This window comes from Typopeltis vanoorti, chromosome 21 (genome assembly GCF_054136105.1).
Source record: "Typopeltis vanoorti isolate ZY-2024b chromosome 21, IOZ_Tvanoo_1.0, whole genome shotgun sequence".
Taxonomy (NCBI): domain Eukaryota; kingdom Metazoa; phylum Arthropoda; class Arachnida; order Uropygi; family Thelyphonidae; genus Typopeltis; species Typopeltis vanoorti.
This window is the reverse complement of record NC_143569.1, coordinates 106,108,346-106,230,241: the sequence shown is the minus strand read 5'-3', so window position 1 is coordinate 106,230,241 and position 121,896 is coordinate 106,108,346. Positions and strand designations below refer to the sequence as shown.

The 121,896-nt window shown below is 35.6% G+C and overlaps 2 protein-coding genes across 4 annotated transcripts; one reads left to right on the top strand and one right to left on the bottom strand.

Moving 5' to 3' along the window:
• Positions 1-284: 284 nt before the first annotated feature.
• LOC150095173 (BTB/POZ domain-containing protein 6-like) lies at positions 285-65,350 on the top strand. Of its 3 annotated transcripts, XR_016550118.1 has the most exons (4): positions 4,371-5,042; positions 41,221-41,470; positions 47,972-49,910; positions 64,971-65,350. XR_016550118.1 is itself a non-coding variant. In XM_090410987.1 (3 exons), exons 2-3 carry the CDS (start codon positions 41,229-41,231, stop codon positions 49,047-49,049), a joined length of 1,320 nt encoding a protein of 439 aa, XP_090267113.1. In that variant the 5' UTR covers positions 285-369; positions 41,221-41,228; the 3' UTR covers positions 49,050-51,614. The 3 variants fall into 3 exon arrangements, 2 of the variants coding, with proteins under 2 accessions (XP_090267113.1, XP_090267111.1); XM_090410987.1 differs by lacking the exons at positions 4,371-5,042; positions 64,971-65,350 and adding an exon at positions 285-369 and having other exon boundaries at positions 47,972-51,614; XM_090410985.1 differs by lacking the exon at positions 64,971-65,350 and having other exon boundaries at positions 47,972-51,614.
• A 21,335-nt stretch (positions 65,351-86,685) lies between these two features.
• LOC150095172 (BTB/POZ domain-containing protein 6-B-like) lies at positions 86,686-104,235 on the bottom strand. The gene is made up of 3 exons (XM_090411412.1): positions 104,201-104,235; positions 92,590-92,842; positions 86,686-88,168 (listed from the first exon to the last, which is right to left on the bottom strand). The coding sequence occupies exons 2-3, from the start codon at positions 92,832-92,834 to the stop codon at positions 87,088-87,090; spliced, it is 1,326 nt and encodes a 441-aa protein (XP_090267538.1). The 5' UTR covers positions 92,835-92,842; positions 104,201-104,235; the 3' UTR covers positions 86,686-87,087.
• Between the last annotated feature and the right edge of the window lie 17,661 nt (positions 104,236-121,896).

The window sequence follows — 121,896 nt, the reverse complement described above, 5'->3', positions numbered from 1 at the left end:
AGACAAACGGATGCACGCAGAAGAAAAGAAAGAATAACTAACATTCTTAGAAAAGACGTTTTGAAAAAAAAAAAAAACATCAGAACATAAAATTTTTATATTCTACAGATTTAGTTTTATCAGGTTTAGATAAATTTTATCGTGTGATAAAATTTATCTAAAATATGATAAGTATTCCTCTGTAATTTATTTAGATAAATTTTATCACATGATAAAATTTATCTTCAGATTGTGCGCATTTTGGTTGGAAAGATCCAAGTTCGAATACTGTCGAAGATGAACTGTATCAGTTGTATTAACTGCATCAGTTGAACTTGTTTACATACACATCGTTTATTTCAATCTCTTCTGTTAATTTGTTACCTAACTGTAAGTGTATTTTTGTATTTTTATATAAACTTTATATAGCTTGTACCGAATGTAATGGATATCCTTCTGTTTTCATTATATTCGATAGTTTTTCTCTGTGTATTTTATCAAAAGCTTTCTCGTAATCTATAAATGCCACAGGAGTCTCTTCACCAGAAATCACACGTACTAACCACGGTGATGACCACCTTATCAGTACGTGTGTTTTTTAGTGATGAATTCACCACAGGTTTCATTGTATAAAAATTAGGAGTCTGTAAATTCACTGCTCGTCTTTTTTCAATACTTTGTTTTAACACATAAATATTATCTAAACATAATCTTCCAGTCTGAAACCGTTTTGTTCTTCTGAGAGTGGATTGTTTGCCATATTTCTGTCTTTTATTCAGAATTTTACTGTAAATTTCGTAATCTGTATTTAGTAAACGTATTCCTCTGTAATTTCCACGACCATCTCTGTCTCCTTTCTTAAATAGCGATATAACCTTAGCATTTAAATCCATTATGATGGAACCTCACATTTCCTCCAACAATTATTTAATAAATTTAAGAATTTGTGATGTAAGCATTCTCCTCCATATTTCCAAAGCTCTCTATTTATGCCATCTAATCCGGTTGATTTTCTACTTTTTGATATTTTTATTGCTTCTTTTAGTTCTTCCAATTTTATCGCTTATGTATCAGTATTGCTTTCTTCTTTATTATTTCTGTTATTAAATTTAGGTCAATTTAAGGCATATATTCTTAAAATGTTCTATCCAATGTTTCTCTCCTATTACGTTGATTCGTGCTCTCTTTCTTTCTTTATTGTTTAATATCCTCAATTTTTTGTACGCTGTATCTTGTCTTCCATGTATGTCTCTTTCTACTTTATTAATAAATCTATCTCAAGCGTCTTAATGAGCTTTCTCATTAACACGCTTGAGATAGATTTATTTGCATGTTTTTGAAGGAGTGATTTGTATGCCATTTGTTTTGCGTTTATTGCATTTTCTATACCTGCGTTCCATATTTTTAATGTATTTCTTTTCAATATTTTCTTTTTCTTTCCAAGGGACTCAAAGGCTGTTTTATGAATTATCTTTATTAAAGTATTTCATACTTCTTCTTTACCTTCACTAATTTGGACTTCTTTAAGGTAATCTGCTGATCGCGATTGACATAGCATTCTAATGCTTTCTTCTTGTAAGAGATATACTTTGTATACTTTGTATACTTGTTCTATTTCTTTTTTTTTTTTTTTTTCATATTTATTTCCTTTCTCCATTTTGCTAGTTTTTCTGTTTTAGAGACTATTAAATAATGATCTGAAAAATTTTCACTTCTTCTGTAAACATGTACATCTCTCACGCGAGCAGCTAGTTTCTGATTAGTAGTGATATAATCAATTATAGATCTCGTTCCTGTGCCATTCCAAGTATATTTATTTATATTCTTTTTCTTTTTTTAAGTATTGGTTATTTTAAAATTATTGAAAGTCCAGCAGTCTAATAGTTCTTGACCATTGTTATTCATGCAAATTTCTCCACATTTTCCTAAGACATTTGGGTTTGGATTATTTCCCACTCTGGCATTAAGATCTCCTGCTATTAATATGTAGCCATTTTATTACATTCATTTAATTGTTTTTGTAGTTCTCCATAAAATTGCTTGGAATCCCCTTTCTTGCCTTCCTCAGGGGCATATACTCCTATGATATTTAAGCAGTTCCATTTGCTTTTAATTTAACTGTTATAATTCGATTATTTGCAAAATTGTACTTTCGTATTCTGTTTCCATTTATCATCAATTAAAATGGCGAATCCACTAGAAGCTCTGATATGTTCGTCAACTCCGCTATATAGCATACTAACACCATCAATATCTTTTGTTCACTTTATTTATTTATTTATTTTGTTTTGTTTGTTTCTATTGTCACGGCTATATTAAAATTTTTAGTTTTTAGTCGTTATGCTAATTCTAATTCCTTAGTTGTTATGCTTCGTACATTCCACGTGGCTACTTTTAAAATGGTCAAGATTCCTAATCGGTTACCTCTCTGCTCGTTTTCCGTTGTTTCGATCCGGTGAATTTTCCAGTTCAAGAGTTGCAGGTTTTTTTTACTCGGTAAGGTTACCAGCGTTACGCAAAATCCCCACCCTGGAAGACCAGGGGATCTCTAGCTCTTAGCGTGGCTCGTATAGTCTACCTGCAGTTGCAAGAACCCTAGTTGGCACAGTGCCAAGAAGAATCCGTTTATGTTGAAAGGGAGAAAGAAATAAGGCAATGTATGAACATGCGAAATCATGTGCTTTATATGCAAAATTTTCTGACTGTTATACAAGCAAAATAGCTACCACCTTAAAAACTAGAATTTTCATAAAAAAAAAAGAAGAAAATTTTCCGACCTGTAATAATGAACATCCATCCCAACGAAATGCATTGATTACCCTATTGTCGGAATGGATTCGCCTTCTGATGCCATGAGCAGAAATGTCGAGGGGTCTCGCATCTGTGGTTGGACAAAACCGCTCGACTTTTCCAGCTAGGAAGGCCCTAACAGTAGCTTAGCTATCGTGGGCCATTGATGCGCACAAGCCTCCTTACCACGTCAAGGTGGACTAAGGAGAACTCAGTGTACGTTTTGGTTCTAAACACAATTTCTACAGATTTCTGTAGAAATCTCCAACTTGAGAAACGTTGAAATAACACAACTCTCCTTACTCCACTTTCTTCGCATCGAAAAGAATACGAGCAGCTTATGGTCAAGAAAATTTTATTTTATTTATTCGCGGAATGGATTCGCCTTCTGATGCCATGCGCAGAAATGTCGAGGGGTCTCGCATCTGAGGCGAATCCAAAACAAAATTACAGGCCTTTAGCACAGTAGCACCATGGAAGGGCTAAGAAAATTTTAAAGTTTTATTTATATACATAAAACGTAATAAATATAGTTTTCTGATCATTATTAATTTTTACGAAGTCCGAATACCCTTCTCTAGAGACCAAAGAGTGAATTTTTTTTTTTTTTTTTCAAACTAGTGCAGGCCTCAAATAAGCGGAGCATCGGTCTCACACGCGACGACGAAGTTCATCTCCCACTTAAAGGCAACCGCAAACCCCCATGTTCACAGCGGGATTCGATACGCTGAACACTCGGTCAGGCATGTCGGCATTTTACATTTCAGCTGCCCATTGAACTTCGTTTTTCATTGAACGAACTTCGTTTCCTCCAGTTTCATTCCTTCCGCTGCTTTTCTTTGAAAGAGCTTCTTTCGCTTTGTTTTCCCCAAAGAAGAAGCTTTAAAATTTTCAAGATTCTTCCTTCCATTTCAACTCTTGCTCAAACGTGGTGTGTTTGCATCTCTCGACTCCAAAACATATATTCAAGAATAATAACTCGAATTTTGAAGGTTTTTCATCCTACCCGCGAAACGATGTGAATTCTAGGTTTGTTATGAACGTAAGTGATCAGAGTTCGGTAATCTGCGCATTTTGCTATGCAAGAATTTCCAAAAATAAAGAGAGCCTTTGAAGAAAGGCATTCTTAGGCTTCCAGATAGAAAAGGCGGTGATGACCTCACTCTGGAAGACTTCCTAAGAATGAATTCTTGGATACTATATATATATATATATACAGAATTATATAGAGGCGTTTTCCTATTTTTTTTATTATTTATTTATTATTATTTTTTTTTTTACTTATTTTCATACTTTTATTTTATTTTATTTTTACATAATCCGGAAGCCCAGCTCTAGGGATGAAAGTGAACTGTTTTTAACTCATTCAGGCCTCCAAAACCGGGAGATTAAATTCTTCATTAACATCAAGACAATCACAAACATCATTGCTTATAGCGAGCTTCGAATCACAGTTTCTTGGGCGCAGCGCGGCTATGCTAATTCTCTGCCAATGCACGAAAAAAAGTTTTCCGTTGGACAGCTTTTTTTCAGGCATTGAAGAATTAGAGATAACACGCACACACACACACACACACACACAGAGAGAGAGAGACATGAATCATTTATAATTGTATTTTGGGTCACATGTAATAGTCAATTTACATACGAAAGCCATTGCAGCATGCATCCATTATGAAAATAATCCCGAATTTATCTCACAGACATATTTGGATCGCATTACTTCGACTACCTCCACAGCAGATTTGACATAGTTGAGAAAATAAGAATCCGAACTCATCCAATAGTAGTTATCGCCATTGAATCCCAAATGCAACAGTCAGCATTAAAATAGATAAATTTCTCGTCGATATTCAAGCAAGAATTTTATGAACATATTTTAACATTGCATTCGACATATTTCGTGCGTGAAATGCAGTGCACCAATGCGCTGTTGCTCACTTGTTTGTTATTTTCTAATTACCGAGAGAACATGCAGAAACGATAGCCCAAGAATACATTCTTTTCCTCAACTAACGCGAACAATCCCCCCACACACAAAGTTTGACGAAACCAACCAGAAACGGACGCATGTTTCGCCCTCTAGCGTTCGAATTAGTTCAGCTGCTCTTCGTAGCGGAGAAGTAAGCAGAATGCGAGTTTTAACGCCTTCCGAATTGTATCCGAGCAGCTTTTAAACTTTTGCTTCCGTTTATCAAGTGCCGACGGTGTGCGTAGAAATAATCCACAGAAGTTAGTGGTATGCATTTTTAAGGAGAGCGAAGATTTTCGAGGTAAGTGGAGATCGTGTTGACGTGGCCATTTTTCTTCCGAGTCTGTTACTGGGCGTCCTTCAAACAACGGGTTAACGAAGTGGATGCATTAAAAACTAAAATTCATAAGCTAGCTTAATTTATCAATCAATTGGACTTTTATTCAAGAGAAAAAACGAAAAGTTCAACAGTTCGTGTAGAGTTCATGATTTTCCTTGGGATTTCGTCTCATTTGTGATTATACTTTTGAAGGAAGGATCAAGCACATATCAGTTGAATGAAAAATTACCGTTTCCCAGAGTACTTTGTTGATTATTAACTACCATTACTAATTTAATGTAACATAAAGAACGTTTAATTTCTCACCAGTGACGTATTTCGCAGTATTTAAAATTCTTCCAATTCCAAGAACAGGTTTCAAGAACCCATCTGAAAGACTGCGATCGCACTTTGTCCACTTCAGATTAAGGATGATAACTAATGCCTTTTTTTTTTTAACAGTAATGTTAATTTAACCATTGGCTATTCAATTGGCTATTGCCCGCATGCGCCTGTAGCACAGGCGCATGCGCGAAAATGATGAGAGGGAGACAAATGCCACCTAATGTATCCTGACTTCGTTATCATTTAACTAAATTTATAGTTAACATTTAACTAAATATTAACTAGATTTAACTAAATCTATTTATCCACCTCTGCTAGATTTAAGGGTTTTCGTGAAATTGCAAGTATTTACGCATACTTTTCTTATATACTTTTCACTGCCAAGTTTGGAATGGAAAAGTATCGAGATTGTTGCTGTTTGGTGAATATCGTCACGTGATATCACACTAGTAGGAGAAAGTGTTCAGGAGCATCGAGAGCAGCGGTGGGGTTCGCGTGTGTGTGTGTGTGGGGGGGTTAGTTTGTTAAAGAATATAATCACAAAGTTAAATCATTTATTTCGAAACGTCAGTCTTCGAATTACTATGAAGGCATCTTCGCCTTTTCTAAACCTTTAAAAAACATTACAAAATAATAGCGAAAAAGACTTTTTTTAAAAAATAGTAATAAGAGAATATTTTCCGAACAGAGTTATTCGTTTACGTTGTGATTTCAAAATAATTCAACATTATAGGTTATGTGTAATTAATTATTAGTAATTAATTAATTTCTCCCTAAATTCCGTCAGATCAACCATCTTTAAATCACATTACACATAATGTATACAATTGGTTTATATGCCCCAGAAGAAGGAAGAGAACAGGAGAATATTGATTTTTATAATCAGCTACAAAACATATATAATAAAATAAATAAAAATGATTACATAATTTTAGCAGGAGACTTAAATGCAAGAATTGGAAACACAAAAATTAATAATAATATAGGAATACATGGAGAACACACTCTGAACAGAAATGGTAAAAAATTGATTGACTTTGTAGTTTATAATAACCTAAAAATAATGAATTCCTTCTATAAACATAAAGACATACATAAATATACGTGGGCAGCAAGAGGATGGAAATCAATATTAGATTACTTCATATTAAATGAAAAGACATCAAAATATTCACTAGATGTAAGAGTTCACAGAGGAAATGAAATAACCAGTGACCACTTCCTTGTTAAAATAAAATTAAGATTACCACCAGTAAACAGGCTACAAGTAAAAAGAACAGAAAGAAAATTTAAAATATTTGTTTATAAAACTAGACTGTTGAATGACACAAATGTACATTGGCTATATGAACAAAGAATTAACCAATATCTAGATAAAATATAACAAAATGAAGAAATAGAAATAGAATGGCTTAATATAAAAACGATACTAAATGCAGAAGCAAAGGAAAGCTTAGGAAAGACCAAAAAATTCAATAAAAGAAAAAAACTGAAGATCTGGGATGATACAATCAAAGAAATAATCAAAAAGAAAAAAGAAGCCTATCACAAATGGTTAAGTAAAAGATTAGAAGATGAAATAGAATATAAAAGAATAAGAGCCATAGCTAAAAGAGAAGTTAGAAAGAGACATGGAGAATCATGGGATAAATTTGTTATTAACTTAACATGATTTATATAAAATAAGACCCAATGTATATAAGATTTTGAAACACTTAAATGCAGATACTAAAGAAAACATAAAATTAAACACCGAATTGAAATTAGAAGAATTTCTAAATTACTACACAGAACTGTGGACAGACAAATATTTTTAAAAAAAGACAACTGGCAAACAATTAACGAAAATGAAAAGGAAATAACCGAAGAAGAATTAGAAATCAGCCTGAAAGAAACAAGAAACGGAAAATCACCTGGAGAATATAAGCTAGGTTCAGAACTATATAAATACGCAGGAACAATATTCAAAAAAAGACTCTTAATATTTTTGAATAAAATTTACTCAACTGGTATCCCCCCAATAGAATGGATAAAAGCAATTGCGATTCCTATCTTTAAGAAATGTAATAGAGATGACCCTAAAAACTATAGAGGTATCAGCATACTAAATTCCTGTTACAAAATATATAGCAGAATCTTAAATAACAAACTAATGAAATGTTCCGAAAACTTTATTCTAGAAGTACAGAATGGATTTAGGAAAGGACGATCATGTATAGACCCAGCCTTTTGCCTAAAATTAATAATAGAGAAAAGAAGAGAATATAATTTAAAAACACATATTGCATTTATTGACTTTGAAAAAGCATTTGACAAAGTTAAACGAAACATATTATTTAACATATTAATAGAAAGAAAAATACCAAATAATATCCTAAAAGCTATCACAAGTATATATGAAAATAATCAAATACAAATAAGATTAAATCAGGAGCCATCATATACGAGAGAGATAAACCAAGGGTCCGACAGGGATGTCCCCCCTCTCAGCAACTCTTTTTAATATCTACTTAAATGAAATAATAATAAAATGGAATAAATATTTACATCAAGGAATTAAACTTTCTCCTACAGTTAACTTAAACACTCTCCTCTTTGCAGACGACCAAATAATAATTACAAATTCTGAAGATAACTTACAGCAAGCTATTTTAGATCTAAATGAGATATCCAAAGATTATGGTATGATAATACGGAAAAATGAAAAACTATGGCCTTTAAAGGACAAGATCCAGCAAGAACTAAAATAGTAATAGATAACAAGATCTTAGAAGAGATGAATTCATTTAACTACCTAGGATGTATGATCACATATGAAAATGAAAAAGATATAAACATAAAAATTGCAAAATATTTAAAAATAACAGGAGTAATTAAATCTATATTTAAACCAAACCTAGTTCAAAAACGAACCAGGCTAAAAGTATACAATACATTAGCCCTACCGGTCTTAATGTATGGAAGCGAAATCTGGACAATAAAACAAAAAGACAAAGATTAACAGCAGCAGAAATGAAGTTTATGAGAAAAACTGCAAAGTATACCCTATTTGATCACAAAAGAAACGAAGATATTATGAAAGAATTAAACCAAGAACCAGTAATAGAAAAAATTAAAAGATATAAACATAAATGTATGGAACGTTCAAAGAATGAAAACAGAAAGATTACCAAAGCAAGCCTTAAAGTACAAGCCATTAGGTAAAAGAAAACCAGGACGTCCTCTTAAACGATGACTTCTAAGGCCGGAACAGGCCATGCTGGGCCTAAATCCTTGATACGCCTGATGATGATGATGATGATGATGATGACATAATGTATACCGAGATCTGTGGAAATGCGTTTGCTTCCATAGCACCAGACTACCATTCGAAAGAAATCATGGATTCGACTCTAGTTCATCGACTAGAGAATCTTCTAATCTTTTCCTCAACCTTTAGTAAGTAGATCTTCGGTGCAGGCAAGCAGGGTTTTCCACACCCACATCTTAATAATAATAATAAATCGAGAACAATTGACGCAATTATCGACAATACTACGAGTGTTAAGGTTTAGCGCAAGGAGATGGTGGCAGTTGCGTCATACTCTTTCCTGGGTATCCGGAGAGTTCACTGAAAAATTAACCGAAAGACAATTAATTGAAAAAGCAATTCACCGAATAAACAATTCATCGGACAACAGTTAATCGAAAAAGCAATTCACTGATCAGGAGTTAATCGAAAACACAATTCATCGAAACGCAATTGATAGAAAAACAACAATTCATCGAAAAATAACACTTCATCGAAAATTCGGTTCACCGAAAAATGAATTACAAGTCATGTGGGGTGAAGATGTGTGTGCAATTCTTTTTTTTTTTTTTTGAATTGCTTTGAGAGGGATATATCTTTCAGGTCACTTTTATACAGTCAACTACTATTCATCCGGCTTCGTTCGAAAAGCGATTTTTTTTTGTTTTTTTTTTTTAGCGGGGCAGCATACTGGTTGCAGTGAATGATATGCACTGAGGCGGATATATTTGAGATGTTAAATGAACTCAACTCAATTCCAATTTCCTTTAGCACTGTGTTTTCTAACTTGGTCCGCCGACCACTGGCATCCTTCAGAAGTCGAGTAAGACTTCCAACCGCTGCTCATCTAAATATAACACTAGATGAGTATGCTTCAAAAAGGTTTGTAGGGTTTTTTTTACGACTCTTTATTCATCATTCCTATTTTATTATTTTCCTGGAGAATATTTTAATCCCTTTTTTTTTTTTTTTAACAAATTGCACCGATCACCTTCTCAAAACTCAGAAATATACCCACGCATATACCCATCAGTATTCTTAGCCTAATCCTCCCCTTATTAACTGCAATTATTTGCTTTCGAGGTTATTCGGGAGATAAGTGAATGTGGCACTCCTGTCGTTGAGGAATAACAGAATCAGGTGTAAATAAGTGAAACATGATTGAAAAATCTTCAGGAATCTTTTTTTTTTTCAAGTTTTCCAATATTTTTACTCTGAATTCCTGTATATTTGACTATTATACTGTGAGAAATATTTACATCAAAGAATCAATTTATTATTATTATTAGTAGTAGTAGTTGTAGTAATATTAATAATTATTACTATTTTCCCTCATCCTCCTCAATATAATGACTGTTGGTATAGCAATGCTGCTTTACTAAGGAATAAGTACAGAACGCTACGGATTCTTATTGTCTTTCTTGTTCGATAAGTAAGTGTTTCCTGTCTGTCTATATGTGTGTCCATGGGACTGATTTGCCTATTTCCAGGAGGAAAAGCCTACTCATCTCGGTATTAGGCCTACTAACTTACCTTCAGTTGAAGAGGACCGATAAAAATTATGCCCCTCGTACATTTATCAATGGACAAATTTTACTCGGATTCGGTATTTGAAAGTTTTCAGTACAAGAAGCTGTCTGCACGGTTCGGTTCCAAATGGATCACTTTTATCATAACATTTCCATAAGAAGTTCCGAAATGATATTAGCAATTCCGCTCTGGCTGGATTAAATTAACGAAATTTTTAATTTCAGTCGGACTAGACTCATTGTGACAAAATGTGGTAGAACGAAATGTCTTCTCTACAGATAAATCGCTATCTGCACCATGAAGCAGTATGTACATTTAAATTAAATGTTCTAAAATACAAGAAAATAATTACTATGTTTCAATGACCACTTCCATATGTTGTCTGTGTCTTGAGTAACGTTCCGCATTGTCACTGAAGATTTTTAAACAATAGTTTGCAAGAAAAATGACTTTTCGATGAATTTTGAAAGAATTCATCGAAATATTTTTGGGGAATTATTTTTGGATGAATTGTTTATTCGGCGAATTGCTTTTTCGATGAATTGTCTTTCGATTAGCTCTCTTTCGATGAATTTTCCAGTAACTACATTCCTGAAAACTTTTGTCCACTGATAGATGGTAGATTTCGTCCACTTATCAGCAATATTTATGGATGTGTGAGTTTGTTTTTTTAACACTAAACCATTGAACAGGGTTAAGTAGTATGGGAGTCACTTCTGACAAGATCAAGATAAGATAACGAATCGTGACGTGATTGGTTGATAATATTATGACATCATTCTATGCACGATGCAATGAGTTTGGAATTTCCCTGAGGACATATGTGTCAATGGCTTCAGTTCTTGTGTTTTGTTCGCATATGGAATTATGGCTGATGATTAGAGATTCCTGTAGTTATTGGTGGGACATTTCTGACAAGATCAACATCAAGATAAGGAATCGTGTTGTGGGTGTGTGTTATTATAAGATGTAGATAAGTAACAACATTTGTTAGTTGTAAATAAGTGACATCATTTGTTATTTGTAAACATTATTTGTAAACACATCCATAAGATAAGGAATCATTACGTGGATGTGTGTTGTTTACAGATGAAGATAGAGTTTGGAATGTTTGGAAATTACTGGGGAACATATCTCTCTGTGATATCACATGGTGTTTTGGTTTGCCTATGGAATTGTGAGCAATGTTTTTGAGACAAGATATCTTGGAATTTTTCCAGGGTGACACACATTCGTCATTGTCCTCATGTTTTTTCTTTGGTTGTCTATAGATGGCTGTACTAATTTTCCATTACATTTTGGGGTATTTCTTTCCTGTTAAAGGGTGGGAATTCTTAGAGTAGAGTCATGATTGCGGCAGTGATTAGACTTTTCTGAATAATTTAATTATACAGTATGCTGGTGTCCCCCAAACACACACCACACACACACACACACACACACACACACACATTAGACATGAAAAGTCGCTAATGAATGTCGCTAATGAATCCATGTTGATACTCTAATATGTACCCTATGATTATTCTTATGAAAAAAAAAACTATTCAGTATTAGAATTATGTTTACCAAAACATACGAGCAGTGATGATTGAAATTACAATTATCAACTGTTATGTTTAAGTTAAACAAAAAAAAAACTAACTTACATTTCTTTCCAGAATGGGAACATCATGGTTCTATCTAGGTTTTATGAATATTCAAAATTGTTGATTTTTAACATATATTCACAGCACAGAACACAAACACAAGTCTGAAAATGCAGTTGACATTTTCATTATAGGTTACTGTGGCTAACATATATTCACAGCACAAAAACACACAAAACATAGGAGTTGAAAGATATTTCTGTAAATAACCAGAAAAGCTAGTTGACTACTTAATTTAGATTACTATCCGAATGGTTCTGTGTATTAATTCTTTTCCACAGTCCTTCATGCTATGTTTTCCCAAGCTTGGTGGGAAAGTCTATCCGCCATTTTGTTTAGGGTAAGTGTTATTTCTGGTTTCGAATTCAGATTGCTGTCAGAGTAAGGAATTCTGAAAAGTGAAATGATTTTTTTTTCAAATTGATTGGTTATTTTTTCTATTTTAGATTTTAAATTCAGTTCAACTACATATTCTGACAGAATAACTCAGCAAAATTAATAAATAAATAAAATGTATGTGAATTTATTTTGCAACACTGTAGATTTCTCACTAAGTCTTATCTTAAAGATATCTCTCTTATCCAGTCATCAATTTTGTTGTACGAGGGTGAGAAATCGTGTGTTTAGGTTGGAACTCTTCGTACCTGTGGGAAATTACTGCTGTAGTAAATTAATGCTTTTATTTATTTATTTTTTAAACCAATATGACTATTAATTTTACCTTCGATTCCTTGTGCTCTTAACCTATTTCTGTAACTGAATTTTTTAAAAATTATTTTTTCTTTAGCATTAGTAATTTTAAGTAACGGATATGAGAAAAACAAGGTTTTGAACTTGTTGTGGTGTTTTCTTTCAGAAACATCTTTTGCCAGCACAACAAATAAATAGTTATTTCATATTATTTTGAAATAAGTATTAGCTCTGTAATATATACTTTGTTAATTTCTATGTTACCTTTTATTTGACTGTAATATTATTAACAAATTGTATTTACTGAATCTAACATACAGAAATTAAATAAAGTTAAAAAAGACAGTAATTTATTCTTTCTTATTCTTCTGCTTCAACATTTGTGCTGATGTTCATAGAGTATGATTTGCTACTGGTGCTTAAGAAAGAAAAATAAAGAAAAATTGTAAAGAATAAAAAAAAGTTTACCCTCAAATAAATATTTATGATCACAGCAAACAAGAAATTCATCAGTTTTCAACTGAAGTTTTGAAATTCATGCACATATTGTTTTCATCATTTGGTATCATTTAAATGAAGAGTCGGTCGGGCTATTAGGTTCGTTAATGTTTTTTGATTTTTCTCTTCCAATGGAGAGTATTTTTTGATATTTGCATGTTGATTCACTTGTTATCTGCATGCTACGATACCTTTTCATTTTTATGTCACTTTTCATCTGAAATATTCTCCCCTAAAAATCTGCCTATTAATTTAATACCCATTTCCTTTTGCTTCCGAAAGTTGATACAGTTTCATTGAGTGAATTTTCAAAAAAAAAAAAAAAAGCCTGGTTTGGCAAGAAATTTTACAAGGGGAAAAAATGTTATGGTCCTACTTAAATTTGTATAACACATCAATGACACCCAATTTGTTCATTTAAATTTATACATTTCATTTGAGTGAAATATTATTTCCAAATTGTATTTACTGAATCTAACATACAGAAAATAAAGTGAAAAATACAATATATTTTTTGTTCCTTAATCTTATTGCTAAATTTGCATTGTTCAAAGGTTCTTCCCATGCTTGTAGAATTGCCATCATGTGGTTTTTGACAATGTGACTCTCATCTTAAAGTGAATTTTCATCTGATGATCGTTGGGAATTTATTACTCTAGTAGAATTAAGGGTTGTATATTTATTTTGTTGAAACCAATACATATATTTCTGAGAATTATCAAAAGCACAGAATCTTTCATTATGTTTCCAAAAGCATTTAAGAGTACATTGTATGTTTTCATGTTTTGAGCATTCAATTTCATTTAAATCAAGATAAGACCTCCCTATTAACCTCGTTAATGTTTTTGATTTTTCTCTTCCTTTGGTGTATAATATTTGATATTTGCATGTTGATTCTATCATCACATTAAAAAAATTCAGTTAACTACATATTATAACGAGAATAACTGAGTACAATAAATAAATAAATTGTGTGTGGGAATTATTTCCCACACTGTTAATTTTCATAGACTTGTTTGTAGATAACTGAAATAACTCATATCCAGTCAGTCATCATTCAGAGATTGGGAACATCAGGTAGACATTGTAATTTAAATAATCATTTCTTTTCATAGACGTATTGTGGTTTCTTCAAAGGTAAAAGTTTTCCCAGGGTTGTGAATTACTCATGCTTACTGATGTGAATAAATTTACACTAGTGTTGAGTAGCAAAGGTTTGCAATTTACCTCATGTGATCGATGAGAACTAAATTATTCGAATCATTTTCTTTCATAGACATATCGCGGTTTCTTCATAGGTAAAAGTTTTCCCAGGGTTGTGTATTAGTCATGCTTTCTGATGTGACTAAATGTTTACACTTGTGTTGGGTAACAAAGATTTGCAATTGACCTCATGTGATGATAAGAACTAAGTTATTCGAATCACTTCCTTTCATAGACGTATCGCAGTTTCTTCAAAGGTACATTTTCCCAGGGTTATGTATTACTCACCTACCCGTATTGTTTTCATTACTCGGCATCCGTTAAATGAAGAACGGGTCTGGCTATTAAGTTTGTTAATGATTTTTTATTTGTCTCTTCGAATGGAGAGTATTTTTTGATATTTGCATGTTGATTCACTTGTTATCTGCATGCTACGAGACCTTTTTATTTTTTTTGTCACTTTTCAGGTGAAATATTCTCCACTAAAATTCTGCCTATTAATTTAATACCCATTTCCTTTTGATTCCAAGAGTTGACAGTTTCATGAAATATTTGAGGGCTTGCATGAACAAATAAGACTTTTAATTCACTGAGTCAAAAAAAGTCTCTGGTTAGTTTGTGGCATGAAATTTCACAAGGAAAAAAAATATTATGGTCTTACTTAAATTTGTATAACATATCAACAACACCCAATTTGTTCATTTAAATTTACACATTTTATTTGAATGAAATGTTATTTACAAACTGTATTTACTGAATCGAACATACAAAAAATAAATAAAGTGAAAAATACAATCAATTTTTTTGTTCCTTAAACTTCTTATTGTTAAATTTGCACTGTTGTTCAAAGGTTCTTCCCATGGTTGTAAAATTGCCATCATGTTGTTATTGACAACGTGACTCACATCTTAAAGTTAATTTTCATCTGATGATTGTTGGGAATTTATTACTGTAGTAAAAGTAAGGGCAGCATATTTATTTTGTTGAAACCAATACATATATTTCTGAGAATTATTAAAAGCCCAGAATCTTTCGTTATGTTTCCAAAAGCATTTAAGAGTAAACGTATGTTTTCACGTTTTGGGCATCCAATTTCATTTAAATCAAGAACAGGCCTCCTATTAACCTCGTTAATGGTTTTGATTTTTCTCTTCCTTTGGCAAGTAATATTTGATATTTGCATTTTGATTCTATCATCCAATTTCTTAGTTTGTCCAAAGCTAGTGAACCAATTTCCTACTTCAGCTGATGGTTATATTTTATTAACCAAGAATTCTGTTTTTTAACTCTTTCAGGTAATTCTTTCCAACTACAAGGTGATTTTGTCAATGCATATCTTACAATAATTCCATCAGAAATACAAATTTCTTTAGGAAATAAATTTGAAATCTTATATAAAAGAAATTGTACATGAATTATAGCAATGATAACTGACAATTCGTAATTTTCACACATTGTAGATATTTCATATTTGTTTTCCTTTTCTTCTGCTTAGATTACTTCATATGGCACCACAAATAAATAGTTATTAATTATAATTATTATTATTATTTCACTGGTTATTAGCTCTGATCTTATATTTTATGTTAACTATCTGTTACAGAATGGTGAACAATTAGAACTTTTCACAAAGAAACAAAGAATTTTGTGGCTCACTCCTTATTTTTCATTACCGAACACAAAACACCACAACACAATACAGCAGCTGCGGTGGATGAATGATTTCTTTAAGTCCGAAGTCGCTTGACTCTATGTTTTTTTCTTATAGTACTGTTTACCCTTACTATACACTACCCTGGCCGTTCCTTAAAAATGAACATTTTGTGCTGATGACTCAACGACATGTTTTTGCATGCTGTTGGATATACTGTTTTTATCTTACTTTGTGTGGGGAAAGGTAAAATTTGTGTTGTTGTGTCCCATTTCCTTTAAATCATACATTTTACGTGTATCCTTGAAGCCTTGTCTATGTGAGGCACATGGTATCTCTGGGTCAGAAAGGAATATCCCTAGGGTCAAGCCAAAACCTATGTAATGAACCCTTCATTACGAACTGCTCGTTTAGTCCTAAGAAAATTTATTTATTGAAGCTGTGCCACTTAGGACTATTAGATTAATTAGAATGTTAATCAAGAAGTTTGTAAGAAGTGAACAAAGATAACATGAGATATGCAATCGTGACCGTATATTATTTTCTATAAATCTCCCGCCCAGATTCGTAACTAATTTCACAAGTTGTGCATCGAATTCCATAAAGAGACAAAGTAGGTTAAAGAATAGCAAGATTTATTTAACTAAATGTTTATTTAACTACTTGTTTCTATAGCATGGCTTAGGCTTCCGATCATCGATATGCTAACGTGATCTTCTATCTGACCTCTTTTGTCACAGCTTTCCAGACACGTACTTTCCTAGACATTCCATGTGGCATAGCCTGCTGCAGTATCTTGGGATTAGACTTCCTGCTGAAAACCGTTCAATCGCATGCCAGTGATGGACCTCGCACCACGGAGCTCTGATCATCACAAGGTGAAAACTAAGAAACAAGAGTGGGAGGGGGGTGGTTTCTAACCCTTTTATACTTCCTCCCTAACAGCTATTGCCATAACTTTGGCCGTTCACCTGACACGTAGAATTCGCCATTAGGTGCGTCTGACTTCATACTGTCCAATTTTCTCCCTATCTTTCTAGTTATATTCTGCAAGCACGAGACCACTTGGGAAACTGTCTGCTTTTCCCTCCGAACTTCGAGCTTACGTTTACACGGATTATGTTGGTCTGGCCTTGCATATTATTTCACAATAAAGGTTATTTTACACTTTAGGTAACGTTAATCTTAACTCAGTATTAAATTATACAATTAATATTGTCACTCTTTTCCTACATATTCTGTTTTAAAGTAAGTAATATCTCATTATTTTACAGTTCTTTCTTTTCTTTTCTTATTAATGCATTCAAACTACTCATACCTAGATAACAAGCACAACCTTATGTTTCTTATTGGGTGTTTGCTGTGTTAGACCCCGATAAGATAAATTTTAATATTCTAACTTATCAGGGTATAATAGTGTTATCTGGAGAGTGCAAATATTTTTTCTATACCAAACTTTAAGAGGTCACAATTCTTGGGTTAATTATCTTATCTGCTGTCTCTCTCACTCTGCAAACAACCAAATTCTAACAGTTCGGATTTTCGATTATGTGAACGAATTGTTTTCAGATAACTCAAACAATGTCAATAGGTAGCATTACATAATTTCTAAAATAATCATTTAATTAACATCAGTTTTCAACACTTTTTTCCCATTCCTGGCATTAATTTCACAGCACTGATATTTTTACAATAATTAAACAGAATGCATTAAGGTATAAAGTTATTGATTTAAATATCAAATTCTAATCAGAATAACTGAGTAGAAAATTCACTGTGGAAAAACACAACAACAGTACATATCTTTGTTCATTTCAGTTTACAAATGCATATTTTATTTTGCTGAAATGCGTATTCACTGAGAAAAATTCAAAACATGTAATTACTACTATTACTACTATTATTACGGGCAACTCCAGGGAGTCATTGGACTCATCGAGGGAGGCCCCAAATCATATTCATCACAACTATTTGACATTCATACAGTATCTATCATACCTCGCCTTAAACTCATTCACTGTCACAGCATCCACCACAGACTCAGGGAGCGCATTCCACTCATTCACTACTCTAAAAGTAAAGAACCCAGCTCTAACACCTTTACTAACCACACTTTTGCCCAGTTTCCATGGATGTCCCCTAGTCCTCCCACAACCAGCCCTGTTCTCAAAAATATCTTCTGAATTAATTTTATAGAAACCCTTCAGTAATTTGAATGTCTCAATCATATCTCCCCTCCTCCGCCTATCAACCAATTTTTGCAACCCACAAATCCTCAACCTGTTCTCATACGGTTCATTCCACAGACCTGCTATCATCTTGGTCACTCGCCTCTGGATCCTCTCCACCTCCTCCCCATCAAGAAGAAACCTAGGTGACCAAATCTGAGCACAGTAGTCTAGATGGGGCCTTATCAAGGCTCGATACAGAGGAACAATAACCTGCTTGTCTCTGCTTGTCATCGCATTCTTCAGCAACCAAGTGATTTGATGAGCTGTTTTGGTCACTTTTGCAATGTGTCCCCTAAATTTCAATTCCTTATCTACCAACACTCCTAAATCTCGTGCCTCATCAATTTCCTGGAGCACGGTTCCACCAATGCAGTAAACTGCCGCCAATCTTTTCACCCCAAAATGCATAACCTTACATTTTGCCACATTAAACTGACATCCATTCTCCTTAGCCCAGACCTCCAATCTATCCAAATCATCCTGCAAAATTTTGACGTCATCTGCATTCACTATTGCCCTACCCAACTTCGCATCATCCGCAAACAAATGAACTGTTCCTCTCAGATCATTTCCTATATCATTTATGAACAAATTAAACAGCAGTGGTCCAAGAACAGATCCTTGTGGCACACCACTAGTCACAGGCCGTCTTGTGGACTCTACTCCCGAGTAAACCACTCTCTGATATCTCTCCGTCAACCACCCTCCTATCCATCTCACCAACCCTATGTCCATTCCCATATGCTGCAATTTACTGATTAGAATTCCATGTGGAATCCTGTCAAAGGCCTTGGCAAGGTCCAGTAGAATCACCGTAAACCCATTACCCTTATCCAGTTCAGCCGTCACTGTGTTATAATACGTGAGCAAGTTACTGAGGCATGACCTACCCTTCACAAAACCATGCTGTCCCCGATACAGTATCCCATTTTTTTCTATCCAATCTTGTATTTTCCTCTTGACTATTTTCTCTAAGAACTTGACAATGATTCCTGATATGCTAATCGGTCGGTAATTTACTACAGCAGTCTTGGAACCACCTTTATGCAGTGGAACTATTTTCCCCTCTTTCCACCCGCTCGGGACTAACCCAGACCCGAGACTCAAATTAAACAAAATGGTCAAGGGTACTGACAATTCTTTAGCTGCTTCTCGTACAACACGAGCTGGTATACCATCCAATCCCACAGATGTATTGACATTGAGGTTATGCAATAGACTACTCACCTCCACTTCATTAACCACAATTCCCGTATAATCTACTGGTTTATTCGTTTCTGCAATGTCACCACCTGGATGATATACTTTTGCAAAGTGCTCACTCAGTAACTCAACTATCTCAACTGATTCAGTTACCTCCCTACCATCGGCATTCTTTAAAATCAATCTGCCATGTACATTTTTCCTTTTACTTGCTACATATCTAAAAAACTGTTTAGGATTCTCTTTAGCCTGCATGGCCAATGTTCTTTCGTAATCCTTTTTTGCTTTTCTTACCACACTCGTGACCCTTCTGGCCTGTGCTTTATACCGTTCATGTGCCTGCCGGTCACCCTTCTCCTTAAATTCCCTCCATAGTTGTTTCTTTTTTTGCAACTCAAGCTTAATGGTGTTATTCATCCATTTAACCCCTACTTGATTTATTATTCGGACTCTAGGTATACAGTCAGCCATTGCTTCATGCAAGCACTTCTTAACTACCTCCCATGCACTCTCAACTTCTAGTCCTTGCAGTTGTACATGCCATGGCACTGAACCAATCAAACTCCTAAGCTTGTCATACTTTCCAGCCCGATAATTCCACATGTGCCCTGTCTTAATTGAAAATTCTACACCTTTAGCCACCTCCCAAGTTAAGACCCTATGATCACTCTCACCGATTGGTTGCAATGTGGTCATATTTGTTACAGCCAAATCCTCAGATGTAATTACTAGGTCAAGCACTCTCTGACCCCTAGTATTTTCCATTACATGCTGTCGCAGATAGTTAACCCTTAATAACCGCATAAAATCCAGTTCCTTCCTTCCGTGTGTCCTCTCCTCACTCCAATCAATGCGACCATAGTTGAAATCTCCCATAATAATCACCCTCCTTCCACCCATTTCTTCTATTTGCTTGTGCATACTGTCACCACCATCTTTTCCATCACCTGGTCTATAGCAGCACCCAATTGTATATTTAGTTCTGCTAGCCACAATCTCACACCAAATGGCCTCAAATGTGCTCTTTTCTCTATCCTGCAATTCAACTTCTATTCTCCTTGGCTGGAGTTCATCAGCTATCATCAACAATACTCCTCCCCCCATTTTATTCTCTCTGTCATTCCTGAACACACTATACCCATCACATTCAATCCCACTAGTTATATCATCTACAGTCAGCCATGTTTCACTAATACCTATAACCTGTGGTCTGGAAGTGCCAACCATGGCCAAAAACTCTTCCTTCTTGTTCCTAATACTCCTAGTATTAGTGTACATGAATTTAAGACCCCCATTAGCCCCAATCCTACCTTGATGCCTTATATTAACTATCCCACTCAGATTTTTTGTCCTTATTTGCTCTGGCATATTATATTCATTCTTACATTCAACTGCCTCCATAAGGACTGTATCTCTACTCCCCCCCCCCTAACAAATCTAGTTTCCCTGAGTTTGCACATCCACTACATTCAGCAACACTTTCTCAAGTCTTCTTACACCGTAACCATTCAAATGCAAGCCATCCATCTTATATAGATCCTTTCGCCCATCAAACTCACTCCACACATCCACAAATTCCACACCACTCGTCATACATAACCCACGCATAAAGTCATTTGCAATTATAGCCCTCCTTTTAAACATTTCACTGTCATACCGTTGCAAAAGACTAATCATTCTATCTCTCTCACTCTTTTCTTTTGCTACCTCAAACAATTCATTCAGGTCTTCTATCATTTCCATTTTATCTCCTTTCAAATCATTCGTACCTGCCACAACAATCATTTCTTTCACCCTTTTCTTTTGCTCTCTAATAGACGCAGTTACGTCCTTTATGGTCGCACCAGGTTGGTGCGATTTTGTCAAATCCTCTACTAACACACCTCGTACTAACGAGTCTCCATACAGCACTCTATCCTTCATTTTGTTCATGTTCACATTCATACGTCTATTTTTCCTGTCATACCTTTTATTATTGGTTGGTTCATTCAGTCTACTTTTGTTCATGCACTCTAGCTGCTGTTTTGCTCTTTCTATCGCACTATTCAACAACGCGATCTCACTCAATGCATCTATCTCATCTTTTTTGTTCTCTGAGAAACCATTTATACTATCATTCACACTTTCTACATTCACACTCTCACAATTTTCATGTACAACCTTGCCGTTTCCTGTCATATCCCTGTTTCCTTCATTCTGAAGGTTGACAAAAATATCACACTCACGATCCGAAATACACTTCAATTCCGCATTCTCCCTACATTTTCTACACACATTCAATCCTTTATTATCATCTAACCACACACCGACCGCACTCCGCAAAGCGTACATTTCACAGCTAGTACACTGACTCATTTCTTTTATGCTACCGTTCTTTGATAACGATAGCGAACCTTCATTACTGGCCGCCATTTTCCTTCGCACAGCTGCCATACTTATCTGTGACGTGTTTTGTCAAATTATACCCTAATCTTTAATAATTATTCAATTAATAATAAGAGGAAAAAAAGTACAAACATCAGAACATTTAAGTACTAAATATAATTAAATAAAATGAAATATAACTAAATACAAAGTAACTTAGCTTCGTTTTGTCTTCCACCATTACGCGTTCGATTCTGACGGTACCAACATATATTATATCGCGACAGCAACTAACTTCCTAAAAACAACCACTGAAGTACACTCGTATTCAGAGAAACAATTCAGCACTCAAAAACGTATAAAAACGGGAAAAAAACGGACTATTCACCGATTAAAAATCACTTTCTTCTGCACAGCTCAAATTCACCGCCACGTGCTACGGCGACCTAAAATTTCTCTCAAATATTTCTCTCAAATTACCTAAAAATATTTCACAATATTTAGTTTAGACTCTTAACATTTTCCAAAGAGTTCAATGAATAACATTTTTGTTACTCACTGTTTCTTGGTTACATCACTTCAAAATAGCTGGTTATGCAAAAGGTTTTTTTTAAATCAGATACCATGGTAACCACACTTCCATACATTTGATATTGTGTCAGTCTGGATATAACACCATATGCCTCCCTAAACTTTCTGTGTATTCTTTTTTCAGCAAATATACGCAAACAGTTTTCGTAAAATGTTCGTAAATGTCCCAAAATAAAGAATCTTTATCGAATTGGATAAAATCTTGAAAGTCTAATTTTAACACTGATGAATTTGAATGATTAGCGATAATTTTCCCCATGATATGAATAGTGGTAATTCAGTTTCCAAAAATAATAAATGATTATCAATGTTGTACATTTCTGTCAAAAATCTCTCAGCTTCTTCGCAAGTAATAGCGAAAACTTTACTTCCATCAGCTCCTGTATCATCGGGTATTAGTTCCCCATCTTGGCATTTCAGAATATAACATTCACTTAGGTCCATTTCATAGTCAACTCTTCTTTTCAAGTATCCAAGGATATCAGACCACTTCCTGCATCACTTTTCAAAAGGGGTCCTGGATAAATACATCACAATATAAGTGTTTTCTAAAATAATAATAGGTTTCCATCCTTTTAGAGCTAAGTCAAGAGCTTTGTCTCGTGCCATTTTTCTTGAAGAAAGAAAATTTCAATGACTTTTGTGGCTCACCCATTATTTTATTTACTGGATACAAAAAACCACAACACATTACGATATCTGCACTGGATGAACGAATTTGCCATAACTGCAAACACATTTGACTCATTTGTTTTTCATTATATAGTATGCCCACCTTTTGTAGGTCTCTCCTTGGCATTTTGCCAAGAATAGTCGATTCATGCTGCAGGAGAGAAAAAAATGAAGGATGTACAAATTGGTTGCCAACATCCGAAATCATGTGGTTTCTTGTCTGTCACTGTACTAGTAGTATCTTGATTTTTGTTGTCGCTTTTTTGCATTATTTTTTTATTATTAATGTGTATGATGGACCCAGTACAGTCAACAAGTTCTGCTGTTAAACGTTTCAGTAACTCTTGCAAAAGAACATTGAATAATATACTGACATTCTGCAAAAAAGAATTGTCAGAAGGCCATCTCCTTGTTCCCCTTTCTCAAGTCACAAAATGTGAAAGTGCAATTGCGGGCATATCGGGGTCAACTGTTAAAAGAATTCGTAGGGAATCAAAAGGTGTGGTAAGCCAAATTTTAAATCTCCTAAAAAAATCCCAGAGAAAGAAACCATCGAAAGAGTAGGTTTGGATGATTTTGATGTAGATATTATAAGGTGAACTATTCACGAATTTTACGTGGTAGAGAAAAAAGTGCCAACTGTTCTGAAATTGATTCCTATACTTAAAGAAAAATTTAATTTTCCTTAGAAAAGAGAAAGTTTAAGGAAAATACTTCATGAAATCGGATTTTGGTTTGAAAAGTCACAGAATAAAAGGAAACTTCTCATGGAGTGAAGTGATATTGTTTTATCTAGAATGCAGTATTTGAGAGCAATACAGCATTTCAGGGAGGAGAAAAGACCGATTGTGTATCTAGATGAAACTTGGATTGATAGTAATGTAACTTATGGAAAATGTTGGCAGTCTAAAGAAGAAGAAGAATGTGAGTGCTACAAACCGGAAATGCCTTGTGGCGCATAATTTTTGTGCAGGTGGAAAACTGACTTTTTTTACCAAATCAAACTTACTATACAAAGCCAATTCAACTACTGGAGATTACCATGGGCAAATGAATTCTGCGATCTTCGAAAAGTGGGTAGAAGAAAAACTGATTCCAAACCTTCCTAAAAATGCTGCTGTTATAATCTATAATTGATAATTGGTAACCTTCATATCACTCTATTCAACTAAACAAAGCTCCAAATTGGTCTAATAAGAAGGATTGTGGATTGGCTCTCTGCAAATAATGTTTCTCATTCCCCAGATATGCGAAAAATTGAATTGCTTAATTTGGTCAAAAGAAACTCGCCTACAACTAAACTATTTAAATTCGACACGATACTCAAAGAGCATGGGTTTCTAGCTTTGAGGCTACCACCATATCATTGCAATATTAATGCTATGGAGTATGTTTGGGCAGAGGTGAAAAGTTTCATTCGCCATTGCAACGTAACTGGGGATACTGATATGTCAAAACTTTTTAAGCTTTGAGAACAGGCGATTGAAAGTATTACAATTCAAAACTGGGGAAAATAATGTTCTCATGTTACCTCGTTGGAAAATATGTATTGGGACAGAGACGGAATTATCGAAGAATTATGTGAACCTTTGGTGATCAGTTTAAGTGAAAATGATGGCGAATCGGACACCGATTCAGATGACTCTGAAGATTAAAAGGATTTGATAATGGTATTTTTTCGAACCCTTTTTTGCATGGGTTTGTTAAAAAAGTCACAACAAGTCATAAATAATTAATCGGTTTAGGATATTAAAGTGCCTCAGTTCTCTAAACTGTAAGATTAGAATATCTAAGTTCATTTGAAAACATTTCTGTTTTTCTGCATATGATAATTATTTTTATTTTATAAAAAACTTTCTTAAAAATAAACTTAGTTAAATTTTTGTTTTATGCTATACCTTTTTTAATTTTTTTAATACTCTACATACATTTTTCCAACTGTTATAACAGCAAAATGGTTACACTTTAAAAACAGCAATGTTCATAAAAGAAAGCTAAATTTTCCGACCTGTAATATTAAACAAACTCATCCCAGAAGATTTATTACCCTATTATTGGAATGGATTCTCCTTTTTCTGACATGTGCAGAAGTATCGAAGGATCTCTAATCGGTGGGCGAACTATAGTACTGTTTACCTGACCCTTAACCCTGACCGTTCCTTCCAAAATGAAACTTTTGTGCAGATGATTCACGGACATGTTTCTACATGCTGTTGGATATGATGTTGATGTGCAATTATCTTACTTTGAGACATCATAGGGCAAATCTTATCTCTGGAGCTCAAAGGGTATTCTATATTATTTGTCCTTATTATGTTAAGTATTTTATCCTCAAAAGTGTTTTTGATGTTAGACCATGTGACTAGTTCTCTCACTCATATGTCTAAAATTGTTGGGATTGAAAAAAATAGCATTAGGTGGTAGAAGTGAAAAGGTAGTCAAGAAGGTGACAGAGGCCTTCCCTGCAATGCTCCACCACTCCACCCCCTAACCGCATCATTCCCCTATTCTCCCCCTCTACTCCAGAAGATGTCTGCTCAGGCTAGTGGAGATGAGCGAGCTCATCATTTGCAGATATCTTTTAGTGATGTTACCTCGAAATAATACTGATAACTTTGGAGGGGAAAAAAACCTCCAACTGATACTGATAATTGCAGACCAAAAAAAAAGAAGATAGACACACTTCCCTGCAATGCTCCCCCACCTCATACTCTAACCCTCATCCCTCTCTCCTCCAGAAAATGTCTGCTCAGCCTAGTGGAGATGAACTCCTCAAAAAAAATGTGTTTTTTTTTCCTCCAAAGTTATCAGTATCAGTTGGAGGTGACATCACTAAAAGATATCTGCAGATGAGGAGCTCGCTCATCTCCACTAGCCTGAGCAGACATCTTCTGGAGAAGAGGGGGAGAATAGGGGAATGATGGGGTTAGGGGGGATGGGAAAGCATTGCAGGGAAGAACTCTGTCACCCTGTTGACTACCTTTTCACTTCCACCACCTAATGCTATTTTTCTCCTATCCCAACAATTTTGAACATATGAGTGAGAGAACTAGTTACATGGTCTACCATCAAAAAAACTTTTGAGGATAAAATACTTAACATAATAAGGACAAATAATATAGAATACCCTTCGACCCACAGAAATAAGATTTGCCCTATGATGTCTCAAAGTAAGATAATCTCACATCAACATCATATCAAACAGCATGTAGAAACATGTCCGTGAATCATCTGTGTGAAAGTTTCATTTTAGAAGGAACAGTCAGGGTAAGTGTCAGGTAAACAGTACTCTAATAAAAATAAAATGAATAAAGTGTCTGTCTTTGTAGTTACGGCAAAATCGTTCCTCCCATGCAGTTATCGTATTGTGTTGTGGTGTTTTGTGTCCAGTAAAGTAAAGTAAAATAATGGGTGAGCCATAAAAGTCATTAAAAGTTTCTTTCTTCAGGAAAATAGCACAAGACAAAGCTCTTGACTTAACTCTAAAAGGATGGAAACCGATTATTATTTTAGAAGACACTTATATTGTGCTATATTTATCCAGAACCCTTTTGAAAAGTTATGCAGGAAGTGGTCTGATATCCATGGCTATTTGCAAAGAAGAGTTGACCATGAAATGGACCTCGATGAGTGTTATATTCTGAAATGCCAAGATGGGGAACTAATACTTGATGATACAGGAGCTGATGGAAGTAAAAATTTTTCTATTAGATGCAAAGAAGCTGAGAGATTTTCAACAAAAATGTACGACATTGATAATCATTTACTATTTTTGTAAACTGAATTACCAGCTATTCGTATCATGGGGAAAATTATCACTAATCATTTAAATTCATCAATGGTAAAATTAGACTTTCAAGATTTTATCCAATTCGATAAAGATTCTTTATTTTGGGACATTTACGAACATTTTACATAAACTGTTTGTGTATATCTGGTGACAAAAAATACACAGAAGGGTTAGGGAGACATGGTGTCATTTCCAGACTGACACAATATCAGATGTATGGATCTGTGCTTACCATGGTACCTCATGGTACCATGAGGTTCATCTTGCACCACTCTATATCTGAATTAGTCCAAGAATTAAAGTTAAACCAACTCTCAACTATTCCCCTTTTATGTGTTGTTATTATGTACACAGGCCAAGTTTATTTGACTTATTTAATTCACCTGCTTTGGTTCGAATATTTTATGAATGGTGAAAGAGATCAGGCAAAACACAACTTTAGATCAACAAAACAAACATTTAATATAGGTTTACAAATTATACACTTTACTTTAAATCACTGAATAAGGCATTACAAATACTTTGGCTCATCTGGTAATATAGTAATAAAATTTCAGGCAATGGTTAATCTGTTGTGTGAAATACAGCTTGTACAAAATTCGATTTACTATTTGATAAATTCAAAATCATAAAGGTCTCTAGTACCCAATTACATTAATATCTCACATTTCACAGTTACTTAAGTTTCAAATACAATATAAGGGTGGAAATGCTTATTCAGAAGTATGCACTCTTAAATCCACACTCTAGCTATACTCCACTAAAGTTACTGTTAATATAGCGATATTGTAGGAAGAACACACACACATGTCTCTGCATAGGAGTAACAAAGTTGGTTAATTCTTACCGGTAAATCTCCTTATTCATCTACCTATATATGGACACCTTTTATAACTGTATTTATTTAAAATAATTAGTAGCACTCATTAAAAATAGATTCTCTTAGTAATAACTGAATAAATTAATGGTCACAATTCACACAGTTAAGGTTCTTGCTTGGAGCAAAACGCTTGCACTTGACCAATTCAGTATTGCACTAATAACTCATGGACTAAAATAACACGCAGTAATTCTTTAACTTGAAATTTTATGCACAGTTACCTATTCTTCCAGCATTTAATTAATTTTTAGGTACTATATCTCTTAGCACAGTAATAGTATAGATTTAACCTTGCTGTCTCTACTTATTCTCTTAGTTACCCCATGCTATTCTTCAAGTTTCTGTGTGTCCCTGAAAGGCCGGTCCTGAATCAAAGTTCCAACAAATTATCGCTAGTCATCCAGTTGCTACTTTGCTGTCTTCCGTGGCTTTGTTTGTTGTTCTACAACTTGCTAACTAACTCGACTAGTAGACTTTAGCCAGCTTCTTGACTGACTTGCCCACTCGCTATTATCTCACTTTGATTTCTCCGAATATCCCGTTTTCTCTCTGTTCTGAGATAATATATCGCTTCTTCCCACTGAAATTATTCTCATGCTCTACTCCTACTATTTATAAACAAGTGATTTATATTAAATAATAATTACAAGTCTAGCTTGTGTGATGAAAGATTATGTAGGATTCTGAAGCAAATATAAATTAATCAAATCTCTATATATTCAGAATCCAACAATAAAATATAAGATCAGAGCTAATAATGATTGAAATCATAATAATAATTATAATAAATAACTATTTATTTGTGGTGGAAAATGAAGTAATGTAAGAAGAAGAATGAAGGAAAACGAATATGAAAAACCTACAGTGGGTGAAAAATACGAATTTTCGGTTATCACTGCTATAATTGATGTTCGTTTTCTTTTGAATAAGACTTCAAATTTATTTCCTAAAGAAATTTGTATTTCTGATGGGATTATTGTAAGATATGCATTGACAAAATCACCTTGTAGTTGGAAAGAATTACCTGAAAGAATTAAAAAACAGAATTCTTGGTTAATAAAATATAACCATCAGCTGAAGTGGGAAATTTTTTCACTATCTCTGGACAAACTAAGAAATTGGATGATAGAATCAACATGCAAATATCAAATGTTACTCGCCAAAAGGAAGAGAAAAATCAAAATCATTAACGAGGTTAATAGGGAGGCCTGTTCTTGATTTAAATGAAATTGGATGCCCAATACGTGAAAACATAATGTGAGTTTTAAATGCTTTTGGAAACATAATGAAAGACTTTGTGCTTTTAACCACACTACCATGGTTAAAAGACGTCTATTGATGTTAAGGTTATCATGGATGCAAAGTGCATATTAAAATTGTAATACCATTGATATCACATTGAAATATATGATCGATACGATGAATATGCATATTTGATCCATAATGGCCCGTAAGATGGTTAATAATGCTCAGAAATATATGTATTGGTTTGAAAAAATAAAATAAATAATGTACCATTAATTTTACTACAGTAATAAATTCCCAATGATCACCAAATGAAAATTAACTTTCAGATGACAGTCACATTGTCAAAAACCACATGATGGAAATTCCACAAGCATCGGAAGAACTTTGGTACAACAGTGCAAATCTAACAATAAGAAGATTAAGGAACAAAAAAATAGATTGTATTTTTCACTTTATTTTCTGTATGTTAGATTCAGTAAATACAATTTGTAAATAATATTTCACTCAATTAAAATGTGTAAATTTAAATGAACAAATTGAGTGTCATTGATGTGTTATACAAATTTAAGTAAGACCATAACATTTTTTCCCTTGTGAAATTTCATGCAACAAACTAACCAGAGACATTTATTTTGAAATTCCACTCAGCAAAACTGTGTCAACTCTTATTCTTGTTGGGAGGCTTATATGCTGGTTAAACATGATAACTAATATTTAAGGAATTGTCAGCGTATACTAGAAATATAAATTAAATAAACTTTAATATATACTTTCCGATATTTTGGCAAACGTCACATTGCCATCTTCTTGGGAACTTAATACAAAGACACATGCACACAAGACTACATAACAGCAAATGAGAACTGAAGCTAGGAAGCTAACGTTTTCCAAAAGTCCTGATGGTGCCCCCTGGCTGGCTATATTGGTGGTTATTGGCCTTTGGGCTGAAGTTCTTCTGATAAATGCTTACCAAATCACCATTCCCTACATATGAAGCACCTCGGAAAAAATCAAAAAATCTTAAAAAAACATGACTTGACCACTTGTTACAGACCACATAGAAAATTGACATCCCTTATCTGCTCCACTAAAGACAAACCACTCCCCTAGACCTACTTGGTGCATACCAGGACCCTTGCAGCTGTAAATTGTCCTACTTTGGCCAAACAGGCAGGACAGCAAATCTCAGAACACAAGGATTACATCCGATTTCACCAGTAAAGCCACTCTGGCTGTATTGTGGGAAGTATCCAGGTGTGGTCTGCAAGACCACGCCTGGATACTCACCACAGAATAAGATGGAAGAAAGCCACAGTCATACACTGCAGCAAGTTCAAGTATGAAAGACTATTCATGGAATCAGCCTCAGCCCTTACGAACATGACAAACCTCAACAAATTTGGATTCATGAGACTGCCCCAAATTTGGGAAACATTTATCAGAAGAACTTCAGCTCAAAAGCCAAGAACCACCAATATAGCCCGCCAGGGGGAACCATCAGGACTTTAGGAAAACGTTAGCTTCCTAGCTTCAGTTCTCATTTGCTGTTATGTAGTCTTGTGTGCACGTGTCTTTGTATTAATTTCCCAAGAAGATGGCAACGTGACATTTGCCAAAATATCGGAAAGTATATATTAAAGTTTATTTAATTTATATTTCTAGTATACGCTGTCAATTCCTTAAATATTAGTTATCATGTACCAACTCTTGGAAGCAAAAGGAAATGGGTATTAAATTAATATGCAGAATTTTAGTGGAGAATATTTCAAGTGAAAAGCAGATAATAAGTGAATCAACATGCATATATCAAAAAATACTCGCCATTGGAAGAGAAAAAAACAAAACATTAACGAACCTAATAGCCAGACCCATTCTTCATTTAAATGATACCAAACGATGAAAACAATATGTGCATGAATTTCAAACCTTTGAAAAAGCTGATGAATTTCTTGTTTGCTGTGATCATAAATATTTATTTGAGGGTAAATTTTTTTTTCTTTACAATTTTTCTTCATTTCTTTCTTTCTTTCTGAGCTAATTTTTATTTGAAATAAGAATAAATAATTATTTATTTGTGTTGGAAAGAATATCTAATATAATAATTGTGTTATATGTAATATCTAATATATATATATATATATATATATTCTGAATGAAATGTCACATGGAGAAAAATCACATGAATTACATATAAGCACCAGTGGGAAGTCATAAACTATGAACATCAGCACAAATGTGAAATCAGAAGAATAAGAAAAAATAAATACTGTCTTTTTCACTTTATTTAATTTCTGTATGTCAGATTCAGTAAATACAATTTGTTAATAATATTACAGGCAAATAAAAGGTAACATAGAAATTAACAAAGTATATATTACAGAGCTAATATTCATTTGAAATAATAAGAAATAACTATTTACTTGTTGTGCTGGCAAAAGATGTTTCTGAATGAAAATACCACAGCAAGTTCAAAACCTGGATTGTCTCATATCCTTTACTTAAAATTACTAATGCTAAAGAAAAAATAATTAAAAAAATAAATTTCAGTTACAGAAATAGGTTAAGAGCACAAGGAATCGAAGGTAAAATTCGTAGTCAATATTGGTTTAAAAATATAGAAATAAAAGCATTAATTTACTACAGTAGTAATTTCCCATGGGTACGAAGAGTTCCAACCTAAACACACGATTCTCACCTACATACAACAAAATTGGTGACTGGATAAGAGAGATATCTTTAAGATAAGACTTAATGAGAAATCTACAGTGTTGGAAAATAAATTCACATACATTTTAATTATTTATTAATTTTGCTAAGTTATTCTTTTAGAATATGTAGTTGAACTGAATTTAAAATCGAAAATAGAAAAAATAGCCAATCAATTTGGAAAAAAAATCATTTCACTCGATCAGAATTCCATTTTCTAACAGCACTCTGAATTCGAACCCGGAAATAACTAATACCCTAAACAAAACGATGCATAGACTTTCACACCAAGCTTGGAAAAACATAGCATGGGCAACTGTAGGAAAGAATTAATACAGAGAACCAATCAGATAGTAATTAAGTAGACAACTGGCCATTCTGGTTATTTACAGAAATATCTTTCAACTCCTATGTTTTGTGTGTTTTTGTGCTCTGAATATATGTTAGGCCCATTAATCTATAATGAAAAAGTCAACTGCATTTTCAGACTTGTGTTTGTGTTCTGTGCTGTGAATATATGATAAAAATCAACAATTTGGAATATTCAGAAAACCTAGATAGTACCAAGATGTTCCCATTCTGGAAAGAAATGTAAGTTAGTTTTTTTAACTTGAACATAACAGTTAATAATTGTAATTTGAATAATCACTGCTCGTATGTTTTGGTAAGCATAATTCTAATACTGAATAGTTTTTTTTTCATAAGAATAATCATAGGGTACATATTAGAGTATCAACAACATTAGCGAATTTTCATGTCTAATGTGTGTGTGTTTGTCTGTGTGTGTGAGGGACACTAGCATACTGTATAATTAAATTATTCAGAAAAGCCTAATCACTGCCGCCATCACGACTCTATCTAAGAATTCCAACCCTTTAACAGGAAAGAAATACCACAAAATGTATTGGAAAATTCGTACTGCCATCAATAGACAACCAAAGAAAAAACATGAGGACAATGACGGATGTGTGTCATCCTGGGAAAATTCCAAGATATTTTATCTCAAAAACATCGCCCACGATTCCATGGCCAAACCAAAACACCATGTGATATCACAGAGAGACATATGTGCCCCAGAAATTTCCAAACATTTGCAACTCTATCTTCATCTGAAAAGAACACACATCCACGTCGCGATTCCTTATCTTATCTTGATCTGGTCAGAAGTGTCTCACCAATCACGACAAGAATCTTTATCTCTAATCATCAGCCATAATTCCATATGCGAACAAAACACGAGAACTGAAGCCATTGACACAAAGACTGAGGGAAATTCCAAACATTATAATCTTATGACGTTATGCACACACTGACGTCATCATCTTATCAACCAATGACGTCGCGATTTCTTATCTTATCTCGATCTTGTCAGAAGTGACCCCCATACTACTAGCATTCCTAGGATGAGAGGATTTCAGATTTCAAGAAATTTAGGTTGTTTGGTGGTAAGGGCAGGTAAAAAGTTTTATTGAGTTGAAAAAATTGCCATGTTTTCTAAAGAAAGTAAACAGCTTTTGAGTAATTTGTTTGCGTCCAGAAAAGTCTTATATGGAAGTTTCATGATTTTTCTTCGAGAAAAGGAATTTTCTTCCTTAAAACAGGCAAATCCCTCAGAAAAACAGGAATTTTACACACACACAATTCTACAGTTCCTTTTGCAATCGAGTTACTTTTATTTTGATATTGTGTGGAATTTCAATGCGAAAGATCTTCACCGAGAAATTTCTGAAGGAACATTTTTCTGTATTACAAATGAGCGAAATATTCGTTTTTGAACACTTTTAGTTTTAAAAACAGCTTTGCTTTTCGTAATTTAAAAGAATTTCTCCTTAATGAAGATTAAGATTTGATAATAATTCATAATTACCTTGAACTATGTAATCGTATGCAATAATTATTAATTTGAATTGCTGATACCAGGAAATGCCTCTGTAAAAATGTTCATTATTCAGTTTAATATTCTCTCGGGGGTTCTTAAGGGCTAGATAATTGGAGGAGGCCCCTACATAGCCTTTTAAGGAATGCGGAGAACCGACCAGCGATCTGATGTCCTCACCTTCTCGTGTGCACCCTGTTATGGTGTCTTTGTGGATACTGAACGAATGAGGAAGGGCTGGCAATTTGGGATTTCGACGACGAAATTGTATTCTTATTGGCTTAAGCCACAATATAAAAGGATGGTACAACACGACAGAATTTCATGCTGGGTGGGGAGTCGCCAAGTTAAACAAGACCCCGTTGTATTCGCCAGGGCAAAAAGAGAAAAGTCAGCTACTGGAACAAATCCCAATTCAACATCAGCAGAGATCAAGATTGGCATCTTCAACATAAGTAGCCTGAAAAGGGCAAAGAAATCGAAACAGCTAAGGAATTGGATAAGAACCAGATCGACAAAATAGAGGTGACTGAAACAAAAAAGACAAAAAAAAACTGGTGAAGTCTTTCTAAGCAGAAAATACAAGATGTTATATTCAGGCAATAACAATCAGGAAATAGAAGTAACTATAATAATAAATACCGATTAAGGGGATGATATTCTTGAATGGCAAGCAATTTCAAGTAGATTGATTTGGGAAAATATCGGAACGGGGGACTGAACAGTGAGACTTATTTATGCCTATGGTCCCACAGGAGGTTCTACTAAGGAAGAAACGAAGAAAGTTTTGAGGTATTAGAGAAAGTAGCTCACACAACGAAAAAGGAAAAGTTGGACCTTGTTGGAGATCTAAACAGAAGAGTAGGAAATGATTGTCAGACAAAACAAAAATATTTTGAGAAAATTTGAAGGCAACAGCAAAGCTAATAATAATGGCATATAGATGTTGGATTTCTGCTCAAGATATGGATTGGTTATTACTAATACAATGTTTCAACATAAAAATGTGCACAAATTCCCATAGAGAGAAGAGGCAAGGAATGAGAAAAGTCTCTTTGACTATGTTGTTGTTGATAGTGATGTTTTCACATCGGTTCAGAGCACAAGAGTATACAGAGGATTTGAAATACGAAGTGATACCATTAAGTCTTGAGCAGGATAAAATTGAATTTCATATTGCAAAGAAGTGCATGTAAGAAAGTTTTAAAACAAATCAAGGTTCAGAAGCATTCAGAGGTGAACTGTATATTCAAATGTAGAAACATCATTAAAGGCAAAAAAAGAAAGAATTTGAAAACAAGAAAGATTCAATGGCAAATGCTGAAGAAAATATTGATTCAGTGAGAGGCAGGCATGTGATGAGGTTGTAAGGATAGAAAAAATCAGAACCCCATAGTGGACTCAGGAATTAAATAGGCAGTGAAGGAAAAGAGGAAAGCATATCAAAAGTTACTGGCAAATAGGTCAGCTTGTGCTCTTAGAGAATACAGAGAAAAATGTAAGAAAGCTGAACACTGTTTAAAACTAGCTAAGCAAAACTCATGGGAAGACTTTGCTAAGAACATAGAAAATAAATATCAGGAAGATGTCAAAATATTCTGGAGGTAACTGAAAAAGCTCAGAAATGGAGGAAAGAGTACCTTAAAAGGAATTGGAGATGATAAGGCAGACACGAAAACTGAAAGAATGTTCGAGATGTATGGAGTGATTACTTTGAATGACTACTAAATGAAACAAGCAGTGACAGCATGGTGGTAGAGACCTTCAACAGGAATGCATTTGGAGCATATATCTGTACGTGAAGTAGAAAAAAGCTATCACAAACTTGAAATGTGAAAAATCAACTGGAGTAGATAATGTCCGACCTGAAATGCTAAAATATCGAGGTATAAAGGATTTAAGGTGGCTGCACTGCATAATTCACAAGGTCTGGTCAGGGGATCGAATTCTACATAATTGCAGGACAGCGCCCATAGTGTCCATCGATAAAAAAGGGAATAAAGCTACATATGAGAATTACAGACGAATTTCTCTACTGAATATTTCTGGTAAGATTTATGCGAGTAATCTTGACAAACGGCTAAGGATCTGTATTTAAGTTTTGTAGATCTGGAAAAGGCGTATGACACAGTGCCAAGAGGAATGCTGTTCAAAACGCTACACGCTACAGTTATATGATGTCAATGAGATAGTATATGAATACATAGTCTCATTTTGAGTTTAAATCAGCAGATAGAATTGAAGGAGGTGCAGGAGGATGGTTTATATTAAGTTAGGTATGTGAATCGGGTGCACATTATCTCCACTGTCATTCGTCATCTATATGGATCACATGAAGGAGAGCGGTATTAAACCTAACATCAAGACTGGAGATGTTAATTATCTCGGCGCTTGCTTTATGCGATTAATGTTGTACTCCTAAATAAATCCAGGAGGAGAACTCTGTGGGATTCCCTGACCAAATTGTATAACTGCTATTATAAATATGTTGGGAAAATCAGCATGAAAGAGAAAAAAGACAGTGAAAATAGACGGACACATTGAAAACATCGACTGCAACCTGAATGGAGATCCTATAGAAGAAGAAGTAAAACATTTCAGCTATTTGGGCACAATTTCTAGTGAAAATGACAAATTAAATTTGGAAATAGACAGAAGAATTTGCAAAACTGGTACGTGTATGATTGAAAGTCAACTGAATTAACTTATATGGAATGAGAGAGAAATTAGTCAAAACCCTAAATTAGCTGTATAAAAGACAGTGTTCAAACCAGTTTTAACTTATGGATCTGAGAGCTGGGTTAGAAATAATGTAAAAAATAAAAAGATGGCATCGATGACAATATCGTATTAAAAACGAGGATATTAGGAAAGAACTTGACATTGTCAGCGTCCTGGAATGCGTTAGCAGAGCTAATCTTAGTTGGTATGGTCACTTAAACAGAATGAGAGGGGAAAGGTTAACAGAACAAGTGTTCTCTGCCAGGTTGGCAGGAAAACGACCCAGAGGAAGACCAAGATATAGGTGAATTGATACGATAAAAAGTGCCTTAGAAGATAGAAATATAAGATCTGATAATGGTGGAGTAATCTTGACTGGTGACAGATTGATTTGGAGGAAACGTGTAGACAGGAAGTTAGTAATGATGTTACTTTTCAAGTGGTGCTATCATAAGATCCTGTACAGGGAACATCACAGCAATTTGATGAATGATGATGATGTTCTCTTGTCGAATCATTATGTGGAAAGTCGCTGGGCAGCACTGATTCTTGAAAATAATTATATTTGTTTAAAATCAATGAGCTCTTCTCAAGTTTTATATCAGAGTCCAAAATTCTGTAAAATCCTATGTGCAGGCTAAGGGCAACATTGCATTCAAGTTACAAATCTTATAAAATTATGGACAGCTTTGTAACATAATAGTATAAAATATATACAAGAACGAAGTGGTTGCTATGTACAGAAAAAGTTGCATTGTACAAAGTTATTACTGCATAGTTTTTGAGTAAAATAAACACAACTAAAGAATACTGTTTGGATTCTATACATAAGGCAGAATCTTTGAATACGTAATCAATCTACGTGAAACAATTACTTCCGTCTTTGAGTTTAAGCAGCTATTATGAACAATTTTTTTTCTCCATTCATCGCTTCTGTAGGAACTTAAATATTTATGTCGATATGGTACATTTGGTAATTCAATATGGTACATTTATTGCACATTGTAATACTCTTGTACAGTATTTGTATCTAGTAAAAAGGTTTCTGTAAGGAACCTTCACTGACGTCTATTTTCGTGCTGTGGTGTGCGTCGAATCCATGCATTAGATGATCTTTTTAACATTTACAAATTTAAGAATTCTATACAAACAATAACTATGATAATCATAAACCATGCTGTATTTATCACATGGATGTGCGGTTTTTAACTTAAATTGATGTCGATTTTTATCCTAAATAAGTTATTGCATTATGTTGTCTATTTGCATGCAGTTACAATTTGAGGTTGCTCTGCAAATTCAGTCATGCAAGATTACTTCATTGAAGAAGTTCATTTTTACTGATTGCATTTCTCAAATTTAGAACAAATTGCATATTTTGAATTCTTATGGCATTTTGAGCAAATATATCTGAGTGGTACTAATTTCTTACTTTTAAAAGATGGAGATTTACTGTGTCTTGTATATTTTCGACTGGGCCCGAACAGAAAATTATGAAGGTGTCATCCGCGAAACTGTTTATTCACCAGTTTACGTTTCGATCACACACTACTCACGCACACCACCTACTGAAGGTTTTTCTTTCTTTCTTTCTTTTTTTTTTTTAATACGAATAACAATTACAATCACGCTGAACTACAAATGTACTCTGATTTGTAAATATCACAAAATGCACCTGATGCTTCTCGATGTACATAAAACAGCTGTTAACGAAAGAATAAAACCAGTTGGTGGAATATAAATAAAAAAAGGTACATGAATATGAAATCCGAATTCTCAATTGCTCATAATTAAACGGAATGAAACGAAATGAAGGTAAGAGTCGAACATTTCGACTATTTCGACAGAGTCGAACCTCTGCAGTTTGCACGTTGAGTGAGGATTTGAAACAAAAGTTACGCAAGTAAGATTGATTTCAAGCCTGCTGTTTGGTTAAGTGTTTTTTTTTTGTTTGTTTGTTTCTTTTTCTGTGAATCTGATACGATTCTGTTTTGATTAGAATCAAAGTGAAAGAGAAAATTTTATCTTTTCATCTCTTACATAACTAGCGAACTGGCAAGTGTAAGCTAAATTGGATTTTATCATTCGACGATATTTATTTACGAGCAAACAGAAATCACTCAATCATTACATCACTCCTATTCGCATAGTAATATATACGATGTTAATATTATTATTACATTGTCATTTGCATTGCCTTAGGTTCGAAATATCTTGCAAAGTTTCTGGATCTCTCTCTCTCCCAAATAAGGCAGGGACAATTCATCCTCTTCGAAGTGATAGAATTATTTACAAATTCACTTTTACTCCGGCTTTTAAAAATAATGTGTGTGTACACGAATTAGCCTACGAAAGATAAAACACCTTTTGAAAACACCGTATGGAATGTGTGATAATTCGACATTTGACACTCCTTTCCCCAGACAGAGGGTTCTATTATCTCATATTTAATCAATCAGTTATTCGTATGAAACACTGATGCGCAATATTTTTCTTTTTACACGTAGATTTGCATCTTAAGTATTAGCTGATCTTCTAGTTTCGGCTAAACCTGAAATTTTCCTCATCGCAGAGAATTACAGGAAATTACTCTCGGAATGTTCACATGTACAGTGCATACTCATTAACCAATGGGTATGTACTGAGTATTATCCACTTAATAGGAATCACCAATTCCAGAAATTACACTGGCCAGTACAAATGACAAATGAAAGACATTTTATTTTCTTGCTTAGCGGACTCGAGGTCTCACTGAATTCTAATCGACTGGAACCACATTGAAGGCGTATAAAAAGGGGATGATAAATATTGCGGGGGTGAAGAGGCACTTCTGAATAAGTGAAAAAGCTCCTGTAAACATGGGGGACACAAATGACAGGTTGTCGAGATAAACACTGTCTTCCATCGATGATCCTAATCCCCCCCCCCGCCAACAGAAATATCGCGGAAATTATTGAATCCTCAAGTGCACCTCTTGCCATCTCGTAGGCTCCTCCCATTCGCTGCCGAAGCCAATCGGTGCGCACACCACGGAGAGAGCTCTCGAAGATGCTCATCCGAAGGGGAAAATTTCATGAGCATCGCATGACAGCAAGTGAAATACATTAATTCAGGGCATGCGCGCATGTGTTTCACGTGTGGTAAAGCTAATAACATTTCACTGGAAGTTACACGTATATCCCCTGAAACTTTGGCCACTTTCCTACTAGTGGATGAAATACTTCCACTCTCTCTCTCCCTCTTTCTCTGTTTTTTTTCTGTCTGTCTGAAGGGTTTTTCACGATCCATCAGGAGCCTTGAAAATGTGAGGCTGTCCAACCGTAAAGAGGGGGAGAGAGAGAGAGGGAGAGAGAGAGAGAGTGAGAGAGAGTGGAAGCATTTCATCCGCTAGTAGGAAAAGGGGGAAGACAAAAACAGAGGTACTTCGGAACTGGAGGAAGGAGTGCGACCAGCTGAATAACAAAAATGCATCGTACGAACACAAGAAGAGTTGCCTCAGCAGAGAATGTTATCCTCAGTGTCGTTTGATTTACTTACTCCAGCGGTTGCTATTCAATTGCTATCATTCAACGCGTCTAGGATATTAGCAGACTGTCCACCTAGGATCAATCTCTACCAAAAGTTATTACACACATCTCAAATTCCATTTTATAAATATCTTTTTCATTGATGAGGCGGCCCTTACTCACAATAGCATATTCAATTTCCGCAGTTTCCGTGTTTGGGTTTGATGAGGATCCACACGCTTGTGTTCAACTACGACGTCAGTCTCACGTATCACTGAATATATGCGCAGGTATCGTACGAAACCTGATAGTGTCTCATATTCTCCATGGCAGACTCATCAGCTACCTAACTTCATTTCCTGGTCTACCAGAACTTAAGGGAGGAAGTCCTTGTCAGCTTGTCGATGCATTCTGGTTTAGGGATGACAGTAGACCGACTCATTTTGAATAGTCCGAATACAAACATCCATGGAATGTTTGAATCACAGACCGTTAGAACTTTTTCACTTATTTAGAAGTGAAATACATATAGATATACAGGTAAGCCTGGTATAACCACATCTCTCTCTCTCTCTCTCTCTCTCTTTCAATAGCTACATCTGTTTATTGTCACTTCCGCACAGGGGACACAAACTCATAAACACCCGAAAAATGCATAAATGAAATACATCAAGATGTTACATAATCTCAACTGGAATTATACTAACAATGGTTGTATTTTAAAACAGTCTCCTCGATGATGTCCAGTTTATATTCAAACTGAAGGTAGCCTTGCTTGTTAACAGAAAACGGCCGACAATGAGAATTTATGGATTATCTGTTCGTATTAAAAACGACCAAATTTGTTTATCCTGCTGGATAATTTGTTTACGTCACTTACGCTATTTCGAAGTTATCACAAACGATTTATTTCAGTATTTTTTAGGATGGACTAAAATTTCATTAAGGGAAGAAGTTCAGGTGGTACATACAAGCATTCTTTGTTCCTGTGTCAGGGTCCTCATTTCTGTTAATTCGCTCTTCTAAGAAGGAACACGAAGGTGTCATTCCTAATTTGTTGCGTAAATAACATTTTGTAGCTCTTCTTTTGATCACTACTCATTTTGCTAATTAGATTATTTTGATTAATTAATTTTACTAATTACTTTGATCTATTTTGTCAAAGTTGCTAAGGATGTATTATCTTATATGAAATATTCTATGTTTTATTTACGATGTCTGAAGGAATAAGAAGCCCTCTAAAAACTGAGGGTATCTTCTTACTAGTAGCATCAAATTTAAGTTAATCTTGTAAATTGTTCCGTTACATAGCACCAAATTTCAGCCTCAATATGTTTCCTTCTTTAAGAGACCACTTGCATCCCGGATTAAAACCGAAAAGTTTGAAATGGTTTTGCATGTCCAGTCTTACAGGAAGATCCGCTGTTAATCACTGCGGTTGCAATATTCGTCTTTCATTAAAAATGTTTAGATTTTGAAGCAGTCGTCACGGTTTTTAACTTAGCTCTGTTTATTAGGACTCGTCATGGCAGACTGGAGGAGAAACAAGAAGACGTTATCAGAGAAAATGAAGTTCCTCGTGAGAAACCACCGATTCAGTGACGTCACATTCTGTATTGGACCAAACAGGACGCTCATCCCCGCCCACAGGTGTGTGGTCGCCCTGGGAAGTTCTCGTCTCGAATCTCTGTTGTACGAGCAAGTTCCGCGGCAGGATCTGATTGACGTTGCTGAAGCCAGTGAAAGAGGATTCATGATTATGTTGGCGTAAGTGATTTAAATAGTTTCAATGCACATAAATACACACGTTTGTAAGAAGCGAAATTTACTCCTAAACAGCGGATCGAAAGAATTATTTCTGCTTGCGTTAATACTTTTCACAAAACAAATGGAAATGCAGCAAGATGAGCATCACCCACTTTGTTGTGAAATAGCACGTGCACAGGGAAAACTAAGTTATATTAAACACCTCGACTATCTACTGTTAATCGTCGTAGTAAATTGTCAGGTAATTTTAATAATAAAAAATCGGTATCTATATTTCACTTTTATTAAAGATGAAAAAGTTTAACGAAATCTGTTTATTTAACGAAAACATTTCTATTCGTTGAATTTTCGATGAATTGCTCTTTCCAAAAGTTGTCTTTTGAAAAATTGCCATTGGACGAACTAATTACGATGAATTTTCAGAGAATATGATTAAACCGTGGTTGGATTCCAACTGGAAAAACAAATAAACGTCTAACGAATCAGAAAATAAGCAGCAAATACATCAGTGAAAAGGAATTCGTTCTGTCAAATTTAAATAGTTTGATTTAATTGAAATATATAAACTTGCTGTAGTTCATTCGGTGGTGCTTTTAGAAAATAAAAAAGTCATTTTACTTATTTATTATATTTAAAAACATATTATTATTATTATTCATATAATTGATGCACAGTCATAACAAGATATATAAAAAAATTTGAACGGTGATTGAGAACAATTCAGATTCTACCCAAGAATCCAAGAATAATCCGTCAGGTAGCGTCGTAAAATATGGACTGTTCCAAGTAATGCTGTTTTTTTTTTAGGCCATATGGGGTCACTTCATTGATTTTTAATTGCTGTAAATAGTTGGACAGCTTCTTTGAAGTTGCACCAAGTGCACTGATAACTATTGCGATGACTTTGGTGTGTTTAAGCCACACACTCGGCCAACTTCGATTGCCAGATCTCCATATTTAGTAATTTTTTCCAGTTCTTTGTTGTTGATGTTGTTAGCACTGGGTACTGCAATATCGATAATCCAAACCTCTCGATGTTCGATAATCGTGATGTCAGGTCTATTGTGTTCTAAATGCCGATCAGTTTGTATTCTAAAGTTCCAGAGAATTTGTGCTGTTTAGTTTTCCAATACAGTCTCTATTTTATGCTGCCACCAGTTATCAGAAGTAGGAAAGCCATATTTTTTGCATACATGCCAATGAACTATTTTGTCCACCATGAAGGTATTTATAGTCAGTTTGAGCTATTTTACTGCAGGAACTGATTAGATGTTCTACAGTCTCATCTTTCTGATCACATAATCTGCATTTGCTGTTATTATTGATGTTCAAAATTTTCGTTTTCATTGCATTAGTTTGTAATGCCAGTTCTTGGGCTGCTAGAATAAATCCTTCTGTTTCTTTTTTTCTTTTTTCTTCTTTTTTCCCCCTGTTTTATTTTTATTTTTTTTCATTTTTAATATAGTCATTATTATTATTATTATTATTTTACCAACTCGTTTTACCAACAGAAATCTGAGAGACTCGATTCTTACAGCAAGCGAGAAAACAAGGCCGACAACAACGATCCTAACTGACAAGAAACTCCCAGCACCAATCTATATAACGGAACACTGGACTCCATACTTCAAAAATCTTCTATACCAAGCAAGGAAGACAAAAACAGAGAAAAACTACAAGTTCCTGTGGACAAAGAATTCCAGATATATTTGAGAAAGAGTGAAAACACTCGAGTATACATAATTACAAGTGAATCCGACTTACACAGCTTACCAATATGAAACACTAACTCTTTACAGCCTTAAGAATAAGATATTAGAACTCATTTAAAAACTATATAATGGAGATTTCAAACATAGGCGAAGATATCCAGTCAGACAACATAAACTTCAAAGTCTTTGACTCTTTGAAGAAATGGTCAGACAACATTTCCACCAACACCAACTTCACAATCATACACACAAACAAAAGAAGTATAAAAAAACACTGGCTTACATTGATAACACAGCTGAATTTTACCACGCTAAACATAGGTGCGCTAATACTGACCGAAGTTGCAATAAACGACACAGAAATTTACGCATACAACATAAATAATTATCAAACCTACAACTTTTGTAGACCTAACAAAAGAGGAGGTGGAATTGTGGCATTTATCAAAGAAAAATACAATGTGACAGAAAAACAAACTCACTTCGAACATGCGGAAACACTAATTTTGGAACTCACAAATAGCCACAATAGTATCAAATACACAATAAACACAATATACAGATCCCCAGATAATAATCCACTCAGTTTTCTTCACGAGTTACAAACACGGCTAAGCGGAATCGAACCGCGTACAACACACAGGCTCATCCTAATAGGAGACATTAACATAAATACACTTGACCACGCTTCTTCAACCACTAACACATATCTTGATAAACTAAGTCAGTACAACATAAACCCTACCATTAACTCCCCAACAAGAGAAGAAATACTCAATTACTCACTAACACAATCATGCACTGATCATATCAATATACGGGCTCCCATCCATACATATACATCATCAGTAATTAACGTAAAAATTGTCGATCACTACTTTGTCTCAACTTCGTTTTTTTACGTTACGTACTTCTCCCACCCACCACCACAAAAGTCGACAAAACTGGATCATACCAAAGAGCATTGTCGATAACCAAGCAAAAAATACAGACTGGAATTATCTACTTAAAATAAACGATCCTGTAACATTATACGAGAATTTTCAACTAACGTTCACAGAAATATACAAAAAAGCAAGAAAACCTACACAAACGAGGCGACAAACAGACAACAATCCATACATAAATGACGACATACTAAATACTATTACTGAAAAAGAAAATCTATGGAAAAAACTTAAAAAGTCACCCAGTAACACACATTTACAAACCTTATACAAAAACACAAGAAATCAACTAACAACAAAAATTCGTAGGGCAAAAAGACGCTACTCCTTCCAAAAATTCATGGAATATAACGACAACATTAAGCAAACATGGTCTACATGTTTGCTTAATGTTGTCTACACTCAACGAATTAGTAACCCCAAAAAAGAAAACTTCAGCACAAGATTTTATTGCAAAAAGCTTCGTTCAGGACACAAACCAAGAGGAACTAGCAGACTCATTCAACCATGCTTTCACAAACAACATCACACAACTCAAAAAAAGACCAACTACCAACGATCAACAAAAAACTACAAACACAGAGTCAACAACAAGCGATGTATTTTCCACCCATAACAAAACAGGAACTGAAAGAAGCACCCCTAAAAGTAAAACCAAAGGTCACTCCAGGAATAGACAAAATAAGACTCACAGACCTTATAACACACTTTGAACAAATAAATCCAATACTTTTGAAACGCGTGAACATAATATTCGACACAGGCATTATTCCACAACAACTAAAAACTGCAGTAATTACGCCAATATACAAATACGGCAAAAGAAACGATACTCAGAACTACAGACCAATAGCTACACTACCAGTCATCTCAAAAATTCTAGAAAAAATAACACACACACCAGACTACAGAACTATTTAGAGAAGTACAACATCATATCACAAAACCAATACGGCTTTCAGAAAACAAAAAGCACCATTACTTTATTAGAAAACATCGCCGACTCAATAAACAAAGTTTTCGACAAAAACAAGTACGCCGTCCTTATACTGCTTGACTTAACCAAAGCATTTGATACACTTGAACATGACATACTACTCACCAAACTATACTCAATAGGTATAAGAGGAACACTGCATACATGGTTCAAGAACTATCTCTCAAACAGAACAAAAGTAACAAAAATAGGTACATGTCACAGTCGGAGTATACAAGTAAAACACGGTGTACCTCAAGGTGCCATATTATCACCCACTCTATTCAACATATACATTAACGATGTTCATAACATATCCATAAGAAGTCAAATATTTCAATACGCAGATGACACTGCACTACTAGCAATCCACACAGACATTAACACAGCTTTTTGCAAAGCACAACAAGACCTAAACGAAATCACAACAAAAATTCCACCAAAACGCAATTCTAATCAACGGCACCAAAACACAGATGTTGATAATACACAACCCAAGAATCATACGCCCCGCATCACTATCGATACATTGTCACACATACCGCTGCATTAACAGCAAAAATACCTGCCAATGTTCCGAAATCAAATCTGTAACACACGCAAAATACCTCGGTCTCTATATAGATTCCCACCTTAAATGGACAAAATATATAGAATACCTACACACCAAACTCCGGATCATCGCAGCAAAACTCTTCCAAGTTAAAGACATTATTTCACCAACATAAAAAAACTCCTATATCAGGGTATCTGCGAATCCGTACTCAGATACGGAATACTGTCTATTCAAATACATCAAACAGCCACCTAACAAAATTAAAAACACTACACAGGAAAATCGTGTCAACAGTGATCTGGACACCTTACACGCAACAACCAATATCCGACAAGCACATGGCGATACACAGAATTCTGAGCATTAAAAACCTGAAACACTACATGATATTAACATGGAATTACTTCAACATCATCTATCGAAACAACAGAGACGCATATCGTATAACACGACCTACAACAACTCTCTACATCCCCACACCCTTCAACAACTCATACGGTTCATTTGTGAGATCACATCAGATACCAACGCAACTCAACAACCTACCAAGAAAGTTAAAACATGTAGATAACTACAGAACATTAAAAAACGAACTCTGGAAAATATACCAACAAAGTTAAGAAACCATTAACACTAATATACACATTACAAATCACTAGCATCCAATTATTATTATTAAAGACCTCCAGGAAGTCAAAGACTAAAGTGGAGAGCCATTCTGAGGTCATACCTCTTAAACTCATTCACTCCACATTTGCTTATTGAAGCGGTACTGCATGTAGATACATGCAGTACCGCTTCAATAAGCAAATTCTTCCACTCGCTAAAAGTAGCTTATCTTCGATATGTCAAAAAAAAAAAACCCCTTAGATTGTAGATCTTTATAAAATCAACAATCTTTCTCATATTTACCAGAATCTGCAGTCTACAAATTCACTCTTTGTCTTCACAAAGTATATTCTATTATCTCTGTCATTTTCATAACTGTTCTCTGTTCCTTTTACAAAGCTTTTGTATCCCCCCCCCACTAAACCCAGGATATTTGAAATTTAGCTTCCTGTCCAACATACCTCCAAGATCTCTCGCCTCATCAGTTTCTCCAAACATAATCTCTCTAATTTAATGCTCGGTTGGAAATCTCACCACTTCATGTGCAGACTTTACACTTACTGACATTGAGCTGGTCGTAATTTGTCCACGGATCCACAGTCTATTCGTATCTTCCAGTAAGTGCCGTCTATCGATGGCACCTTGCTTAACTTTGTGTTATCAAAAAACAAATGAACATCTTCAGGGTCTTTACGGTATCCTTAAATTAGACATTGAACAACAATGGGCCAAGAACTGACTGTTAAGGTACATCACTCATCACCTTAAATCTCGCAGATTTATACCCCAATATACCCTTCCGTCAACCATCCACTAATGCAAGCCAATAGTTTGTATTCCACTCCAATATTCTCCAGATGTGCCTTTCATTTCGCATTGTATCAAATGCCTTAGCAAAGTCCAACAGTATCATAACGTATCGATTCCCTTCATCCATCTCTCTCATAACATTATCATGAACCACGTGCAAATTGCTAAAGCGTGACCTTCCTTTAATAAACCCAAGCTGATCCTTTGAAAGTATCTTCTTTCTCAACCATTTGCTTTCTTAACAACTTTCTAAAATCTTTACAATTACTCCAGGGATACTAATAAGTCGATAGTTAGACACATCGGTCTTGTCGCTACCTTGGTGTTACGGGGCTATCCTGCATTTTTTTTTCCATTCGAGGAATTGGTTTTCAGTTAATCTTGTTCACAAAAGTGTTGTTCGATTTATTGCTTTTTCATGAAGTGCGTTTTCAATGATTTGTCTTTCGATGAATTACCTGTTCGGTTAACTGTCTTTCAATGCACAGTTTTATATGAATTTTCGTGGAACCTCGCAATTCTTCATCATCAAACGACCAAAACACGACTCTAACTTAACGACTATTGAATAAAATGGAATTCGAAAGGATGTACGAATAACAGATTTTGTTTGGAATGTTATTATTTTGATCCTGATTTTTACTCTCTTCATATTCATGTCTTAAAACGTACGTCGAAAATGCGATTAATTCCGGACAGTGAAAGAGATGCATTTTGAATAGAAACGAAATGTGTTTATGGGAATGTATAAATGAAATGAAGTGAAAATATGTTTTATTCCTAATTTGATTGATTTGCACTTGTTCTGGAATTGAAAGGAGGCTTTGCTTCCTTATATTATTATTACGTAATATCAGTTTTAATGTTACCTTTTTTTCCCTTGCTCTATAGATATTTGTATACAGATTTGGTGGACTTTACTTCGATAGGAGAGGCTGTAGATACCCTTGCCTGTGCGCGAAGATACGATTTAACCGAGCTGGAACATCAGTGCATCGAATTCATCAAACGGGCGTGTGTAGTGTCGTCAGAGAACGTGTGCAGTGTGTTACAAGATGCAAAGAAGTTCGCCCTGAAGGACATCCTCTACAAGTGCCACGTAGAAATTGACAAGAACACGGAGATGGTCATCCGTACTCCAGATTTCTTGCAAGCGGAACCGAAAACATTGGAGTTCATCGTGAAGAGGGACACTCTCAACATTTCCTCGGAATTCAACTTGTTCCAGTGCATTCACGAGTGGGCGGTGCAGCGGTGCCTCAATAGGGACGGGGAAACGCTGCGAAATGCGCTGAATCCGCTTTTGCCGCACATTCGATTCCTAGCTATGTCCACTGAGGAGCTATTCAGTGTCGCCATGAGCGAATTGTATACGATGCAAGAAATGAGGCCCGTTCTGTACAGAGAATGCAACGTGGCTGCCGCAGGATTCTGCACGATAGAGAGACCCAGGAAATACAGGCCGTTCTACGCTTTGACTCTGCAAAGAAACCAAATGGCCGTGGCTGACTGCATGTACGACGAAGACGATGATTCCGAAAGAGTGATTGTAGTGAGCATTAACGTGACGGAGGGATATCTGTTCGTAGTCGGACTCCAGCTGGACTTTAACGAAGAGCACTTCTTGTACGAGCGAATGCTGCAGAACGGAAAGTTTTCTGTGACTTGTCAAGTGACGAGGGGGGGAAAAACAACAGAAACGGATTTGTTAGAGAAGCTGTCTCGGGAAAACATCGGTTACTACTTAGACACCCCTCTGCACTTGGTTGAAGGAGAAAGAGATGCAAGAATCCAGTTCACGTTTCGAATTGTAGATGGCAGAGTGAGGAGGAAGTGGGTTTTGCACGCCCAAACAGCCTCGGAAATCCCACAAGTAGGAGTCGATTGTCCGCGTACTCGCTTTGGATTGACCGTCTTTCATTCAGTTTATCATCGTGATGTCGGAATAGATCTGCTGTGGAAACCGTGAACCACGATATGAGGATGTGGCGCTCTTGCTAACTTTATGGTGCACAAGTTAGGTGCTACCAAAACACTGTGCTCTACTGATACTCTGTTGGTGTGTTGTATACCGCATGAATAGCAGACTTACAAGTTAGTTTGCCATGAAGTTAAATGTTTTGGTATTTCATTGGTCAACCCTTGTAATGAGAGTCTCAGTAGTCGAAAGGTTAATGCTGTAAAATGAGCTGAAGTATTATTTTTTTAATGCCATGCACTGTCAGATAAGTTAGAGGCAATTTTTCTTTATTCCGGTAGGAGATGAGAGGCAGGTCCTTTTTAACAGGAATTTTGATTTAGGCATTTCAGATGTGTTTATTGCAGTTGGTTGGAATCACGACATTAGGATACATAGCAATATCTCAAATATGAAGTCAAAAGGGTCATCCATAAAAATAATAAAATGGGTCTGATGTAATGAATGTGTGGCAGTAGAGAGATATGAAGAAAGTGGCAACGCTTTCAATTTTAAGAGTATGTTCAGCCAATCAAATATAAAGTAAGTCTCTTTTAAAGAAGCATATGCAATCTATTTTGGTAGACACATCAATGTAGGTACTTATCCTAGGAGTGGCATGTCGAAAAATGAAGTAATTGTAGTACTTTATAAAGTAGTATAAATAAGGAACGTGATACACACGTTTTGTTTGTGAAGGCAAAGCAATTCTTCTTCAGAAATCTGTGTACTTTTTGTACATGATCACTTTGTTATTAATTACTATGTCTGACATTGTATCCAAGACAAATAATGCGGTGATTTTTTTTATGTAACTTGCACTCATGAAAGGCTGATTTGTAAACCTATGGGTGGTCTCCAATCAGCAGGAAGGTAATACAGTATATTCTCTATTGATTAATCTGTAATTGTTGTAATTTAGGATATTTACTCTTTTTATAGATGGAAACAATGACTACTTGCTTAAGTAATCATTGTTCCATCACTGGTTCTTGAGTAATCATTCTGGACTGGTTTGGGTGAGTGGTTAATATATCCGGTCTCCAGGCAACCAGCTGCGGTTTCAAATTATCATTAACTGTGAATGGCTGTGTGTTAAGGTGGGAGATGCCAGACTAAGAGAACTGCCTCACTCTTATTGGGTGTCAGAAGTGGCTTGAAAAAGTTTCATGTTTGCTCTCTAGAAAATGATTTCTAAATTACATAAATAACAAAAAAATATTAAAAATAAACATAAAAATCTCTTAACTCATATATATCGTATTAATGTATTTTAGATTGAAAACCTTTCTCAGGTGGGTATCATTTAGAAAAGAGTTTTATTTATAGGTTCATTTCAGATGACAGAATTCCCAGATTTGACTTAAGAAATTTGCATGGGCCCCACAAAAGAGAGGGTTGATGACGTGAGAAATTTCTTCAGAATTGAAGTTGTAAAGCACAAATGAATTGGTTTTAGGAATCAGATCACCAGTACTCTGTTAGTATGATTTCGTAAACTTGGAAAGTATTTCTATCATAAAGCAATACTTAATCAATGCCTTTCTACATAATTATGGCTTAACACCTCCATCGAAACAGGACTCATCGTACGAGGCCGCTCTACAACACGACACGATCTGTTGCTCATTGTTGCGGGGTTTGGAAATGCCAGTTTCAAGGAGAAGGAAGTCCTACTTCCATTAGAGACAAAATCATGTTCAATCAAAAGATCCATATAAAATTTTCCCTTTGTCATGACGAGAATCCACCCCAGATCTTTTCTGGTAGAAGTAAGCATATTTCCTTGTTCATCCAAATGCACTTCACGGGCTCCATACTAAATTGTTTATTCAAGACCTGTTGTCGAAAACACTGTTGCTTTGACGTTAGACGATGTGAGCCACTCCAAGCCGAATTTATGACCAGCATTAGGGTGTGCCAAGGGGGATAGCTGATATCTGGCAGACGTGTTTAGGAAGGGGTGGGGATAGGAAGAGAGTGGAATGTGTTCGTTCTCCTCGGGCACGAGCCGGTCATGGTCGAGAAGTATCGGTGTGGTTTATGGGAGCAGGATGAGAGAAGTACGTGTTGTTGTCCACTGGGCGTCTTCCCAGTCATTTGTATGGAGCGGGGATGTTTTTGTATCTCTAAGCCTCGTGGAAATTCCCTTAAGTGCTTCTATTTTGTGGGATGGTGGTGTAGAATTCTATGCGTATAAAGTTATTGTCTGGTGGGAAGAATAGTTGGATTATCATTTTATCGAGTGCTGTGTTTTTTGGGATATAGTTTGGATTTTGAGGGGATGCGTTGTCCTCGTGTTATTTTCGAGGCGAGGATTACGTAATTTTGTTCATACGTACATTTTTGTTTATTTGTTTTAATATTCAATTAGACTGCATTGATCTTTGTTAATCCAAAACTTTGTTAATCCAAGAATGATCTTTGTTAATCCAAAACAATGTTTTGGATTAACAAAGATCATTCTTGGATTTTGCATTTTTTTGCAAATGGATTAGCTATTTCAGATTCTCATTGGTTTCTTGAGGATTTAAAGAATTTTCTACATGTAGAATTAAATATTCTTTAAGGCTGTAATTGAAGTTTTTAGTTTTATTTATTTTATTGATGTTTGGATGCACTGGAGTGTAATTTCTTCCAGATTTAATGATTTTTATATTGTAGCATCGATTACCACATTTAAACAAGGAATGACACAGTGAGAAATACCGAATCAAGTTCAAATCATTTACAGGAAGTAAGAAACAGAAAAACAACAATAATACATCTAAAATACGAGTAAATCACCCAGCACAAGTACAGACATTGTCAACCAGCTAGAGGAAAATTTCAAATCTACTTTAAAAACAAAAAACTAGAAGATACATCTTTAAAAACAAACCATGACCACCAAGCAACAAACTCCCTTTCATGCAGGGAATTGATTCTTACTCACCGTACGCAACTAAGAAAACTCTGACAGTCAAACAGAGCAAAATGAAATATCAAAATCGGCTTTCCAAATGAAAGCCCTGAAACAATACTTTAAAAAAAAAAAATTCCATCAATTGAAATCCTGTATGACCTTTTCAGAAGTTTGTAAGTCTCAATCATATCACCCCTCTTTCTCTTGTTTGCTAGTATCTATAGTCTACAAATTTTCAATCTCTCTTCATAATCCGCCCTGATATCATTTTTAGCAGTCTCCTTTGCACTCTCTCCAATATATCAGAATCACAACGGAAACCAGGAAACCAGACATGCGCACAATAGTCCTAGTGAGGTCTTATCAAGGCCTTGTAAAGAGGCAAAATGACATCCTTATCTTTACATGTAAACGATCGTTTCAGCATTGCAATTATATTTTCGAACTATATTTGTAATCTTTGCTCCATGGCCCCTGAACTTCAGCTTGCTATCTATTAACACTCCAAGATCCCTAGCCTCATCGATGTTCCATTATACAGTAGTGCCTTATACTGATTATACTATAAAAATGTGTGCGGGATCTTAAAAACAAATATATTATATTCAGTTTAATTTATACTAAATAAAAATCAATTTAAATACTAAATACTATATTAAATACATTTAAATACTAAAAAAATATAATTTTTACTAAATATAACTAAAAACAAATTTCTCCAAACTATTAATATAAATTGTTTCTTTTTTCTTAACAAGGATTATTGATTGGGATGAGTGCATGCTATTAACAGAACGCATCGGATAATACTCACCAAAAAGTAATATTTTCTTTAATGCAGTCTTTGTTTTGTTTTTTTAATGTAGCTTAAAAGCATCAGGTATTATTGTTATCTATTAAATAACTTAATTCTTTCAAGTTTCCTCTTAGGAGAAATATTGTTCCACTAAAACCGTAATTTTCAAAATACTTTAGTCATCACGTGTATCCTCACTTAGTTTACAGAAACCAAGTGAGGTTTTTGTTGCACCTTTTCATGCAGAACTGTCGTTCTGCATGAAAAAGGTGCAGCTTTCCTAAATTCATAGAAACCGTTTTCCTTCCAGATAATCTGTTACCTGTCAAGAAGCTGATATTATCAAATCTTACATTTTTCTTTTTCTAAACGCACTTTTACTCTTTCACTCCATGCAGTAACAGTAAACAGCGTCTGTGAGTTGACTGCATATTTTTCTAAAATTTCAATTTAACTGAATGTTTTTAAGTCTTCATTCATATTTGTGTGATAATATTCTACATACAATGAACTTCTTTCTTGTAACCATAATTAACGCTACGAATGTGTGTGAATGTTTAAGAAACTCCAGTCAGAAAATAAGACTGATAGGTGATTACTGATTTTCCAAAAACAAAAATATTTTCTCAAAGTAAAAACGGTATTGAGATGACGAAAATCGATTCTGAGTTTGAAAACCAAGCGAAAATCAATGGGAGGTGAGGGTGCCTGCAAGCACCCTCACCTCCCATCGATATTTCCTCACACAACAAGGTGGTACTGGTGGGAGACGAACACGTCATGCTCTCTTCGTAGCTCCACCTTCCCCCTTCCTGAATAGACATTAGATGGTCTTCCGCACACCTTCCTGTGGGTCAGTTTGGAGTGCCTCCATATCTTCTGACATTATTTAAATATTGTCGAAAGTTTTATTTGAACACTATCGCATGCTTCTAAAACATCTTTAAAAATACAACCGAGTACTTCATATTCTAAATTTAAGAAATCAAAACATTGATTGGTCGATATAGAAAAATAGCATGCAGGAGTATAAATGATTCTAAGCCAATAAAGTTCAGCACTGCTCAATGGATAGAGGTAAGCATATTTCCTTTTCTTTCTTCGAAATCCGAACCTCTGAGAACCAGAATAATTAGGCTTTTTTGTCTCGAATGAGACTCTAAATTCCTCAGCACAATAATAAATATTCCAAGAGGAATTGGTATAATCACAAGCATTTATTGAAACTTTTAATGTAACAAATTGAATAATCTGATGATGTGAAATTGTTTAGATCACCTTCCATATATGATATACGTGTTTCTTTTTAATAAAATTATCTGTTATCATTTATTTTAATAAAATATATAAATTAAGTAAATTATGAATATAATAAAATAATATATCATTTCAATGATTTTTATTATTTAATAATATAAATTATTATATTACTTTTAATAATAAACTTTAATATTAAATAAAATTAAGTGACAATTTTAGGATGATAAAATAAATAAATTCCGTGTTATGATACAGCGTTCTCCCTTTATACTAGCACCCCCAAATTTTATCCGGGCTCCGGAACCAGCATAGGCTGACGAATCAGACCTATGGCTGGGTCAGTATTCCTGACTGTAATCCGTGTGTGTGTGTCCTCGGACCGGTTTGCGGGAAGAAAAACACCAGATAAACTGGCAGAAAAAACCCTGCTGTCCACCCCCTAGACTTGGCTTTAGCTGAGGACCTAGGACACTCCTACCCAAGGAATATGGTTGCGAAGCGCAAAGCCACTAGGCTAACCTAACGGACTTTAGGATGATGAAATTAATAATAATAATAATAATAAAGAAGATCTGCTCAGATTTTTAATAATTTTGAAAAAAAAAGGTATTCATCACGACATCGTGAAAAATATTGGAAAAGAGCGGATGTATTTAATTGCTATTAAAAATAAAGTAATAAAAAGGTAACGAAGATAGTCTTAAATATTCTAACGATATAAGCATTCAAATTCCTGTTATGATATATACTAGAGCCGCCGTATCCCAGTGAGTATTGACGAAGCCCTTCGGTGAGAAAGAGCCGGGTTCGATTTCATTCAGTGACGTGAGAAACTTTCGATGAAAGGTGAGTCAGCCGTCTTATTCGGAGGTAGAGTTTTCTTTCACCCGGAAAGTGGAGTTATTCGTCCCCAAGAACAGGCGAACCTTCCTCATGAAGTCTCTCTCTCTATATATATAGAGAGAGATTATATATAGAGAGTCGATATAGTCTCTAATATATATTCTATTATCACATTTGTGAGATATAAACGTACCACTTAGACAAAGATTACCCTCTCTGAAACTCTCTTTAATATATATTTAAATAAAATAACAAAAAAAGGCATGTTATTGAAATACCCTCAAATATGAATTTAAACAAACATCTTTTGCAGGTAATCGAGAACTACCGTTCTCTACACGACGCTTCAGAAAGAATTATTCTCAACCGGAAAAACAGCCCATTTCGCGATAATATTCTGAGCAGAAAAATCCAAAATGTGGATGACACTGACTTGTAGAAGTCAGTGTCATCCACATCATTCCCAGAATTCTTTGTGTTGTCCTCACAATTTTGGCAGTGTGTCCCTATATTTCAGATCTGTACCCCCCCCCCGCATGGTCCAAGAGTCAATGTATTTGCAAATTTGTTGTCATTTCCTAATTATGTCACATCTTGTACTAAAAAGAGCCAAATATTAATCAAATATAAAAAGGTTGTATTACATTCTTCATTATTTATGACAATTATTGTATTATTATCCTTTTTCAAATAGATATTCAAAATAATTACCGAAACAAAACATGGTTACAGCAGGTGATTTGGTTTCTACGAGCATGAGTGTACAAATAGTCAAAAGGTATCATACACCTTCTTATTAAATTACTCTGAATTAGGGACAGATGTTGACAGTTTTTCACTAGGTTATACTAAAAATTGAAGATGCCAAGACATTATATTCTTGGTTAAATCCTTTATCCAAGTGTAAGCAAACAATGTTAGCAAGATACTAAGGCAATTGATGTGCAGTTATCAGCCTCTATATACAAGCCCAGTTGTGAAGATACTTCACGTGTAAACATCGCTTTGCTTACACCTGGATAAAGGATTAAATCCTTTCATTAAAAACTTTCTGTAACTGATGAGAACTCAATGAAAGTCAAAAGCAGTCTGGATAGTGGCCCTTCTTATAATGCATATTACGGGAAGGGCCTGCATGTTTTTATTCCTATCACACCCTATCAGATATATTCTTTTTTAATTTCTTCATAAATAATGATCAATAATATAATATAATCATTTTTTAAATAAAAAAATTTATTTTATTTTAATTTTTTATTTTGTAAATTTTACAATAATAATTATATTATAAAGGTATATTTAAAAGAAATCTTTTAAATTTACCCTCATAATATAAATTCAAAATTTCCATTTTCACGTTCCTTATTTCAAAACCCAGTTAACGCTTTCCATCCTCGCTGTTTTCTAATCGTCGCTCGATTAAAATTTCTTTCAAGACTCACAACCATAGGCGCTCCGGCCATATGCGCAAGGTGTGCGACGCACACAGGCGCCATAGAGGAGGAAATACTAAAAAAAAAAAAAAAACGTTTTCTTAAAGTGATTTTTTTTATTTGAGGGGGGAGGGATAGGGGCGCCAAGTAAAGTGTTGCACACAGGCGCGCCTCTGTCCTGCTCACAACCAAGCATCATAGAAGGTCACTTGAACGCCACACGTACATGAAACATGGAAGTTCTTAATTTTACGTAAAATACTTCAGTAGATTTAATTTGAACCATTTCGTCATTCTACATTAAGTAAAAGTCCGTTGCAGTCGTTTTTTATTATTTTTTCATTTTAATAAGTAGGCGTTGTTCTTAAGAAATAAATGGGACAGTCTTATGCTTTATCAAGAATAAGACTTCTTCACGCTTCACGCGCAGCTCGCATAAAGTGCGTAATATGATAACCACGGCCAATGCCTTTCCTGCACTTTGGTTTTGGTTTTGGTTTGGAGGGAAATCCCCTCCCAGCTTGAAATGTGTTCCACGTGACTTCCTTTCGTTACAAGGAAAGTGCGTTCGCCTTGAACTGAAAACAGACGAACTGCAGTGGGACAGAAATTAAGCCATATATCTCGTTTTTTCCTATACATCCAGATTTCTATTTCTAAATATGATTATTATTATTAATAAAATTTATTAATTTTAAAATTTAAATTTTATTAATAACGTGTAGGACATTAACATATTTAATAATTATTTATACATTCAGGTTTTTATTTTAATTATTCTTGATCACCATGCGTTTTGAGTATTTAATAAATTATAAATTATTTAGTATAAATTAAATCGAATATAATATGTTTGTTTTCAAGATCGCGCGCATTTTTTTATGGTATAATCAGTATAACGTACTGCGATGGATCATCGATAAGGCCGTCGACAAGTCTCTTCAATGTACTACGTGGTGTTCTTTTTATCCTGGATGATTTATATCGAAGTCCTTGTTTGACCATCTTTCTTTTGGAATCCTAGTAGTGGTTCTTGGATGAATTCTTGTACTGTTACGTCATTAACTTCAAGATCAAGTGAAATTTAATTTCTCTACAACTGCGAATTCTGCAGGTAATAGATAACTACTGTTCTCTACACGACGCTTCAGAAAGAATTATTCTCAACCTGAAAAATAGCCGATTTCGCGATAATATTTTGAGCAAAAAAATCCAAAATAGTGGCTTTTAATGGTGTAAGATCCAACAGAAATAAATTATCAATGAACATATTGGAACAAGTTAAATCATTTATTTATTTAGTATGCATCTTTCTATGTGAAGTTTTCGAAAAGCACATCAATATAAAAATGAGAAAATACCTAAAATAAAGGTTGAAAAAATTCTGGGCATAAGCCTAAAACCCACCTCAAATAATCCATCTAAAAGGGTGCAAATTGCATGCAGTGTGCATCAAATCACCCTTCATGTAATTTGAAGGAGCAGAGATTATTCGCAGTTGTAGAGAAATTAAATTTCACTTCGTCTTGAAGTTAATGACGTAACAGTACAAGAATTCATCCAAGAACCACTACTAGGATTCCAAAAGAAAGATGGTCAAACAAGGACTTCGATATAAATCATCCAGGATAAAAAGAACACCACGTAGTACATTGAAGAGACTTGTCGACGGCCTTATCGATGATCCATCGCAGTACGTTATACTGATTATACCATAAAAAAATGCGCGCGATCTTGAAAACAAACATATTATATTCGATTTAATTTATACTAAATAATTTATAATTTATTAAATACTCAAAACGCATGGTGATCAAGAATAATTAAAATAAAAACCTGAATGTATAAATAATTATTAAATATGTTAATGTCCTACACGTTATTAATAAAATTTAAATTTTAAAATTAATAAATTTTATTAATAATAATAATCATATTTAGAAATAGAAATCTGGATGTAAAGGAAAAAACGAGATATATGGCTTAATTTCTGTCCCACTGCAGTTCGTCTGTTTTCAGTTCAAGGCGAACGCACTTTCCTTGTAACGAAAGGAAGTCACGTGGAACACATTTCAAGCTGGGAGGGGATTTCCCTCCAAACCAAAACCAAAACCAAAGTGCAGGAAAGGCATTGGCCGCAGTTATCATATTACGCACTTTATGCGAGCTGCGCGTGAAAAAGTCTTATGCTTGATAAAGCATGACTGTCCCATTTATGTATATTATTTCTGGGAAAACTCCCATGTCCCATTTATTTCTTAAGAACAACGCCTACTTATTAAAATGAAAAAATAAAAATAAAAACGACTGCAACGGACTTTTACTTAATGTAGAATGACGAAATTGTTCAAATTAAATCTACTGAAGTATTTTACGTAAAATTAAGAACTTCCATGCTTCATGTACGTGTGGCGTTCAAGTGACCTTCTATGATGTTCGGTTGTGAGCAGAACAGGGGCGCGCCAGTAGTATTCGCGCCTGTGCAACACTTTACTTGGCGCCCCTGTACCCAGTAGCAGGCCAGCAGTGTCCGGCGCCTGTGTGCAAAACTTTAGTTGTCTCCCCCATCCCCCCCTCAAATAAAAAAATCACTTTAAAAAAACGTTTTTTTTTTTTTTTTTTTTTTTATATAGTATTTCCTCCTCTATGGCACCTGTGTGCGTCGCACACATTGCACATATTGCCGGCGTCTATGCATACACTTTAGTTGGCGCCCCTATACCTCTCCCCCCAATAAAAATCCACTTTATAAAAACTTATCAGTGAGTAAAAATGAAATATATTAATTATTAGTTTATTGAACAAAAAAGCAGAAATTACAAAAATATGTATAAAAAAACAAACATAGAAGATTTATTTTATTTTATTTTTTTTAATAACGAAACCTGTGGTGCGATCATAATTAAAAGAAACACACGTATTAACCACAGTGAAAATTATTTAATTGTAAATATTTCATTCTAAGTATCTTAGGACATCATCGGTACAGTAGTTTAAAACAATGATAGGAATAACATACAGTTAGGGCCCATGATTACAATAGAATCTCATTAAACGTGCGTAACGTGCTACAGAAGTCAAAAAAAATATTTAACACAATTTTGTATTAGTAAAGCTAGAGAACTTTCTTTGTATAAACGTTCATGTTTATATAAAGATGTAAAAGTTTAGACTTTTCCCAATGGATCCTATGGTTTTGGATTTTCAATACCGTGTTGAGAGAGGCAAGATTTCTGCGGTTTAAAAAGACGAATGTGGTCTTGATGGTTTTTTTTTTTTTTTTTACTTCTGTAGCACGTTTAATGAGATTCTATTGTAATCATGCGCCCTAACTGTATGTTATTCCTGTCATTGTTTTAAAGTACTGTACTGATGATATTCTAAGATACTTAGGGTGAAATATTTACAATTAAATAATTTTCACTGTGGTTAATACTTGTGTTTCTTTTAATTAAACATACAAGAAGGGTACAAAAACAACAAAAATAATTTGAAAAAAAAATAAAGTAAATAAATTTTTAGTAACTTACAAGTATATAAAAATAGGAACATATTAAATATTATTGGGTAAAGAAATGGTTAAATAAATATTGAACAGGAAGAAAATCACTTAGTGAATTGAACTTTTCTAGTTTTCAATAAAGAAAATTCTCGATAATATCATGTATATCAAGTTCATCCAAAATATCTGACCCTATCGATATAATGGGAAGATCTGAAAGTCTGTCTTGTACCATTGTGGAGCGCAAGTAGTTTTTAATAATCACAAAGAATTCTGGGAATCATGTGGATGACACTGACTTGTAGAAGTAAGGAGACTCTTGTTCCATTGTATAAGGCTTTGATTAGGCCACACATGGACTTCTGTGTACAGATTTGGTCACTTGGTTTTGAAAAGGACAAAGAGATGTTGGAAAGGGTCCAGAGACGACTCACTAAGGTAGTTTCTGATCTCTGGAATGTCGAATATGAGGAAAGGTTGAGAAGATGCAATTTACAATCTAGTGGATGGGGGAAAGAGGGGGTGATATGATAGAAGTTAGTAAGGGGTTGTTATAGAATCAATGTTGGAGAGGTTTCGTAGCAAATGGTGGGAGATCAGTAGACATCCCTGGAAGCTGTATAGGAGGCTGTGAGAAGCAGGTTTTTTGCATGCAGAGTTGTGGATGGGAATGCCTTGCCTGAGAGTGTGGAGTCAGCAGAGAATTCGAGTGTGTTTAAAGCATGGAATGATGAGCTGTGTATATAAGCAAAGGACCTACTAGATGAGTCTTTGACTTCATGGGGTCTTGGGATAATAATACTAATAAGTTTCTGATATCTACAAAGATAAAATGGTGTATTTTTGTTAACTTTTGAAAAGTAACCCCCCCCCTCCTATACTGGTTCTTATCCCTGTTTAACATAGTTTCGCACTACATGAGATTTTATAGGATCCTAATTACCATGCAATATGAGGGTTACCTGTGCTTTCATACATAAACTAATTACATTTCCAGAAATATTGCTAGTGAGCCTCCCTGCGGCGTGAATTCATTCTCATCAATTTCTGCTTCAAAAAAAATAGAAGTCCCTAAATTAATTAGATTCTTATCTTAATTCTGTCTGTTGAAATTCCATGTTTTTTTAAACTTAAATCTCTCAGCAGATCATATAATTCACTTTGTGTGAACCATTGTGGTTCACTCTCAGTCTGGTAAGCAATTTCGGTTGCTTGTATTGATATCACATTATAAATCACATAAAACATTATATGGGTCAAGGAATCCTGTTGGCGGAGGCATTTAAGTTGGAGACAACTTTCATTAATTGTGAGGCCACTGCCCTGCCTTTTGAAGGCTGAAGCAGCTTGAGAAAGTTACGTTTGGTCTCTAGAAGATTATATATACACACACGGGAGAAAAGAGGGTTGGAAAGTTCTGATAAATATCTGCAACAAAAATTATATTAAAGCAACTGATATAACCACAAGAAAAAACATATCTTTAAACCTTTTAATCCCCAGTTTTAATCATATTGTGATAATATTTTCTTTTTCTTTTAGGATATATAAGAAGACATAAAATTAATTTTTGTTCTAGGTGTTTATCTGAACTTGATATATATATATATATATATATATATATATATATATATATATATATATATATATATAAAATATATATATATATATATATAATATATATATATATATATATATAAAATAAAAAGACCAGTTGGCCAAGTGGTTAGCATTCCTGTTCTCTAACCAAGAAGTTGTCGGTTCGAATAATTCTGTGGGCATCAATATTTGTCGTTATCTTCAATAAGCAAATCAGTATGAGACCAGTGCTTTGCATACTAAAAGCTTGAAGCAGCTTGAAAAAGTTCCATGTTGGTGTGTAAACCATGATTTTTGGACTATGTAAAAAATACATAAAAAATACAGAGAAAAAAAATACAGAGGTTGTCTGCAAGAATAGAAGAATTAGAACTCCATGGTGGACACAGGAAGTTAAAGAGGAAGTGAAGGAAAAGAAGAAAGCATATCAAAAGTTCCTGGCAAATAAGTCAGCTTGTGATCTTAGAGAATACAGAGACAAATGTAAGAAAGCAACGGTAAGCGATTTTTTACCACTATGTATTGCTAAATGAAACAAGTAGTGACAGCACAGTGGTAAAAACACACTGAACCAGGCATGCAATCAGGAATACATTTCCATACTTGAAGTAGAAAAACCCTGAAATGTAGAAAGGCAGATGGAGTAGATAATATTTGACCAGAAATGCTCAAGTATGGAGGTATAAAAGTCTTACAGTGACTGCACAGCTCAGAAGGCCTGGGCAGAGGGGAAATTTCCAGATGATTGGAGTAGAGTTCTCATAGTACCCATATATAAAAAAGGAAAATAAAACTGAATGGGAGAATTACAGAGGTATTTCATTACTAAGTGTTCCTGGTAAGATATATGCAAGTATACTTGAGAAAGGTTGAGAAGAATTGTGGAAGAAAAGCTTAGAGAAGAACAAGCTGGATTCAGGTCAAATAGAGGCTGTCAGAATCAGATCTTCACTTTACGACAAATAGTCGAGAAAGCATGGGAATATAACAAAGATCTGTATTTAAGTTTTGTCGATTTGGAAAAGGCATATGACAAGGTGCCAAGAGAGAAGCTATTCAATATGCTGCAGTTATATGGTGTCAATGGGGCATTATATCAAGCAATACTTAGTCTTTATTTGAGTTGTAAGTGAGCAGTTAGAATTGAAGGAAACACAGGAAGATGGTTTAATGTTAAATCTGGTGTCAGACAAGAATGTACATTATCCTCTCTGTTATTCATTATCTATATGGCTCACATTATGAAGGAAAGTGGTATTAAACATGATATCAAAATTGGAGATGTTAATGTCAGCTCTTTACTTTATGCGGATGATGTTATTCTACAGGTCTGCAAGATTCCCTGACTAAGATGAATAACTGTTGCAATAGATATGGAATGAAGGTCAGCATTAAAAATACAAAGAAAATGAAAATAGGCAGAAGTATTTAAAATATCAACTGCATTGTGAATGGAGAACCTATAGAACAAGTAAAACATTTTAACTACTTAGGCACGATTTTTAGTGAAGATGGTAAATTAAATATGGAAATAGAAAACAGAATCAACAAAGGTGGTATGGTAGGAAGTCAACTGAATAAATCATATGGAATAAGAGAGAAATTAGTCAAAACATTAAATTAGCTGTATACAAGACAGTGTTAAAACCAATTTTAACTTATGGATCTGAGAACTGGGTCAGAAGTTAAACACTTGACCAAAGACTAGAGACCGCAGATATGAGAGTCCTGAGAAAGATTGGAGGCGTGAACAGATGGCATCAATGGCAATATCATATTAAAAACGAGGATATTAGGAAAGAACTTGACATTGTCAGCATCCAGGAATGCGTTAGCAGAGCTAATCTCAGATGGTATGGTCACTTAAATAGAATGGGAGAGGAAAGATTAGTAAAACAAGTGTTAGTTACCAGGTTTTCAGGAAAAGGACCGAGAGGAAGACCAAAATATAGGTGGAATGATATACTAAAAGTGCCTTAGTAGATAGAAATATAAGATCTGATAATGTTGGAGTCTTGAGATTTAACAGATTGATTCGGAGGAAAATTGTAGATAGGAAGTTAGTAATCATGTAAGTTTCATGTACTACTATCATATCCTGTACATGTCAGGAATTTGATGATGATGATGAAAATTATTTGGTATAAATTAAACTGAATATAATATATTTGTTTTTAAGATCCCGCACACGTTTTTATAGTATAATCAGTATAACGCACTACTGTATAATGGAACATCGATGAGGCTAGGGATCTTGGAGTGTTAGTAGATAGCAAGTTGAAGTTCAGGGGCCATTACGCAAAGATTACAAATACAGTTCGAAAATATAATTGCAATGCTGAAACGATCGTTTACATGTAAAGATAAGGATGTCATTTTGCCTCTTTACAAGGCCTTGATAAGACCTCACTAGGACTATTGTGCGCATGTCTGGTTTCCTGGTTTCCGTTGTGATTCTGATATATTGGAGAAAGAGTGCAAAGGAGACTGCTAAAAATGATATCAGGGCGGATTATGAAGAGAGATTGAAAATTTGTAGACTACAGACAGTGCCGTAACGAGGTGCCCGCCACGGGCGTAACTAGGTTTGGGGCGCAAAATGTAAAAAATCTAAAAAATTAAAAATAAATAAATAGATATAAAAGTCCGCTAATTTATATTGTATTTTTAAATTTCGGCAATACGCCGTTTTAGACACACAAATTCTGCAACTCATTTTGATGGGGTTAATAGTAAGTATTTAACATATTGCATTTAGTAAAATTTAACTTATTGCATTTAAATTTTTCAACATTTTTGTTATTTTTGGGTTAGGTCGCAAGTTAGAAACTTACCACAGGCGCTTCATACCCTCGTTACTGTACTGACTAAAGATACTAGCAAACAGGAGAAAGAGGGGATGATATGATTGAGATTTACAAACTTTTGAAAGGGTCATACAGGATTTCAATTGATGGAATTTTTCAATTTATGGAGGATGGGGAAAGGACCAGAGGGCATCCTTTGAAATTGTGTGATTGGAATGGATTGCCATTGGATGTGGTGGGTGCAAGCACTGTGAATGAATTGAAGAATAAGTATGATGGCTGGTTTGTGCAGTATGTGGCCTCCCTCGATGAGTCTCTGACTCCCTGGAGGACTCTCTTCATAATAATAATAATAATAATAATAATAATAATAATAATAATAATAATAATAATAATAATAATAATAATAATAATAAATCTATTCTGAAAGCTATACACAGATGGCTTGAAGTAAAGGAGCAGAATGCTTTCCAGTCTGATATGAGGCAGAACTGAATCTTCAGCAGGGTCAATAGTTATGAAGAGTCAGGAGTTTATGAATTAATTCAGAGTATTTTTTTTTTTATTATGCTGTTGTTAAATATGCATTTTATACTTTAATGTGCACCAAATACTTTATCAAGTATTTGGCCATAGGCAGTAAATACTGGAAAAATATAATAAATAAAATAGACTTCTTCAAGTGGAATTCAATTTGTCATTTCACATTTAATTAGAAGATTAATCCTGTATTATTAACCCTGTATATTTAATTAGAAGATTAACACTGCTGTATACTGTTTCTCTAGTTATCTTTATCATCAAAACAAAAGGAAGTTTCAACATTGACGGAAGTAAAATAGAGACAGCACTGAGTTACGAGATGTAATTACCGCTGGTCAAATAAAACAGGAAGTTCATCCAGGAAGTTGTTACACCGTTAAGATGCAAGTTTTGTTCTCATGGGACGTTGTGATAATCAACATTTTGTGCGCCCAAATCGAAATGTGGTTCGAAATGAAATTTAGACTGCATTTTTATAATAATTTGAATTGAAATTTTCTTAAGGAAATTTTGGTTGTAAGTCGGGTGTAGTTGTTTTTATAATTCAATTCATTCCTCATCGATAAAATGTATGCTGCTAATAATGCTCATTTCTATTCGAAAACATTAAATAACTTTTGTAGAAAAAAAATATTTTCTCTTAATAGATATAAAAAGCACAGCAAAAAAAATAATAATAATTTTTCTTTTTTTCATATTTTTCAAAAATTACATTCCCACTTGGAGTTATTAGACTGTAAGTTAGACAAGCTCCAAATGAATGTTCAGGGCTAAAAAGAATGTTGCTTACGCCAGTGTCACAGTTGGATCCGAACTCAGTCTACAGTAAAGTAAAGACATTATCCACAGGACCACTACAAGACTGGCTTACCCACCTTTTTTTTTGGTTTCTCACTGCATGCCTTAATCCTTTCTAGCCCGTGTTCATTACAATCGCACAGTGCTGCGAAGTCCTCGTGGCTCCACTAGGGGAAAGATGCTTTAAATTTCAAGCATTATTAAGAATTCGATGCGAATCACTGCTTAGCTCATGCTAATCACTCAAAGAAACCCAAAACTCCAAATCTAACCGAAAATAATAAGCAGCACTGATCCTTGCTTTGAAGCAACCAATAATGAAAGAGTTTTACATTTGTGAAAGCAAGAAATAAAAGGACCCTTACTTAACTACAATTACTTCCCCAATTTTAAGTGCTGTTTGTATGCAAGAAGTACAGAAATCTGTTAAATGAATGAAAGGAAACATTAAATCAGTGAAACGCAAACCCTGCTAAAGAAAACCCAAGAACTACATTCGAGAGTTGAACAGCCCAATTAGACAAAAGCAAAAGAATCGCACTCAGCAGGTGGATCGAACTGCGCAGATCGAAGAAAACCCAGAAGATGACGCAGAAAATTTGAACGAAGTAATTTGAATTTATTAGAATCTCGGAACACCGAAATTACCATGTAATAAATAAAGTGAAAACAGCGCATCAGACAGAAGAGAATATTTCGTCTTGGTTCATCTCACTTCATCAAAATGATCCAAATAATTTTGGATTATTTTTGTGAAGTAGATTTTCAACCCGCAATGAAAATAATATGAAAAAGTATTTCAAATATGTTTGTCTTGCCATAGCAGTGTAATATTTTTAATCTGGCGAAAGACGAATTTAATTATATCTGGGAAGACAAAAAATGAATGTATTTTAATGGGCATGCGTACTAAATATTAATATTATTAGTGTAGGAATATATTGTCTGTTTTCAACCATATCTCAGTGAATATATAGCGTATATTATCACTATTATTATTATTATTATTATTATTATATAAGTGGTCTTCATTGACCTAACAAAAGCATTTGACACACTAACACATAAAACCTTGTTAACGAAACTTACTCATATCGGAATTGGAGATCGTCTACTCCAGTGGTTTAAAGCATACACGAAAAACAGAAAGCACATCTCACGTATAGGATCAGCACACAGCAAAGAGGTACATGTAACCTGTGGAGTACCGCAAGGAGCTGTCCTATCTCCATTCTATTTAACATATACACACACGACATAAGCCAACTCCCCTAAAAAGTAAAATCTTCTAGTATGCAGACGACACGGCCATAGTATCCATTCACAACAATGCAAATATCGCTTACGAAAATATGCAACACGACATCAATCAAATCACTAACTGGTTAACCGAAAACGGCATATATATAAACCCTGGAAAAACAAAGCTAATGATATTCAAAAACCCCCAAAGCCTGCCCATAGAAACTAAATATCTCACAATCAAACATTCATCATCCTATACACAAAGTGCAGAACCTAAAATCACAACCATCACACAGGTGAAAACAACATGCTATCTTGGACTTCACTTCGATGCTGATCAAAGTTGGAATAGCCATACAAACTACCTACATACCAAGCTTAGGATAATAGCAAGCAAACTATACAGATTAAAAGACATTGCCCCAACCCACATAAAAATACTAATCTATAAAGCATTATGTGAAAACATTTTAAGATATGCAATCACATCATACGCATTCTGCACAGTCTACAGACTTAACAGGCTACAATGGTTGCAAGATAAAATGATAAAACTGATATTCTGGGAACAACCCACTCTTATGCAGGAAGCACAGACAAAACACAAAATATTTAAGGTGAAACACTTACGCCACTACACAGTCATGTTAAAACACTACTACAGCCCAACATATAGAGTAGCCAGAACTCTATATCAAATATATCAAATAACAAGACCACAGTCAACAAACTACATAACATATAAGTACAACAATCAATACGGCAAAGCCACCCAAAACTTCTACATACCTGACATGATAAACAAACTGCCGTTCGACAACAGAAACCTAGGAACATACAGAGAGCTGAAACAGGCACTATATAATTATTATAGCTAGAATGAAAATTAGAGCAATTCCTGTTTCTCTCTCCCCCACCACACATGCGCACGCACACACACACACACAAACCTATGACAACCCCCCCCCCCCTCTCAAAAACTATCACTACAAGAACACAAAGAAACAAACACATCATGTCTAAATCCAACCCTATTTGCACAAAAAAAGAAGAAAAAAAAAGTTAAACTGTAATAGCAGTCGAAGTCTTCCAAGCACGTACCAACAAACAGTAAAATCAACACCTGGCTTGTGACTAGTATAGGAACACAACCATGAAACCATCACCCTCTGTCATCTATTATCATCCTCAGATAAGCTCTGCTAAGCTTCGAGGAAGAAAATTACCAACTTGCCAGAACCTGTTATACACACTTGTAATGCGTTATAAATATTATATATATATATATAATTACTACAGCAACTATGTATGCAATTCATCTGAGACATAAAATAAAATAAAATAAATAAATAAATAATTTAAAAAAAAATAAAAATAAAAATAATTATTATTGTTATTATTATTATTATTATTATTATTAGCAGACCTACACGAAGTGGAAAGACTTATACCTACTCGCCGTGCTTTGTTTGGTGCAACACATTCAAATTACCCACCACCCTCCATCCATTAAAAATAAATAAATAAATAACTCCTTATACAGCTTCCAGTGATGACTTCTTGTCCTTCTCCTTCTTCCCGCATTATACGTAAAACCACTTCCACGTTAATTTGGTAATAATCCCTTAGCAACTTATTTGTCTTAATGATACCCCCCTTTCCTTATATCTACTCATTTCTACAAATTACATTTCCTCAATCTGTCTATGAAGACAGATTGAGGAAATGTGGGATATGCGTTCTCCTCCAGACAAAGGAGGAGAACACATTCCAGAGACCAGAAACCATCTTAGTCATCATCTATTGACTTTTTCCACCTTTTGGAAACCAGTTGACCAAATCTATGCACAGTAATTCATATGATGAAGCACCGGAACCATCGCATCCTCACTTTTACACTTTTACACGTCGGTGTCTTCCGCATCATTGCTATAATCCGCTCTACCACCCTCCCAATTGCAGCCCTTTGTCCCCGAAATTTTAAGTTCTTGTTCACAATCATTTCCAAATCCCTTACTCCTCCAAGATATTCTGCAGCTTATACTCTGGAACCCATTTATTCTTCCCAAATTTTAAAATCTTCCACTTTGCAACATGGAACTGACATTGTAATGTTTTTATCGGTAACTTACGAGGAACTTTCACTGTCCAATATAAACTATCTTCAAATGTATTGCTGTTGCTGCTGCAGCGAAACAAGTGAAATGTGAGAATTGCTGGTTATAAAGTAATACACTGAAAAAAAAAGAAAAAGAAAAAAAAAGTCAACTAAAATTGAAATACCAGAACGGCGAAAATATTTGCTTCTCGTGCCAATAAGTACACATTATGAAACTGATGCTGCATATGAATTAAAGAATCCCAAACGGTTCTTGCGAGAACTGGTACTACGTCTGAACAAAATAAACCAACTAGACTGCCTTCAGATAACCTAAAATTAAAACCGATGAAACGCTGAAAAACAGAACCAGCTTTTTTTTGCTAAAATAAAGAGACAAAATGCTTCACTTCGGCGATGCAAAATTATAAAAATTAAGTGGATATTAAATCCAACATTATTTCGAAGCCGAATATAGAAACTATAAAAGCTCCTTATGAAATTTGACCAAAGAGCTTACGGGAATATACTCGCCGATATTTATGAGTTGCCCTAGCGGGACGTTATAGGAGAGATGATCGCTGCCCAAGGGTCCATATATTGCCCCTCGTATTGGTCCATAACTACAGCTAAATTTTATTTATTTGGCTTTACAGCAGACAGTTTATCCTTACTGAAGAAGAAATGGTAAATCAACAAAACGAGCAATTCTTTCATTAATATCTAATAACGGAAATGATACCAGCTACCATTCAAATACCGTTTTGCATACTTCTCTTGTTTTATTATTTCTACGATGATCGCATATAAGAGAAAGAGAGATCGTCAACCTTTAGTATTTAGTACCAAAAATACAAAACAAAAAATGGCATTCAAATACCCGTACCAAACAATAAGAAATTAAATAACGCCAGACCACAAATAAACAATTTCGCCAGGTGGCGCAGTATAAATAAGCAGATCTCGATTTGTTAAGTTTAAGTCTCTTTCTTAAGTTGAGAATTATATGTTAATTTTAGATGTGTCATCTCACCAACTACCTTAGAAAATGCAAGAACTGATAATTATGTTGCCCGTATTGTATCCAAACAGTGTCTGAAAAAATATCTTCAAACTGTAGGATTGCAAACAACAGTTGCCGTAGACTTCGGACCTCCGTATAAGATGAGTAAATAGAACAAAGAGAGAGAGAGAGAGAGAGAGCGAGAGAGGGGGGGGAGGTGGATTAATATTAGAAAATGGCGATACGCTGCATGAAATGAGAAGAAACAGCCGTTTTTAATAAGACATAAAGTGTGCAAAAGGCAAGTTGCAACAACAAGTACCATTTTTACTGCGCAGTACTGAGTGAAAGTCAGTAAAAAAAATTATCGAAAGACAGAAGTGGCAATGTACTCTGTGAAAACTGAATTTTCACAGAGTACACCAAGCATACAACGATCAAGTCCTTCCTCCAAGTCGTAAAGCCGGCTTCATTCCAGTGTTAACGAACGCCCTCAGGCCAGAGGCATAGCTGGAGGGGCCGGTCCGCCTCGGGCGGCACTTTGAACCCTTTTGAACTTTTGCAGTTAATTCTAAAATACAATCTTGAGAACTGATTTCCAAATATTGTAATACTACTGCGAATTTTCCTCACAATTGCGGTAAGCATTGCTAGTTGTGAAAAGAGTTTTTGTAAATTAAAATTGACATTGAGAAATGTCATTGTCGATTTTGCTAACAGAAAAGCAAGAAAAATAACATTTTAGAATGTTGAAACTAAAGTTTTACTTCAAAAATAAACACAGTGCTTTAATTTATTTCCCTATACATTATTTTGATTTTTTGTAGTATTTTTGGTGTGTATTGACCGCCCCGGGCGGCAAAAGCTCTAGCTACACCACTACCTCAGGCAAATGAGTCACTCAGCCGTGACACCAGTGCTGCAATGTTAACGAGTGTGATCTGCGATTTAAGGATGGTCAGTGAACTGAAAACTTCTGCTGAATATATCTCTGCCAAAATGGACAAATTTCTATACACGATAGTGGGATAACAGAGGAAATCAAAGAAATTACATAAAAATACACAACTGAAAAATTGCAATTTACAGTTACGGCGCGATCTTAAATTAATTAATCAAACTGTTTATGATCTCAGTCAACAAGCAATAAAAAGAAAGTTAAATACAGTGTGACGGGAAAAAAAATAATAAAACTACAACTGTTTTTTTTTTTTTTTAATACCGTAGTAGGTGTCTCTCAAGAGCCGCATCAACGTGAGTATGAAATAATACAAAAGATTTCACAAAAACTTCAAGTGGTTTTAATGAAAAGGACACCGAAGCAATCCACAGATTCAATAATGCACAAAAACTAAGGTAAAGCAAATTACTGGAAGATTCTGGTCTAAGGAGACAGATGGCTAGAAGGACACAACAACAAAACACTTAATAGAGATAAAAGTGGTCATTTTAAAGACGGCAAAATATACTTAAATGAACATTTGTAAGTGCCTAAAACAACCGAAATTCGAAAATAACATACTTCGGAAACACATCTGAGGACCAGCACTTTCATGGCTTGGTGATGGTGACAGCAATCACAGAGATTTAAATGGCGAGAGACAGTAATGAGAAAAATTTAATACTTTTTTTTAGCCGTTAATGAAAAACTTATAACTATCCCTAATACTCCATCATCATCCTTATCATCATCAAATTCCTGCCATGTACCCTCAAGGGGTGCACAGGATATGATAGTACTAAATGAAAAAATTACATCATTACTAACTTCCTGTCTACAATTTTTCTGAAAAATCAATCTGTTACCTGTCGAGACTCCAACATTATCAGATCCTAGAAGATATTTCTATCTTCTAAGGCACTTTGTACTGTATCAATCCACCTATATCTTTGTCTTCCTCTGGGTCTTTTTCCTGCTAACCTGGCAGAGAACACTTGTTTTGCTAATCTTTTCTCTCCCATTCCATTTAAGTGACCATACCACCTGAGATTAGCCCTGCTAACGCATTCCTGGATGCTGAAAATTGTCAAGTTCCTTGACAATATCCTCGTATTTAATATGATAATATTGCCATTGACGCCATCTTTTCACGCCTCTACTCTACTCTTTCTCAGGACTCTCAAATCTGCGGTCTCTAGTCTTTGGTCAAGTGTTTTACTTCTGACACAGCTCTCAGATCCATAAGTTAAAACTGGTTTGAACACTGTCTTGTATACAGCTAATTTAGTCTTCCGACTAATTTCTTTCTTATTCCATATGAATTTATTCCATTGACTTCCCACGATACCAGCTTTGCTTATTCTGTTGTCTATTTCCATATTTAATTTACCATCTTCACTAAAAATCGTGCCTAAGTAGCTGAAATGTTTTACTTGTTCTCCATTCACAGTGCAGTTGATATTTTCAATGCTTCTGCCTATTTTCATTGTCTTTGTCTTTTTATTGCTGACCTTCATACCATATCTATTACAACAGTTATTTACTTTAGTCAGGGAATCTTGCAGTCTTGTAGCGGATTTATTTAGAAGTATAACATCGTCCGCATAAAGCAGAGAGCTGACATTAACATCTGCAATTCTGATATCATGTTTAATACCACTTTCCTTCATAATGTGATCCATATAGATAATGAATAACAGAGGGGATAATGTACATACTTGTCTCACACCAGATTTAACATTAAACCATCTTCCTGTACTTCCTCCAATTCTAACTGCTGACTTACAACTCAAATAAATACTAAGTATTGCCTGATATAATGCTCCATTGACACCATATAACTGCAGCGTGTTGAATAGCTTCTCCTTGGCACCTTATCATATGCCTTTTTCCAGATCGACAAAACTTAAATTCAGATCTTTGTTATATTCCCATGATTTCTCAATTATTTGTCATAAAGTGAAAATCTGATCCTGACAGCCACTATTTGGTCTGAATCCAGCTTGTTCTTCACCAAGCTTTTCTTCCACAATTCTTCTCAAGTATACTTGCATAAATCTTGCCAGGAACACTCAGTAGGGAAATTCCTATGTAATTCTCACATTAAGTTTTATTTCCCTTTTTATATATGGGTAGTATTAGAGCTCAACCCCAATCATCGGGAATTCGTCCCTCTGTCCAGACTTTCTGAACTATGCAGTGCAGCCACTGTAAGACGTTTATACCTCCATACTTGATTTCTGGTCGAAAGTGTCATGAAAACGAGGATCTTAAGTGTGTCTCAGATCGCGAGATTGACATAGTGGATGAAAGTCAGAATGCGATAGAAAATTGTGATGTAACGCCAGATAGCATAGAGAATGAGTTTAAAAGTGATGCAGTGGATGGTGAAAATAAAAGTGCAGTGTGATAGAATGGTTTGACTGATAAAAAACAATGAAGAGTGAGCTGCAATGAAGGAGATAATTCGATTGCGTGCAATGATTGTAGGACGAAGCAGCAGCTGGAGCGATTACAAAAATGTCTACCGAGCGGATCAGCTAACAAAAAGAAGCAAGTGCATGATAAGATAAATGAGAACAAGATCAGGAGTGAAAGAAAAATTAAGGAGCGATTGTTATATTGTGATTCAGTAGTAAAAGGTGTAATAGATGAGAGTTTGACAAAATATTGCTTTCCTGGTGCGAAAATTAATAATGTAAGTGAGGCTATTAGAGCACAGAAGCATAAGGTGAAAGAAATGATAGTAGTGGCCGGAACGAATGATTTAAAAAGTGAAAAATTTGCGATGAGAGAGGACTTGAAAGAATTACTAGCGGTAGCAAAAGGAAAGAGTGAGATAGTTAAGATAGTTTGTCTGTTGCCGCGGTATGACAGATTAGAGTTGAGAAGGAGGGCCATAATTGCGAATGACTCTATGCATAGATTATGCAGGAGGAGTGGGGCGAAGTTTGTGGATGTGTGGAGTGAATTTGACGGCCAAAGGACTTATACAAAAAGGATGGTTTTCATCTGAATGGATTTGGTGTGGAAAATTGAAAATGGAAAATTGTTGCTAAATGAAGGGAAAGTGGATGTGCCGAATCAGGGAAACTAGAGTTTTTAGGGAGGGTGGGGATGCTGTTGAGTGGACATGCAGACATTAGTGAGGTAGTTGAATGTAAGAATGTGTATAATATGCCTGAGTTAGGACGAAGGATAACAAACTGAAATGGGATAGTTTGTATAAGGCGTCAAAAACACTAATGCCAGGAGTATTCGGAATAAGAAGGAGGAATTTTTGGCCTTAGTTGGTTCTTACTGGCCACAGGTTATTGGCATTAGTGAGACATGGCTCACAGAAGATGATATAGTTATTGGGATAGAATGTGAGGGGTAAGTGTATTCGGCAAAGACAGAGCGAAAATGATGGAGGAGGAGTGTATTGATGATAGCTGATGAACTGCAGCCAAAGATAATAGAAGGTCAACTTCAGGATAGTGAAAATAGCATATTTGAGGCTATCTATTGTGAGATTGAGGTCAGCAGAACAAAATTTACAGTTGGGTGCTGCTCTAGCTGTTCTGAAGAATTTTAAGGGGCCCCGGAGCTTATTCGTTTAGAATCTGACCACTGATCTAAATAGATATACAGTAGTGTTGGTGTATTATGTATTACTGTATTTCTTTTTGCGTTTTGGGAATTAAATATTTTAAGTCCGATTTTCCGCAAAGTATGTTTTGAAATCTTACGTGCGGAGACTTTGCTAAGAGTAGTATCCTGTAAATATATAGTTGCTAAGGGCTAAGATATTAACTTTTGTGTCTCTATATTTACAGTTGGTTAAAATTCACATTAATTAATTTATTTATTTGGTGTCAGTTTAGTGTGATATGTCCCGTCCCAGCTTAGTATACCGAATACGTTATAAGAGTCTGGACACAGACTCTTATAACGTATACCTTAGTATACATTATAAGAGTCTGTGTTCAGGCGAAATACCGTATAAATGCTCTTAACATTCTTTTTTTTTCTTAAAAAAAAGAAAAAAAAACACTCGAGATAGCATAGCATATAAATAGGTTACAGTATTGATGTTTTAGATCTCCATGGAGTTACAATAAGCATTACGTTTCCAGTTAAGTAAGAATATACGGATGATGGCTTTTCTAAGAGGTGCATTTCTAAGTTAAAAATTATAAATTTTGTTTTTTCAGCAGAAAATTTATTCACATGAAACCAGTTTGCTAATTTGCGTTGACCACGTTTTGCAATTCATTTACAGAATTTGAATATCATTGCCGTGTTATCTACAAAGCTGATTACTTTACAGCTGTAGGTCACACAAGCTGTTGAAATAAATTATAAATAAAACTGGCCCAATCACAAAACCTTCGGTAACTGCATTTTAGCTGAACGAAATTACTATATCAGAGAAGAATTAATCTATTTTTTACTAATTTCTGCAATATTTTGGAGAAAACTTGGAGTAGCCTGCAGTTTTAAGATCATTTTCGAATCCTTTTTTATATATTGGTATTCCTACAGTTTTCTTAAATTCTGTTGGAAAGACTCGTGTGTTTCCAACAAAATTTAACAAGAAAAGGTTTTGAGAATTAATAGAATATTTGTGATTTCAACCTCACAAGTAAGAAATAAGTACATCGAACTCCCATTTCTTTTAAGAATGTAATATATTGATGGAATTGAAGTAGAAAAAAGCCATCAAATGCCTGAAATGTGGAAAGGCAGCTGAATAAGATGATATTATTATTATTATTATTATTATTATTATTATAAAAAACTACGGGCAACTCTAAGGAGTCCTCAGACTCATCGAGAGACGCCCTAAACATATCATGAACAACTATTCAGCATTCAGAACAACTCTTCAGTAATTTGAATATCTCAATCACATCATCGCTTTTCCGACTATCAACCAATTTCTGTAACCCACAGATCTTCAACCTGTTCTTGTAAGGTTCATTCCATAGACCTGCTATCAACTTGGTCACTCACCTCTGGATCCTCTTTACCTCCTTCCCATCAAGAAGAAACCGAGGCCGAGATCTGGGACAGTAGTAAGGATGGGTCTTATACGCTCTATAAAGAGGAACAATAACTTGCTTATCTCTACTCGTCAAAGTATTATTCAGTAACCAAGTGATCTGATGAGATTTAGCCACTTTTGCTATGTTCTCCCCTAAACGTCAACTCCCTATCCACCAATACACCTAAATCTCCGGTTTCGACAACTTCCTGGAGTGCAGTTCCACCAATGTGATATACTGCTGCTAATTGTTTCAACCCAAAATGTATAACCTTAAACTTTTCTACACTAAACTGATATCCATTCTCATTAGCCCAGACTATCAATCTCTCCAAATCATCCTGCAAAATTTTGACATCATGTGCATTCACTATTGCTCTACCCAACTTTGCCTCATCAACAAACAAGTGAACACTTCTTCTGAGATTCTATCCTATATCGGTAATGAACACATTAAAGAGCAGTGGTCCAAGAACAGAACCCTGCGGCACACCACTAGTCACAGGCCGTCTTTTAGCCTCTAATCCTAAGTAAACTACTCTCTGATATCTCTCCATCAACCACTCTCCTATCCATCTCACCAACCCTATATCCATCCCTATATGCTGCAGTTTACTGATTAGAATTCCATGTGGTATCCTGTCAAATTCCCTAGCAAGTCCAGTAGAATCACTGTAAACCCATTATCCTTATCCAGTTCAGCCGTCACTGTGTTATAAAACGTGAGCAAGTTACTGAGGCATGATCCACTCTTCATAAAGCTGTCTTTCATATAGTATCCCATTTTCATCTATCCATTCCTGTATTTTGCTCTTCACTAATATCTCCAACACGTTGACAACGACTCCTGATATGCTGATGGGTCAGTAATTTGCAAAGCAGTCTTGGAACCTCCTTTATGCAGTGAAACTATTTTCCACTCTTTTTACCCCCTCGAGAATAACTCAGAGCTGAGACTTAAATTAAAGCCATCAGGCCTTCTCTTCCACACCACCAGAAACATTAAATACAGATACAAATACAAAATTACAAAGTAACATAATACTTCTAACATATTAATCGTAATTGTTCGTAATCAGGATACTCTTGATATTGCCTTTATATACACATTCAAGACTGTAAACAATTGTACACAATAATGTAGTTTAATTACCGTAAAGGGAGAAAAGTCACGAAACAGAAAAATATTCCGAATCCGTGCCCGGTGAATAAAAACAAATTCGGGGTCGGGCCCCGGCACTGAATTTAACCACTGATTTAGTTGCTAAAATATTTAATGGATTCCCTCTCTTAATAAGAAACGAAACCAACATGAAAGCATGCAGAAAGCCGATCAGAGAATCTTACATTTCTATAAGAATATTGAAAATTTGTTCAGAATCATTCTCTAAAATGAGAAATTAACTAATACAACAATTAACTAATACAAATTAACTAAAACATTAATTAATTGATCTTGATTGCAATATTTTTGTGTATTGCGGTATTGTGCTCTGTATATTGTTTTGTGTGATTGTATTACTCTTTGCAGCCTGTATGAGCTGCTCTTGGGATGTGCTTATCATGTCATTGCTTTAAAAGTTTGAAGAAAAAAAATTAAATGTAATGTGATGTAATGAATTTTCTTTGCATTTCTCTAAATAAATAAATAAATTTTTAACTTAGAAGTTGGGAGATGACTCTTACGTAGCACGAAAACAGATCCGGAGAATGGTCATACATCAAAGAAAGAAATGCAAATATATAAATGTTTACAAAAGATCAATTAGAGAATTCGCATACCAAATTATACGAGCGAGAATAAGAAATAAAATAAATAAGAATAAGAAATTTTTGTCCTTGACAGAAAGATCTTGCTCTTATCCTTTATTTACTACACACAAACTTAACTTCCATGAATGTCCCCCCCCCCCAACTAGTCCTCACTCCAGGTTCGTTATAATGAAAAAAATATTCATCGATGTCCTGTAACGCACTCTGAAAAGTTTATGGACTTCATTCACATTAACCTCACTTTCTTCTGTCTACCGGTGTCTGCGTTCCACATACTCTCAATCTACCCTCGTAATCTGCATTCGGTAATCCGAATATCATCTTTGTAACTCTTTCTTCCAACCTGTCCACAGCTTCTTTATTCCTTTGGAACCAACGAGGCAAAACCTGCGCAATCTTTAATCTTCAAGGAAAGACAATGTTCCGTGAAAGCACGATGAGTATTAAAATGATCACTTCTTTAAAAAGGGAACGAAATAACTTATGTATAAAACTTCCCAAAATTTGGGAAACATTAATTATCACTTAGGCCACCTGCAAACGCCCATAGAGGGCGCACCACCTAGATAGGACTTTAGTTTTACTCGCTTGTTTTACTTATCATTGCATTTCATTTGTGTGTGTTGTTACAAAAAGTTATTTGTAATCCCTGAAGATATCTCTGTGGCTGAGACAAAATATCGGAAGCATTAATATTAGTTTTAATCATTTCTCATTGCTGATAATATTCCATCACAGTTTAAGCCTCAACACACGGATTTAGGTACTTAATTGGCTTCACAAAGGACGGAGCTATACTACAACGTATTTTAAAAGTACTATCATCAAAAATATTATTATTATGATAATTATTAATATTATTTTATTTATTAAGAGAGACCTCCAAGGAGTCAAACTCAACGAGGGAAGCCACATACTACTCGCACCAGCTGTCATACTTGCCTTTCAATTCATTCGCACTACTTGCACACAAATCCGCCAGTGACAGTCTGTTCTAATCGTGCACCACTCACTTAGAAAAACATTCAGCCCTCACCACCTTCTTCTCTGCATTCATTCTTAATTTCCAATGATTCCCACTTGTCCTGTCCTAATCCTCTACAAAATGAAATCCATATCTTGTGAGACCCTTTCAGAAGCTTAAAGTTTGAATGTATCACCCCTCTTTCTCCTGTTTGCCAGTGTCTTCAGCGTACAAATCCTCAATCTGTCTTCATAATCAGTATTCCACAATACTGATATCATTTCTGACGCTCTCCTTTTCACTCACTCCAATGTATCAACATATCCTCAGAAAGCAGAAGACCAGACTTGCGAACAATAGCCCAAGTGAGGTCTTATCAAGACCATGTAATGATGCAAGATGGCATCCCTATCATTGCATGTCAAAGATCGTTTCAACATTGCAATTATGCTCTGAATTGTATTTTTTTATATTAGTAGTATATATTTTATGGTATTTTAGTAGTAGTATTTTATATATAGTATATATATTTTATATAATAGGAGGTATTGTATGTTGGGTATCAGGAACGGTTGGGCAGCATTTACCATTACCATTGGAAGCAAAGCATAGCAAAGCAAAGCAAAGCAAAGAAGAGAGTGTGAGGAATCGTTTTAGGGAGAGAGTGTTAGAGAGGATTTCGGATGGACTGGAAAGTGTACTAGATTGGTGGAAACATAATTCAAAAGTAATCCTGAGCTGTGCAATCGAGGTGCTTGGTGAGACATCTGGAAAGATTAGAGAGCAGAAGGAGGGTTGGTGGTGGAATAATGATGTACAAGTGGCAGTGACAGCTAAGAGGAAGGCGAAGCAGAAGTGGGATGAGTCAAGAGTGGAAGAGGACAGAGAGGTGTACAAAGAGAGAAAGCAAGAAGCCAAGAGAGTTGTGGCACAGGCGAAGACCATGGCATATCAAGATCTGTATGATCAATTAGAAACAAAGGAAGGACAGAGAAAAATTTATCAACTAGCGAAATGTAGAAATAAAGCAGCTAAGGACATCTTACATGTGAGGCAGATCAAAGATGCTGAAGGAAGAGTATTATGGAGGGATGTGGACATAAGAAACAGATGGAAAATATACTTTGAGGGACTTCTGAATGAGGAAAATGCAAGGACTCACAGAGGAGATGGGCAGCCTTCTGAGGGGATGGTGCAGAACATCAGTAGACTGGAAGTGACGGAGGCCATGAAGAGGATGAAGAATGGAAAAGCGGTGGGCCCCGACAGAATTCCAGTGGAGGCATGGAAGGCACTGGGGGAAGAGGGAATTGACCTGCTGTGGGACCTGTTCATGAAAGTTTGCCAACAGGAAAATATACCCGAGGAATGGAGGGAGAGTACTCTTGTTCCCATCTACAAGGGTAAAGGGGATGCACAAGACTGTAAAAATTACAGAGGAATAAAGATGATGTCCCACACAATGAAGATCCTAGAAAGGGTTCTTGATGGTAGATTGAGGGAGGAGGTGGAGATTGCAAAGGAACAATTTGGCTTTATGCCTGGTAGATCAACAACAGATGCTATCTTTGGGTTACGACAGATGATGGAAAAATATCGAGAGAAACAAAGGGAGCTACATCTGGTATTTATTGATCTGGAGAAAGCATACGATAGAGTGCCAAGGCAAGAAGTCTGGAGGTGTCTGATGGAGAAGAAGGTGCCGGAGAAATATGTCAGGTTGGTGCAGGAAATGTACAGAAATGTGAAGACAAGTGTTCGGACCTGTTTGGGACAGACAGAAAGTTTTCAAGTAACAGTTGGCTTGCATCAAGGGTCAGCATTAAGTCCGTTTCTGTTTAATATTGTGATGGAGGTGGTAACAGAGGAGGTGAGAGAAGATGCACCTTGGACAATGTTGTATGCAGATGACATCTTGCTCTGTGTAGATTCAAGAGAAGAAGCGGAAACTAAACTGGAAAGATGGAGAAAAGTACTGGAAGAGAGAGGTATGAGACTGAGCAGAAGTAAGACAGAGTATATGTGTTGCGCAGTGGGCGGTGGCCAGGAGACAGACCTGGAGCTGGAAGGAAATGTCATCAGGAAGGTGAGAGACTTTAGATACTTAGGTTCGACAGTGGAAGAAGATGGAGGAGGTGAGAAGGAAGTGGGATGCAGGATACAAGCAGGTTGGAGGAACTGGAGGGAGATGGCTGGAGTGTTATGTGATAAGAGGGTGTGGATCAATCTGAAAGGCAAAATTTATAGGACAGTAGTGAGGCCAGCTATGACATATGCTATAGAAACTGTGGCCCTGAGGAAAAATAACATTAGCAGGATGGAAGTAGCAGAGATGAGAATGCTTAGGTGGATGTGCGGTGTGACCAGAAAGGATCATCTGAGAAATGACTATGTCAGGGGAACAGTGAAAGTTACGAACTTAGGAGCGAAAATACAGGAGGCAAGGTTGAGATGGTTTGGTCATGTGATGAGGAGGGAGGACGAATATGTGGGAAGAAGGGTCATGCAGATGGATGTGCAAGGAAGGCGGAAGCGTGGGCGGCCAAAGAAGAGATGGAGGGAGCTGGTAGAAGAGGATTTGAAGATGAAGAACTTGGATGTGGTGACAGCCCAAGACAGGAAGGTGTGGAGGAGACTCATAAGAAACAGTGACCCCACTTAAGTGGGAGAAGCTGCAGAAGAAGAAGAAGAATTGGAAGCAAAGCATGAAGCCAGGAGTTTGGTATTTGCAGTCATAGTTATATGACACTTGAACCTCAACTTCCTATCGACAAAAATCCAATATCGCTAGATCGCTTGAGCCCATACACGTGAGGATGGTTATTCAACATGTAGTACATTATTACAACCTTATGTGTGTAGTTGGGAAAAGAAAAACTTGTTTAAGTTTGATTTGAGCCTGTATATTGGATAAATTGTATTCCTTGGGATACATATCGGGGGGGGGGGTAGACTACTCCACAGCACAACAGCAGCAGGGATTAAGGTGGAGAAGAAACTTGTTATGAGGGTTCAAAAATGTACTGCGAAGGAATGTTGCACGGCAGCTGCACGTGTTCTTACGGTCTCAGTAATGTGTGGAGAATTACTGCCTCTATTTCAGATTAACATTTGCCATGAAAATATGTATAGAAGGCATAAATTGCAGAAATAAAACTTCTCTGCAAAAGTGGAAGTGATGAAATAGTAAGTGATGGGGCCTTAAACAATCTAACTGTTGTCCTTTGTATTGGGTCAACCATTTTGAGGGAGCCCTTAGGACCCCACTGCTAATGTGAGTGCAGTATTCAATAGCTGGTAGGATTTATGATTTGTGCAAGGTTAACAGCTGTTTACCTAGATAACATTATGGATCTCCAAAAACTCGTTTACAGAGTATACATAGAAAGCCAAAGAATGGGAATAAATATAAACATCAACAAGACAAAATACATGATCATCAGCAAACATCCAGCCTCATCAATGAAACTGACACTCAATGGGAAAAATATTGATCAAGTGTCAAGATATAAATATCTTGGTTGCTGGCTTAATGAACGGTGGGATCCAGAAATAGATATAAAGACAAGGATCGAAGTTGCACGACAGTCCTTCATGAAAATGAGAACACTATTCTGCAATAAAGACCTAAACATGGAAGTCAGATGCCGAATGCTGAAATGCTACGTGTGGTCTATTCTGCTCTATGGAGTTGAAACATGGACATTGAAGGCGACAACCATCAAGAAAATCGAAGCCTTCGAGATGTGGCTATACAGAAGAATGCTAAGGTATCATGGACAGAAAAAATTACCAATGAAGAGGTCTTAAAATCCATTGGCGAAGCTAAACATCTTGTACAAATAATCAAGAAACGAAAAACATCATATCTTGGACACATCATGAGAAACAGCAAATACCAACTTCTACAAACTATTTTGGTAGGAAGAATTGATGGTAAAGGAACTAGAGGAAGAAAAAGAATATCATGGTTTGACAACATCAAGACGTGGACAGGAAAGAGCAGTGCACAACTGCTCAGATTAGCACAAGAGCGCAGTTTGTTCGCCAAGATGGTCGCTGACCTTCGATAGAAGATAGCACAATAATAAGAAGATGAACAGCTGTTTAGAGGTGAAGTAACGTCTTGAGCGAATGAGGAGTCCTAATTTTTTAAAAGCTGAGGATGAACGGTTGCGATGTATTTATGCCAGAATAGGCTTGATATCAAGGGAATTCGAAAATAAAAGATAAATCTCATCTTGTGTGGAAATTTGAGTGTTATCAAAATAATACTGGAAGATTTTTTTTTTTTTGTAAGATATAAGACAGAGTTAGGTTTTACTAGCATTGAAACTGAGGAGGTTATCTGACCCTCGCTGGAGGATTGCTTAGAGGTCAAAATTGAGGTTACTGATGGTTGATGTTCTTCAGGGTGAGGTGAGTTGTGTAGAGTAAGGTCTATCAAATGAAAGCGAGGAGTGCAACGTGCTGTCATCTGCAAAACTGTGTATTATGTTGGAGGTCAACTGAAGTAGATCATTTATATACAGAAGAAAGTGGGTTGATGAGAGAACAGAACCTTGTGGAACCATGGCATTAGTTTAATAGTGAGAGGATAAGGAACCGTCTACCATCACACATAGTGCGCATCCAGAGAAAAAGCTGGCAATCCAACTGCATAAGTCCTGAGACAATCCATATATAATGAGAGCTGGTTTAATAAGCCTTTGAGCCAGACCCTTCAATCACTTTGAAGATATCAAGAGATATCAACCACTTGAGATTCGCCAAATTTCTCCATGGCATTTGTCTGGAGATGAATGATATATGTGAGCAGATGATCTTCTGTTGATCGGCAGTGACGGAATCCATGCTGATGGTCGTTTATTAAATGGGTGCCTTCAAGGTAATGTAGTAGTTGGAAATGACGGTTTTCTCCATTACTTTAGACAGGACTGAGGTGAGTGAGATAGGGCAGTAGTACGACAGCTGTGAATTGTCGCTTTCTTGGGTGTAGGTTGAGTATAGGCCAGTTTCCAGGTAGTGAGATGGATACCAGTGGAGTAAAATAATAAAAATAGGCGATATAGGATAGGAGTCAGTTCTGGTGCACAAGTTTTCAGGAAATTTGGAGGAATGCCATTAGGGCCAGGAGATCTTTTTGTGTCTAATTTGGACAATATTATTCTGATCACTTTCTGGAAAAAGGATATAGGGGCACATTGCTTGTTGGGCATCTGGAATGATTCATGGGCTTTTGCCATTATGCGAGGATTTTCGGAAACTGAAGTTTTGAGGGGGAAAATGAAAATGTTGTGACTTACCAAGAAGCTGCTACTCGCTGTCGCTATTTTGTCATCGAGAACAGTTTCCTTTTGTGCATCGTCAAAGTCATCTACCCAAATAGCTTCATCTTATTTCCCATTATTTCGAGCAAAAATTACCAGTAATTTACAAGACTTGAGATACGTAGAGCAGCTATGAAAAAGTGCATATGATTGGTGCGGTATTAACAAAAGATAGCGCGAACCAAAGACAAATTATTATTTCAACAGTTGAGTTGAACTGCTAATTCTCTTCAACCGAATCCCATAATATCTGAAACACATTCACCATATATTTCTTAGTTTTAACACATTCACAACCGGGTAGTGTCAAGCAAAAGCATATGTTGCACTGGCAACATATGCTTTTGCTTGAGTCTATACAGCAGTTCCTGTTGAAGGGGAGTTGTGATTTATTAGTTTGTACCGTTTCTATCCCAGTTGTTTCTAATTGAGCTATTTATTAAGAAATATAATGATTCCATGCGTTAATGATGCATAGCCAAAAATCGCCACGTATTCCCCGGAAGACCCTTCGCGTACCACACTTTGAGAATAATTGCCCTAGGAGATGGTTTCGCTGTTAGGAATGTGGGACTGCAGAAAAATCAATTTTTGAGGAGAGGAGATGAAAGATCTCAGAGTAGTTGGTGGCATTAGGGGACCAATAGAGACAGCAAATGAATTTCACTGAGTGGGGAAAGGGATATTTTTAACCAAGGTCAAAGTTTGGCAATTCTAGGTTAGGTGCTCTCTGGTAAGATATATCACAGTGGTTGTATGCGGCCAAAAAAGAGTAAGTGGGGTTTGGTAGAATGAAGATGGTGGTGGACACCATTAAGTTTGGAAGTGATTATGCAAGGTTCTCCGGAGGATATATTTGAACACAAGAGTCTTGCCCATTTCTATGCAGTGTCTGCATACTAGTCTCCATGTTGGCAACTAATGGCGTCACTTGACTTTTGTACTAATTTAAATTGTTTGTGGTCGATAATCCAATTGTTTTCTCTACTTTGGCGTTGTTTACGAAGATGATGTTTTGTTCTCTTCCTTTCGGCGAATGTTAGGTCAGGTCGAGCACGTATCGCAACTGCGGACAAGTCTCCTTGAACTTGTTAGTAATCGCTGTTATTAATTTAGATGTGCATGCTTGTGTGTCCCAAGACACTTGCATGATCCGGGCAAGGTTCGTTCGGTATTTTCTTTTATTTATTGGTCCAAAACGATGGAACGTGACGATGTTTCTAGAATCGAGGTTGCTTCTTCTGTTACTTTGCTGATATCAGCTTTTAGTGATTTACAAATTTCTGTCGGAAAGTTCAAATTAACGACGTTGAATTTTTTTGTTTTCGGTCTCGATCGAGTCGTTTACCGTTGATGCGATTAGGTCGAGGAGTTCATTAGCGGGCAAGGATGAACTTTCGTTACAACGCTGATCGCTAAGCAGTTCTAGCTTAGCGATCCAGAGTTCCCAGAGTTTACAGAGTTCGGATTTTGGAGGAAAAGGATTCGTTCTTAGTATTGATGCGCTGTTCGATGTTTTCGACTCGTTTGCCTAATTTCAGAAGCTGTTTTATGGAAAGGAGGCAAACGAACAGAAATGGGACTGGTTGTGGTCGTGAAATAATCTGTGAGCCGATTCATCTATTTTTGCGCAGGAAGCGTGTAGCTGTTGGCTACAGAAATCGCACAATATTGTTTTTTTCTATCGGTGAAATCAGCATTACAGCTGTGGCACTTTATTCATTGGGTTTGTTGGCGATCGACGGGTGTGTGTTGTTGAAAGAGCACCTCATGTTGAGATCTAACGAGACATGAGGCTCTTTCGTCGTTGGCTTTTATTGCCGCCATCTTTACTTAAACCTAGGTTATCAACGAAGTCATTGCGTAACCAGGCTTCGGTTCAAAACAAGCTGTATTCAAATTACCATTATTAAGTACTCAAAATAAAATATTTATGTATTTTATGCATGAGAAAAACATTTACTATGATGTCGAAGAAGCTTGAAAATATCATATACATTGGCATCGAAACTTCGATGACACAGTACACAGTGGATGTCCACGTACAATGGGGAAACCGAACATTTCTCATAGTCGAATGTATTCCACCATCATACACGATTTGGTTATATGAGGAGATACTGTGATCACCTTTGGAATCTCCCTACATACGGGTCTCTGTTCATAATCGTTATCTACGTCGCATCTTTTCGAATGATAAAGCGATTTTAGTTAGCGAATCGATGCGTACGAAAATTCGTGCGATGTCTTAAAGAAGATCCGATTTAAATTTATGATTCGCGTCTCGTTACTGATATTCTCTTTTTCAATTGGTTTCTGAACTGCATCTTTCCTCCGGTGTAAGAATCGTGAGGTCCTGATGATGGACGCAGCAGAACAGCGATGACACACAATATAGTAACTCTTGGAAAAAGAATACTCATACGAGTATTTACAAAAGTGGGTTTTGGGACTTCTGCGACGTTTCTGTTCACCCCCCCCCCCCTCTAAAAGTGGCAAAACTGGAGGGTGACCCAATTAAACCAGCAAATCTATTGCCTGAAAATTAAAAAAAAAATAACCCTATTAACAGCCTATCAATAGTATTAATATTAATACTATTAACCCTATTAATAATCCTATTAAACCGCGAGAGTCTCCTTTGAGGAGGGAAATAGGAAATTCAACCAAAGGGAACACTTTGTGGGAAAACGTTTTTTTTTCTTTTGTTTTTTAATGCTCTTACATCCTCCTCTAACTCACCTAACAGAAAGGTGTTTTCGCTAAATGTAATAACAGAATAAGAATTGAGAACGCTTTTATTTAGCAATATTAAATCATAAGACATAAACTGCAAAAAATATTTTTAAAAAATCACTTGAACAGTGAAGAAAAACACATTACAAATTCTCTCTTTATCTCTAATTTAACAATATTCTGTTAGAACATGAAAATCGAATCCTTGCCACAAATTGAGCACAACGTGGTAAAACAAGGCATTCGTTTCGTTGCTTCGAAGTTTCATTGAGTGCCACACAAGAAACCAGGGCTGCGTTTATGCTTTGGCAAAGAAAGTCCGGCACTAAATTTTTTAAAGGTAAGTTTACAAGATTGGCACGAACATCCATGAAACAATTTGAAACTCCGTTTCCTGCTGCTTCGTGCGCCCTAGATGTTAGAGAGATTCACGCAGCCCAGCAGCGTCACGGTTTCCAAATAACGTCCATTTCCATGTTGCGATGGGAAACGGAACGAAAGACGATTAATTCAAACCGAGTGGGCGGGCATTCCACTGATACTTCGGGAATTACCGACACATTTTGGGGATGTAAAACCCACTTTTTTCTCATCCTGCCGTCCAATACTTGAAAAATAAATCGCACTCTTACCTCCCCTCTTTGGTCCACGTGAAGAGGTGTTTCTAATAAAAACATGATGCTTTCCCGAGAAAACTTCCTGAATAAGTCGAGCTCTGTTGTCTCGCCAGCTTTCGTGAGTTGACATTTCACGAAGAACTTTTCATGTTGCACCATTCGCTCGTACAGGAACTGCTCTTCCTCATCTTGGAAGTACAGCTGCAGTCCAACGAAGAAGAAATATCCTTCTCTCACGTTAATATTCACGGCGACCGCTCTTTCAGAATCATCGTCTTCATCGCACCTGTAATTCAAGGTCATCATTCTGTTTCTTTGCAGAGTCAGGATGTGCACTGGGGTGTATTTCCTGGGGGTCTCCATTGGACAGAATCCTGAGACAGCCACGTTGCTTTCCCTGTAGAGCAGAGGTAATATTTCTTCAGTCGCATACACTTGCGCCCTAGCGACTCTCAGTTTCTCTTCGGTGGACATGGCGAGGAATCGGATGTGTGGCAAAAGAGGGCGCAGAATATGTCGCAAAGTCTCCCCTTCCTTTTTGAGGCTTTTCTGCACGGCCCACTCGTAAATGCGTTGGAAGAAGCTGAATTCTGAAGAAATGCTTAAAGAGTCCCTCTTCACGATGAACTCCAAAATGCTGGTGTCGGCCTTCAGGAAATCGGGCGTTCGAATGATTAACTCGGTGTTCTTGTCAATTTCCACGTGGCACTTGTACAGAATGGCTTTCAGGTCGAAGGTCTTCGCATGGTATAGCATGCTGCACACATTTTCCGGAGATACTTCACACTCCTCTTTGATGTATTTGCTGCATCGAAGTTCCAGCTCAGTTAACGAAAATTTTCTGGCGCATACAAGGACATCTAAAGCGTCTTCCATTGAAAACAACTCCACCGAATCTGTATACAAATATCTATGGAGTAGGAAAATATGAAGTTAAATGGATATCTTGTACAATATTTACAGTATTCACTTAATTCAAAAATATGTCGAGTTGCAGATTCTTTTAGAAAACCATTTATTTAAAAACTCTTTTAAAGGACCACGTGAAGATTGAATTCCGAAGGGCTTACACTCATGCGAACACCCTACATACATATATGCGTAAGTGGATTTGAATGGCTTCCTTTGATAGACTTGCTTTTAAGATATAAAATTGCATGCGGATTCAACGTATTTCTTTTTGAAGCCTCTTTAACTTTGTATGAACAGTCTTTTGAGCAGCACCAAACAGATAATCAGCATTCGAAATAGAATAAAATGAGGTACGCTGGTGACGGATTACTAACCCCTCCCCCCGGTTGGAGGTCCCATTTTGAGAGTAAATTGTGCAAACGGACGTAAGTTTTTAGTCCTAAATAACTTTGCGAAATTTAGGGTTAGCTGGCCCAGTGTTTCTCAAATTACTGATATCCGCGTAACCGTTATTAAATTTCCATTATTACCACGTACGCCCTCATCAAATAAAAAATAAATAAAGCATATTTGATTGTAAATGTCTATTTTATTTGAATTTATAAATTCATGTAAACTAACAATATGATTTATATTTAATAGAAGAAAATTTGGAATAGGTTCCTCTTCATTTCCCGCCAATGAAAATCCACATTTCGAGTAATTCATATCATACTTACGAAGATTTTTCATCTTTTTGCTAGTTGGTTCTCTAAAGATGTCAGACGACACACCCTTATCAGTTTCATTTGATCCAGATGCAATATCAACGTTTTCTTGTTGCTTACAGCTACTTGTATTTGCTATATTGCTCTCTTTTGTGCCTTTTATAAATCCAGTCTTTAACCAATGATCCATACTTCAGAATTTGAAAGCTAGAAAAATTACCTTATTTACTCGAATATAATTCGTACTTTTTTCCCAAAATTAACGCTAAAATATCGTGGTGCGAGATATATGCGGATTTTCGAAAAATAAAGTTTTCAGGAAAAAAAACTGCAAATGGTGTGACTTACCAAGAAGCTCCCACTCGCTATCGGTACTCTAAGCATCGAGAACAGTTTCCTTGTCTGCCTCGTCAAAGTCATCTATCCAAATAGCTTCATCTTCTTTCCCATTATTTCAAGCAAAAATTACCAGTAATTTACAAGACAAGATACGTAGAGGAACTATGAAGTGCATATGATTGGTGCGGTATTAACAAAAGATCGCGCGGACTAAATTTCCACAGTTGAGTTGAAATGCTAATTCTCTTCAACCGAATTCCATAATATCTGAAATACATTCACTATATATTTCTTAATTTTACATTACACGTTCACTACGGGGTGGTGTCAAGCAAAACGATATGTTGCAGCGGCAAAATATGGTTTTGCTTGAGTCTATACAACAGTTTAAGTTGCAGGGGAGATGTGATTCATTAGTTGGTGTTTATATTCCCAGTTGTCTCTAATTGCGCTATTTTTTGAGAAATATAATGATTCCATGCGTTAATGATGCATTGCCGAAAATTGCCACCCCCTGAAGATCTTTCGCGTACCCCCGGGGGTACACGTAAAACACTTTGAGAAACACTGATCTAAGCCATCACAGATTGTTCCTTTCAAGGCGACCTGGGATTTTAAAGATCATCTTGGATTCGGAACCCCAGGTGGTAAATTACTCTCTCGTCGTATAAAATTGTGGTTTGTAGGGAAAATGCACAGGAGGTCCCCTCAGATAAACCTACCTACTGACTTTATAATTACTATTCCACAATCCTAATATCATTTTAGCACTCGCCCTTGTACTCTCCCCAATATATCAGAATCTCAACGGAAACCAGGAGACTAGACCTGCGCACAATAGTCCAAGTGAAGTCTTTTCAAGGCCTTGTAAAGATGCAAAATAACATCCTTACCGTTACATGTGAACGTTCGTTTCAGCATTGAAATTATCTTTTGAGCTGTATTTGCAAACTTTGCCACATGACCCCTGAACTTCAACTTCCTATCTATTAACATTCCAAGATACCTAGCCTCGTCAATTTCTTCTAGAATAATTCTACCAATATAATATAACATTTGATATCTAATCACGCCGAAGTGAATGAATTTACATTTACTGACATTGAACTGATAACGATTTTCCCATGCCCACAATTCCAGCCTACTCAAATTATTCTGGAAGTACTGCATATCAGCAGCATGACTGATTACCCTACCTATCTTTGCATCATCAGCAAATAGCTGTATGTATTTTGTCAGATCCTTCCAAATATCATTAACGTACAGATTGAATAACAGTGCACCAAGCACTGATCCTTGCGGTAGATCACTTGTTACCCAAAACCTTGAAGGCTCAGATCCCCGGTATATCACTTTTTAATGTCTGTCAGTCAGCCTTCCTCTTATCCATGCTAATATGGTATAACCCAAACCCATTTTCTCCAACTTATGCAACAGCCTTCCATACTGTATTCTTTCAAAAGCCTTAGCAAAATCCAAAAGTACCATGGTGTATCCATTCCCCTTGTCTCATTCAATGGTAATATTATTACAGAATGTGAGCAGGTTGCGAAAACATGACCTTACCTTAGCAAACCCATGTTGTTCATTGTAAAGTAGAGATTCACTGTCAACCCATTTCTGAGTGCGAGCCCTAACAAATTTTTCCAAAATCTTCACCACCATACCTGTGATACTAATTGGTCGATAATTGGATACATCGGTCTTTCCTCCACCCTTGTGCAATGGAATTACCAGACATTCCTTCCCTGTTATGTGACTGTTTAATGACTTATATTAAACACCTTGATCAAAGAAATAGCGAGTTCTGCTGAAGACTTTTAGCACACGTGCTGATATCCCTTCAGTCCCTATTAGTGAATTCTTTTTGAATTTGTGCAACAGCTCTAATTCATCGTCCTCATACACCTGGGTTTCTTCATCTAGTGAAGAGGTAACTATGAGCTGGATGTTGCGTACACCAGGTTGATAGCTTTTAACAAAAAAATTGGGCACTCATTAACTGATCAATCTCTTCTGCATCTATAACCCTCATGACATCAGGATTTAGAAGAGTTTTCTTTCCTTTACTTGCATATTCATTCTTTCCTTTACTTGCAGCATATCGATAGAATTCTTGTTGGTTGTCTTTATCACGCAGAGCCCGTTTTTTTTTTTTTTTAATACTCAGATTTTGCTTTCCATACACAGTTGTGACTATTCTAGCCTACTGCTTATAAGTTTCTTAACGGATATCATCATTACGCACACGGTATTCTTTCCACATCATCCTTTTGTTACAAATCTCTTGATTAGCAAGAGCTTACACATCCATTTTCTCCTACTCTATTTATTCTTCGAACTGTAGATACACATTCTGATATCTCGTCATTTAAGTATTGATTTAAGTATTCTGATATCGCGTCATGAGATTCTACTGCTACCCAATTAATATGGGATTATTAAAGTCTCCCGTTATGGTTACTCTTTTCTATTTGCCGATGCGTTTCTTCATCACTAGCAACCGAGCCAGCAGGTCTGCAACAATATCCCACTATGTAATTAGTCTTGTTAGATTCCACCTCACACCAGACGGCTTCACACTCAGTCCACATCAAATACTGTTAGTAGCAGTACTACAATCATAGTTCTCAACTCTAACTGGATTCAAGTCATCCGATATCATTAGCAGCACACCTCCTCCTCTCTTATTCTCTCTGCCCTTCCTAAAAATATTGCTCCCTTGACACTCGATACCAGTTAGTAGGTCTGATTCTGATAACCAGGTCGCCTACAAACTGAGTTCCCAACATATTGACTAAGGCAACAAACTCTTGGGGACAAAATCAGTAGTATGTGTCCAAACTGATGAGTTGCGTGCATTCAGTAGACCCATTAAGAGTTTGGCCATTTGGAATAAATATTTTGTGCACAGATCTACAGTACAAAACATTTCTCATCTTCTGATGATTCTCTGCCATGATGAAAATCATATTTACATTTTCCGGTGGCAATCGTACCCAGCATAAAATTTCGTTCCATTTTCTTTCGCTGAAGAAACACACCAAGCCATTTGCAGTATACTCTCCTAACCTTATGACAGGGGAGATGCCGATAATTAGAATGTACCCACTGATCTAAGAATATTAGCTTTTCTAAAATAATATGTACGAGTGTTTCCACTTGCCACTGTTAAAAGACGTTTTGTGATCCCAGTCTCGTTTTTCCATTGCCTCTCTGTGTAGATGCAGAAGTTTATAATTTAAAAAGTTGCAAACATTATCAACGCAGAAGGAAATAATTTTTTTCACTCCATCACTAATAAAATTTAATTCCCTCGTTTGTTTCTTACGAAAATGCGCGTTTATTTCAACGAAAAATTTAAATCACTTACTTCAACATGATCTTGAATCCTCTTTCGCTGACTCCATCCACGTCAATGATGATGTTCGGACCGAGAACTTGTTCGTACAACAGATATTCAAGATTTAAACTTCCCAAAGCCACTATGCACTTGTGGGCTGGAATAAGCGACCCACTGGGTCTGATACAGAAAGTGACGTCACTGAATAGGTGGTGTGCCACTAGGTAGCTCATTTTTTCTGTCAAACTCTTCTTGTTCTTCCTCCAGTCTGCCATGGCGATTCCTAATAAACACCAATGGTTATAAAAGAACTGTTTTTATTTTTAAATCATAAATATAACTAATGATGGGCGATTGTGAAATCGCTGCTTGAAGTCAAAATTATCACAAAAAGGAAAATGAGAGCAGCTATAACCCACAGAATCAGGATTCGCATAGTCTTATACCCATAACTTATTCAAGAAAAATTCTCATCGATTCTCAATCCCTAGCTTCAGTTTTACATAAAAATGTTACTTTCAATTTAAATATATATGTTTGGGCAGTGCGACATCTACGGACAGTTTTTTAACATACAATTATTATTAGATTTTCGTTTATTTTTATATCATTTTATTTATTTATTTATTCCGCTAATGTTGGAAGCTCATCTTTTAGGATGCATGTTAATTGTAATCTTTCTGCTTGTCTGAATATGCACTTTTGAATAATTTCCGACGAATTTCTTTCTCCCTTACACCTTTTTAGCATAGTATGGAGAGCATTTTCGATTAAGGAGGAATAATTAAATGATATTGCACACGCCCATAAAAGATATCGTTCCCATTTCCCTTCTTTGATGCTATAAAGCACCGATTGGGTACTGCTCTCCACCCACCATGCGCCAATTCTCTTAGTACGTCAAAAGTAAATAAATTAATAAATAAAAACTCGTAATTGACATTCTTCATATTCTTTCCCATTTCTTAATACTATCAAGAATTATTTTCTTAACTATTTTTCTTATTGATGTTTTCATTTCGTATTTATCCATCTACTGTTCTTTTCATGTTTCCATTCTTGATTCGCATGCACACTTTCGGTCGGGCTACTGATTTGTATATTCATACTTTTATTCCTTTCGTTAGATCTTTATTTTTCCATCGAGTTGGATTGAAACATATTGATTGATCTGTGAAAGATTGATCGCTAATTTCCTTCTGTGTTAAAATTTCGGATATATATATATATATATATATATATATATATATATATATATATATATATATATATATAGGTCTGAGAGACCACATTCACAGCAAGCAAGAGAACAAAGCCAACAACGTCGATCCTAACTGATAAACAGGTCCCAACTCCAGTCTATATATCTGAACACTGAACCTCATACTTTAAAAATCGACTATACTAGGCAAGGAAAACAAAACAGAGAAAAACTACAAGTTCCTGTGGACTAAGGATTCACAGATATTTATGAGACAGAACAAAAACACTCGAGTTTATATAATTACAAGCGACTACGAACTACACAGCCTACCAATATAATACACTAACTCTCGCCATCCTTAATAGTAAGATTTAAAATTATCTCTTAAAACTATAGCATGGAGAATCCAAATCTGGGCGAACATATCCACTCAAAAAAATATAAATTTCATTGTTTAACTCTTTGAAGAAATGAACAGACAACATTTCCAGATATATCGACTTCACCATCATACACTAAACATAAGCAGTATGAAGAAACACTGGCTTACATTGATAACACTGCTCAACTACACCTTGACAAACATAGGCGCATTAATCCGAACCGAAGTTGCAATGATTACACAGAAGCTTATGCATACAACATCAGTAATTACCAATCGTACATCTTATATAGGACAAACAAAAGAGGAGGCAGAATCGTGACATTTATCAAAGAAAAATACAACGTGACAGAAAACAAACTCGTTTCGAGCATACGGAAACACAAATTTTGGAAATCACAAATAGCTACAAACATAGCATCAAATATCAATAAACACAATATACAGACCACCAGATAATAACGTACTCAGCTTTCTGCACGAATTAGAAGCATGGCTAAACGTACTGAACCACGGAAAACAAATAGGCTCATCCTAGTAGGAGATATTAACATAAATATATTAGACCATGCTTCTTCACCACTAACACATACCTTGATATACTAAGTCAGTACAACATAAACCCTACCATAAACTCTCCAACAAGAGAAGAAATACTGAACAGTTCACTAACACAATCATGCAATGACCATTCAACTTACGGGCTACCATCAATACATAAATCACATCAGTAATTAACACCAAAATCCCAGATCGATCGCTACTTTACTTTAGCTTCGTTTCATTACACTACTTCCTCCTCCCAACAATACTGCAAAATCTAGAAAACTCCACCATGTTAAAGATAAAAGAGCATTGAAGGCAACCTTATAAAACAAAATACAGACTGGAATAGCCTACTCAAAATAAACAACCCTGCACCTTTATACGAGTACTTCCAACTAATGTTCACAGAAGTATACAAAAAAGTAAAAAAGCATACACAAACAGACAAGCAGACAGTAACCAGTGGATAAATGGCGACATTCTAAATAGCATTACTATAAAAGAAAATCTATGAAAAACGCCAAAAAAACCCACCCAACACAACTCGTTTACAAACCTTATACAAAAACACAAGAAATCAACTAACAACAAAAATTCGTAGGAAAATAAGACACTTACCACTTACAAAAATTAATGGGAAATAGCGACAACATGAAGCAAACATGGATTATACTCAGTGGTGAGCTATAAGGGACTCGCGGAGGCTCGCGCGAGCCCTTTGTTAAATTGTTTTCAAATTTGCGAGCCCTTTGTTCTTCTTGTTTAATAATCTTGTAGAACTAGAAAATACTACCGTGGAATCTATACATGCTACTATAATTGCTACTTTCAATTCATATAGATTTTCTGATAACGCTTTAAAAAATCATTTCATTGCATTTTATTCTGATGGAGCTAGTGTAATGATAGGAAACAAATCAGGTGTTGCAATCAAACTTCTACAAAAAATTCCCAACGTTGTGATTTGGCATTGCGCTCATCGTCTACACTTAGCATTACACGATTCGATAAAAAAAAACATTAAAGAAATAAATTATTTTGAAATATTTATGGATAAATTATATGCTTTTTTTTATCATCAGTCACCAAAAAATCAACGAGAATTAAATACGATTGCAAAAGACCTTGGGATCGAAATTTTAAAGATCGGCCGTGTGTTTGGACCACGATGGGCAGCTTGCAGTTTACGAACGGCTCTTGCTTTGTGGAGAAATTACCCATTTTTATTTTGCATCGAACGATAAATATAAGGGCTTTTTAAACGAACTTCTCAATTTGGAAATTTTTAAAAGATCAATAATTAATGATTGATATCCTACAGGAATTACCATATCTGTCAGAAGCTCTACAAAGTCGCAATGTAAGTTTTATAAGGGCTAAGTTAGGCTTTTTTTTTTTTTCTCCACGATGCGAATCCTTTGTTAAAATTTCCGTAGCTCAACACACTTAACAAATTAGTAACTCGAAAAAATAAAATTTCAGCACAAGATTTTATTGCTAAAAGCTTCGGTCAGGATACAAACCAAGAGGAACCAGCAGACTCATTCAACTACGTCTTCACAAACAATTACATAACAAACATACAACTACATAACATTATTTTTTGCTTTCCTTGCCAAAAAATAACAAACAATATGACGTTCGGTTAACTTAGTCGCTTTGCGCTTCCCAACCATATGCCTGGGGAAGGAGTGTCCTACGTTCGATTCCCTTCGGCAACGAGAGGAGCATAAGATTCTTCGTTAGCCGGTCTTGAGCGTGGGCAGCAGAGTTTTTCTCCCCAGTTCATCGGGTTTTTTTTTTATCAGGCAAATCGACCCCGTGAACACACGCTGCTACAGTCAGGAATACTTAAGACGATCCCTCCAGCCAGATGTCTGAACTGTCAGCTATGCCGGTCCCGAGCTCGGATAAAAATACGGGGGGGAGGATTGAGGTGGTGTCGTACCTCCCCGTAAAAGGGGCTCAGGGTCGTTGAATCACCATACGAAATACTAATAAACAACTCTAAAAAGGATAATCTAGCAACGGTCAACAAAAAATTACCATCACCAATCAATAGCACACTCTTTGTTTTCACCTGTAACAAACAGGAACTGAAGGAAGCGCTCTTACAGCTAAAACCAAAGACAATTTCCTGAACAGACAAACTAAGACTCAAAACCTCTTAACACACTTTGAACAAATAAATCCAATACTTTTGAGACTCTTGAATATAATATTCGGCATTGGCATTATTAACCAACAAATGATACACAGAACTACGGACCGATAGCTATCCTACCAGTCATCTCAAACATTCTTATAAAAAATAACAGACACACTCCAGACTACAGAAGTACAACATCATCTCACAAAACCAATACGGCTTTCAGAAAACAAAAAGCACCATCACATTATTAGAAGACATCGCGACACAATAAACAAAGCTCTCGACAAAAATAAGTATGCCGCCCTTATACTGCTTGACTTAACTAAAGCATTTGATACACTTGAACATGACATACTACTCAGCAAAGTATACTCAATAGGTATAAGAGGAACACTGCATATACATGGTTCAAGAACTACCTCTCAAACCGAACACAAATAACATAAATAGACACGTATTACAGCGGGAGTATACAAATAAATCACCGTGTCCGACAAGGGGCCATATTATAACCCACTCTATTCAACACGATGTTCATAAACTGGCCAAAAGAAGTCAAATATTTCAGTACGCAGATGACACTGCACTACTAGAAATCCACACAGACATCAACACAGCTCTCTGCAAAGCACAACAAAACCTAAATGAAGTCACAACATACTTCCACCAAAACGCAATTCTAATCAACGGCACCAAAACACCGATGTTGATAACACACAACCCGAGAATCATGCGCCTCGCACCACTATCGATACACTGTCGCACATACCGCTGGATCTGCCAGTGTCCCGAAATCAGACCCGTATCACATGCAAAATACCTTGGCCTTCACATAGTTTGCACCCTTAAGTGGACAAAACATACAGAATACCTACATAGTAAACTCCAGATCATCGCAGCAAAACTCTTCCAAGTAAAAGACATGATTCCATCCAACGTAAAAAAAAAAAAAATCCTATATCGCGGTATTTGCGAATCTCTATTCTGGTGCGGTATAATGGTCTATGCAAACACATCAGACAGCCAACTAACAAAATTAGAAACATTACATAAAAAAATTGTGTCAAAGGTGATTTGTAGACCTCATATACAACATTCAATATCCGAATCGGTTATGGCGAAACACAGAATCCTGAGCATTAAAAATATGAAACACTACATAATGTTACTAAGGAATTATCTTCATCTATCGTAACAACAGAGACACATACCACATAACGCGACCCACAAGATTCTTTACATCCCTATATCCTTCAACAGCTCATACGGTTCTTTCGTGAGATGACATCTGATACCCACGCCACTCAACAACCTACTACGAAATTTGAAACACATACACAACTACAGAACATTAAAACACGAACTCTGGAAAGTATACCAATACAGTTAATATAGCATTACCACATATACACATGACAAATCACCAGCATCCAAAGCCTACATTCCATCCCTAAACAGTACCAAACAACATTAAAGGTGAAGCTAATCCCACTCTTTTCATAAAAGATAACCCTTCCTGCGAAGTAGGTGGGATTAGCCGCCTCGTTTAATTAATCCCCATAATCATGCACTGCAAATTATTGTAATGTATATGTCAATATCGTCTATAATAATAAATAATGATACTAAAATGCGAAAAAAAATTATGTGTATTTATATTCAAAGAAAAAATATTGAAAATAAATTAAAGAACTCTTAACTATGTACAGAATTTTGTACAGAGCAGAAAATGAAATATGTCTTAACTGTACTTATATAAGTACTCTGCATGGTAATAATAGAAAAAAAATTATTATTCAAAAAATATTATGTAGAGAAATGATATCTATTGTTATTGTATATATAGAGCGTAAAAATGCAAATAAAATCTATAATAATCATCATTCTTACTATTATAATAATAGACGTTGTAAACAATTATTATTATTATTATTATTATTATTATTATTATTATTATTATTATTATTATTATTATTATTATTATTATTACACTGCTATATAACTATCATTTCAACAAATTAACCCTAACAAAGGACCGGGGATAAACGGAATCAGATCAAAAGACATCAAGAAACACTCACCCAATCTACTTCCAGTTATACAAAAACTGTTAAATAAAATCTTCGAAACGGGACACATACCTGAAACACTGAAGACTGCATTAATCACACCCATACATAAACAGGGAAAAAGAAACATAATAAGTAATTACAGACCCATCGCCACGTTTTCTGCAAATCAACCAAATCATGGAGCGTATCGTGCATCAGAAACTCTCCACATACGTTGAAAAATTTCAAATCATACCCAAAACACAATATGGCTTTCAAAAAAATAAAGGAACGGCAACACTCCTGGAAGATTTCACAGATCTAATAAACGCTGCATTGGATAAAAACAGAATAACATTAGTGGTATTCATTGACCTAACAAAAGCATTTGACACACTAACACACAAAACCTTGTTAACGAAACTAACCCATATCGGAATTGGAGGTCGTCTACTCCAGTGGTTTAAAGCATACACAAAAAACCAGAAAGCACACCACACGTATAGGATCAGCATACAGCAAAGAGGTACATGTAACCTGTGGAGTACCGCAAGGAGCTGTCCTATCTCCCATTCTATTTAACATATACACATGCGACATAAGCCATCTTCCCCTAAAAAGTAAAATCTTCCAGTATGCAGACGACACGGCCATAGTATCCATTCACAACAATGCAAAAATCGCTTACACAAATATGCAACACGACATCAACCAAATCACTAACTGGTTAACCGAAAATGGCATATATATAAACTCTGGAAAAACAAAGCTAATGGTATTCAAAAACCCCCAAACCCTGCCCATAGAAACTAAATATCTCACTGTCCGACATTCATCCTCCTATACACAAAGCGCAGAACCTAAAATCACAACCATCACACAGGTGAAAACAACATGCTATCTTGGACTTCACTTCGATGCTGATCAAAGTTGGAATAGCCATACAAATTACCTACAGACCAAGCTTAGGATAATAACAAGCAAACTATGCAGATTAAAAGACATTGCCCCAACCCACATAAAAATACTAATCTATAAAGCATTATGTGAAAACATTTTAAGATATGCAATCACATCATACGCATTCTGCGCAGACTACAGACTTAACAGGCTGCAATGGTTGCAAGATAAAATGGTAAAACTGATATTCTGGGAACAACTCACACTTATGCAGGAAGCACGGACAAAACACAAAACGTTTAAGGTGAAACACTTACGCCACTACACAGTCATGTTAAAACATTACTACAGCCCAATATATAGAGTAACCAGAACAACATACCAAATAACAAGACCACAGTCAACAAACTACATAAGTACAGCAATTAGCATTGCAAAGCCACCCGAAACTTGTATCTACCTGACATGATAAACAAACTGCCTTGAGCTGAAACAGGCCCTATATAAATATTATAGCGAGAATGAAAATTAGAGCAATTCCTGTTTCTCCCCCCACACACAAACCTATGACAAAGCCCCTCTCAAAAAACCATCACTACAAGGACACAAAGAAACAAACGCACCATGTCTAAATCCAACCCTATCTGCACAAAAAAAAAAGAAAGTTAAACTGTAATAGCAGTCGAAGTCTTCCAAGCACGTACCAACAAACAGTAAAATCAGCACCTGGCTTGTGACCAGTATAGGAACATAACCATGAAACTACCACCATCTATCATCTATTATCTTCCTCAGATAAGCTCTGCTAAGCTTCGAGGAAGAAAATTATTAACTTGCAAGTATCTCTTATTCACAATTGTAATGTGCTATAAATATTATATATATATATAGTTATTTAATTATTACAGCATCTATGTATGCAATTTATCTGACACATAAAAAAATTAAATAAATAAAATAAATATATAAATTATTATTATTATTATTATTATTATTATTATTATTATTATTATTATTATTATTATTATTATTATGTATATTCTATATTCAAAAATTCTGTATAATCTTTATTGTAAATATTAGAAGAACGTGTGTTGTAAATACACAATATAGAGGCAAAAATTATTTTTAAAAATTTTAATTGAAATCCAATGTAGAAAATGTAGCACTTTGTGCTGAATTCTGTAAAATTATAAGTTGCAATGTTACTCAAGATGTTTATTGTACGTGTAAATATTTTAACAGAACAGATCAATAAAAAAAAATATTATTATTATTATTATTTAAAAATATTCTGTATGTGTAAGTATCTGTTATGCACATTTGTGTTCATGTAATGTGTTATAAATAAAAACGTTTGATTTTATAAATAGTATTATTATTATTATTATTATTATTTCGCGACTAGTCCATTTAATTCTAATTTACATTTTTTTTTTTTTTTTTGCAATTATCACTTTCCATGTTAAAAGTACTTCAACTTCAAATATGTTGGAACTTAACTGAATGCCTTGAAGATCGTCCTCATTTCCTTCGCTGCATAATCTCCAAATCCAACGAAATATAAAATTTCTTTTTTTGATTCTTCTTTTATTTACTGTCGCCTCATAAATTCTGTTTTTTTTTTTGTTTTGTTTTCATAATTACATTAAATAAAGATGACTTAAAAGAATCTCCTTTCTGATTCCTTGTCCTATTAAAGGTTACTTTCCTCGCATGTTTATTGGGATATTTGAGCAAAAAGAATTTTGTGTTTAGATCTTTGATCGTTTCGCTCAACTGTATTTTTTCTGACTTCTACCCTGCGGACATCTTATAATTAAACCGATTTTATCGAAAACCTCCTCCAAATCAAGGAAACACAATAATACCGTTTCGTTCAATATTCCATTGATTTTTCTGTTATTTATTTAGAAACAAATATATCATAGTTGCATGCACTTCTTTTAAGAGATCCTTGTTGTTCTTCACTATAATATAGTCTTGATTCTAATATTTCTGAGAGAGGTTTTTAATATTTCTGTGCACAATAAGTTAATTCGTTGACAGCTCTTGGACTTCATTTCCGTTTAAAAAAGATAGCAGTATTGTAATGTTCGTCCTCCATTCGGTGGTCTCCGCGTTTTCTTAAAGATATATTTCATTGGATTCCTCCTGTTTTCATCACCTCTTTACCTCCATATTGCGGCATTTCATTATTTATAAATTCAGTTTGGGCTGATATTCAATTTTAATGACTGATTCTATCGAATTGTTGCCTGTTTCAATTTCATTTGTTTTCTGTTATACACAAACCAGCCACAGAATTAGAAACCTTCATACAGATGTATGTAAACGTCCATTAAGAAGTGCATACGCAAAATACTTGGTGATCTGCGTCAAGGCTTATTCTAGGCAATTCATTTAAGAATGCTGCTGGTCAGTAATCGTCAACAGTGTTGATCGCAATGGGAAAAAACAAACAATCTTTTGGAGTTCGATAAAGGGCTTATTGCGCTCCCTTGGCTGGAGCCACGATTTTGAAAACAGAGGGGCTGACTGGTTTCTCAAAAGCTAAGATATCCTTGGTAGTTAATCAATGGAAAAACAACCCCTTTGCTCGTCTAAGAGGAGTCACTCTGGTCCGAAGACATCTGTCAGGAAAGGGATCGCGGTCATCTGAGAAGACGTGTACGGACAAACAGAACTGCCTCTGTGGAGCAATTGACCAAAACATTCAATGATGTGAAGGCTGTTCCCAATCCAAATCTCACCGAACTATGAGCAGGGAATTGGAGAGGATCGGGACTGGAGTCGCATATCTAGATGTGAAATAAAATTTTCAAATTCGGTGTCCGGGTTTTGTATTTCTAATATTTTTTATTCCTCCTTTGTTTCATATAATTTGGCATAATAGAATTCCTCGCTATTCTCTTTCCATTAATATTTGCAACTTTCCTTTCATTAACCGCATTTCATTCTCCATACTTGCTTCTCCGATCAATAACAGTCTTCACATTCTAAATTTTTTTAGAGTAACAATATTTATTGCTTTATGAGTCCATTTTTTTTTCATTTCTTATTATTTTATACTCTTCGTATTTGGCTATGTCGTCTTATCTTGTAAATGTTTATCATCGTCGTCTGGTTGCATCCTCTAGCAAGAGGGTTGCAGCAGATGAGTAGCTCTTCTCCAAATATTTATATATATTTGTTTGTTCCACATATTCCAGTTTGTTTCAGTCTTTTTTTTTTTTTTTGGGTCCGTCAATCGGTTCTGTTCTATTTTGTTCCCAATTGTCCTGTATTCTACTAAAAATATTATACTGATACAAAATAAGCGGAAAAAGAAGAATCGGAAGGCCAAGAAAGATATAGCATGAGGCAGGAACACCTGGCCTAAAATCCATGTTAGGAAGAAGAGGGAAAAAAATCACACGTTGTTATTATATGTGGTATTTTTCATGTTTCTACTGTTGCTTGAAAGAGGCGTTATAAATGAAATATGGCAGTCGTTCTGCTTTAAGAGTCTTAATTAATAGTTTATTATTTCATTTCCTTACACGCTGATAATTTTACATAATTAGCTCTGTCAGACTCATATCGTAAATTTTCCTTCAATACGTTTGTGTGGTTCCTCGTATCAAGTCAGTAATTTCAAAATTTTGCATTATTATTCAAGACGTTCTGTGGAGTTATTCAAGCCAAAGTTTCATAGACAGGTTTATTCAGAAATGACAGTTGCTATTTAGAATACTTGTGTAATTACATGCAGCTAGTCAGAAACTCAGCACAGTAGAATAAATTCATTTTAACTTATCAAACTTTCCAGATTCGACAACCAGGCGTATAACTTGTACTAAGTTATAACTACTATCTTATAACTACTATCCCCAGGATTCAACAAAGTGTTTCGTGGAATTAATTGGTTTGTATTCATAAAAATGAAATGTTAATTTCCTTCAAAGAGCATGCGCATAAATCAGACGAACGTTCAACTATAATAATTCAAGAACGTGAAATTGCGTGGTTTTCTACTAAAATTTAAAAATAAAATAATAGTAATGATATTTGGTCAATGTATTCAGTGTATATATATTTTATTTTTGTTTTCATAAATCCAATGGCCTAATCTCCTTCCTCAAAAGCAGGCTTGCTGGAAACAGATTATCTTAATATCTGTTTCCGGCAGAAAAACGAGAAACCAAAGGTTGTACCAACAAGCGCAATCAATATAATGAAGCTTCGCTTTTCTCGACATCTTTACTAATTTCCTTCACAACATGTACTGCCTATTGATCATTTTTACAGATTATCTTTTACTTTATAACTTATACACATTTCTGAGTAGTTGGTGAAAGGAAATAATCTTCTAAAAGTTGCAAAATTCAAATCAAAAATAGCAAAAAAACATGCACTCTACTTACTGCTAGCTTCTTCGCCTTCTAGCGTTTACTCTAAAGAGCCAGCGTAAACGCTAGAGGGCGACACTTGCGTATACAGACGTGTATATCTGAAGTGTGACGCAAAAAAAAAAAAACATAATTCAAGAGATCGTTTTATTATTATTATTATTATTCCTGACACCTCCAAGGAGTCCGAAGACTCATCGCGGGAGGACACCTACAACTGTCTCAACCGCTACACCGAACCTCTACTACGAATCGTCTCCATCAACGCCATCTACCGCCTACCTCCACCATCACCACCACCACAACTGGTATTCTATGTCTGTAAATTGCGTGTGTTCTGAAGGGCCGATTGGTCTGTATGCCAACCTCTTTTAAACCAACCTCTTTTGGTAATCAGAAAACGGCAAGAAACGAAGGAAAACTAAAGACAGTTTCTTGTAGCTCATTTAAAATCCCACACGTTAAAATTTTTTCTGAATTTTTTACAAGGAAAACTAGATTTAAAACATATAATGTTCAATATGACGCATTTCAAATATTTTTCTGTAATAAATTGGAGATATCCTTTCAGGTAACGAATGGATGTTGCTATGGCGGAATTAATACCACATGTGATCCTGAAAGCAATTTTCAGCAAAGTATGTCTGTTATTTCTTGCTTTATATGAGAACGCATATTATTATTATTATTATTATTATTATTATTATTATTATTATTATTATTATTATTATTATTATTATTATTATTATACTTTTAACAGAGTTCACAGTCAAAGGGTAACGCAGAAACGGGCAATGGCAAAATGCAAAATGAAATCGTTGATTAGCAAATGAGTCCAATTCGGGTCTTATCCAAAGGCCCGGATTGGACTAGGAATCGACTAGATATCATTGTGAAATGTCAGATGTCCCTAATAGTGCCATTGCTGGAATTGAGATGATGTCATATCGTGGAGTCTCAGTTTTTATACACGTTGCATAATTCCTCTTAGATATATTGCTCTTAGCACTCCGATGACAATTGGATCTGTTGTTGTTTCTATTTTGATCTAAATCCGATTCAACTCCCAACTATCTCTATATTTAGAAAATTTGTATAGATTTTCTTCTACTCTACTATCCCCTGGAATAACTACGACAACAAATAACACATCTTTTTGTTGTTGTTTAATAAAAGTGATATCTGATATATTATGTTCTAGTTATCTTGCTGAATTTCAAAGTCGGATAATATCTTTGCATTTTTATTTTGAATAACACTTCAAGTGGGTACTCCTGAGTATTGTTGCAAGTTGAGAAATCATATTTCCTACAGAAGCTGCAGCGTACAGCTTTTGCTAACAGATCATGTCTTGATTTACAGTCTGTATGGGCAATATTGCTATAAAAACTAATTAGATTGTCCACTGTCTGTTCTTTATCTCTGAAGAGTCGGCCTTTTCTATCCTTACATATCTTTTCCACCTTTGGCTGTATTGCATTAGTTTGCAGTACTTGAGCAAAAGGTGTCAGATTCTCTGTCTCTTTCTTGATGCAGCCCTGCTGAAACCATTGCCAAGTTAAGCGATTGTCAACTTTCCCTTCAATATCTTTCAAATATTGACCATGGAGTGCTTTATGTTTCCAACGTTCTGATCTTTTCCCCATTTCTTTCTCCTTATGCTGCTTTCTGGAATCCATAAGATTTACACTGTTCAGGGTCACAAACGCTCCCTTTCCTTCTTCCATTGTTTTGTTGACTTGGAAAAGACTTCGTCCTCCAATTTTGCCGTAACATGATTCGTGGTTATAAATTTTCGTGTTTTACGATCAAGTGCATCCAAATCGGCTTGTGTCCAGTCAACAATCCGCGCTGTGTTTCTGGGATTCCCAGTGTACTGAATGTTGTTGTCTGGACTCGAGAACTTTGTCTAATATTTGCTGTGTTTTCACGTAGTCATGAAAGCTGCGAGGAAGTTTACTCATTCCAGAAATGTTTGGACATTTTTTATGAAAGGTGTGTGACAAGAAGTCAAATGTTTTCGTGCAATTCGTCATCCATTAAATATAAATTTTCTTTTCTTTTTTTCCTACTTTTCAAAATCATTTTATGAATTACCAGCGGGTCTTTGTTCCTCCGGAGTTTCTGCAACAACTTTTCTATTCAATATAGTAAATATGGACGAATCAAATTTGCTAGGAGTCTAGGGGATAACTTAATGTTTTGTTTCTAGTCAAATTATTGGGCGATAATTTCGGGAATAAGCTATTTCAAACTGGAAAGTTTGGAACAGCTTATTTTAGACTGGTTTCCACATTTTATCGTTACTGCAAATGTTTTTCATTCAGATTAATCATCAAACAGAAATCTTAACAGCGGGTACTAAGGAACCAATTACTTCTGCACACCCTCTAAGTACTTACAGTACATCAAATCAGTTTTATTTCCAATTAAAAATCAACCACGTATAAGCACCCGCTATGCCTACCGTGCGAATATAAGCCCCATAAGGATACGTGTCTGATGCCACATTCACTAGTTTATCTTGGAGAAAAAAGTCAATTTGACTGAACAGGGAATGAAAAAAAATTATTCACAACACCAACAGAAGAATCTTCGATAGGTTTACCATCATTGTCAGTGATGAGCACACAAACACGTAGGTATGATTTTCCCAAATCCAAGTATTCTTCAGATGTACCTGGTATGCAAAATTCCACAGGACCTCCACTCAGTACTGGATATTGGTTGGTAAGGGACATAAAATCTTCTTTCCACACACATGTTGACACGAGGGTGGGAAAAAAATTCTAACTCTGACATCATATCCTCAGCAAAAGATATCATCTCGCTTGCGCTTTTTAGTATTCGTTTTTTTCTTCTTGCTTCCTTGACCTCTCTGAAGTAATCGACTCTGAGCCTTTTCAGCAATGGTTTTCCCAGCTTCTAATGCTCTGTTTATAAAGGCTCGACGTAAAGGTGCCCCTTCCAATACATATCCTATCATATGCTGACCGGCTTTTAAGGCTTGACGACCGAGAAATTGAGCTGCAGGTTTTAAAAGTGGACTTAGAAAGGAGAAAGCACTTCTGAAAATGCTACCTAATCCGTACCCACGCTGTATTGGGGGCCCTGTAAACATTTCAGCCTCACCTGCTGCAGTGTGTAATATCTAAGATAATCAGTCATCCTTCACTTGTCGGAACTGTAATTTAACTATTGTCTTACCGCCACGAAAGTGGAACAACTCGCCGCTGTCAGAACGAATTTCAATGCTAATTGACTGAAATGTTTGTTTTCGTAATGGATAATAATCAGATTGAGCAAAAACGAAGGAACACTTGGTGCTGCACTGAACAACTCGTAACAATGGTGCACATGTATTACCAACTATCTGTTCTTGGATAAAATCAGAATAAACAAAATATGCGGCTACGCCCCTCTTTATACCAACTGGATATTTCCCTGTGATTGTATCTTTCAGTTTAACACCAATCTGATTAAAACCCAGTAGAAGACCCAAATCCGAGGCCTCCTTGGGGAACAACAGGTTGTAATCTTTTGGGACTGTCAGAGATATGGTGTTGTTTGGGTTCTTTTTTCCAGTAATCACAGAACTCACATCAAACACTGCTTGAAGAAGTTCAGAGGGTGAATTGTAATTGCCATGGGGAATCTTGTAAACTTTGTAAAATTCTTCTTTAGACTTTTCGAAAACTTTATTTCCTGTGATGTTGTTGTTGTCGATAGTGTTGACTCCTTCTCCTCGAACTGCACGTATCATATGAAACTCATCGTAACCTGAATCGATGTTATTAAATTCTCCCTGAAGACGAATTTCGGCAAGAGCAACTTCCCATTTACTTTTAAATGGGAAGTTGCTCTTGTCTGAATTCGTGTGGTAATTCCACTTGAAATTTATTTTGCGTGTTAGTAGGAGACATTTTCATACTGGTGTTACTGGGAAGTGTTAAGTAAAACATCTTCGCTAAGAACCCAAGAATTATACGTTGAGAGATTACCGAGCCACATAACCAATACTGAAGCGTTCCTTTCTGTTTGCGGTGTTTAAGTACAGTGTTCGATTAGATAAATCTTTTCCGGAAGTTCATTGGGTATATCAGCCTTTTGCAGTTGAGGTTCATAGAAAGTTCCCTCCACTATCTCTCCGTCCAGACTGCGAACTCTATATACTACAGGGTTTCTATTAATAATCTAATCAATAGTGAACAATTCTCGTGTCCAGTTACCCCAATACCCTTTTCTAAATTTGTGGATATCATCACATAAATCCACACTACCACATACTTGAAAATTTGGTTTGGTAGTCTCCTCTTGGGTTCCGTACAAATATTTCCAAACACGATCGTCGTTGTGAAGGTTAACTTCCGAAGGAGCCATACCGATAGCGCGGTGTGTTGTGAGGTTATAAGTATGTACAAGGGTCGGCAAATCATTCGTATAACTTTTACTTTTAGTATACGTCATCCATTTGTAGATCTTCGTTTTCAATGTTCTGATAAATCTTTCTGAAATGCGTGCTTGCATTTCGCGGAAGGTTGTGTAGAAATGAATATTTTAAACAATGCAGTAACTTTCTTGTCGCAAAACTCTTTTCTTTGATCAGTGTTTATGTAACATGGCACTTCCTCTTTAAAAATAGACTCGAAAGCTTTAACAACAGCGTCTGCTGATTTCTTCTTCAGTGTTCGAACCCACGCAAATCGGGAAAAACAATCAATGCATAAAAGAAGGAAACACACACCCCCATTCTCTTTTGCATAGGATGATATATCTGCCAAATCACATTGAAAAGTGTGTAAAAGTGTCGGGACTTTGATTTGATTGCGTTTAAACTTTCTTCTAATGGGTTTATGTCTCACATAAGTAGGTTGTGTTGCTAACCAAATTTTCACGGTTTCATGTGACAAATTTGTATGTTTCTGTAAAGCTTTGATACTTCCAAAACTAACCACTATATTAAGATTATAGTAATCTGCTAACTTTTCCATCACTAACAATAAGTTTTTTCTTTCCCGGTGAAAATTAAGAACCATCGCAAAGGTTGCAGATGTTTGTTATGATAGCAGTACTATTTACACTTAAGTATTTTGAACTGTCTATTCTCATATGGGAAGCAGTATCAAAATCAACTAGTCCCACATGTATGATCAAAGAAATGTTACGACAAGAAAAACACCACATGCATTGGTGATATCTGTAAATTCCTATTTCTGCATATTATATTGTAAATAATATCTGTGAAATAAAATGTGTGAACTTAAATGAATAAACGGTTACGTTGATGTATTATGTATATTCAAGTAAGATCACTTTGAAATCATAGTGAATTCACACACAAATTTATTTATTTATTGAACTTTAAGATCTTAAATTTAGACAAATATTCGGATGAATTATGAATAAAATATGAATTCGAATATGAATTAAGGATAAAATATGTAGGAGGTATGGGGGAAAAAGTGTGTGTTTGAGGGACACCAGCACGTAATTAAATTATTCAGAAAAGCGTAATCACTGCTGTCATCACTACTCTACTCTAAGAATTCCCACCCTTTAACAGGAAAGAAATACCCCAAAATGTATTGGAAAATTAGTACAGCCATCTATAGACAACCAAAGACAAAACATGATGACAATGACGGATGTGTGTCACTCTGGGAAAATTCCAACATATCTTATCTCATACACATCGCCCACAATTCCATAGGCAAATCAAAACACCATGTGATATAACAGAGAGACATATGTTCCCCAGAAATTTCCAAACACAAAATCACGATTCCTTATCTCTAAACACACACACAATGCTTTAAGGGAACCAAACACACCACGTGATGTCCCTGACAGATGACGGCCCCAGCAAAATTCCAAACATTTACAAACTTTATCTTATCACTATCCATCACCCATAATACCATACGCAAACCATATACTTATCTACAACTCATAAGAACACACATCCAGGACACTGACATCGCTTCCCCTTTCACCCTACCCCTATTTGGTTCACAGTATCCCAACAATCACGATACGAATGCTTATCCACTAATATATCTCCCTTTTCCATTCAAAACAATAACGTCACTTATTTACAACTAACAATTACGTCACTTATTATTATTATTATTCCTGATACCTCCAAGGAGTCCGAAGACTCGTCGCGGGAGGACACCTACAAATGTCTCAACCACTACACCGAACCTCTACTACGAATCATCTCCATCAACGCCATCTACCTCCCACCTCCACACCTAGTATTTTTTGTCTGTAAATTTCGTGTGTTCTGAAGGGCCGATTTGTCTGTATGCGGGATGAAAAACCCGAGTTTCCGGGAGAAAAAAACCCTGCTACCTCTGTATGAGATCGGCTAACTCATATTCGATTGAAATCGTCCAGATAAACATTCAACTTATTTACAACTAACCAATTACATCACTTATATTCATCTGATAACAACACATCTACGACACGATTCCTTATCTTGATCTGGTCAGAAGTGTCCCACCAATCATGACACGAATCCTTATCTCTACCATCACCCATAATTCTATACGCGAACCAAAACACAAGAACTGAAGCCATTGATACATATGCCCACAGGGAAATTCCAAACTCATGGCGTCACACAGAATGACGTCATCTTCTTATCAACCAATCATATCATGATTCCTTATCTTATCTTGATCTAGTCAGAAGTGGCTACCATGCTGCTGACCCACTGCACCCGTTCTTTACTTTTATAACAACATCATCAGTTAGGTATTTCAGAGGCGAGCTAATCGATACAATTATAAAAAAAAAAAAAATACTACAAAAAAAGTAAAGTTTTTTTCAGGTAAGCTTGGGATTCCGAGCTTACCTGAAGGGATTTAAATCCTCCATCACGTTCGCAAGCGGTGATCAAAATGTCGGGCCTCATGCTGATCCACTGTTTTTTTTTTTTTTTAGTTAGTGTTTGAATTTGTAGGATATCAGTATTAAAATTCAGGCATCCGACGAGTTTAAAAATATAAAATGAATTAAAGTTAAGTTAATAACGCGGTATTTGTAAAGTTGTTAGATAAACGTATGTCTGATTTTTGTGTGTCGCGAGATGTTTAGCAACGTTATTTTAATATTTTTTGGCTACTCAAATCAAGTGTGTCAAGTGACAAGTGTGTTTAAATTACATATTCTTAATTAGTTATAAGTTCGTATTTGTTGTCACGTTTTGTAATGCTGGTGCCGCGTAACCAACGTTGTTAAAATCCCCCAACCGGCCACGACGTCTATAGACGTGGAGCTAAATCTGGATACGAAGCTCTAAAACCCATTGAATAACATGGATAAGAAGTGGCTGGAGTTTGCTGCTGCTTTTATATACGAAACGAAGTTAGAGAAGCGTTTTGAATCAAGACAAGATTTGTTTTATTCAGATTTCTGCGATTTCAGGAGGCAAAAAATTGTCTTCTGTTGCTCTCTTACACACACACACACAGAGAGAGAGAGAGAGAGAGAGAGAGAGAGCAGAACTTGGTAAATCTTTCTCTTGTGTGAACTGAAGAAACAATAGAGGTTCTGTACATGGCAAGAGACTGAAGTTATAGCAGTTTCAGCGATAAAGGACAATATGTTTGGTTTATGTGATTGGAAGGAAGTTGTGAACATTTAAATGATTTTATTCTCAATTAAAAAATACACATAGTAGTTGATTAGCAGATTGTATGTATTTATTTGTGCTTTTTGTGAATTAAAGAGCGCTAAAGACCCAATCCCTTAATGAGTTTAAAAAGAGAAATTCAAAGGCTTAGTTACGTGGGAAATATCCCAGGTTGTAGTTTCGTGATGTCATTGTAGTGAGCATCGGTCATATCATCTGTATCCTGGATGCATAAGATGTGTAAGCACCCTCTTTTTGTTTGGTTGCTGCAGTGCATTAGGGGTAATGATTCACGTATAGAATTCTGGGTGTTGTTTAGAGTATGGAATCCTAGGAATTTTCCTGGGGATCCATCGTCAATGACTTCACGTTCTGCCTGGTTTGTGTGTGGAATTCTGAGTAATGGTTTGATTGTGGAATTGTGAGATGTGGTCTATTGAACCCAGTTGTTGATGATGATGTCACATTGTGTGTTTTGGTTTGAGCATGGTATTCTGGGTAATGGTTAGAGCATTGAATTCTGGGATGTGCCCTGGTGCTGCCATCTCTGTCAAAGACATCAGGTGAGCCTTTGTTTTGCATGTGACATTATGGATAATGATTGGAGATCGGAATTCTGAGAGGATAATTGGGATCTTTGGCTCAATTGTGGAAACATGGCACATTATTTGTCTATAGATAACAGCACAAGTTTTCCAATATATGTGTGTCTTATTTCATTTCTAATTTTGACTATATCAATTTTTAGTTTAGAGTCAACAGATGGCACCAGCAATGTTTCTTCTTTACATTCATGTTTTCTTGCCAAACGGTAGCAGTACACATTTTCTAAAATAAATAATTACTGGATATAAGTGGTGTTCCCACATCCCAATGCCCCACAAATACACACAATTTGTTTTCGTTCCCTGCATTAATTTAACTGTAGTGTGAACAGATGGCAGTAAGATTTGGTATTCTAAGTGTGTGGTATTTCATCCCTAATTTAATTATAGGAATTTTTTAGTTTAGCATCAAGAGATTTCATTACATTTTTTTTACATTTACGTAAAAATTCACGTATTTACAATCGTCGTAATTATTCCTAAATGTCCCAAAATAAAGAATATTTATCGAATTGAATAACGTCTTGAAACTCTAATTTTACCATCAAAGAGTTGAGATGAGTTGCTATTATCCTTTCCATGATTCTGATAGCTGTTAATTCAGTTTCCAAAAATAGTAAATGATTATCAATGACATGCATTTTGGTGAAAATCGCTGAGCTTCTTCCGAGCAAATAGAGAAAATTTTACTTGAACCATCTCTTGTTTCATCGATGATTAGTTAACCATCTTGTCATTTGAGAATATTAAAGTCTTCGATGTCCAATTCGTAATCTACTCTGAGTTGTAAGTGTTATTCCAGGATATCACTCCACCGCTGGCATAAATGTTCATGGTATATATCTTAAACTAATCGGTTTCCATTCTTTTAGAGCTATGTGGAGTGTTTTGTCTTGTGCTGTTTTCCTGAAGAAAGAAAATTTCAAAGGCTTTTGGGGCTCACCCATTATATTTCTTTACTGGACACACAACACATCACAACACAAACGATGATCTCTGGATTGCAGTAAACTGAAAATATACTCAAGTCTTGTTCCTTATAGGATTGTTCACCCTGTGCATTGCCATCAAAATATAACATTCATGTAGATGACTGACATGCAGTTAGCCTAGTGACTGTGCGCTTTGCAACCATATGACTGGGGAAGGTTTTTTTTTTTTTTTTGAAGTAGGGTTTTTTTACGCCAAGTTTATCTGGCGTTTTTCATCTCGCAAGCAGGCAAACCGGCCCCGTGAACACACACGGATCTACAGCCATAAATACGTACCCCCCCATGGGACTCAACTCGCCCCAATAGGGACGGGAGAGAAGAAGGGAGGAAACTCCATATGAATAATAAATAAATGTAGAAGACTGACAGGCATGTTTTTGCATGCTTCTGACTGTGACCTTGAAGTGATGTTATCTTACATTGCGACGTCATCGGGACAAAGCTTATTTATCTTTGTGCTCATCTGGGAAATTTTTACTGTAGTAAAATGAATGCATACAGTTTTATTTTTTAAACACCAATTCATATACTGTATGTTTGAGTATTGATATACTATAAGCACAAAATCTTTGGTTATGTTTCCAGTAAACATTAGTAAGTAAACGCTATATCATCACGTTTTAAACAACCAATGTCATTTAATTAGAAAAATAATGAACTTTAAGATCTTAAAATTTTAGACAAATCAAAATATTCGGATGAGTTATGTATATGGGGAAAAAAGTATGTGCTTGTGGGTGAGGGGACACCTATGATAGCCGGTTATTAATTATTCAGAAAAAGGTCTAAATGCCGCCCCCATATCTTGACTCTAAACTAAAAATTACCACACTCAATAACAGGAATGAAATACCACAAATTTATATTGGAAAATTCGTGCTACCACCTATAGACAAACATTTGCCAACACTTCCACAATCGACCCAAATACCCCAACACGTGACATGTCAATGACAGATGTATGACACCCTGGGAAATTCCAAGGATTCAATACTATATTTTATCTCTAACCATCACCCACAATTCCATACCAAACCAAAACACACGACGTGACGTCAATGACACATATGTTCCCAGAAAAATTCTAAACATTCCAAACTCATGATGTCACGAATCCTTATCTCTAAGCATCACTCACAATTCCATATGCAAACCAAAACACACAACATGACGTCAATCACACATGTTCCCTCAGGGAAATTCCAAACATTCCACACTCAGACGTCACGCATGCAATCACACACAATGATGACATCAATGATCTTATCACTCAATGACGTCACAATTCCTTATCTTATCTTGATCTTGATCTGGTTCAGAGTGACACCACTGCTACTGTTTGGGTATAACAAGAATTGTTCACTCCTGCATAGGTTATTAAAAGAAACCCAGTAGTGTTTAGAGTTCGCAGTCAGGATGGAGAGATGGTGGAGGGAACATTGTATGAACTCCAACTGCAAAATGCTGATATACCCAATGAATTTCTTGAAGACATGAATTTTATGGAGCGAGTTCTTAAGCAGCAAAAGCACATAGGAAAGCTTCAGTATTTTTTAAGTGGCTTGGTTATCTATCCTCATATAATTCTTGTGTTCGTAGTAAAGATGTTTTATTTAACTCTTCTCAGTAACGCCAGTATGAAGATGTTTCCTACTAACACACAAACGAAATTTCAAGTGGAATTACCACACGAGATCAGACTTAAAGGTGAATGGAAAGTTGGCTTGCCGAAATTCATCTTCCTAGAGAATTCAATAACATCGATTCCGGTTACGATGAGTTAAATATGATAAGGGAAGGTTGAGTCAATATCATCGACAACAACAACTTAGGAAAAAATGTTTTGTCGAAAAGTCTAAAGAAGGATTTTACAAAGTGTACAAGATTCCCCATGGCAGTTAAAATCCCCTTCAAAACTTCTTCAAGCAGTGCTTGATGTGAGTTCTGTTCTGGGTTTTAATCAGATTGGTGTAAGGCTGAAAGGCGCAATGACAAGGAAATATCCGATTGATAGAAAGAGGGATTTAGTTACGTATTTTGTTTATTCTGATTTATTCTGAAGAGCAAATAGTTGGAGATACATGTGCATCACTATTACGAGCTGTTCAGTGCAGCACCAAGTGTTCCTTCGTTTTTCATCACCCTATTATTATCTGTTACAAAAACAAGCATTTCAGTCGATCAGCATTGAAATTCGTTCTGACAGTGGCGAGTTGTTCCACTTTCATGGTGGTAAGACAATAGATAAATGACACATCCGTCAAGTGGAGAATGACTGATTATCACAGATACTACACTCTACAGGCCGTGGGGCTCAGTAATTTGCTGGGCCACCAATGCAGCATGGGTACAGACTAGGTAGCATTTTCAGAAGTGCCTTCTCCTTTTAAGCCCACTTTTAAAACTGGCAGCTCAATTTGTCGGCACTCAAGCCTTAAAAGCCAGTCAGCAAATGATAGCAGATGTATTGGACTGAGTACATATATGTCGTGCTTTTATAAATGGAGCATCAGAAGCTGAGAAAATCATTGCCTGATAAAGCTCAGAAGTGATGACTTCAGAGAGGTCAAGAAAGCAAGAAAAAGAAGACCAATACAAAAAAGTATAAGCGAGATGGTTTATTTTGCTGAGGATATAATGTCAGGATTAGATCTTTTTCTTGCCCTCATGTCAACGTATATGTGGAAGAAAGATCTTATATCACATACCAACCAAAATCGAGTACTGACAGTGGTGGTCCCGTGGAATTTTGCATACCAGGTATGTCAGAAAAATACCTGGATTTGTGAAAATCATATTTATGCATTGGTGTGTGCATCACTGATAACGAGAGTAAACCTATTGAAAATTCTTCAGTTGGTGTCGTGAACAATTTTAGTCCATTCCCTGTTCAGTCAAATTGAATTTTTCCTCCACGACAAACTACTGAATGTGGCATCAGAAGCATATCCTTATAGGGCTTAGATTGAAAAGCTGCTAAATTATGGCAGAGATGCCAAACGCAGTTAACTGACAAGCAAGCTATTTGTTAAAGTTGACATGATTAATGTTAGATAATGACGTGGCTAATATGTTTACCAAACGTGAATGTGGGATGTATAGATGACAAGCCCAAATTACCCAATCGAAATGTGTTGAGATGTTTGGGCGAATACACGCTGACATCATGCATCAAGACCGGTACTTGATCAGTAACGTATCTGTTCATGTTTGTTTGATTCGCAGTTCTCCCGAATTTTGTTTACTGACTGCAAGTACAGATGCTAAGGCTAAGGTGCAAAGGAAAGAGGCTACACTTTTTTGTCCGCAAAGTCAAAATAAACCAAAGATTCAACTGGCGCACCTGTCTGTGTTAGACAAGTCAAAAATGGTTAATCCCATCAATTGAGTGAAAGTGTTTTATTTTCGAATCCCAAGGGCATGTCAGATGCCACACGAGACAATCTGTATCTAGGTAAAATACCATCTAGATTAATTATTGGACTGGTCGCTAGTGATGGATTTAATAGCGCTTTCAACAGAAATCCATTCAATTTTCATCATTTCAACCTGAACTAGCTTGTGGTGACAGCTGTTGGTATTCAATAACCCATTACTCCACACTATAAAGAAGGACATTATAACAGATGCTGTATGTCACTGTTCACATCCCTCTGCAAGTGAAGCAGAGACTGTGATAATGACATTTCTTGAAGGGAAACGTTCTCTATGGATTTTACTTATCCCCAGATCAAAATGCCATTGCTGTCTGTTAGCCTGATGAACCAAATCAAAATGTCAGTCTTTTAAGAAGAGGAAATATGCGCCTGGAAGATAAATTTGCTCAACCTGTTCCTGACAACATCACAGTGGTTATGATTGCAGAATTTGAGTGCACATTATCCATAACAAACTATTGTAATGTGATACTGGACTATGAACACTGAACAGTTATTAGGCATACTAGATTTAGAACTCACCACAAGAAAAGTGGCTTTAGGAGTTTGTGCTTGTAATGAATTGCCATTTAATCCAATCAGACAACAACAATCGATGTTTGTCATGAACATCGACTGTTGTTGTTGGCAAGCTATCCATATCGAAGTCAAACACAGTGATTTTTTCGAAAGTTTCAGTCGTCCACCCGAAAGCGACATTGTTAACTTTCTGAATATCAACACTAATTTATGGCATTATAATGTACAAGCTAAGGAATCTGTAGCATGTGGTTTACATAGTGTGTATTTTTTTTACTGAGATATTGTGGTATTTCTGTGCAAAATATTATTAGAAAATATTATTCTAATGATTGGTGGTTAAATGATATTGTTCTCACCTATGCTATAACAGATCATTTACGGAAATTAAAGAATAATTAAAAAAATTCACTTATCATTTTTTCCACTCCACTTTCTTATTCCCATTACAATTTTAGGGGAGATAAAAAGACAAAATTGACATTGATTTTCCGACCTATCCTACAGATGGGGTGCACAATGGTAACATGTTCCTCACTGACTCTCACCAAAGATGCAAAATGGGGAAGGGATTGGGTATTCTGTTTGCACACTGTGAGAGCCGAGTGCTTTGACTGCTCCTGCTCTTGTTGTTCTCCTTCTGTGAGAGCCAGTTGGTTTTTCAAATCTAAATAGTTCTGCAAAACACTTAAATATGCTTTGACTTTTTAATCTGGATTTTTACGAGCCCTTTTGAAAATCCCACTCATTTCATCATCTAAATTGTACAACTCACGCTGCTCTTGTAGTTGTAGAAGTGTATATTTTTTATACACATGATTCATTTACTAATAAATGAGCTCAATAAAAGAACAATGATTTTGCCTAAAAATGGGAAGAGCAGTGCTCCACTGTCCTCTGAAACCAGTTTTCTTTGAGTAGCGAATGGAACCAATTTGATTCTTAGTGCTCTTTTATATTTTTTCTTTCGTTGGTGTGCCGTCTGGTAATTATTTAGTGGAATATTGCCAGATATAATATTTTTACAGATTTCACAGAATTTCGTGATTTGGCAGGAGGTGCAATGTTTTAGAGCATCATTTGCTGTTTGGAGAGGAATAAGATAAGGACTCGATGAGGTAAGCATACCGTTTGAGTCGATCAACAATTCTGAGACATAGACATTTGGTTCTTCTCCAGGTAAAGTTCATGACTGCAGGCATAAATTATCCGATGTTTCCTGACTATAGTCTAAAATGAAATGAGCGGGGTTCCAGGGTAGTGTCTTTATAAATATCTACTAGTAGCCCCGATCACCCTGGAAACACTTGAGCAGCAAGACGACAAATTTTTAATGTGTCTCGGGGATTTTTAAATGCTGTTGAGAGAAATTGTACGAAAAAAATTCCTTGGTGGAATAAGTTCTGTGTCAGCAGAATGATACTGAGGTTCTGGTGATGTGAACCATCAGCTATTGCCATGCTGTCCTTAGCCTGATGAATCAAATCAATCAAATCATCAATTATGAGTAAATTTCTCACATTTTGATGAAATTTAGGTAACTTTAAACCATTCACAAATTCAATGTTAGAATTTTTAAAATTTATCCTGATTTTCACTGTAACAGTATACAATTCGCTCCAGTGGTGGGTTGATTAGATGTTTACAATGTTCTATGAGAAACAACATGCAGGTTGTTTTTCCTGAGTAGCTCCTGAAATAATGCAAGTAAATGGATGTATGAACATAGCAAAAATGATAACATAATTTGGTTATGATTATTTTTATATCATCAGAGATCATGTAAGAATAGGTACATCCCCATCAAGATTTTTTTTCTATCACAGTCACCATGTAATTATTCCAAAATGAACTTTTTTAATTCTAAAAAAGAGCTATCATGGTATAATAGTAACAATAACAGGGTTGTGTAAATTGCACAAGAGAAGGGCGAGACAGCAGATTATTGTGTGGGAAACAACCATGGAATTTTTTTTTATCTATAAGGTAGAATGATGTTTAGTTTTCTGTTCCCTAGATGGCACCTTTCTCTTATTAAGAATATAAGTGTAAGGAATTATCCTTTAAAATATCCACAGGTAAAGGTGCATATGCCCATTGACACAATACACTTCAGAAAAGTGTATTCAAGAATTTTTGTTACAGGATTTTTTTGAGTTAACAGCTTTAGCTGTCCCTTTGAATAGAAAATGGCAAAGGAATTTGCACGTTTTGTGACTCACCCCTTAGATTCCAGATTAATATCTGTAGCTGAATGAGAATTTAGAGTAATACCTTTGCATTTGGTCATAATCTTGACCCCCTGCATTCTGTAGGAATAAGATTTGGGAGCAGTTTTGCATTTTAAAAAGTTCAGGAGTAATACTCTCAAACATACCCCTGCAATTGTTATGTCATGAAGAAATGGGTCGATCTGGGTGAGCCCCAAGAAGAGAGTGTGGTAATTGCATGCATCATGCAAAACACGACGTCATCCTTCTTATAAGCCAGTAGTTCCCATATCATCCAGCATCAGTGTCTATCCAATTTCCATACAATTCTCGAACTCTGTAGGACTTTCTTTATTCAGAAATTCTGGCTTGAAATGTGATTTTTTGGTGATGCCTCCGTGATAACCCAGAGAATCGGATGTATGGAACTTATGAAGAAAGAAAGAAAGAAACCCTTAGGAAGTTCTGGCAGTTCGAACATGCTTGGTAGTTTCCTTAGAGTAACAATAAGGTATGAAAATCTGTCAATAAATACAATGTTTAATGGGTTGCAAAAAATAACAAGTGTGTTCGATGCATCAAACACTTGATGAGGATGGAAATGTTTTGCAAAGAGATGTTCTGAAATAAAATATCCATCGAAACCATGAAAACTGTATGCAATCACAAGGATATTTTCATATTTTGATTTGCTAGTCTGAAGGATTCTAGGATCTTTGTGCTGTTTCATTTTTTAACATTATTTTTTACAGAAAACAACTAGTCTTGAAATTGGACCATCCAGTTTTCACCCCAGAAACCACATTCAAGTCTACTAAAATCATGTTACTGAATAATCATTTCTGTATCAAAATAGATCATTTGAAACTTGATTATTTGGGACCTCCGCTTTGAGCACATAACATTGTTGTTTAGGGTGTGCAATCTTGCAATTTCGACAGTAATTTTCAGGTGGACAGGCGTGGCTTTTATCTGTAGAGAAATTTTTATCTTTAGAGAAAACAACACCTGCAACAATGAAATTTTAGAGTAATATTGTGTAGCTCAGTAAGCCTGTGTAGCTCAGTGGATGTGGCATTTACACACCATGGCGCTTGGCCGCACGAAGAAAGACTTGGTTTCGAGTCTAGTCGACGACTAGAGGAAATTTTTCTAAACTTTTTTCAACCGGTTCCTGAGTCAGTCGATCTCTGGCACGGGCAAGTGGGTTTTTCCTCCTGGAAACGCGGGTTTTTCGTCCCGTAAACTCAAGAAAATCGACCGTAGAACCCACATTATTTCAGACATTAAATATATTGTGTTAGGGTTAGGGACCACGAGAGGGCGGCACATTTGAGCCATCTCTCTTCACTGTGTGCCACTCAATTAGTGATAGCCTTGGGCCATCTATCTCTGATTGGTACCAGTGGAGATTGAACTGCCCACTCAGTCTCCAAAAGTTAGATAGTGAACGTTTACCAAGGTTTTTACTAATGTGTTCACTATTTAACATAACACCTTCCCTTAGCAAAATCTCGTCCATATAAGCCTGTTGGTTTTGATCTTCAGGCCATCCAGATGCTTCCTGTTTCAGCTTCAGAAAGGTATCAATATAATGAGCAATGAAGTTTTCTTCCCCTTCAAATGTTTGAGAAAAATGCCACACCTCGTAAAATTCAATAACTGTATAACTGCGAGCACGTGCTAAATCTAATTCTGTACTGCACCAATAACCTGTAAATGATCAATCCATATGAGAGCATAATGGGGCTATTTCGGAAGCACACTTTCCACACAGGGGGAAGATTAATTTTTCGTTAACTGTGATGGGCAAAACCGGTAAAAAGAGATCAGTAGGTGATTCCACTTATGCATGGCAAATACCAAAGTATACCCCAGGAGAATAGTCGAAATTATCGATAATAACTTCGGGATGCCCCACAGGGAATACCTGGTATTTCATTACCCATGGATAAAGGCTATTGAAGTCCAAATACGAATAACTTCCCCTTCTGACTGAATTTTGTGATATATTTTGTAGCAGTCGGTTCTGCCACCATGCAGAGCACTATGAGGTAATATAGGATCTGGAATATTAAGAGCAGCAATAAAGTTTTTCAAGGCTGTGTTTACAGAAATGTCTGCATTAAACTGACATTCCCAAATTGAGATAACGTCAAATCCTTTGCTACGAAAGTAGTTTTCGCGATTCTTCGTTTGGTCAAAAAGGGAAATCATGTCAGTGTTTCTGTATGGTTGGAATGTATTTCGTCTGTAGCACTTTTGACAACCATGGAAGAAGCACCCATAGAAATCATATAAAATGC

Bases quoted from the DNA above. Each gene is read 5' to 3' on its own strand.
- LOC150095173 (XM_090410987.1), top strand. From the start codon at position 41,229: ATGGCAGACTGGAGGAGAAACAAGAAGACGTTATCAGAGAAAATGAAG. The intron at 41,471-47,971 runs GTAAGTGATTTA...CTTGCTCTATAG, and splicing joins GGATTCATGATTATGTTGGC to ATATTTGTATACAGATTTGG.
- LOC150095172 (XM_090411412.1), bottom strand. From the start codon at position 92,834: ATGGCAGACTGGAGGAAGAACAAGAAGAGTTTGACAGAAAAAATGAGC. The intron at 88,169-92,589 runs GTAAGTGATTTA...CCTACTCCATAG, and splicing joins GGATTCAAGATCATGTTGAA to ATATTTGTATACAGATTCGG.